The following is a 107,865-nucleotide window of genomic DNA, read 5'->3' on the forward strand; positions in this document are numbered from 1 at the left end:
ACGCGCTATCTCAGAGTCTACAATGACAGTAATTAGTGAGGTAAAAACTCTGTCCATGGAACAAACTCTAGTAACACACTAGTGTTACAATATTGTACAAATCATTTTGACATTACTACACAGAAAACATATCAGAACTCTTCAAAGTGACACATTCGCTCCACCAAGTTCTAGGTAGCCATTACAGTAATTTCTATTTGTCACTTCAGTGTCATTCTTCTCTAAAGATCTGAATTCAAATCCTGCCATTCACAACAGTTTAAGGAAAAGTCTCAGTTAGCCAAGTCTAAAAACATGGCTGTGCTCATCATCTTCCATTTGTTTCTGTATGTTTGAACCCACTTTGGGCCAGGGCTAGTGAATGCAAGTTCCCCAAACTTAGGGTGACCAGACATCCCGATAAAATTGGGACTGTCCCGATTTTTAGTTCTTTGTCCCGCGTCCCGACCGATGCGCGGTCAGGACACCATTTGTCCCGATATTGCGGCTTTGGCCACTCTGGACGCTTTTTCTTTTTTTGTTTTTTTTGCTTCCCCCATGTGTCCCAATATTTTGTCTGTTTCATCTGGTCACCCTATCCAAACTCTACTGAAGATTAGGGCGTGCATAACCCAACAACAAGCAGGTAACAGTGGTGCAGGGAGGGAGTGAGAATGCCAGTCACAAAAGGCGTCCCAGCAGCTGGGAATCAGCACTCTAGTGCATTAACTCATTTCACCACTTCATACTAATTTCATTGCATATAAAGGAATACGCATCGGCCAAGGCTGCAAAGCCACCTAAGTGATCGTGCAAGTTTTACAAAAACCTGACAATCATCTCTGGGTGTATGAGAAGTGCAGGATCAGGATCTATACAAGTATGTATCTAACACTGGTACATCAATCTGCTTAAAAAAAAATGTTTGCAAACTCTCCTTTGCAACCTGCCAAGAGCTCAGCTCAGGGTTCTGTGTTTTCCCTGCCATTAGAGCTGGTCAGAAAATACCAGTGAAAACAGAAATGGAATTTTGTGAAAACTTCAGCAATTTTTTTCCATTTTCCATCCAACTCTCCTTGCAGCAGATACTAACAGCATTATTCCCTAGTGCAGAAATAATGGGTTCCCTGCTCCATTGCAAGGATATGTGATACCATTAAAAGATACAGAAGAAACATATCCCTGATCTTTAGTCTGTAGATAAAAAGTCTTTCAGCACCTTGAAGATACAGAAATCTGAAAGCAGCAGGAAGATTCATTTAACATTTCCTACCTCTATAACCTTTACAAAATGCATAGGACTGATTTTAATTGAAACACATGTTGTATATAGTAACAGGGCACTTACTTGTATGGTCATTGGAAATATTTTCAGGAACAATGCTAATATCAAGCTGGGCAGGTGGACCCTCAGACTTACATATGCCACTTCCAGAATCAGGAGAAGTACTGACTGCTGGGTGTTTCCTGGCTGGTCGATCCCAGCGTGTGAACCAGGTGAGATGACTGATCTGGCAGCATGAAGAGCATTGTTAAAGAGAACTGCTCCTATGTTTGTTTAAAGGGAACACCTCAGCCATAAGACAGCTTTGAGGGGTTCTTACATTTTCTAAGCACTTGGGGCCAAATTCTGGTCCCCTGCCTGGGCAGCCCTACTGGAGCTGGGGAACATCCAGCGCTGATTAGGTACTATGGAAATAGATACGAGGAGGCCAAATGAAGCAAGAAACAGCTGTTTGGCGGCGGCAAGCGCTGGGAGGTAGGCGGAGGAGCAGGGACGCGGCACGCTCAGAGGAGGAAGTGAGGTGGGGCAGAGGGGTGGGGAGGGGAGCTTGGCTGCCAGTGGGTGCAGAGCACCCACTAATTTTTCCCAGCCCCGGAGCACCCATGGAGTCAGCGCCTATGAGACAGACCCATGATCTGATACAGTATTACAAGTGTTTCCATGTGTACAGGAGGAATGAGAACGTCCATCCCCATGGGTGCATAATGGGGGCCTTATTGTATGTCCATTAAAAAACAGTGAAAGAAACCTGTTGGGGAAGACTCACCATCTCTTCCGAGGGAGGTTCTGTGCACAGGCTCACGACCACCACAGTGACAGTCGTGATGACACTGAGGACCATTGAGAAGTACAGGAAGTGCACGTATCTCACCACGGCTGGCCGGTGGTCTGGCTCCCCGCACTGGGGCTGCGGGTAGATAAAGTCCAGCACCAACCGGATGAAGCCCAGCAGCATGCCAGTCAGCAGGCCCCAGAACGCACCCTAGGAAATGAAGATCATTCCTTGATGGAACAGGAAACATACGTCTACGTCATATCTGGCAACGAAGCCCATGCTGGCTCCCGGGCTGAGTGCTGGCAGGAGTGAGATATGCTACAGTCACAACTGTGACATTCTGATCAGCACATTCTGTGGGAGGAGGGGAGGTTTACTAGGCCATTGGGAGGGTTTCTGAGATCCCCTCCATTTTCTCCTCCTTTGCTGTTCTCCCTTATACACACAGCCCCCCACGTTCTATTGACCTGCTCTTCCAGTGGAGGAGAGCCGCTCTCTAGGCCTGCTGATGCTGTTCAATAGCCACCAGCTCCCACCTTTACAGCACTACCCACCCCAACGGTGGCCCTAGTCATGGGCTGCTTTAACTGTGGCTGTTGCTTCACAGAAGTCCTACCAGCAAAGGCTGCCCTGAGGAAGCTCTAGAGCCTGCATACAACCCTTTCCCAGCCAGCGCCGCCCTCTTTTGGGGTTGGACTGGCCAGCTCCAGTTTCCCCAGAGGAGTAGAGGTTGTGGGCATCTTGTGTCATTGCAATCCTTCCCTTCCCCTCCCCCCTCCACCCCGACTTACTTTCCATCCCCATGAACGACAAGTCCTGGGTTACAGCAGTGCAAGGCCACGACTTACAAATCTCTGCTCCTAGGTTTGTGAAAGGCACCTGGCAACCTTTGCCTTCTCTGCTAGAGCAGCTGAGGGAGCTGCCTGAGAGCAGTGGGGAAGTGCTCCCTGCTGCCCGGGCTGCGTGGCCTCAACAGGATGCTCCAAACGTGAGTGCAGTCACTCCACCGAGCGCCCACAAGGGAGAGGCAGAGCAGCGACACAGTGCAGCTGTTCTAGCTGCCTGGCTATTTGTTTGTGTAGACAGCGGAAGGACAGGCTCGCACCCGGCACACAGAGCACGGTGTGTCAGACCCTGCCCAAGTGTTACCTTTTCATTCGTTCTCTTCCAGAAACAGCCCAGGATGAAAACCATGGCCACCGGGGGCTGTAGGTAGGAGCTGATTGTCTGGATGTAAATGAATAGCTGCCCCCCTTGGCTGGCCTGCACCAGTGGGATCCACAGAATGGACACCACTACGAGCAGAAGCACAAACACCCTGCTCAAGAAAAAGACAGTGTTATTGCTGGTCTTTGCCCCTTCCTCTGCATGAGGGTCTCCCCTGAGAGCTCCCCTCCCAGGAGGGCCTTCCTCCTCTCTCTCAAATCTGCCCAACGGTGCTCCATCTGGACTTTGTTCATCTGTATTGTGTCCCCTTGCCCGTCTTCCATCAGAGTCCAGCCTTACACAAACACCCAAATCTAGATGCTGTTGCCCTCATGTGCCTTTCTGCCACCTCAGCCTCCTAAATCCTGGTTCTGCTGCTATAACTTACATCCCTTCACTGGGCCAGATTCATTCTCACGAGCAACCAGGAAAAGAAAATATAACATTGGCAACAGAACAAAAAAAATACCATGGACTGGAAGGGCCAAATTCTGCTCTCAGTTATTGCAGGGTAGGTCTGGAGCAATGGGCTCTGACGATGAAGGAGTTGCTCTCAGTTTGCACCAGAGAGCAGAGAGTGGTGTGAAACATCTCCAGGACAGGCTCTGTGATTTAACACGCCATGCCCTAGAGTTCCATACCTGCCAACAAGCATAAGTTCCCACTCAGAAGAACGGGGCCGGAAGTGCCGCCAGAGATCCATGGTAAATATGGTGCTGGAGCTGTTAAAGATGGAAGTCAGGGAGGACATAAGTGCTGAAATCATCACCGACATCATGAGGCCCCTGAGCCCTGAAAACAAAGGGAGAGGCACGTTCACTCTAGTAACAAGGTACAGACCTTGTGCGGAAAGCGCTAAGGGTCCAACTTCACCCCCCATCAGCCAAACCTCTCAGACTAACAGCTGCATCTCCCTTCTGAACTCACCCCTTCCTCTGTGCTGAGGGACTGCCGCCTACACTGCCCTCCCAAGAGTCTGGACAGCAGGTGACCTCACAGGCCATATGAACTTGTCAGTCTTTCCTTTTGGACCACTATAGCTCTGTCTGCATGGGCAGAGTCTTTACTCTCCTCTGGTAGCCAGCTGGCTGAGAGAGGCTGCTGAGATGCAAGGAGGAGACCTCATCTATCTGCTTACTCCTGTGTTATAGTGATTGTGCTCCCCTTAGGGTTACATGTAACTCAGTACACTTGGACACTACAATGTCCTCATCCTTTAGGGAACTAGTCATGCCCAGGTGATAGAAGTAGACCTCCTGAATGCTGGATGCCTTGTTCCCCAGCAGAGGCCTCTCATAGCAGCTGTGCACCCTGTTGCATGTTATTCCTTTTTCGTCACTATACCATCAGGCCCAATATCAACCCCAATATCATGACTGTGGTGTATTCTCCTCCCCAGACATTTCCTACAGCCTGGGTTTTGGCTGGTGTAGGCCCTGTCCCGGTTAGTTAATTGCTGTGAAGTTCCTCACCTAGGGGCAGCAGTTCTATGACCAGTTTGGGGTAAGCAATATCGGAACAGCCAGATGGGTTGCCACAGATTTTCTGACAGATTTCTGGGTCTGCACAGGCCACCAGATCTACAATAAACATGGGGGGAAAGTAATCCAATAGTTACAAGAAACAAATACGCCCAGACGGTAACCACGGAGTGAAACCCATCCAGCAGATAATGAAGCATATACACACATTCATGAGGGTAGCTCTCAGCTTTCCCCTTTCTTATCTTTATTTTCTGTGTAAAAGATCCCACCAACTGAAACAGGTTTAATCAAAAGATTTGCCTTAACAGCTCATTTGTCTTGTGTGCCTGACTCTCTTCTCTGAACGTTGTCCTTTTTTAAAACTAATGCTGTTCATCATGAGAAAACAGTGACTCCCTCCAGACATGTGCTAGACATGCATGCTCGCTCTCTCACTCTCTCTCTCTCAGAACATTCAGGGAGCAGACTCTAGGATTTTTTCTTTTCTGAGTGTCACAAACATGGGGTCCAGAAGGAACATCATTGGGGCAGCTCTTAAAGCTGGGTTGCTACCAGAAGCACCTGGGACTTGTGTTCAGGATGAAGGAGTGTGGTCCCTAGGGAGCAAGGTAGATTAATAGAGTGTTATCTGAAAAAAAATCTATTATGAACTGCAAGTTCATGCTCCTGGCAGTTGAGCTGCTACAACCTTTTAGCTTATTCTGGCGGGTCTGTCACTTATGCACTATATAGAAATCACAATCTGTAGTGACAGACACCAGGAATATTTATGTCCTTCAACTCTTACCTGGGAAGAGAACCCGGCTGATCATGCCTGGCATCACCATCATAAAGAGAGGCAAAATTTTCAGATAGGAGGCCAACAACGAACCTCCTTTGGCATGACAAAGGTTTTTAGCTGCAAGGGACCTTTGAACAATGACCTGTAAATGAGGAAGACAGTTTGATCCAGTGCTTTGCAGAGAGAGTAAAGAGATGCAAAATGATGTGATGTACGTTTCTATTTATAATTGGACGTGCTGGTTCCGAAAGCACCATACTGGATCTCTAGGGCCAGACTCTGTTCTGGATTGCATTGATTTAACTGAGAGGGAACTCAGACCATTATCATGATGAAGAATCTGATCCTGCAAAGTGCTGAGTGTTCTTAACTCCCAGTGGCCGCTCCAAACCTTGTAGGATCATGCTGTGAATTACCTAACTCACCTGTAGTGCTTTAACTAGCGCGTCTTGCCTTCATGTAAGGAAAATCTCACTGTGTTCACTTCCAAGCTACGGAAATCACTGTCATTATTTTTCTCCATAGTTTGTTCTTTTTTGGACCCTGTGTATCTTATACACCTTGACATGGCTTGTCAGGTCAACAGGACTACTGACTCACAAACCAGGGCACAGGGGTAAACTTCCTGACATCCCCTAAATTGACCCTCACTCCGTAAAAAGAGTTTGATAAACAAATACCTCAGAAATATCTGATACGAATTTTGTTACGATTCTGCTCTTCTTGGCACTGCTGTTTACAATTGGAGAGACAGCAACTGGAGCCCTGCAGAGCCTGAAGGGGGTGGGTTCACACAGAATTCAGACATGCCCACTTTATAGTTTGGGGTTTACATGCCCCTCATGTTGCATATCTGAGTTCAAATGAGCTCCAAAACTCGAATTTAACTTAGCTATCGGTGTCAAGTTTTGTCTAGTTTGAGGTTGAAATCATCAAATTTCACACGGTTTCCACAGAAACAGTAAACCAGCCCAGGATCTGGCCTGAGTCTGGGTTTTGTAATGAAACTTGGCCTTAGTTGCTTGCAATGAAAGTTCTGCATAGTTCTACAGCCAGCCAGGTGGCATGTCTCAAAACCGAACCTGAGGGTTAATCTTGTGAAGGAAACATTGGTCTACCTGATCTGTACACCAGTACCACAGAGATGGGATGGTCATTCCAATCAGAACTCCTGGCCAGGGAAGGTCAGAGGTGACAGGGTCTCGGAAAATGTGGAAGGCATCTTCTCTTGGTAAGCCACAGCTACTGTTTCCTTTGTGGCTACTAGCAATGGCTTTAAAGTATTTGGCCTGCAAACTTCCAAGCCCACCAATTTTAACAAAGCCTAAAATGGGAATAGGAAGCAGTTACCACATTGATCAGGTTCATGCTATTATTTTCACTCTTGGCAGTTTGCTCTGTATGATCCCAGTTCAGTGTCCACTGAAGTCAATGGAAAGACTCTGATAGACTTCACTGGGAGTTGGATCAGAACCTACAATGATAAACCCTGGTTTAATACCATACATTATTTGGCTACAGGAGGTAGTTGTTTGCTTTGATATGAATCTCAGACCACAGGGTGTTTTCTGTTTATTTTGGGTGGTTTAATATCTTTCATGGAACACCTCTACACTTTTCACCCTATAAAGAACTATCACAAGATTATTTGTATAGAAAATATTCTAACATGACTGTCTATTTCACAAGATGCACTGAATAAATGTTAAATGGCTTGTTCCAGTGATGCATATTTGCAGTGATTTGGTATAGGAACAAATGTATTTTTAACAGTAAAATCCTGGAGAAGTACTCACTGAACCCCATGAGAATTAATCCCCCAGCCAGCATGATGACAGTCTGCAGAGTGTCTGTGTAAATCACAGCTGCCAGGCCACCTAAAGAAAAAAAAATCAGAAGGACAAATTGTCGGGAACTGGGTTTGTTTTGTGTAATAACATCTCCTGCTTTGCAAAAGTCTGTTGGCCAGTAGCATAGCCAGAATGCTTTGCCTGACACAATGGGATGTTTTGTGGGTTGTTTTGACTACTTTGTGGGATGGTTTGGCCAACTCCCATTGCTGATACTTTGGCTGAAATGTTGCATGTTTTGAACCACAGTGAGTCAGTGTTTTGTCACTAGAATCCCAAACTCCATAGCAGAAATCTCTACAGGAGATGCATTGAAAACCACAAGAAGGAAGGACCAGATTGAAACAGAAGCTGCTTCAAAAAGACAACATAACAACAACCAAAAGGAAGTAGGTGTATGGCCCACATTGCTGGGGGTGAGTGCTGCAAGAAGAGAAACTTCCATTCGTTTTGGACACACATTACACTCCCTTTATGGCACCATTTCCATCCAAGTTGTGAAGATATTTCTCACATCACCCTGTGTAGTGCTGTGTGTGGCTCTCACTTACACACTCATAAAGTCAAAAGGAAGAAAAGTCCTGAGCAAAAACCTTCGGTGTGGCTCCACTTTGAGCCAGAGAGTGCTGTGCACAGATCTGGGCTGACTTTAAGCAGGCACTTTACGCTAGCCTTGTAAAATTACACTCACCCGCTCTCACCTGGAGAGTAATATTTTTGACAAGTGCGTTACTGTAATTAGTGTTTTCATTATAAACAGTCATCTTGGTAAAGGGCAGACAGACAGATTTAGTGCCTCGGGCTAATAAGGAGGAAGTACTTTATAGAACGGTACCTTGTGGAAACTGCTGAATACTTATTACACGGGAAGATGGCTGTTCTCAGCCCAATAGCAAAGATGTATGACATTGCATTCCTATGACCTGGAACACAGAAACGCACCTGCAACAGTGTAAACAGCAGTGATTGCCAGAAGACCAATGACAGCAACATAGAGGTCCCAGCGTAAGGCTTGCTGAATGAACAGGGCCCCAGCATACATATCAACCTAATGGAAAAAGATATTTAGAAGGGTTATAATGGTGACAGCTCAGTGTGTAATGCAGACAGCTGAGTGGATGCACAGTGTATGCTAAGCCAACCAAACCTTGTGCTTCTCAAGGACCAACCTGTTTGTTAACTTTTCATGGCTCCCTGTTTTCTATCAGTCTTAGGGACAGCTGCTCCAACTGGCACATAAACCCTAACCTAGCCTCACCTCCTTCTCCACACTCCTCATTAACAGCCAAGCTCAATTTAGTTTTGAGATACAGTTTAATGAGGAAAATGCTCGTTTTGCGAGGGGGGGAGGGAGGGGCAGGGAGTTTTCCACTGAGAGAGAGCTGAGTTCAAAGAAGAAATTACTTTTAGTGGAGCGGGGGTTGCTTCTCCACTCCTCAGGAGTAGTGGGCACAGGGTGAGCACCAAGGAGTGAGGGGACAATGAGGGTCAGAAACTGGAGCTGCCATATGTGCTGGAGCCCTGTGCATGGGGAGTTCTGAGGGCAGTAGCCAGCCAGAGCTCCAGGGGTTGGCATAATGCAAATTCCTTTTCTCTGACTGGCATAGGATGAACCTCAGCAGGGATTTCCACTATATGCTGTTATAGAGTTGTGGGTTAGGGACTGTGCAGCCTCCTTGTGTCCCGGTGGCCTGAGGTGATCGCTCTGCAGAAGAGTTAGGTATAAATGCAACCTGCAGACCATGAAAGCATGTATATGTGCAAAGCCCTGATGACTTTGGCCAGCTGTAAATAAATGGGCCTGTCCCATTATCCAGCAACTGGGGATTGGAATGATCCAATTCTCTCTCAGAAAACTTATCATCAGAGATTTGAAAAAAATAGTTGATTGTTTCCAGAAAAAAAAACCCTACTAAGGACCAGCCACCTGGCCCCAATCTGACACCACAGGCATCTTCAGTTTCAAGGAGGAGGGAGAGGGGCGAGAGGCCAGTCTACCCTTCCCACTGCTGCCTGTAAAAGGAATAACACCCAGCTAGGAGTTTTTCTTCTTATTTTGTCAATTCAAGCACTATATGGTGGTTAATTAACAGCTGGCAAGGCCCTGCACAAAGGGTGACTACATCACTCATTTAAAGCATTAGAGCAAACAGGAGAAATAAATGCTAAACTAGGCAGCCAGCAAGCTCGCGGGAGGGTGCATCCCACTCCCATATGCCCCTATATCCTGCGGCTGTCAGAAGAAATGTACAGAGAGGACAACCCAAATTAACTGAGCAGATGCCGAAAATCTAACAGCAGACAAGACTTCAATGAAAACGACTCCTTCCCCTTGACTGGACTGGTGTGCTTTGATACATTACCAAGCTCTCCCTCCGACAGCAGCAAACATTCAAACCATTCATAGCAAAGCTTATGGATCCTGGGGTTTGGCACCTAATGTCTTGAAAGAATTGAAATCCATCCCTTTTCTCCACTCTTCCAAGACATTTTCATAATATCACTATCACTAGAGCAGCAAGGGGACCAGGACTCAGTTGCACTTATGAATCCCATAAATTAATACAGACATACTCTTTCAAACTGAATTCTAGTCAGTCCTCTTTCCTTCTTCTTACTTACTGATATTTTGGTGAATATATAGATAAACAAATAGAGAATTGCCAGGAATATCTGTATTCTTTTGCCACCAAAGCGTTTCTGTAAGTACTCAGGCATGGTTGTAACCTGCAGGGAAGGAGATTGTATCAGAGGAGGTAGAATACAATAACTTCCTCTAAGTAACATACAGAGACATTGGTACAGACCTGGTGTGGTTGGCAAACCCTGGCCAGTTGCTGTGTCTTGGCATATCTGCTGGGAAATGTCTGTCCCTCTCACACTCTTACACAATGAATGGTCACCAATATTTTGCCTCTAGGGTCTGGCACATGGTCCAGTGAGGCTACTTGATAAAGGAGCCTTCACATCCTTTAGAGACTGCAAAAACAGCCTCCGCTTTGTTCCCTACTTTATCTGGGAATTATGCGCCCCATGTGGTTCCCCTGGCCTAACCCTACCTAGCAGTTCTCAAGGCATCACCTGTCCCCCTGACTTGGTAAAGCCAGACTTGCCCACAGTTGCTTGGCAGTGTCTCTGGACTGTCAGGTGTCATATCACCGCAACCTCTCTCCTCATCTTTGTGTCAGGGAAGCACCATTTCCACCTGAACTCTAGCCTCTGTCCCTGAAGTCTCATTTCCGAGGAGGCAGCAGCTTTGGAACTAACGTTTGCTCTTGGCAGTGGGACATGGCATTGCTCCCTTGGGCTCAACATGAGTGGGTCCTCCTGTCCCCTCTTTGATCCACTTTCTAAACTATGTTTTTTAAACCATGATATCTCCTGATTTCCTTTCCAAGGTAAATCTTTTGCGGGCTCTTCTCCTCTCAGTTAGTATACCAAGAGAAGAACACTCCTGTGTTTGAGTCCTGGAACGCTGCTGCTTCAGGAACTTTACCCAGAGCCCAGGCCTTTTTAGTAGGTTCAGCATGTAAAAACCCATACATTTAAAAGGATGTTAAAAAAGCAAGTCACTGATACGCATAGTGTGGCCCATTGACTTACCCCAGCTGCTATGTAAATAGGAAGAAATAGCCAGGCCAGCACCAAAACACAAAACATTCCCTAGGGAGGCAAAGGAAACACAGGTCAGAGATACTGATAAATGCTGTCGTCAACTGGCTAATGCCCACGAATGCCTCTGTGTGTGTGTACATACAACTGTCCAGCTGTGACTCAAACGCCCTATATAGCTAACAGCAATTCTCTAGCTCATGTAGTAGGTCACGGGGTTTTGAATCTAAGGGATCTGAATTCTATGCCTGCTCTTCCTGTGAGGTTTCAAGGAGCTGCTGTAGGCAGCATAGTGACAGTCACAAAGACCTACACGGGCACAGGGTTGCTACAAGGATGTTATGTTGCCCAAAATCAGTGCACCTGCAGGAGCTGCAAGGCCAAGCAGAGTGGAGCAGATTGCGGGCCCTGACTCTGATACGTTAGATCAACCTGAACAATCCTCGTTCATTATAATAATACATATAAATACAATTAATTAATATAATTAATTAATATGGAAACAGCTTCTGCCTCTTACATAGCTGCCGATGGAGCCATGTGGGTGCAATATGGTAAAAGCTAGAAAGGACCAAGCCAACTTCAATGATATCGAGAGCAGCTCCTGCAGTGCAATACTTACGTTCCACTCATACGCTGTAGCAGCAATTCCTGACGCTGCCCCTGATCCAGCCAGGCCTATGAAATGCCCACTCCCAACATTACTAGCAAACAGGGACGCACCCACCTGCAGAGATAAAGAGGAAGCTAGTTCTGTGTGTGGCATAAGACTTGGTTCTCAGACCCTGGGAGGAGCTCCTAGTCCAGCGGGGGTGGGCGGGGGGTTCTCAGAAGTGAGCCATATATAAATAAATGGAGTGGCCAGTGTCTCCCACTGCACTTAGCTCTCCATTGGATCCATTCCATGTAGACCTTGCAGAGCCGAAGTTCCCACAAGGCCAGACTGCAGTTTCCTCACAATCCGTGGGAACTGAAATCCCCTCCCTCCTAGCCCCTGCTGCCTTTTCTCTTCGCCCCATTCGCTCACTGACACCGGTACTGCTGTCAGACCTCATTCCTTCCCTCCTGCTCTGTCACTCATCTGTGAGGTTGCACGGAAGCAGCCCGCTTCCTAGCCGCAGCGTCATGGTCCCTCCACTGGGGAGCCTCAAAGACAAGCAAAGGGGCATGGGATGAAACAAAGAGAAACGCCAACTGATCAGTTAGCTGATTATGGCTTTATTTACTTCATTATGATCAGCCCATCCCAAATCAAACCTCTACCCCTCACAGACCAGCTAAATGCCCCTTCCTCCCCATAGACCCAACCACCCATGCTCTGGAAGCCCCAACCCAACGTTTGAGGAAATAAATGAGTCTTGCAAGTCAGCAAACAGTAACTATCTTGGTGCAGGGGGTGGGGCTATGACAGGCATATTATTGGATGGAAAGTGCCCCCTCCCCATAGGCTTTGGAAATGCAGGAAAAGCTGGTCACAGGCTCTCCTGTTCTGACCATAGAGAGACATGCCAGTGGGACAAAAAGCACTGTTCAGTCTCACTGCGACATAGTGGAACAGGCAATTTGATGGAGACACTTACAGGCCACCAAACCATCTTTCCTCCAGCCAGGAAATAGCCCTTCACTGTGCTTCGCTTTGTCTTCCACATGGACTAGGAAAGCAGAAAAACAGGACAAAAGCTTTAGAACACTCCAAGTGCTGCTCAGAACGTTACAGAGCAGAGCAGGTTCCCCAGAGGGACACTCTGTACTGTCATCACCACTGGCCGTGGGTGAGTTTGTTATGGCAGAAGAACCCTCAGTTGCTGCAGCTACAGGATCCTGCGTGGCAAAGATCTGAAATGAGGGACACCACCATGAACAATAGTTGTTGAAGGAGGAAGAGAACTGCCACCGTGGAGAGGTTTACGTCTGTATCGCATGCAAAGCTTTTCACAATCTCAGCTTCCTGGTTCAGTGTTTTCTGCAATAAACGTCAAGATCACTCCAGAGGCACAAGGAACACATGCACATTTGGGTCACTGATTAGGGACATCACTTGTTTCAGATGTACTTGAGAGGGATACTCAGGGTTAGACTTAGAACTCTGGACTCTCCCTTTTCATAGTCTTCACACGACACTATAGTATATCACCCTACATGAGTTATGCCCCGGTATCTGGAGAGAACAGCAATTCCTGTCCAATCTCATGGCAGCTGGGTTGGCCTTTTCCTGTGATAGAAGCCATGCCAGAAAGTTGATTTATGGCCTAGCCACAGTTTAAGAGTACTTGTAGTTTGCAGGATCTGCGATCAGAATCTTATTATCAAGCCGATATGATTTCCTGGATAGCTCTGTGGCAGCCTAACACGTGTGTTGGATTCTGTCCAGGCTAGATACCAAACATTAGCAATAATATTAGGTTGTATGTCTACACCTCTTCCATCAAAGGATCCTCAAGTGTTTAAAAAAAGAACAGTAACCCTGAACAGCACCCCTAGGAAGTGGCTGAGATTATATCTCTGGATCTGGGTGAACAGGTGGGAAAAACGCAAAACATTGTGGTCAGTTGATGCCAGTGAAGTTAGGCCTGATGAAAGCCTAAATAAAAAAAAAAAAAAAAGTGCTACGTATGCGACCCTCACCTTTGAATGTAACAGGACACATAAGAAAGGATCTAAGAGCATCTCCTTACCCATAATCCAACAGCCAGGACGAATACAAAGTACAGAACAAGAACGACAATGTCCACAGCCTCCAAGATCTGTTGGGGAAATGTGTTCCAGTTGCGAGTGACAGAGGGCGGAGTGCTACCAGGGGTCTCCATTGCGTCTCATACGGATCCAGTTCCTCTCTTTTTTGATGCATTTATCTATTGAAAAGTGGGATAGAGAGTTATAGGGACCTGTGTTGTTATGGCAGCGATGGCCGCCCAGTGAGGATCATGCCCCCATCCTGAGTTGGGCCGGCAGGGGATGGTGTCTGAAACTGGTGGGTGGGCTTTTCCTCTGGGCAACTCGTGTTACCTTTGTGCAGCAGCTCCTACCCTGTGCTGTGGGGAGCGGAGCAACCACTGCCAGATGAGGTGGGCACTGGTGGTCCGGAGGGGCCCTGTGGCTGCAGGTTTGACAGCACTGTATGCACTGACCTTGGAGAGAAGCCACAGCCACAGAAATGCCTGTGAATAGCCAGAAGAAAGGATGAAATAAACAAGAGCTGAGCAATTTCTTCCATGGAAACCAGGAGAGTGGGGGTGAATGTGAACGCCCAGCATCCCGATGGTTGGTCGCTCTGTACTACCATCAAAGGGCCCAACCCAGATTCCAGGGAAGGACAGTGGGAGTCTTTCCGTTGGCCTTTACTTGGAGCTGGCCTTGGGCCCAGGAGGAGAGAATGTTTGAACCACCTCACAAATGAGTCCAAATGGCTGGCGTCCAAGCACTGTCCGTGCCATTCCCTGAGCACCCCGCATGGCAGGAGGGGGGAACGGGAACGCATCAGCAAGCACTGAGACAACGTACCCCCAGCAGGGCTGGGAGGGGCACAGAGGCACCACGCACCTTGCCTGTGTTGCTCTGCTGCTGAGACAGGTTCCAAAGGGAACAGCTGCCAACACCTAACCAGGGGCTTCCACAGACATTCCTCCCTCTGCCAGCGACCGACCCACTCCCCAGGGAAGGGGGAGGGAATGATACATTTGTTTGTTTTCCACTTAAACAAAAGCTCTTTCTTGTAAGCCTGGCCCAGGGGGAGGTGGCACTGGAGGGTGAACAAACCACTGAGTGTCCTGGCTGGAGCTGTCTGCTGGGATCTGAGCACTCCGCTGAGTGAGCTGAGAGTACCCTGCAATGCCCAGTGTGTGCCATTTGGAGCAAGGGCACAGAGCAAAGACCTTCCAGGAGAGGTGTCCTCCCCCGGGGAACGAGCTGAATAAATCTACCATTCGGTACAATTGTGTCCCCTGCACAGGCAAAACATTTGCTCTGCAGAAGCGCGGGGAAAGTCCTTTCCACGTGGCTGCTTTAGCCATAGCCAAAGAGGGGGCAACAAGAAGCAGGGAAGTTGTCCCAAGCAGCTTCCCTTCAGTTTGATGGTGGGGCTTTAACAAGGGTTTCCCAGGAGCCCCCATGATCCCCACCAGCATATCCCCCACTGCCCAGCTCCCCAGTGATTTACCTTTCCTTTCCCTGCTGTGCCATGCAGCTGGTTCCTTTGAATGGGGACAGAACTTCCCTTCTTCAAGGCTCGCTCTGCCCCCTTCTAATGGGTCAGAAAACTGGACGGCAGGGCAATACTTTCCAGGATGGCCAGATCCAGCATTTGCTGCTCCTCACGCCCTTGTCACAAGTAGGCTGGAGTCTTTGGCCTCTTGTGCCCAAAATGGGACACCTCACGATGCCGCCTAGGTGCGGGGGGAAACCGACACCCCGAGCGGGAGAGGTGGGCTGTCTCACCCAAAAGGCTCCAGCGTGTGTGCTCTGGCCCACTGCTCAGCTCCTCTGACAAAGAGGCTCTGATTGTCTGGTGCTATGGAAGTGAGGAGCAGACAAATGAGTTCTGCCTCAGAAAGCCCTGCGGAGGTGAGAGCCAAAAGAGCTCCTTGTCTGTGGGTGTCAATTTCACCACGGCCACTGGCCTCGCCCACTTACGGTACAAGGAAACAAAGCAGCCTCACCAAGGGAGCAGTCAGCAACTACCAGTCCCAAGCATTACCTTCTCCCTAAAGAATGGCTTGGACTGTCCCCAGCCATGCCTGTCTCTGGCATGGCTAGTTTCTCATGCCTGGATGAGTGAAAGAACCCAGAGAGAGTGTGGATTCTCAACAGCTTGTCCATCATCACACACTGAGGCAATGTTGTAGCAGCACCGCAATACAGTGTCACACGATGGCACAATGGAGCAATTTCATCCCATTAGCCAAACATTCAGAAGTACCAGCTCTAGCCAGTGCCCCTTGTTGGGCTCAGTCCTCCAGCATATCCTGCTTCAGGAGCAGCAGCATTTGGTTCATGCAGCTGGAGGACGGTTGAACAGTGAGCACCACTCCCAGGGGAGTGATGATCAATTACCTGCTTTCAATCACCAGCATTTTAATGCATCCTACTTCCTGCTCCTTCTGTCTGACATGCCTATAGCCCCTTTCGAGTAAAGCATTTACCATAGCATGGCCAAAATCCCAAGTGATGCCCAGGACCCACAGCTGAAACTGAAATCAGCGTGCACGGCACATGCTCTGCAGGATTTTGGCTTTCTGTACAGGAGTTGCTTCACCCCCAAATGCAGCTGTTTGTAGCACACAGCCAACACGGCAGTGGTACTTTGCAGCAGTAAAGGAAGGAAGTGAAGATATATGCACTCCAAGTGGAATGCCAAGGGGAATTTAGGTATTTGCTTACTGGTCTTTCCATAAGATCCCCTTGTAGGACAGCCTGCCTGGGGGCAGGGAGAAGTTTAGTAAACTCTGATGCATCTGATTTCAAATTCTATGTGCGCCTTGAGCCAGTGGAAAGTTTGACTGTTTTGCTAATTCAGGTCACAACCGAGTCTCCCGTAGTTCCCTTGGCATGAGCTGCAGTGATTCGCTAGTCAGGGATTCTGAGCAAAGAACATCTGTGGCATTGAAATGAATCTGTTAAAGCCAGACCTTTATCGATGGCCTGGGAGAGAGGGCAGCCCATATGGGTCTCTCGTAATCCACCGGGATTGTATCACTTCTGTTGCTGCTCAAATAGGATTTTTAAACATTCCTAATTCCTTTCACCTGCTAAAAACATCACAGACGTGGAAAGGATAAAACTGAGTCCACAACCAGAACAAAACCCACCTACTAACTGAGACCATCCCAGACAGAAGCAAGACGCTGAAAAGAACTTACCATGTTCAGCTGGGTCCCATTCTGTTCACTTGCACTGGGCACCAGCAATCAACCGTCTGCCAGCCCACAGGGCAGCTTAAATATTGCCAAGGAACCAGGAATTGCCAGTGAAACTGTTAACAGTTTCACAAGGAATGAGAAGAAAAATGTGTAGGGGGACAGTTAAACTAATTCGCCCTACTTACTTTTTCAGTCCCTCTCTCTTCTGGTGTGAAGTCTGTGCTATTCTCACTATCAGGGCTTGTGGGGTCAAACTCCAAAGTGTGTGATTCTCTTAAGCAATCATTCCAGCTAAAAGAAAGATGAGTTACACTGAGGAATGGGCTCATCCAACCCGCCAAGATGAACTCCCCAAGCCCTAAGGGGAGCTGAAATCCAGCTGTGTATTTAAAGTCACAGCTAAGCCCTAGATCTGTATAAAGCAGGGGGGAAAATCCATCTCCCCCTCACTCCACAATCTTGGGACAGGGTGAGTGCTCAGAACACAAATCCAAAATCTGGGTATTAACTTCTCATCTGGATCCCAATCTGAATCTAGATTTGGCTTCTGGCTTAGGCATCATCTCTGACAGAAATATATTAGAATAAATAAAGTGCTACTGTCAAATAATACATGGATTAAAAACGTTAAAGAGGGACCTGAACTCTCCAAAGCACTGAGATGCTGCAGCAGCAGAGGGATACGACCATCTGAAATAGATACCATTGTTGGCCCCAAGCATTGCTGTGTATGCCCTTCTCAGCCAGAACGTCCCATGGCACTACATGATGTCAGAGAACATGTCCGATTCAGAAATATCCCCCTGCTACCAGTGCTGGCATTAACCCATTCACGTACTTAGCCCAGGCAGGATCCACTTCCTGAGGCTGTGGGTTGAAGTCAGGATTTTAAAGTGTTCCATTCTCTTAGGTTATGTTTTACAGGCCTTTTAGCTGTCACGGTCTCTGTTCCACTTTGATGCTGTGGTGACCTCAATCGCCTGAAGGATGAGAGCTGCTGGGATCCCAGCTGCTTCCCACAGCATGGCCTTGAAGGGTGGGAAAGCACATTCCCCAGGGACAGATCTGATGAAGCTTCACAGGACTCTAGGGAACCCATCTCATCCGTTTGTTTCACTTGCTCATTGCCTGGCTAATTGAACCAGTGTTGCCAACTCTGGTGATGCCACTGCAAGTCTTGCCGTATTGGATCTTTCTCTTAAAGCCCCTCAGCTGGACCCAAGAGACAGCAGGAGAATCTCAGCTTTCATTTTTATGCAAAGGTCAGGCCTCACCCTCCCGGTTGTGAAGGAAGGCTTGGAAATGTGACTAGGGTGAATCCCAAAGGCTCAGAAACCGGAAGACAAAGAAAAAGAACCCCACATTTTTCATGTAAGCTTATGATTTCCTCACCCCCGCCACAGGATTTTGAGGGGCCCGACTCATAGTTAGCAATATTTTAACTGGATTTCCTGGGATCCAGTATCTGTGAGTTGATAGAATTGCGTCTGTAACCAGTGACAGGCTGACCCTCAAAAAGTTCAGATGTCAGCAGCCAGATCCTTCTGCCAGCTTCCAGACCCTTGCACCTACACAGCTGAACCGAGTCCGATTTTCAGCCCTTCCGGGTTGAAGCTGGGCCAGAAAATGCCTTGAGAACAGTCATGTCCTAGGGGATTTCTCTTCAATTTCCTTCACAGCACCCACCGTCATGGTATCTGAGCCCCTGTCTCAGTGCATGGAACCCCAGGAAGTGCAGGGACTCTGAATCCCTGTAAAAGGTAGCTAGAGGGAAGGTTCCGGTTTGGTCCAGTTTGGAGCCCAGATGCTGGTCAGGTGTCATTTTATCCCAGCTGCTCTGTCCACTGGGTCTCGAGGGAATCAGACTTCTCTCTGCTGTGATTCCACTGAGGCTATTCATTTTTTCCCTAAAATTTCCTCTTTTGCTGCAGGAAACAGAGAAAACCTAACGTGTGCCAAGGTCTGAAATCGAACCTCAGCTTAGCGGGGGATGATTCTGTTCTTGGTGCAAGAGGGAGACAACATCCTAGAGCTGAGCCAGGCAGGGGTGAAGCCAGGCCCACAACAAGGTGTGTGACACTGATCAGGAGACTGGCTGCTTTGTGCCTCAGCCAGTCGTCCTATTTCGGTTGCAAAGCAGTCCAGGCACAAACTGTTAATGATTAACAGCGCAGGGCTGCAGGGGCAGCTCTCAACTCATACGTCTTTTTCTAGAGTGTTCGAGGTCACCGCCAAAGAATCAACTGATCTCAAGAGCGCATGACTTAAGTTATGCTGAGGTATAAGAACGAATTTCAGCCTGTGTCAGATAATAGCTGCAGTGGTGGCTTTAGGTCAGCATAGTCAATGCCACTCAGTAGCTCATCTCAGCTGCACGTGTTCTCATTAATTAAGGGCATGTTTGAAAGTGCTCCTCAGTATTTAACTGTGGTGGGTGGGCTCTTCCAGAAAGGACCGCTGCCTGGCAATCGCCTGCTGGAATGCCTGAGGTGTGCGTGAGGCAGGCTGAGACACCTGCCCAGCTGGCCGATCCGGGTTCTGGAGAAGCCAGTCTGTTCAGTTAACAGCTGTGAAGGGCTCAGAGAGATAGGAAGGAGGTACATTTATTTGCCATGTAAGTGGCACTGAGGGCTTGCCCTGTGAATGGATTTTATCTGTGGCATTTTGTAAAACTCTTTCAAACTCAGTCTACACTTTAGGCCTATGCTGAGGCCTCATTGTCAGATTAAAACATTGCACATATGCAAAGAGCAAGAAGCCACAGCGCCTACCAGCCGCCGCAATGGGAAATCAATCACATGGTTTATTTCCTGTTAATGCAAATGCATCAACTGCCACAGGAGAGTAATCCCCTGGGAACATGAGCTCAACCTGCTCCAATTGCCTTTGAGAGGACTGCAATTCTCTGGCTCATGCTCACACTTAAATATTGACCGTTGAGCAATACAAAATGGCAGCACTATTTTAAACCAAAACACTCCCGCCTCACTCCCCACCCTACTCTGAGTACTGATTCGCAGGAAGCCTCCTGCAGAGATAATTATGCAATGATCCCTTCTGTTCTACCGCTGCTATTGAGATGGTTAAGCAAGTTAAACCTCCCTAACTGGGGCAATGATGTCTCAAGGTAATAAGAAGGGCCATATAAAATATTCAGTCTTAAGATGTGCAGTTATAAAAGCTGCCAATCACAGACATGCACCCTCTTTATAAGGCTATTGTGGAAAACCAGGGCATGTTATAGTTTTTACCTATAATGGACTCAAATGCAGTTGAAAGGCAGAAGGCAGTAGCTTTATTTTGGGGGACAGCACACAGGTTTTGGGTAGAGACTGAATTGTGACTATACACATAGTCCTGTTATCAAATAATATAACCATATCTCAGAAGTTCTGGTTCTCTGAAAATTTTCACATAAAAATACTATCTGGAAACAAAGCGACTGGAGTTTTAGCTATTTTGTCAAGTTACAACAGGTAGCAAAGTCTATGTACAGCATTTTCATTAATGACAGTTTCAAAATAACCTCAAAGGGTTTAAATACATAACATGTGCTTTAAAAAAATCAGCTATACACGGTATGCAGCATCTGAAACACCGAAGGGAGACAAATATGCATTGTCCTATCATAAATCAAGAAGAAAAAACACAGATCTGATAATGCAATGCTTGGGCATCTGATAATACAATGCTAGAAGCTACTTGGCACTTAAAGCTGTAAAAACTGAAAACACTTGTGGAAACATACATCACTTTCTACAGCAGGGAGTTTTAAAAAGTACTGAAAACAAAGGATTTGATGCACATAAGGTCTCCTGTAAATAATGCACCAGTTGGTGATTCTCTACTCTCCGCACAGGCTGTGATAGGACCTCTTGCTCTGGCATCGAGTGAGGAGAAGCATTTGGATGAGAAATGTTACCTAAGCTCCAGATGTTGCTGGAGTGTTTCAAGGAGCAGGATGTTAGAGCACATCAGAGTTGAAAGGCAATGACTGCTTTTTGCACAAAATAATGCCCGACAATGTGAACGCACTGATGCTTCTTGCTGTAAGGATCTTAGCAAGCTTTATCACCTGGAGGCACATGCGCAGACCACAGAAGTCTAGTAGAGCATTAATCCCAGAAGGACATCTCAGATATAATTAAATTTACCTACAGAATAATCAGAGGCTGCCAGAACAATGGAGCATGGTGCGTACAGTTCTGCAGTTCACAGAATACACTTGGCATGAAGGATTGATTGACTCCTCCATTATGTCAGATGTTACCACAGAACTACAGGCCCTCAGTAAATGATTGAAAGGTACAGCACATACTTGGTTTCCTGCTAAGCTCTCTGGCTAGCCTCAGAAGCTACACTGCAGGGCTTTAGCTGCTTGAAGGAATCCCACAGATTGCTAGACTTTTAGACTGCCAAGGGTTTTATACTTTCTATGGAGGCTTCAAGATGCTCAGTGAACTATGTCTCCTGGCAAGTCCATATAGATCTGGTGAGGAAGATGTTAATTTTCTAGTGAACTGTCCAGACCCAACAGTCATTGCCACACACCTAAGCAAATATGACACAGCCAGGAAGGAATTTCAGGATTGTCCCATTGTATAAAGCAACCGGATGGAACCATATTGGATCCATGTTTGGGGACAAAGTGGATACACCATGCACAATTCTGGGAGGTAATTTCCTGACATCATCACTGACCTTTCCCTGCAAGAGTCCAGGATTAAAGATTCTGAGCGAAACCCTGAAGCGCCCTGACTCAACCAGTGAGGGGTCAGTGGGAGTTCTGACTGCAGCATGGCAGGGACTCTGAGGAGGAATTCAGCTTGACTCATCAGCGGTTCCTCCCAAGGCTCCCTGGAGCGCATGCTCCAGTGGCAGGTCCATCACCCTTTCAAGGGGTATGCCATGTGCTTGCTTCTGTGCCCGACCAGCTCTTGCTCACTGGGTAGGGGGCAGGCCCTGGCCCTGCTCTCCCTCTGACTCCTGCAGAGCAGTGCCTGTGTCCCACAGTGGGAGAGTGCTGAGCCCCTGTTACATGGGAAGAAGAAAACGCTTTGTGCGCCCACAACAGAGTCCTGGGCAGGGATCCCAAGGTTTACTATTGCCGACATGTACAGATTCTGAAAAATATAAGCAGGTGTGTCTGCAAACCTGATTCAACAATACACTGGAAATCTAGGGCACTAAAAGTAAGATCCTGTAGTTAGGACTAACACAGTGTTTGTCTTAACTTTGTAACCCTGCCCCACCCCTACGTCCATCCCAGGACCCATCCATGGTGCCTTTTCACAGAAGTTTTGCCTACAGTGTCCAGATTACCATTAAACAAGCCCCTTTGCCTTGGTCCATGGTTCTGATTGGTGCTAACATGACAGCAGCATATTTACAACCAATAGGAACCCATCGCACTTTGTTGGCAATAAAGTGTTGCACCAAATGTCACCACAAGCCCATCACCAGGCAAGGGGCGAGGTCATCCTGGGACTGCGCTGGCTTTCGCAGGCCTGCACGTCACTGAGCGCCCTCTGCATGGAGAGAAGGAAACAAAACGAGATGTGTCATCAGGCAAAGCCAGCTCTTCATGGACAATAAGACTGCTTCAGACTCGCAGAAACACGCAGGCCTGAGCTCTGCCCTCAAACTGCTCCATGCAAATTCTACCCAAGTCAACGAGTGGTGAGCATGAGTGGCTGAGGGCAGTAACTCTGGTTGCAGGGACAGTGCCAAGTAGGGAGAGGATCAGGCCTATACCCAACTTTCCTCTTCTACAGCAAGTTTAGTACAGATGCAGGGGACTGCACTGAGCCTCCGAGACTGAAGTCCTCTCTTCTTCCACAGAACTAGTACAGCATGCGCTGTGCAAAGGCAGGTTTCCTGTGACAGTGCCCTGCAGGAGTGCTTCAGGGCTGTCCCGGGAGGACTGTCTGCAAGGATACCTCTGTCTCTGCACCCTTTCCATCCTTAGCCTTCTGCTGGGCCCATTGGCAAGGGGTGCCAACTAATGCCAAGTCTGTTGTGGAACTCGCTGCCCCTATGCTTAGATTCAAGCCCATGATCAGTGTCCTTCACAACAGCCCATCAGGTGGTAACAGCAATTGTTTCACTTTCCATCTGGTCAATATTCAGCATGGTGACCTAGAGCTGAAAGGCTCTGAAGTATCATCCGAGTCTCCTGAGCCAGCCAATTCCTGATTTGCTTTTCTTTAAAGATTTCAATTTTACTCACATTCAGAGCCAAATATTGAGCTAAAGCTAAACTAAGCCCCAGTAGCAGGTGATGCAGCAAAACCCATCCCGGGCCTTTACGGTGAGACCCCACCCACATCTGCTGGCTCTACAGCAATGCAGCTCACCTCAAACTTGCTCATGAACTCAGCAAAAATGCCAAAAAAAGATTCAGATGTGGTCTCTTTGGAGTCTTCCCCAAAAAAGGACAGCACTTTGCCGAATTCCTCCATGGCCTTATGCTGCAGGTCATCCAGAGATTGCCTCGTGGGATGGGCGCTCTCCAGGAAAGACTGAGAGGAGTGGTTTAAGGGAAAACTACACCATACTGTGGCAAGATCTTGAACAGATGTTGCTTATAAAGGGGTGGGTTTTCATCTACAGCCCAACAAAGGGTCCCCTGCAACGTGAGCACAGCAACTGTGGGCTGAGATACTAGTTAAAAAGAAACCCACACAAAAAAGGGAGTTTGTTTTGCACAGGCGATGTCTCTGCATCCATCTCCTACAACACAGGGAGAGACAACACCAAGAGCCTTCTGCCCACAGGTGAGTGGCTTCCCCCATGATAACTCTGCAAAGGCATGAGCACCGGCAGCCTCAGTGTGGCTCCATTGGGAGCCCTCTCACCTCTGGGTCATAAGGGTGGAGTTCCATACCATGTTCTTCACCAAATGGAGCCTCCTTACTAGATGGCCGGAATGCTTAACAAACACAGGGATAAAGAAGGCAGATAGTGATGTTTGTGATTTTCCCCTTTTATGGAAGGATACATTCATCACAATAGCAAATTTGTCCTCTTCAGCAGCTGGCATGCTGTGGCAGGCAGTCTCTATTTCACTGATGGTGGTGTGAAGGTCGTTGAGATCAGCTGTTAATGTTCTCTGATTCACTGAATAAGGAGGAGAGTTTAAAACAAGGTCATGAAGATAGTTCTGAGTCAGTGCCGGCTGCTGCTAAACCAAAAGCAGCGAAAGTAAGATCCATGGGTCAAAAGCACACCAAGGGGCTTTACAATGTGGTCTACAGCTGCCCTCATCTTTAATGCAAGGTTCTTCTTGTGGAGGTACATGTCTCAGCATATGCTGCTCCCTCTTGACCTGAGTGACCAAGCTGCATTGCATTCTGGGTGAAGCCAGACCTCCAGGAGGGAATAGAGACATTCTTACTGACCTCTACCTGAGTGAGCTACCCATTCTCCCAGAAAGAATTCATGATTGTCAGGAGGAGACATGCAGAGAACACTGGAGAGAAACTGGGTCTTGCCAAGTGCAAGAGGCCTGGGGGATTCACTGGCAGAGGAGGAAAGGTAGTTATGGATAAATAAGTACTTTGATGTGGGAAGGGAATTTAGTGAGTTTAACCACAAAATGAATGGATGGAAGGAAGGATATTGACTGTTAAGTGGTGGCGGGGGAGCAGGAGCTGGGGAGAAAAAAGTAGTAATAAAGGAAGAGAATTATTTTAAGAAAAGCTAGGTCAAGTGAGAGCGCTGGGCAGGAATATTACAGGTGCAAACAGGCTAAGAGGAGAAAATTAAAATCTAGGGCCCTGAATCTCCTGTCTCTTACATTACACCAGTTTTATGCAAGTGCAACTCCACTGACTTTGACTGAGTTACTTCCAAATATCAGGGAGAGAGAAGAGACTTAGGCCCCATGTATGATATTCAGCATGTCCATGCTGTATGTTGGGCCACCACTGACACATGTGCATGACAAGCCAAAGGACCAGGAGACCTTTCAATTATATCTCAGCAACACCTGATGTCTGCAGTTAAAATGTGAACTCCTTGGAGCAGGGCCTGGGGCGGCCGTGTGTGTCGCTAAGGCACACAGCACAGAAACATTATTCTAAACAATCAAAACGCTGGGATCTGTAATCATCACAGCCACCTTTGTCACACCTGCACACTCAAGAGGATGGGGCCTGCAGATCACGTGTGGCTGTCAGGTCCCCAGCGTGGCTGTGATATGACCCACAACAGGCCTGTGTTTGAGGTGCTTGTGAGCTCAGTACTGCTGCACCAGAGTTGTTCAGACATCTGGTCCTGACAGCGTGATGCTGATGAGCCATGAGAATGAACCAACCCAGCTGATGCCTGTGAATATTCAATATAACAACTGGGGCCTCATCTTTGCTGCTTAAAAGATATGTTTTTCACAGCAGGGTAACTAACACACAAGAACAATCCTGAGGTAAGAACACTGTCCAAGGCACTTTGGTGTTACAGTGAAGTACATTAGGCCAGGTCAGCACTAATGGGTCTGGCTTAAGACCAGCAAAACCAAAGAAGATACAAGGTCAGACCAACTACCACTGTAGGCAATGTCTCCTTTGGGGTCCAGCGATTGCTGCGCTGCCCAATAGGCAGACTCTGGGCTGAGTTCAAACACACACCCGAGAACTGGAACACTTCTCTCAAGGCATCTGAACTCTGAGCCTCCTGAGGCTGGAAATCTCACAAGAGCAGACTCCCTTCTGAGATCTCCAATACTTCCTGCTTCCCACGGGGCCAGAAACACCAGGGACAGAACCCTCCCTATGGTATTTCTCCTCCATTGCTCACCAGGACATGGACGGGCCGAAGCACAGTATAAAGAGTAACTAATATTAAAATGGGAACCAAATGTTTTCAAGACACAAGAAAGGTTCCCTTTAGAGATAGGTCCAAACTAAAACTCCAGATCCAGATACATCCGTGCTTTATGGTTCCAGCCCATCGCTAGTTCTCATTTATCCTGACTACTTTCCCTGTCTCTATGTGTGTCAAACTACTGCAGTTCATATGCTATGCCTAATGGTGGCATAGAACCAGGAGGGGGCCGCAGAGAGGCCAGAGGCAGGGGAATCCTTCATTGGCCCTATATCAAGACAGGTGACTCTGAGGATGCTCCTTGTTTATTTACCTTTGGCAGCGAGCGGAACTGTAGGAAGGTCCTTGGCAAAACCCAAAAGTTCTGGGAAATGTTGGCTAAGTGATTTGGCAAGAATGTGCAGGAAAGTGGATTTCCCATCAACGGTCTTGGTTGTGTTCAGCTAGAACAAAGCAAAACAGGTAAGGAGATTCCTACACACGTGAGAGTGGGTTTTTCGCTGACCATTCAGCCTCCATGTGCAGTTTCCAAAATACTGGCAGAAACACTCACGCGCCTCTGCTGGGATCACTCTGCACTCACGTCCCCAGGAGCTCCCACCAGCAGCAATGGCACGTTATGGATTAATGTTTAAATGTGGTGTTTAATGTTTACACAGTATATTAAATCCAGATTAGTGAAATGGAGAAACTAGATGAAACCTTTCCCCACGCTGGGGCAATGTTCCCTCTAATTTTTCCCACCCATGTGCAGAATGAATTTTAAGTGCACCAATATGGAGGTGAGGTGTGACACATCATCTTCATATAGGTGCACCTAACAAAATTCATGTGGTTGGGGTAGGGCCGAGGGGTTCAGAATGTGGGAGGGGGCTCAGGGCTGGGGCAGAGGGTTGGGGTGCAGGGGTGTGAGGGCTCCGGCTGGAGGTGCGGGCTCTGGGGTGGGGCCAGGGATGAGGGGCTCAGGGCTGGGGCAGAGGGTGGGGTGCAGGGGTGGGGGGGAGGGCTCTGGGGTGGGGGCAGGCAGGAGGGGTTTGCGGTGCAGGAGGGTGCTCTGGGGCTATGGCGGGGAGAGAGGACTCCCCCCGGCTCTCTGTCCCTGCAGCAGCACCTGGGCTGCAGGGGGAGAGGCACCTCTCCCCGCTGCAGCAGCTCTGAAGCTGGGGCCGTAGGATAGGCGCCCCCTCCACCGGCCCCAGCAGGTCCGGGTCGTGGCATACTTGGGGCAGGGGGGCCGCCTGGCATAGTTGGGAGCCAGGATAGGTTCAGGCCAGGGGAGGGGTACCTGTCCCCCGGCAGGTCCCCAAGCAGGTTCCCTGAGCGGCCTCCGTGGTGCTAAGAAGGGTGCTGTGCAGCTTACAGGGAACCTAGTTTGGGGGCCCCGTGAGTCTACCTCCACCCCAAAGCATTTTCTCTTTATGCCCCCTACGTCACCAGCACACCTGAGCTGCATGAGGGCACAGACAGGCACTCAGATACTACAGCAATGGCTGCAGTATAAGAACCTATACAGAATAGCAGGCCTTCTCCCTGGAGATGTCCATGGTGCCACCACAGCACCATTATTAGCTCCTGCCAACCTAGGAACCGAGTGTGAGTCTGAGACCCCCACAGGGAAGCGCACTGTGTCACCACTGGCCCAGCCATGCTTTATAACCCCTGCCTTGGTACCCCCACCCTGCCACTAACATGCTCCCTTCAAGGGGCCCTGAAATGGCCACTGCACTCAAGAGCTGTCTTTAGAAATACATCCACTACCCTGGTCCCTACCTGAGCTCCCAGAATTCATCAGCATGAGAACAGCATGTGCAATGAGGATCGTTCCCATTCGCCTTACCTCGGTGAGGAAGTTGATTTTAAAGCCTGTCGTTTTATTGGTCTTGGGTTGCCCGTTATTCAGATAGTTCCCCATTGCCAGCACAAACTGCAAAGAGAACCTCCCATGAGTGAGCTGTTACTCTCCCTCCCTCCCGTCCTTCCCCTCCCACTGTGTCTCAGGCTGGGCTGGAGTGGACACATCAGGAACTCAGCAGGGAAACTAGTTTTGGTCTGGCACCTGGATCACGGATAGAGAGCACCCCTGTGGAATAAGCTGAGAAAACAAGCTTATTTGTGTGCCAGATCAGGACATAAGGTGCACGCTTGGAATGCTATGAAGGGAAACTGCAGGGATTCATTACAATGCATTAGACGGACAAATAAATGTTCAGGGCAAAATTCTGCCTGCTCTTTTGTGAATGCACAGTCAGTCTCTTCTTCACCCTGGCTCACCTGCACAGGAGCCAGGCACAGTCCAGGCAGAGCACTCCCTTGAACTCTAGGCCCCGGGGCTACCAACAGGCTAGCAGCATCCCAGCCCCATGGGGATTGGTCAGTAAGGTGGGGTGTGGCCAGAGCTCTTTATTTCCCTGGCTCTGTCCGGCAGGAGGTGCTGCAAGGAATGTGTGCCACTCCTTTCGAAGACAAGTATAGGATGCACAACATAGCAGGCTCAGCACCATCAATGCTCTCAGTCAGCTCTGGAAACTCTTCCAACTCCAGTTCTTTTTCTTCCCTAATGAGGGCTACAAAACATACCACGTTGGCCATCTTCAGCATTAGCTATCTCTGAGTAATGACTGTGCAATTATTTCAATCAAACGGTCTTCAGGTATGTAAAAGATGAGGATATAGAAGATGGTGATCAGTTGTTCTCCATGTCAGGCTGGATATTAGGAAAAACTTTCTAACCCTAAGGATAGTTAAGCACTAGAACAGGGTGCCTAGGGAGGTCGTGGAATCCCTGTCATTGGAGGTTTTTAAGAACAGGCTAGACAAACACCTGTCAGGGATAGTTTAGTCCTGCCTCAGCACAGCAGGAATGGACTAGATGATCTCTCAAGGTCACTTCCAGCCAGATATTTCTCTGATTCTATGAATCAGGACATATGGCAAAAGGGTCATTTTTCCACCCACATACATAACTCAGCTGAACTAATTCCGAGGCTGTGTCAGCAGTGGGCTGAAACAAAGCATGGAAAATGGTAGCCTAAAAAACAACAGGGAGAGAAAGTTCTGAGTAACTGGGAAGGGAGGAAGGTAGGGAGGTAGAATGGAAACTGGAACATACCACGAACTACAGTGGCTGCTTCAAGCACGTTATCATGTTTATTAAAAATGAATTCTCCATGCAGTTTGTGGGAATACCCATTGCTGCTTTATTAGGTCTGTAAGAGCAAACAGTGTCTCTCTCAGCAAAAGCTGCCACTGCAGTTCCCAGCAGGTGCTCCAGTCTGATGGTCTAGAGACCAAGGCAAAGAATGCAGTTCCCATGTGAATATACAGGAACTCCGGAGACTTTCAAAGTCATTTGGGGGTCTGTTATTTACACGTTTGGTTACTGACTTGGAGGGGGCTTGTGCAGTCAGAGAGCAAAGTGGGAGTTACAGACAGAGGATTGTCCTGAAGGATCTGCAATCCTGCCTTAAATTCAAATGGGAACTAATGTCCTGATCCATCGCATTGGCCATGAGGCAGCTTCTTGCATGATAGTTAATGATGATTTGTATGCTGTATTTGACCCCTAACTTTGTGCAGGCATGTGTGCGTGATAGATTTACTTTGGCTTGCAACTCGAGGTAGTAAACAGAATCTCCTTTATATTCTGCAGCAGTCTCCCTTTCAGGATCAATGTGCTTACGTTTTGAATATGTAGGCCCTGCCCTGGGATCTGTAAGCCTGTTGTATCGGGAGCTCTCCTGTTGATTCAATAGCAAAGTGCCCATGCTCTTTGCCGCACATGGAGGTCTTTAGTGAAAGGGTCACATGTAAAGAATTCACTCCACAGAGCCATCCTTTCCCTTCCTTTCTGTCCCTCTGACCCTTCCTTCACAGTGGGGCTCTGCAGTTTTGGAAATAGGCTAGGACCCCCAGGGCTGAGCCTTCAATAAAGTGCTCTCAATGCCTTTCATTAGAAAAGGCCAGTCACAATCACTGGAAGATGATTCAAGGAGAGGCCCCAAGACCTGTCATGACAAGAAGACGGAGGAGCTAAAGGAAAGTGGGGGATCCCCTTGTCATGAGAGCTGGAGACCACCGCTGGAGCTATGTGAATTTCTCATATATACAAGTTAATCTGTGACCAGCTACTGGCTCCAGACTGCTAACTAGGTGTGATCTGGGTTGCTGCAAAAAGGTCATTAAGACGATTAAACATTCATTTGGAAATGTCCTTTGTCACATTGTGTTCTGTTTGTTTTACTAGTTTCTTCTAAAGCATGAAACTGATAGCAAGGGGCAAATCTACAAGCCCCACACTCAGTGGATCAGTCAGGAAGGCAGGGATAGGCTGCTGCAGTCCAGGACCAAGCTGGACAGCAAGGGAAGAAGGATTTTTTCCGTATGGCAAAAATTTTTTGGCTAGCTAGGACTTCACAATTGTCACTGTGCTGCACACCACAGCCCCTCAGATGTTCATAGCGACTGCTAGGTACAGCTCACATCCTCCTGCTCCAGAAGCCCAGGCTCTGGCCACTTGAGCTAAAGGAGAATCTCTTAGGCTCTGTAAGCCCTCATACAGCCAACCATTCTGCTGCAGTGTTAACATGCAGCCAGCTGTCAATTCTACCCCGAGCCCAGGCTTGGTCCTTGATGGAACAATAACCTGGACTGGATCAGCATATGCATTAACACTCTCCCCATCCTTACACCATACATGCATTCCAGAGGAGGGCAGCGTTGGGACCGTCTGGAGCCCAAAATGCTGCTGTAGAACCCATGAGGCCCCTACACATGGATGCAATATGTGGCCTTCCATCTCCAGGGCACAGAATGGAGAAAAAGAGTGAAAAGAAATAATTGCATGAGTTCAATGAAGCTTAAAAAGAAATTGACCTGCTCCCCATAACTCCTCTGCATTTCTCCTTCTAGAAGGGCCAGCATTAATACTAGCAAAACTAAGTCTGCTGCTGCTTGGGGCTTTGCTCTTTCACGGTCCGTGCAAGCTCTGCAACTCATGGGTCAGACCTATCTCCTCAGCAGTGAGGCCATGGGAGAAGGAAACAACCCACTGGCAGCTCCCCGCTCTGGGAATCAGAGCAGAATAGAATGTCCCTCTTCTGGGCCTTAAAAAACATGAAGGTGGTCCTACCTTAGAGGAACTCCTGGAGAGCTCAGTAGCTACCACCGCTGCCTTACCTACTGTGGCAAAGGGAAGGCCTTAGAGAGTGTACTGTTTCCATCTGTCTTTCAGTTTCTCCTGAGAATTGTGATGCCCCAGCAGGCTAATGCAACACCACCACTGATCCAAGGATGCTGATGGGCTAGAGGGAGCCCTCAACAGGCTGGCACACTGTGCGCGCTTCGCTGGGTGGCAGACCCTGGATGCCTCCCAGTGGCTATTACTGGTAATGAGGTTTGTTCTCTGACCTCTAAGATCTTAGCCAGTTTCTTGCTGCTTTTCAGCTCCAGGGATGCCTTGCAAATACACTCATAGCTGGCTTTGATCTCCTCTGCCTTCTCCTGCAGGGTGGTCTTACAGTAAAGGCTGCGTAGCCGGGTTTTATATTCTGGTACTGATAACATCTGAGAAAAAAGGGAGCAACAAATTACTGGGGTCACTGTTGATTAACTTCCTTCCCTCCCACTTAACATGCAGTGTTCCCCTTAATGCAGAATTTCCCTCTACTGTGAAGCAGCGCTTGCCTGCCTCTCTCAGGTATCACTGGGTGGCAACTGTGGGTAGCTACTGATGTTTTTATCAGCAATCGCTTTCAACTCACTGCCACAGACTGGATTTAATGCCAGTATCCACCAGAGAGTCTGTCACTAGGAATCAGAGTAACAGCCGTGTTACTCTGTATTCGCAAAAGGAAAAGGAGTACTTGTGGCACCTTAGAGACTAACCAATTTATATGAGCATAAGCTTGAGCTGTAGCTCACGAAAGCTTATGCTCAAATAAATTGGTTAGTCTCTAAGGTGCCACAAGTACTCCTTTTCTTGTCACTAGGAAGAAACTCACAGCTGGGCAAAAATCGCACAATCAAAGCTCAAGCTCAGCTGTTTGGTAACACTGATTTGTCACAATTCCCATCCATTTATAGAGTGGTAACCACATGGCAAGGGAGATTTGGGAGATGCAAATGGCAGACCCAGAGGTCGATATGCTTTACTTTGGTACCTGAATGCAGGGCAGTTCACAAGGCCTGGCCACATACTTATATGTCATCAGCTAAACCAAAACTCAAGAGCAGATCTGGCTATTCCACTGAACACACACCAGCCCCCCACCCCAATAGTGCTGTGATCCAATACTAACAAGCAGATCACAGAATTCTGATAATCCTTTCCTCTCTGCATTGTGTTCCTGGGCTGTAAAGTTGAAAACTGGTCAGAACATTGCATTATTTCCTTTAAAAAAGGAGCCAGCTCTGTGAAACCTACTAACCATTACACTAGAGGAAATGCAACCCTGGATTCTGGAACTTCCTCCCTGACTCACTTCCACCCTCCCTTCATTAAACCAGTTTTTTTAAACACCCTCCTGCCAAGAGGCCTATGAGCCCTGAGTCTTATCTCAAAAAAACACTGGCAAATTAGACCTGAGAAAAATCTACAAATAAAACCAAGTCTAGTTAATAATCCCAGAGGTGCCGAGATGTAAGCTAATCCTCCCTGCTCAACCACGTGGACTCCCAGGTGCTCCACCTCCCTCCCCGGGTCTGCATAATGTGGGTTTAGGCTGTAGGCTCTATTGTGCAGAGACCTTGTCTCCACCCATGAGTGTAAAAGGCCCAGCACACTGTTGGTGCTACACAATTTATACCTGATAACACCTGTAGCTGTTTGATTTGATGCAGGTTAGTCTATGACAACGCGCAATTATTCTCCTATAGCTGGCTGAACTGCTTCCATTTACACTGGCTGGAGTTTCAGCAGGACCATCCCAATGACCCTGCAGTACCCATGCCTCCCCCATGCCCAACCACATGGCAGCTACCTGCAGGACAAACTGGTCTGGCTCACTCAGCTTGCTGGGATTGTCCTGATAGTTCTGGTACTGCTGGACCTCCTCCGCATCGGGCGCATACAGCAGGAGCTGCTTGATGTGAGAGGACTCCAGGCGGTCGCTCTCCATTGTCATGAGAATCTGGCGCAGCTCGATGTGTGAGAGCTTGAGGTGGGCTATCAGGATGGCTGGGGAGGAGGAGGAGGAAGGGCATCAGCTGGGGCACAGGGAGGAAGCAGACTCCAAAGGCTGGTTACAGTCTAGATGAGTTTTAGTGTTAGGGAAAAGCTGCCGGGTGGACACCCCAAAGAGAAGCTCCATAGGGGCAGGAGGGCAGCCTCTTGGCCTCTCTGCTGAGACTGTTGGCAAGAGGGCCACCTGAGGAGCTGTTTTTGTGATGTAGACACCTGTCCAACAGGAACTGGGCCGGGACAGTTATATCTTTTCACCCGAGCCACCAAACCACCATCAGATGGTAAGAACTTTCAGTCACTACCCAGCTGGGCTGGATTGGAAGATGCAATCCAGAGGTAGAAGACTCCATTCCCTTTCCCAGCCCCCTTTATCCAAAGTGTGTTTGGAATATGGCTCATTTACATATATCCGAGTGGAAGCAATGCAGGGCATTAGCCTGGGTGACAGAGCAGAAGCATGTCAGGGTCTAGTCTCTCCATGGAGCTCCCCTAGGATTAATGGGATTCAGGTGCATGATAAAGTCAAATACCTAACGGTAACATTCTGCCTTGTTCTATGCAGTGCACAGGGGGTGGAGGACACATGAAGCCTCTTTCTCCTCTGCACCTCACAGCATTCCCATGCAGGAGCCTGGCAGAATGGTGACCTGTCACTCTACTGAATGCTAGGCAGCAGGACCAGGCTAACGTGTCCACTTGCATTCCTTGGATTCCAGGGGGAGTGGCCAAGTTGTCTGGGATCACCCTCAGGACCTCACCCCCCATCTATGTGCCTGCTGGTGCTTCATCCAGAGACAGGCGCTGGGGCAATGCACACTGATCCTTACTGGAGCAGTTGTAAAGATCAGCAGAGTGTGCTGCCCTCAGGTGCTTCTGGCCATGTTCTGCAGTGTCCTCTGCCTTGCATCTCCTCCCTGCCCGCCACTCTCCACAATGTGGGAAGAAAAGGCTCTTTCCTGGGGCTGCCCCATTATCCGGAGCTCTATCCACCCCACTCCAAGCCCGTGAGTCACATCCCATCTTTATAGTTCTCCTTCAAGCCTTCCTTTCATTAGCTTAGGGCTGACTCTCTCTGCTAGCCTACAAAAGGCACTGTATTGCAGTGGCCTCTATTGTCCTGTACTGACTACTGCACCCAGGCTAGCTGGGATGTACCTATTTATCTTTGCTCTCTTTTTACCTTTCCAGTTCTCTATACTGCCAGGTACTGCCGTTCCATCTCAGGACCTGTTTAGGGTTTTGCTTCCACTCTGACATTTACTTACATGTGTTGTAGGCCTTTTTGTGAGACAAAATTTCAACCACATCTTTCTTTTTAAAGGATTCAGGCAATAGAGTTGGCTCTGGAAGAGAAACTGAAAGATTTAATCAGATGTAAGGACGGGCTCAGCTGACTCCAGCACAGAGGAAACTGGGCTGAAAACAGTGAGATAATGAATGAAAGTGAGGAGACATGATGCTTTGGGCACAGGAATGGCTCCGGGAATCCTTGAATTCTGTAATTCAAAGATCTCCTCAATGGAAGACTCATGCTGAGCTGAAAAAGGTAAAACAAGAGGTGAGATACACAGAAAAATCCCAGATTGCTCCAGAAACTTACCTGGGTGACAAGAAGAGGAGTACTTGTGGCACCTTAGAGACTAACAAATTTATTTGAGCATAAGCTTTCGTGAGCTACAGCTCACTTCATTGGATGCATTTTCCACTGAATGCACCCGATGAAGTGAGCTGTAGCTCACGAAAGCTTATGCTGAAATAAATTTGTTAGTCTCTAAGGTGCCAAAAGTATTCCTTTTCTCTTTGCGAATACAGCCTAACATGGCTGCTACTCTGTTACCTGGGTGAGTTAGTACCACCTCACCCTGCCAAAAAGCCTCCCAGACTAGCACCCCCGAATGACCCTCCAAAACCACTATCAGATTTATTATCTGACCACAGAAATCCCACTCAGGTTTTATTCCTCTCAATTCAAGTGAGTCACAGACTCTGCCTTTCTAATGCTTAGTCATTACTTCCTCCCACACCCAGGAGAGCAATCGGAAGCCACCCATCCACCTTCCCCCAGGAGACAGACGGGTTATCACACCCCCATGTCCCCCAAGAGACAGACCTGACCTTCCCCCACACACATACACACTCTTTTTCAGCTATGGAACTGATTTGCATTCATTAAAGGTTGCTCTGCTAGGAAGACAGACCAGGACTCCCGAGTTCATGCTTAGAGCTCCACCTGGAGTTCTTTCTAGTCCATTCAGTGCCGTTAGCTTCTGACCCTCAGTGTGTGATTTGCACCCACAGACTTGACCTGTGTCACATAACTGGGGTGCCAGCTAACCTCAGTGGGGCATATACGCTGTGTCTACAGCAAAGCCATGATTTAATGAGACTCTGTCCACTAGGCTTAGGGCCAACATTTAGATCTGTGTAAAAAATATTTTACATTTGAAACATATAAAAGGAGAAGGGGGTTCCCAAATCTTATTATGCTTTCATGACTTTTTCAGGGCCTGGTTCTCAGCAAGGCAGATGCCCAAAGCTGCAATTCTGCACATAATTTGCAAACTCAGATACCAGTACTGTGAGCACAAATCAAGTATTTGTGCATGCAGTTCGCCAATTAGATGCCCGATTGGCCATTTGCATGTGCCAATATCCTAATATGCAGAGAACTGTAGTAACTGTGGACACTATTTAGATACAAAGTTATGCATGTGTTTTTGGTGCAGGTTCAAGCTGCTGGTATTTGAAAACCAGGCTCTTAATGATAAGGAAAAGAAGTTTTTGCATGTCAGCTTTCCCATGTAGTGTGGGGAGCTGAGATACAGCTGCATGAGAACAAGTAGTGAAACTGAACATAGAAAGTGAAACTATCCATTTGAGTTTCACAGCCGGATTTTGGTTGAAAATAAACAAACAGCATCACTGAAGAATATTAAGGGAGATTTTAAAATAATCTCCACTTTAATAATCTGAGTTGTTATTTAGTATCGTGTGGAAGAATTATTGGTAGACCATTATATATTACTTCTGCGTTGACAGTGTCCCTGGAAATAGACATTATATTACTGATTACTTAGTTCTTTCACCAGAAAGTGTTCCCTATGTCTGTTCTGCATCAGCTCTAGGTTCTAGTGGCAGCATGGCTGTTCATAAGTGGTTTACTTACTTGCAGGCTTTTGAGTTCCAAAATGAAGCTCCAGGTCGAGGTATTTGACCATATCACTCAGTTTGTCATAATCTGAGTCTTCTCCAAGCTGCAGGAGGAGGAATATAGTCAGTAAGACCCTGTCCCAGGAGGAGATCTCCATGCTGCACGTCCCCATTCTGTGCTGCGTTCCCACCCCAAAAGCCCTAAACTATGCAGCCCCAGAATATGTAGAGACAGGTGCATTTTTGTGGCATTTTCCTTATAACTGGGGTTTGCCCACTACAAAGCCATTGCAGACACTGGAGTCTATGTGGTCATGAATTTCTCTCTAACAATGTCCTGGAGCAGAGGTATTTTTTAATATCGGAGTCTGACTACACCCCACAGGATCATTCTCTGTTCAGAAGACAGTCCCACTGGAGTTAATTTAGCAGGCTGTATGACATTTAAATTTAAAAAAATAATAACTTTTCAGCATGTTTCTTGGGCAGATATTACTTCACTAATGCATACGATGGGAATTACACAAACCTCAAGGGCCTTTTGCATTCAAAAAAATCACTGAGCAGAAATACTTCATTCCCAGGCCCCCCAAAAGGGGAGTGAGAATCAAATTTACAGGCAGAGTACTCCAAGTTAATTCACAGACTAAAATCACTTGGTGAATTAGAGACCTGCATGAGAGACTGCCCCGCTGTTCATTTCTAAGTTTTCTAACGCTGTTTAGGGAAGAAAGTACACGGCTTGGAATTTAAATCTCACAGGGCTCAGCTTTTTCCAAATCAATTCACAGCAACTAACATTCACCTCAATCAAGTCAAATCCTATCATTTTACCTGAGATAAACAGCTGAGTTCTGTTTCAGAGTAACAGCCGTGTTAGTCTGTATTCGCAAAAAGAAAAGGAGGACTTGTGGCACCTTAGAGACTAACCAATTTATTAGAGCTCACGAAATTTATTATAAGCTCACGAAAGCTTATGCTCTAATAAATTGGTTAGTCTCTAAGGTGCCACAAGTCCTCCTTTTCTTTTAGCTGAGTTCTGTGTCACCACTAGGGGGTGAATCATAGTCTACAACACTGTCTAATGAACACTTCTGGCTCTAGCCTCTCATTCATCTCTCCAGTTGTAATGCACCCATCCCTGTGCTGGCTGGCAACCTGGCTGGCATTCTTCTGCTTTCCAGCATGTTCACAACTTTTAGCCCACCTCTGTCGATAAAAATGCAATTTCCTCCGGCTGGTGATTGATGACAGCTCCTGCCCACACTGACCAAGCCATATGGATATAAAGGAATATTCCGCAGCGTGCAGCTGGGGCAGATCTTATTTGATACGTTTTCCACTAATAATCACACCTGACCCTTATGTGGTTCTTTGGGTTCTGATCCAAACAAAGCAAGGATGAAATTAAGTGAGAGGCACCACATAATACAGCAAAATAAGAACTGACACCTTGGGATAGATAAGTGAGTCCACCTGTTTCAGTTTCTTGCCTAAGGAGTGGCCAACCCCTGATATTCCAGGGGAAGGGAAGAACACCCCCACAGAATGCACCTGGCCAACTGGAAATGCTGCTGCACATGAGGAAATCTTCTTTCCTGACCCCTATAGTGTATGCCTTGGAGCCTGAGATTGGATTACTTGGATTGTTAACTTTGCTGATGTAGACGTCAGTGTGACTAATAGACCCAATGTCATCCTGAGCCTGAGTGCTGTCATTCCAGTTGCTGAGTTCCATACTGTACCTGCCCCCAGATGGTGCCTTCCGAGTTTTCCACTTGCTCCCACCGCAGCCTTTTGACGCTCATGTGGCTGGACTCACTCCTGCGATGTACGAGGCCCCGCTGCAGCAGGGGGGGTGCACATGGCACTGGTGGGGGAGGTGGGGGAGGAGGAGGGGGAGGAACTGGGTGTGAGTGACTCCCTAGGGTTTTGGAGAGTGGGGAGGAGATATTTCTGGTGGCCTCTGAGCTCAAAGTGACTGGTCTTGGATCATGGAACTGCGGCGGGGGCGGGGGCGGACTGAGTGGGGGAGGAGGGATGTGATCGGATAGGGTGGAGTAGGTCAGAGAGCTCCCTTCATCGCTGCTGCTGATGTACTCGCTGGCACTGCTCATATCATTGGTGACATAGCTGCCCTGGTCGTCATGGAAACTCATCTGATTTAGGAAAAAGAGAATATAACTACACCATGAGAAAAGCTTCTACTCCCAGCCACTGGGCACAAAAGCCCACAAGGGTACAGGCTATAGCTCGAGTTAGCACAACTCGTCAGCCATTAACATGACCACTCTGTAGTGTGGACACAGGCTAGCACCTAGGACACAATTCACTGGGAAAGAATTCACATCTTCCTGCCGTGCAAAGAAGCATGATCTTAGTGCCTCACGGGAGGAGTGCAGCGCCCGTGTGCATTCAGCAGCCTCAGTGGGGCCACTCTCACTCAAGCTAGGCTGACTGGAGAGCAGTAATGTAAGTGTAGATAACTTGAAGTTACCTCTACAGTGCAGTCAGGCCCTGGGAGAGCTCTCGGCCCTAGGATCGCAGTGTTGCTGTACAGCTCAGAAGTCTCCTTCATTGTCCCCATCCAGCTACTTCTGCAGGAGCCTCCCTGAGATATAGCCACCAAGCTTCTCCCTCCTGCTATCTGAGTCTGATGCGACTGTACCTCATCCAAACAGGGAACCCAACCTGAGGGAGCCCAGGAGAGCCCTGAGTGCAGCCCTGTCCAGCTCCCCTTGCTCACCTCCTCGTAGTCATTCTCAGGTGTGAGGAAGTCATCCACAATGGTGACCCTGTGTCCCAGCTCCTCACTCAAGGCGTCCAGGAAGCGATCTGTGTCCCGGCTGCGGGGGGGCCTGGAGAAGGTGAAGAGTTTCTTCCGTCGAGACAGTGGGCTGAGTGTGTAGTTCATGTGCTTGGGTGAAGGGGCAGGGCTGCTGTCTAGGCTGACGTAGGGGTTGGACTCTGTGCTGCTGGGGGAGGGGATGCTGCTGTGTGGGTGGTAATAGCACTGCTGGGAGGGCAAAGGATCACTCTGCCAGGAGATCGTCATCCCCGACTTTCGAACACCTGCAGGAAACAAACGGTGCTGCAGAGTAGACTCCTCCAAGCCTACATCTCGTTTAAAAGCAGGGCTATGAACATTTCCTGTGGTCTAACACGGATGCCTAGACTTCACCCAGCCACGGGTCACTAGAGCAAACTGTTTGGAGCTCCAATGTCCGTGTACAATACAGCAACCTTGATATAAAGGTGCAGACTGGAGAGATGATAGTTGCCAGTATCTATCATCTATCCTGATCTGAGCAGAAACTTCTTGGATCAAACCAGAGCATGGCAACTCCCCAATCCTCCCCACTGAAGAGGAAGGTCATATTCTAGAACTCTGTGGGCCCCCTTAGACTCATAGGCTGTACCATTGCCTTCCTTCGTATAAAAAGTTGCGGTGATGTGGTGCACAGACCCCACACTGACCAAGAAGGGGTTAATTAGGGTTCTGGGTTCCATAAGCCCTGCCCCAATACACCTGCGAGAGCTGTCAAGCCTGGAGGGAAGGTTAAAAGGCGGAAAGCCCAGCTCAGTAGTGGCTGACCAGCAGAGAGAGGGGACGTCTTACGCTAGCTCCTTGAAAGAAGGAGTGGATGCAGCCAGGGGATGTTTATAGACTACCTGAAAGGAAGTGTGGCTGGGGCCAGGATCTAGCATCTAGCATCTGGAGAGAGTCTCCCTGGGGGTAGGTAGGGACGGTTACACTTCACACAACTAACGTGTTTTTCTTTTGGACCTGGGAGATTGTGTTTGTTGTCCTGCCCAAGCCCTGCTTAAGGTCAGAGTATGACCGGGGAATCAACAGGCCCTTCACCCACTTTCTCTCCAAAAGAGGATGACTGCCTGCAATAAACCTGTGTTGACTTCACCCTCCTGGAGCCCATGCAGTAATTTGTCATGAGACCTCAAGTGACTTGATCCCAGGTGCAAAGAGAAATGTAACACAATCCTGGGACTTCATAACTAGCACCAAACCTGCATGTTGCAGGTCATCATACCAGCTAGAGCAAATGAACTGCCTCCATCCCAAAACCAGGAGAAAGAAAGCCTCTACCTGCAGCGTTTGCCTGGTCTGGGACAGGGGGTGAATCTCTGTGTGTGGTGGCATTAGCCATCTTTCCTGCAAAGCTGCTGATCAGGCGATTTTCTAACTCTGCATAGACAGCCGACATCTGAAAGCAAAAGGGGAAAAACAACCATAAATGTCCAACTCTGGAAGTGTCTGAAAACGAGTGACGTAAAGGAGGAAGGCTCTGTGTCCCATCCCTGATCCCAATTGCTCTCTATTATTGATTGCATTAAAAAATCACCCTTTTTTAAGGAGCATTTGGCACTAAAGGAAGATGATTCCCTCTTTTCTGAATCTCACACAGTTCACACTCCCTGATTAGATTGTACCAAGGCTTTGAAAGATGCCCGTACTGTTAAAGCAACTGACTGCCAGGGTAATTTGTTTAGAGAGCCACTCTGATGAGATGCTGAAGGGATTGTGTCTGGCATGGGAAGCAGATACCAAGATGAAACATTTGCATGCAGCTCCCTTAGCACCCTTCCCTTGTTTATCTACCTTCTGATGTGAACCTAAAATAAAGTCAAACTGTTCTGCTGTCCTGTGAAGTCAAAATGTTACATATTCATTGAGCAAGACGCTGCCCAGGAAAGCTCCTCTCTCCCAGCCACCACCTTCCTCACAGAAAACCCACCCAAACAGCTGCACACATAGATAGCCAAGGTTCAAACCATTTTGGGGTTGGGAGTCTCTGGAAGGGATGTGCCGTCACCCGCTTGCCTCTCTCCAGGCGTCAGTCGACTTGATACTTCCCCAGTGTCACTGTGACCTGCTGGGAAAGGAAAGAACTGCCAGTGATGTCCCTTGTATGAGCATCCTTTGATTTCACTGCTGCACCTGCCCACCTCTCACTACTCAGAGAAAAGGGAACATCCACTCACATGAGACTAAGGGCCTGATCTCATCTTCCCTGTGGACCCAAATATCTCACTCCCTTCAGCGGAATCTTTGGATGCGGAACAAGAATAGTTCAGACTTTATGGACTGTACAGTCCCCAAACCCTGAATGAATGATGAAGAAAATGACATATTTCCTGCTGCACTGTGGGTAATTTGTTAAAAGCTTCATTTAAATTGGCATCTACACTGTAGGACAGGGTCGCTCACTAGGGAAAATATTTGTGTAGAACACGCAAATGTGCAAAAATATTTTAATTATGACACTTAGCATGGAGACACCAGACATCACACAAGGAATTAGCTGTGGTCTAGTGATTGGAATACAAGCCTGGCAGCAAGGAACACCAGAGTGCTAACTGCATTTCAACAGCTAGACTTATGCTTGGGGGCAAGACACTTTGCCTCTCTGTGTTTATAAAATGAGGATATTAGTGTTCACCTGCCTACCTTGCTGGTGGGTTGGTGTGAGGGTTCATGTAATTTCTCACTGTTTAAAAGGTGCTTAGCATTATTATTACACTATAATCCATGATGCACTTTACTGGTGTTGCACAAATTTTCAGCACCAGTTGCATGGTCTCTAGTACAATGTTGGGAGGAAGGAACATTACCCAGTTTGTCATTAGGTATTTCTAATGTATCCATCATGGTGCTGTCAAGGTATCTTGTTACTGCAACACCAAAGGTTTTCTCCTTTTTTAATAAATCCCTGGATATTGTTTCATTAAGACACTTCACCCTAGTTGTCATGTGCTGGATAACAGATGAATCCAGAATCACTGCAAATGAAAAGCACGTGCCACAGATTCTGAGCTGTCACCAGAATAAAAGCAGGAGCACAAACAGTGAGGGTGAGACGAGGTAAGCGCTGGGACTCTCAGGGCTACAAGGGGGACTATGCAGATAGAACAGCTTTCCTAGGACAGCCACACCACTGGCAGCAGGCTAGCAGGCATATTCCTAAACTCATTTTCCTCTGTGCCAAATGTGTCAGAGTGTTTTTTCTGAAGTTGCCATTAATAGCTGGACTTTGTCCATTCAGAGCAAACGGGTCAAAGTCAGACCTGGTGTGAGTGGGTGGCACACCATGGCTCTCTCTGGAGATGTGCCTGCTTATACCAGGGCTGAATTTGGCCCTAGATTTGGAGATAAAAATATCTGGGCTGAAAGGAATGTAAATCTCTCCATAGGCTCTTTAACATTTGGAAAAAGATGGGGATTAAAAAGCATTTCCTCCCTGGCAGTCACTCACCCGCGTTTCTAAATAGAACTGGGAGTCTGAGCCTGCTCTCAGGAGAAGTGGCCACGGCGGCCAATCAAACCATTAACCTCAGGCCAAAGAACCAGATCGGCCATAAGGGAGAGATGGGCTGCAACTTAAAGCTGAGCAAATCAGTTTAACAAAAAACTCTAACTGAGTTCAAACACTGTCAGACCGTCCCACCCTGCAGCATTATTGCTCATGGTCAGAGGAGTTCCAGGGGCTTCTTACTTCCTGCTGGACATGGAGGGGTTAAAATACAGCCGAGGGACAGATCCCCATCCCATCTCATGCCCTTGTGCTATAAAAGGACACCCAGATGGAGTAGAGCCAGCACTCCAGGTGTGTGTTGGGGCAGGAGGGGACATGGCTGGAACATCTTGTATTCCAATGATCCTGGGCCAGCCGGATGGCCCCTACAGGGTCACTATAGTTTATGCATAATGCCACCTTTGCTCCCCTTCTTGGGGACTGGAATCCTGGGGTCCTCACTCAGTCCTCAGGCGAAGTGCCCACTGCCTTCAATGAAGCTTGCCTGAGTAAATGCTGAGTAAGGCCCTTAGGCTTTGACCCGCTGAAATCAATAGGTAAAACACCTGAGCAAGGCCTGAGTAAAATCTAGAGAAGGAATTTAGGATTTGCAGCTCAACAGGCAGAAATTCACCAGGCACCCTGCAAATCCAGCAAGTGCGGGTAGCTTGGGTTACATTCAAAGAAGCCCCTGTTTTTGGGTGTTCATCTGAATCTCTGGCACTTTTGCCACTCCTCACTAGCAGTAAATAGCAGACAGGCTGATACTATCTTCCAGTTTAGATTCTTTGTCACCTTGACCTTGAAAACCTTTTTAAACATGTGGTTTGTGCAATAAAGACAGCTGGAAATCTGCTGGGTATTGTCTATTCCCAACACTCTCCTTTCAGTTTGGGACTAGTTCATTCCAAATATTATTAGGACAACAGGTCACGCTTTCCTCCTGCTTTGTTTTTTCAAAAGGGCAGCTGAGGACAATATTCCTAACCTAACAGATGCCAAATATCTGTCTGGAATGTGAGGCTTCCCTCTGGCTAATGCAGTTGTCTTGCATTCCATGCATTAATGTCAGTCACAAGAAATCCCCCTCAGCAGCAGGTTACTGGATTCTCCCAGTAGAAAGTTCTTCTAACTGGCGGCTCTGACAGCATCCTCCTTTGATAGCTCAGTAACACTACAGTCCCTGTTAATGGTGACAAGTTCACATGAGGACTTAGGTTCCCATTTTTAAAAGCCCCATTATCCTCCAGGTTAGAGGCACCTGAGGCTGTTACGTCAGAGGAACATGGCTGGTTATGGTGAGTCGCATGGTGCTGAGAAACCAATGAGTGAGAAAGCGCCACAGTTAGAATTCTATTCTGCACTGGGTGCCAGCTGCTAAAGGGAGGTGAACTGGCTGTGACTGCATATCCAAACTATCAAGCGGGATCTGGCAGAGAACTGAGGTAGAAGGATGGAGCCAGCAGCAGTGTGATGCTCTCCTAGGGAGAGCTGCAGGGGTTTCAGGATGCTGGAAGGAGGCCCTGAAGGAAGGTAAGGAGGCTCTGCCTTATCATGGGAGGAGGAATGAGGTGTTTGCTGAGGACAGAAGGAAGGCTATATCAATCCCCCAGTGCAATTCATGCACTGAGAGTGGCTGGACAGGTTAACAAGCCAGGACTCCTTCAGAACCAGCGTTTGTAGTCCTGGGGACTTTCCAAACATCATTTTAGGTGTGAGCCTTGGGAGGTCTGGACAAGCAATGATGAGATCCAGAAAGAACTACGGATCCAGACAGACAGAAGTGAGCCTCATCCTTTAATGCTGCAGAAAGGCTTATCCCTGGAAGAGCCTCAGTGTAGGGGCTGTTTAGATGATTATTGCTAATCCACTGGCCTGGCGGCCTACTGTAATTCTCCCTGGCTGCCCCTCTGAACAACGTTAGGGACCCTGAACAAACAACTTACAGCCTCCACCCAGGCAGCTTTTCCATTAGGACTTTCTGATGTTAAACACTTTGTTCCTTGTCTGAACAAAAGTGGATTTGCTGCCACGGACTGTGAGCCTGACTCTCTGCTAGATTGTACCTAGTGCTGCTATTTAGATCAGTGTCAAATCAAGGACTGAGCTGGAACAACAGCTAGAAATCCTGCATCTTGGGTCTGTGTCCTCTGGGCCCAGGATAAATGGGAAACAGCCACAAGAGCTCTCCAAAGGGAATCTTAACAGAGCAATGAATTACCTACCTCCTGTCCCCCCTTCTTCAGGGCCTCGCGTTCGAATGCTTCCCCGACATACTGAAGCCCCTCGAACTGAAGTCCGGTGCCGTTCCTCTGCCTCTGGCTCTGCTGCAGCTGTAAAGAGCCTTTATAAGTTACCGTCTGTCTTTGCAAGATGCACTGGCTCCCAGTGCTCCTCACCTACCATCTTCCTATTAATTACAGAGGGACAACCCCAGGGACATTCATATTTGCAGCTGCTGTTGACCACAAAGTTCTGTGAGCCTGAAATCCCACCCCCACATGGGGACAGGATCCCAGCATATATGGCTCATCAGGAATGACTCCAGAGGGAAAGAGTCAACCTTCTCTTTCTCCACCCTCTAAGGATGGGCTCCTGGCATGCAAAGCAGTCTATACTGCAGTGCAAGCTATAAGAAGAAATCTCCAAAACCACAGTGTTGATGCTGGTGTTGGGTAAAATAATCTTAGCATTATACCAGAACCTAGAGGTTATGGTGTTCAGTGCCTGGCAGGTAGGCACTCAGACAGACATCCATGAAACATTACTACAGTGAAGACGACCATTTGGTTTGGAACTAGATCAAATGAAGAACTACCCTAAATCTGGGGCGGTCTGGCCTTCATGTTCCCAAACATGGGTATGCACACACTGTACTAGAGTACATGGAAAGTCACATGAGCACAGACTGACCTTTTATGGAAGGGAGCACATCCATCGATTCCTAATTGTAAGGTCTGAATACCAGGAAGTCCTGGTTTCAATTCTGCCTCTGAAACTGTGTGGCCTTGGGTAAGTCACTTCAACACCCTGTGCTTCACCTCCCTCATCTGTAGAATAGGGCCAGTAATGCTGACTCCGTGTAGGGCATTCTTAAATTACTATCTGTAAAGTGCTTTGAAGATGAAAAGGGATGTATATGTGCCAAACAATATTATTAATCCATTCAGTAACCCAAGCTCACATCAAATGACCTGAAGTAGATACATATCTAATCTAACCATATACACGGGGAAAGGGCTAACTTTCAAATAGCATCACCTGTAAAATACATATCTGTGCATGAAAAAGAACACATACATGTATAGTGGGCTCAATTACATGTTTGTAGCACATTTTACTTGCGCAACTTAAATGCCTATGTTTGAAAACTGCATTCATAGAATAGGAAAGCATGACCCATTCTCTACCAGTGTTAAACTAAGTGAAAACAGGCAACTGAAATCAAGACTTCTGATCTGTCTCCTGACATTATTCTGACGTTAATAATATCATTTAAAGTTTTCATTTTGAATGTCAGGGCCTCACTGCTTGGAATGCTCATGTAACAATATGCATGTTTGCCCACTTATTCTGAATGCACGAACACAGTCATGTTAATTGTACGCGCAAATTAGGTGAGCAAATACACAAGCATTTTTCCATGCACAATTCAGAACATGTGTGCCCACACTGCAAGAGCTGGTTGCTCCTACACAAATGACTTTTCCTTCGTAAACAGATGGTGTGTAAAAAAAACAAAAGAAAGAAAGAAAAAGGGTGCCTCAACAAGTCCTCCCCTTCTTCAAACTGAAAACTCTTTCCTGCAGTTTTAGCCATGATGGGTTTAAAATAAACTTATCAGCAAAATGTAAACGGTTTAAAACACAGGAATGTCAAAGTAATTAACAAATCTAGATACAAAGATTAAAACCTTTCATTGAAATTTACCCTCTGCCTTTTTGCTGTCTGATTGTGAAGCCCATAATCCACAGCACACCACAGTTGGTTTGTATGTTGCCACAGCAACGACAGCTAGTGACAAGGAAGAAAAGGTAGGTGCAGACTCCTTCACTGCAGGATGCAATGTGATTTGCTAATGCCACCCTAAATCTGTGGGACAGAACAAAACCTCCTAGGCAGGAGCCTCCTAGGCAGAGGCTGGAATCAAGCATGTTTCTCACTTTCTTTGTGTTATCTTTTGATGGTCCTTAATTTTAACTGAACCCTAATTGTAGACATTTCTTTATGCCACATATTGGTGACGTCAGGGAAGAAACTGCATCCATTATTTACCTCTGACTGTCTCAGATGCATTCTGCCCACTAAACCATCCATCTACTCCTGGGACTTCTATCATGCTACACTTCTGAGCAGCCTTCAAAGAGCCACCATTTTTTAAGACAACCCATCACAAAAATATTTTTCTTTTTTTCCTCCAAAATGTGAAGTTTTCTTCCAAAGTTACACTGGTCCAAGGTGCAGGAAGAGCAGCCTTCAGTCCCGGACTACTCCCAAGTTTAAAGATCAATATCTCATGAATGATCAGGGCTAGAAACTGAGGGTCCTGATTCTGCACTGTCTTATACCATGGATAGTCATTTACACCTGTGCAAAGCGGATGTACAACACTGCCATTCTGATCAAGTAGAATTTTACACCCAGTCTTCACAGGTGTGAGTGACTATACAAGGTGCAAGGCAGGGGAGAATCAGGCCCCAGAGCTCTGTCCCATTCAAGAAAGGATGGCAAGCCACCCTTTCTAATGAAATTCACCACTTTTTTCTAGCCCTAGCACAACACAAGATATTTAACCTAACCTCCACTAATCTTAGGCAGCTCTTGACAATGTGATAACATGCAACAAGTCCTGATCCCCAGGGATGTCAAGAGACACAGCGTGCACATGTCAGAGTACAGGAGCTTTCCTCTCACCTGCCACCAACTTGTAACCAAGGAACCTGGCAATCTTTTGCTGGCAGTGCTCCTGCTCTTCATATGTCAATAGCTGGTAGATAAACTGCCAAATGATCTGCTTGACTGGTGTGTCCAGCACAGGGTACACATCCACTATAAGAGTATCGATGTTCCTGCACAGGTGAAAAGAGAAGGCAAGACAATGATCACCTACTTTTGCTGCAGTATTCCTTCCCATGAAAACTCCCTTTTTGTTTCATCACTTTCTGTCCTATATTTTAGGTTTTAGATTTTAGCTCCTGTAGCCAGGGGCTTGTCTCTTATTTGTCTGTGTAATTGTACTGGGCCCTTTATAAGCAGGCACTGCCAGCCCATTTGGCATGGCACCGGTACTTGTCTCTTTAAAGCAAGAGAATTCTGGGAAATGTAAAAAGAAAAGGAGTACTTGTGGCACCTTAGAGACTAACCAATTTATTTGAGCATAAGCTTTCGTGAGCTACAGCTCACTTCATCGGATGCATACTGTGGAAACTGCAGAAGACATTATATACACAGAGACCATGAAACAATACCTCCCCCCACCCCACTCTCCTGCTGGTAATAGCTTATCTAAAGTGATCACTCTCCTTACAATGTGTATGATAATCAAGTTGGGCCATTTCCAGCATAAATCCAGGTTCTCACCCCCCCATCCCCCCTCCAAAAACCACACACACAAACTCACTCTCCTGCTGGTAATAGCTTATCCAAAGTGACCACTCTCCTTACAATGTGCATGATAATGAAGGTGGGCCATTTCCAGCATAAATCCAAGTTTAACCAGAACGTCTGAGGGGAGGGGGGTAGGAAAAAACAAGGGGAAATAGGTAGCCTACCCCCTCCCCCCCCCCAGACGTTCTGGTTAAACTTGGATTTATGCTGGAAATGGCCCACCTTGATTATCATACACATTGTAAGGAGAGTGGTCAGTTTGGATGAGCTATTACCAGCAGGAGAGTGAGTTTGTGTGTGTGTGGGGGGGAGAAAACCTGGATTGAAAACTGTGAAAACTGATGGTGATGGTAATGCTCCCATTGATTTTAGTGTGTGCAGCATTGCGGCCTGAAGGTGAAGAAGAAATGAAGGAGAAGTGCTATGAACAGTACTTGTTATTGGTGCATTTTTATTTAGTAGCTTATACCACCACAGACAGTCCCTCATCTTCCATGGAGCTAAATTCTGAAGCTTCCCTTGGAGCTCCTAGTGAAATCAATGGGCCAATCCGCTCCCTACTCCATTTCTACTCAGTCCTTACTCAGGCAAAGATCCCAGTGAAGTCAGCAGGAGTTTAACTAACTGACTAACTCTGGGTAGGAGCTCTGGATCTGACCACTGGCATTTACACCTGTAAACTTGCCATAGTAACTAATATCCAGTGGAAGGGAGAGGGGAGCCAGGCTGCTTTTCCCAATGAATGCCAGGACTCTAAGAAAGATGGTCCTGAGCAGCCCTTCTGGGGACATTATCACTCCTAATATCCAAATGTCAGGCCTGATGATGGCTTTATCAGCATTGTCTGAAAAAGGGTAAGGGTCAAGGGTAGAAAACAAGTGTGTTATTGAAGCTCTCAATGCCTCCATAAGATCAGTTTCAAGGCCTGCAGCAGGGCAAAGAGGATGTGTTCAATTACAGGAAGAAAAGTTTGCCAGCGGGAGGCATTCTTGTGCTAAGGCCAAGGGAACACATTTGCCAAAATGCTGAAAGGAGCAATAAGAGAGGAATAAAATGCAATGAAAACTAAACAAAAGGGGCTGACTGTCAGAACAGGACATGCTGTTGGCTCAGGGTCTGTCCAGGCAGCCAGAGACCTCTAGCTGCATGAAAAGAACAAGGTAATTTTTATGTTGGAATAAGAGTGAATGGGTGAATTAGGGGTGAATCTCAAAAGGTAATAAGTTTGGATGATTCCCTGACCCCTCAGTGGGTTGGGCATCTGGCCAGATGGGGCTTTCCACCCTATTACCTCAATGCTTTCTCTGATGGATATATACAGGGTAGGTATGGAATACAGATCGGTACCCTAGTGGATGCTCATCACTTGTGGGAGAAGAGAAACTGCACCTCATGTTGCCTTCCAGCACCCTTAAACAGCAGCCCTGAGTATCTCAGTAGGGAAGCAATGGCCACATCTCCTCATCCAGAGCAACAGTCACTGTGATACAGGGCCCCGCAGATAGTTGGAGAACATAGCCAAGAAAGTAAGGAAATCTCAGTTGAATCCTTTACACTGTTCTGGAAAGATCCCTTCAAAGCCTTATAACAACTCAACAAATCCATCCCAGGTTTACTCTGGGACCAGGCATAACGGGAAAGAACAAAGTTTTGGGCTTGATCCTGCAAAGTGCTGAGTGACTTCAACTCTAAGTGAAGTCAGTGGGTATTGAGGGTGCTCAGCATCTTACAGGATCAAGTCCTTAATCCCCATAATCAGTACAGTGCAGGTATCTAGGTAATGCTGATATGGTCAATAAAGCTGATGTCTGTTCCAATCATAGAATCATAGAGGATTAGGGTTGGAAGAGACCTCAGGAGATCATCTAGTCCAACCCTCTGCTCAAAGCAGGACCAAGCCCAACTAAATCATCTCAGCCAGGGCTTTGTCAAGCGGGGCCTTAAAAACCTCTAAGGAAGGAGATTCCACCACCTCCCTAGGTAACGCATTCCAGTGCTTCACCCCCTTGCTAGTGAAATAGTTTTTCCTAATATCCAACCTAGACCTCCCCCACTGCAACTTGAGACCATTTCTCCTTGTTCTGTCATCTGCCATCAATACCAAGACTCAGTGCTTTGATCCAAGAAGCAGATTCTAATCAGGGACACCAACACAACCAACTAAAGGAGTACAGCATTTAACAAGTTACCGATGCTGGAAGAAGCTTTCTAGTGATTTGCAGATGATGTAGCGCTCGGGTGGTGTCAACAGACGTTCCAGCTGCTGATTGAAGGTCCTTCCTTGGATCTTGATGCTAGAAGGAAGTATCTCTGCCACCCACTGCAGGGAGGTGAGGGCTGAGGAGGGGTTTAGGGAGTCAGCAGACTCAGAATCTGCAGCACATGGGCACAAAGGAAAGAGATTATTAAATGGATAAAGAACAGGAGGCAACACAGAATCCTAGCATCAGGTTTAGGCACCAGTTTCAGCCATAATACCTCTGGGGGAATCTGAACTCCAGCATGAAGAGGAGAAGTGATTTAAAGAGCTGGGAATGATTGCAGCCAAGTCTGCTGTGAAAAGACAAGAAGGACTCAAGTCCACCAACACCTATCCCTGGTTTCAGAGTAGCAGCTCTGTTAGTCTGTATCCGCAAAAAGAAGTACTCCTTTTCTTTTTGCGAACACCTATCCCTGTAACTTCAAGGAATTTCTTCCCTTGGAGAAGAAAAACTATCAAACTATCAAGGCCAAAGGGTCTCTAGCCTTTAAAACAAACCTAGAAAAAAACCCTAACGTGCATAGCCTTATAGCTATACCTGACAATCCTCAGAACCTTCTGCCCTCATTTTATTAACTGTTCCACTTTTACATATACTCAGGCAAAACTCCCATTAGCTTCAATGCAAGTCTTGCCTGAACAGACCTCAAGAACTGGTTCAATCTTTGTGTCTCTGATCCCTGTATACCTGCAGCTTCGATTGCCCAGGCATCCTGGACTCTGCATCCTGTTCTTATCAGTAGGAAGGACTCTGATAAGGCCAGACCAGCGAGGTAGCATAGAGTGTGAATTATGAGTGGAAACCCACCAAGACCAATATTAAAAGGAATGTGTGAGGGAGCATATGTGCAGCTTTGTCTCAGAATAAAACAGACCTAACAGACTAAATTTACAAAAACACTACAGCCACTGAAAAGCAATGTGGTGAAGAGGGTACTTTAGCTCGTCAGAAGATACCCTGGCTGAACCACAGCTTATCATTAACCTTGCCATTCTCAAATGTGCTGAACCCCATATAAACAGAATAAACTATCATGGAGCTTCTATTGTTTCAATAGTCCTGACATTTAATCAGTACAAAAAGAGACTTTCAGACCTTTCTCTGCTCTTTTGGATATGGTTTACGTCCTCTCATGAGTCATAATTTCTAAAGTGAAGGATTCTTTTTAAGAATAGCAAATATACACAAAATCATATACTTTCTTTTTCTATAGAACCTTCTGCTGAGAATCTCAAAGCACTTTACAGACATGAATGTACTTAGCCCTCGCAACACCCTCTTTGAGTGCAATATTACTCAAATGTTATATTTGGGTACACTGAGGCACAAAGAGGTCAAATTACTTTGCCACAGTCACGCTGTACTGCTCCTACCACTGAAGTGCAGCCACCTCTGGAGTGGAACACAGCAGCTGTTTAGCAGCGCACTGCAATACTGCACAAAACTGTATCCAACAGAACCTAGAGAGGGAATTTAGGGCTACAAAATGGAATTACCCAAGTAGGCATTTGGCAAGGCACCAGACCTAAAAACCAGATACTTTTTTTTTTTTGCGAGGAAGGATTGTCCAGTGGTTGGTGCACCAGCCTAGGTGTCCCAGGTTCAATTCCCTGCTCTGCCACTAACTTTCTGTGTGACCTTGGACAAGTCACTTAGCCTCTTTGTGCCTCAGTTCCCAATCTGTGATAATAGCACTGCCCTCCCTGACCGGGGTGCTGAGAGAATAAATCCAATAAAGACTGTAAAGTGCATTGGGATCTACTGATGCAAAGTGCTATGTAAGAAATAGGTATTAATTATTATTATTTATTATTATTCATTATTAAGTAGCCAGGATTCCAGTTTTCCTTCTCATCCAAAAGACAGCACTTTCAGCAGCACCAAGCCCCTAACACTTGGCTCTGGAATGGTTTCAGTAGTGAGGGAAAGGGAACAGTGCCATTCATGGAATCCCAATAGTATTTCCTGAGGCTAGGTGTTCCTTGGCAGCATTCCAACAAAATACTGACCAAGCCTGCCCTGGGCTTAGGAAATGACTTAGGGCTTGTCTACACTGCACCAAAGTACAGATGATGGGCGCGTGAACTGTAGGCACCACAGTGCTGTGCTCTAACCGGCCCAAGTGCACGCTGCTGGCATGAACTGAAATGTATCTAGTTCATGTTACTGCACTCCTGTTTGAAAGAGGACTATGTTAATGCACCTTTTAGTTCACACCCACAGCAGCCACACAGGGCAGTGAGAGCGTAGCGCTTTGGTGCACTCTGTAATTACACATGCTCCCCCCACCCACTTTCCCATAGGCCACAGTGCAGTGTGGACATAGCTTCAGTCACCTATACATTGTGGGCCAAGCTCTCCTCTCCGCTGCACTGAAGTCAATGGAGTTGCTCTGGTGAAACACTAGAGTTTGCCCCATATGTTCTGATGACTCTGACATTCTCACCACAAGTTACACAGGATAAATTATTCTGAACACAGCAGAGTTACATTAAATAAGAGGTACAAAATTACATATTCAGCAACATATGCACTGGTGTGTTCATTTAGTCATATACACAGCACAGGCTTTGAATGCAGGTCATTCTAAAGGGCCAGCACAGGAAACTAACAGCAGTATGGTGATCCCTTGGATAGCAGTGTGTGTCTAAGACCAAGCTTGCTCCCTCAAGACTGGCAGCAGCAACTCTGACTGCAGAGGAAAAATGCTCAGCTGTTGCGGGAGGAACTACCTTTCATCACTGTCCAGTGACTCTCCAGCTAACTCAGGAGCAGTGTCAGGCTGAAGCCAATATGTGAAATTTGTTGGGGAGCATAGGAGAAACCTGGCAGATTCCTTCACCAGGTTTAGTGGTTTGAAGGATAGTCATCCCCACCCCACCCCCAGCCCCACCAGGCACTGACACGGCAAATTCACAAGTGAATTCCAGGTTTTCCGTTCTGTCTACCTGTTGTGCATTTCTCTTTAATAATCTTACCAACTGGAAAATGGACCATCCCTTCTTCCACAACCAGGGTAGGCATTGCCCCACTGCCCTGCAGCATGGACACCACCTTATCATGGGAGCAATTCCTGCAGAGCCAGACAAAGAGAACCCAGATAAATAACACTTTCAGAGTCTGCACTGCACCCACCATTCGTGACATGGGCATCTCTGAAGTCTCCTAAGGATAGAAAGGGTTGACAAGAAAAGTAGGACTCATCTAACAGGAACATAACAAATTTGGGGGGGACACCCAAACCAGGGCACAATGGCAGGTGTTTGACAGCTGCACCCCTTGGTATAAAATGGAGAAGACCACAGCTGCCTTCATCTTTAAGACTGGGACTATAAATTCTGCATGCTGCTCAGACGGAGTATGGTACTCTAGCTGTAGTCTTCCTGGGCTGCAGCTCTGCATTAGAGATGTAGGAGCAAATTCTGCTCATGGTTACATCTATCCCATGCAGAACAGAATCTAGCAGTGGATCTCATTGTAGAACATTTATGGGATGTTCTTGGCCATGCCTGCAGCATGGAATAACTACAGAGCATGTATATGAAGGGAGTCAAGGAGTCTGTTGCGGCTAATGATGAAGGCACTTCTGCAGCTCATGCTGACACACTCCTTAACTGATCTTTCCATCTAACATGATACACTTTCACAGAGCCTTGTCTCCCACTTCTCTTGCTACATAAAGAGAAGATCCAAAGTGAGGACGAAACACGTTTTTCCTGCTGATGGTATTGCCATTTTTGGATAAAGTACAAGCAGACCTGAGACATTGTTTGCCAAAATGCAGGATAAGAGGGTAATCTACAAATAGTCTCAGCTGTTTTCTGGGGATGCTGCTTCAGCCAAAAGTTTGCTGAATCAGCTGAAAACCGAGAACTCAGGAATCAGCCAAAGTGGCATTAGATGTTTAACCTTTAAATATTAATCACTCTTTTACCATGCAGACTGTTCTAGCACTTCACTTCTGCTTATTGTTCAGTAAGATTTAGCCCTAGAATAAATGCTACTGTCATTGTATAATGGGACACAGAGCGAGCCAAGATTTGGTGGGGTTGGACTACTTTGTTTTTTATAATCCTTGTTAGTGCAAATAGTAGGTGGAGAAAAGTAGTTCTGGATGGAAATACTACTGTCTGTGTAGTTTTATGCTCAGGATCCTGTTCCAGGGGTGATCCATGGATTGGTTTGTACCTTGCCCCTTCCACACTATGTAACACATGGAACTGAATTGACACTGATTCAAGTCAGAGGTTCCAGGATTGTTACTTTTAAGAGCTGTATTGTTTATATTATTTCACGCATTATGCATGGCTATTGGCAGAATGAACTCTAAATAAACGAAGGGAATGGAAGACAAGAGTCTGGAATACTAATCTTACAGAAATGATAATATTAAAATAAAACATTTGCATGAGACCAGGATCACTGCAGAGACATCTATGCCTGCATATATATGTTACACACACACACCCCTTGCACAAAAGCACCTCAGACCTTACGTAAGTAGCCACTTAGTGCACATACCTACCATATCCTTCCTCACAAACTTGCACACCTCTCATGTTCATGAAGACAGCTGTGCTTGGCTATTTCACACTATCCTGGGTTCTCATAAAAAAATGGCCACACTGGGTCAGACCAATGGTCCATCTAGCCCAGTATCCTGTCTTCCGACAGTGGCCAGTACCAGATGCTTCAGAGGGAAAGAACAGAACACAGTACTTATTGAGTGAGCCCTCCCCTGCCATCCAGTCCCAGCTTCTGGCAGTCAGAGGTTTAGGGACACTCTAAGCATGGGGCTGCATCCATGACTATCTTGGCTAATAGCCACTGATGGACCCATCCTCCATGAACTTATCTTTTTTTAATCCATTTATGCTTTTGGCTTTTACAACATCCCCCAGCAATTAGTCCCACAGGTTGACTGTGCATTGTGTGAAGAAGTACTTCCTTATGTTTGTTTTAAACTTGCTGCCTATTAAGCAGCATCATTTAAGCCATTTTGAAGATAGTTTTAACAGCCAGCATCTCACCTCATATCCAGTCCATTGAGAAATAAGATTCGGTCTCCAGCTTTGAGAGCAGCCTTCTCAGCTGGGCTGCCTAAATACAGGAGGAAATGAAATAGGTCACTTAGCTGTACTGGTCTTTTAGTGTGGGATGCATTAAGGCTGCTGACAAAGTAACATGCAGATTGTGGATATGGTTACAGTTACAGGGGACCTCTGCTTAGAGGGAAGTTAGTCTATTGGAAGAATGACTTCACTAGAAAAGGTCCAATTCATAAAGATACTCTGGGGCAAAGCAGCTTGACAGCATCAAAGGGCCGAGAGTTTACGCTAAAGTAATAAAAACTAATAATGTTTCTGGCAGCCATTCAGACTAGATCTTGGGTGTAAAGCTCAATGTCACCTGGTAATGTCAGGTTTCCTTACCAGGCAGAATGGACTCAATCCACACGGGGGCATGTCCACGTAACGTGAAGCCAAAGCTTTTGCTGCCTTTGTAAACTCGAACAGTTCTGCAGGTGGAAAATCAAAAATCAAAACCTAAAAAGCTTTTGGTTCCTGTTTCATATTCCCTTCCTCCATCATGGCACGTTTTGGACCTTTTTCACACTGGATTTCACTAGCACTGAATTGGGCGCCCTCTACTTAAGGTGGATACAAATTGATGATTTTTTTTAAATAAAAAAATTCAGATTTTTTTAAAATTTAAATTAGATTTTTTAAATTTAAATCAGAGTTTTTGGTTTAAATTAAATGCAGGTTTATTTTTTAAACATAAACCTATTTAAAATTGCCAACCAATGTTAAAGCCTAAACTTATTATAATCTATTAAAATCATTACAATGAAATACAGAACAAGAATACTAAGCCTGACATGTTTTCTGCCAAATTTTAAGAAAGTTCCAAATGAAACTTTCTGGAAGCTAAAGCTTAGCGTGCATTAACATGAGAGCTTTTGGCACAGAGCAGATGGGGGACTGAGGAGAGAGGAAGGGATGCCAGCAGCAGCAAGAGCTGCTCAGGTCTTGGAAGGAGAGTCAGAACACCCACTCCTGCTCTCCTTTGGAAATTTCCTTTCTAAGTCATTAATTAACAAATGTATAATGGTGCAGTTTAGCAGAAATACTATATTCTTAACATGAAGACACACAGACATGGTTACCTAAAGATGCAAACAATAGGGGGGAAGAATTACTTGAGGTGATACTAAGACTAAATGAGCAAGGAAAATTTGGGTGAGCATTAAAAAAAAAAATCTTCCCCTCAGGAGGTTTGTTAGACTGTGGAATTGTGTCAGGGAAATGATGGAAGCCCTCTCACTTGGGCCACTTAAAACTAGACTGGATACAGCTCTGGAAAGCTTGTTATAAGGACTGATCCTGTGCTGGCAGGGAGAGGGACTGCATGGAGTTTTGATTAGTTCCATCTCTGGCTTCTGTGCACCAAACTCCGCCCTGACTTCCATAAAGGTGTACCTGGTGTAAATCGGGGCAGAATTTAGTTTGCTGATTCTGTGAAATACAACAAGGATGCAAGAGCAAGGGAGAATCTGTGTTATAACCCCCCTTGGGAGGTACCAAGGGACCACCCTCATTCCACCCTGCTTGCAACATTCTCTTTGTAATTAGGCAATCCTAATCCTGTGGCTCCCACGGGCAGGGCAGGATAGGACTTTTCATGCTTTTGTATTAAGATGAGAGTTTTTTATTGAAAATGCTGAATGGTCTGAACTGGCCCAACATTCTGGTGTTACTATGGCACATCTAATTATAGTTAGCACAAGCCTGAGATTTGAACTCAATATGTCACTCTGGCCTGGCAGAAACTGGGAGTGCCATGGTGGTGACGTGCTGGGACCCAGAGAGACAGTAGCTTGCGTCAATCTGTAGACACTTCTGGACACTTTAGGCATAGCATTCATAAGCTCTGGAGAGAGCCACATCCAGCCCTTCTCAACCAGGGGGAGGTCCAGTCACTCTGATGTAGATAAGGAGGGGAGTCAAAGTAACTCAAGAGGGGAGACTCTGGACTACGAGAGAAGTGCGGGAGGCTCCTCTACACCTGGGGAGGGAATGGCCTGGTCCCAACTCGTGGGGAATCCTGCCTGCAGAAGGATTTGTTCTGTGTTTGTGCCCATCAGTAAGATTCTGGTAGGCATGTAAGCAATTTAAGCATCTCATGATGGCTTTACAGTCAGTCCCGTAGGAGGATTCACCAGCTGTGATGACAATGAAAAAAGGAAGCCAGCACATTCTTTTGTGAAGTATGAAATGAGATCGGGGGGAAGGGAAGGGAACACATACCCTACTAGTCACTGGGGAATGGTTCAAACAGGCTCCTTGAGGCCTCCAAGCATTCTGAGGTCTAGCCACATAGGAGCCATGGAAATGGGTGTTTCACACCTCTCATCCCTTCCCCCAATTTCTGCTACAGCTTCTAGTGGCCTCCCATAGATGGTGCTGAAGAGTTCCCAGCAATCATACAATCCAGCATATGCTCTGAGAAACTGAACATTGTGCATGCAGCCTACAATGGGGACCTACATCGCATCAGACCTGGGCCATGCAGGAAGGAATTCCACAACCCCTAGCAGAGCACGCCCTCTTTCCCAGAAAGAATTCATTGAAACAACTTTAGAAAACCAACTGAAATGAAAGGATCTACCAGGAGATGGGTACTGTGACATGGAGCCCAAACTTTCTCAGAGTTCAAAGGGGAGATGGTTACAAAAAGGCCACAATTCAGTCTCATTTCTATACTAAATTCACTTGCTATGAGCCACCGAAGTCATGTTTTTAATCTCTTCCCTTTTCCCCATTACAGTGCACCTGCTTCTTCACAATAACCAAGCTTTGTTATACTAAAGATCAACCAGCTTTGCATTTGAAGATTAAAGGAAGGACATTACCTGCGGGCAGCCCCTGATCCCACACTGCTGGTGATCAGAGAAGTTGTCTTCCGCAAACCCTTGCTGGCTTCCTCGTGGCTCCGAGGCACCGAGCTTGCCCTGGTCGACACTAGCAGCCGCTCCTGGTGGTCTTCGCTGCGGCTGCGCCTCAGCCGGTTGGTGTGCTGCTCGCTCTTTGACCGGCAGAGTTTGCTGATCAGGCTCTGCGACACCACTTCATCAAAGCGCTGCCGGTGTTTCTTGGGGATGAAGATCCTGGCAAACATGACAGAGGAGGCAAATCAGAAGAGGAACAAAGCCAGCAGCGTCCCAGTTGTGGTGGCAGGGCTCTGGGCTCAGCGTCACCTGCAAAAAAGTTCAAAGTGGCCTCCTGCAGCACTAAACCCCACTGCACCATAAATCCATCAGCCTTCCAAACAGCAACTCATGCAAGAATACAGGACCACACCCAGTGGGCACGATCATCACATCTTTGGCTAAATCACCTGCTGGATATTTTTGTAGGATTCTGTTGCAAAGTCCTCCCCACAACTCCTTACAGCTCCAGTCAATCCTGAAAATGCTCTAATGCCACCCTCTATAGAGCAGCTGTAATTTGGGAGCAACGGCCGTGAAAACGAGAGGGATTTCTTCCAGCAGAGATGGATTTAAACGACTCTATTGCCCCCCCACCATATGCCCAGTCTCTGAATCTCCTTCAGCTACCAGTCCCTCTCTTCTGGTAATGACAAGGTTCAACTCGAATCCCAAGTTAAACACTTGCCCCATGCCAGGTAACTTCCCAAACAGCCGGGAATGAGGGAGGAAGAGTCTTGTCCCTGCAGTGTCTATTCTGTTGCCGACCAACAGGCTCTGTTTCCATGGGTTCTGGTAGTTCAACACTCCATTGATTTTTTTCCCTTCAGCATCTGGAAACCGCTATGGTATTTGCTGTGTATATGAAGTATCATGGTTCTACAGCGTGTGTCGTAGCAAAAAGGATTTTTAAAGTTGATCAGCCTGATGGTAATTCATAGGAACTATGTTCTGACAGCAAAAGCAGGATGAAATCATCTGCCTTCCTCCAGGCATGCTCTATATTACTGATATTCAGGTGTATAAACACCCCCACATTAACGTCCCTGCACATTGAGAATGCCAAGCTACCACCTCCAGACATTTACTGTTTTTTTATTGGGACAATCTGCCGCGCAGAATTTGGATATCCATCTCCCCTCACCCACCTTTCCTGCAATAGTATCTTAACACACACCAACACTCCAACTCCTCTGTATTTGAGCTTATCTCTTGGCTATGGGGGTGAAAGAGAAAGATATTGTTGTCTTTCTTACTCTTGGAAGATGCTCTGATATTAGGGTGATGGGTGCCAGTATAATAAGATTAGATAGGAAGAAAGAGATTACCAAGAACTGAAAGGCAGAAAGGAGAGAGATGCTAAACAGGCAGCTTTTAAACTCATACCATGTCTATCATATTAGCAGCAGCATTTGATATATAGAAAATGCAAAGTGATTTTCTATAACAATTTCTCTCTCTCCAGCATACTGAATCCTAAGGAATCCCAAAGCACTACCCAAGCTATATACATACAGCACCATTAAAATGCAGCCACCTCTGGGGTGGAGGGAAGCAACCAGCACAACACTGCTGGGAGGAGGAGAAATTTTGGTGGCAGAAATCAGAGCAAACTGACACTTCTGAAAAGTGCCTCCAGGAACTTTAGTATCTGCACAAAAGAAACAAGGTATTGGATTTTCGGGTCTCCTGTAAAAGACCCACATGCAGTAAACTGTATGGAACCCAATTGCTCTCCTTTGGCAGGACAAGGACAGAAATGGCTTAGGCCTCTAAGTCACCCCTCTAGCAGTGCCTGTCTGAGTTCTGTGGTTGGAAAGTTCAATCTCTTTACATTTGAGGACGTTTGTTTCCTTTTGGGTACCTGTGTTCACAGCACAGGGGACATTTGAATTCCTTCTGCATAGGCAGGCAGGGGGCTTCGTAGCAGTATGTTACAGAGCAGCCAAAGAAACCTTTCTTCTAAGGGTGGATTAAAAGTGTACTGAGCCAGAGTCAATACAAACGTTAGCATGTGCGCACCACTCCTCCCCCCGCCAGGGGTGAAAGTAAGTTAGAGGACTTACTGGTACACCGGAGTCCTGAGCAGGGGGTGTGGCCTCAACCGGAAGAGGCGTGGCCTTAACCAGAAGAGGCAGGGCCTTATATCCCCGGGCCCTTTACATCTTGATTTAAAGGGCCAGGGCTCCAGCTGCGGTAGTGGCGACTGGGAGCCCGGGGCCCTTTAAATCACCCCCGAGCTACCAGCTGCAGAGGTGACTGGGAGCCTTGGGGCTTGGGGGCGATTTAAAGGGCTCAGGGCTCCAGCTGCCGCTATCGCAGCAGAGCCCTGGGCCCTTTAAATCACTGAGGAGCCCTGGGGGCTCCCGGCTGCCACCACTATCCCAGGGCTCTGGCAGAGCTTTAAAGGGCCTGGGGCTCCGCTGTGGTAGCAGCTGCCGGAGCCCCGGGCCCTTTAAATCCCCGCCTGAGCCCTGCTGCCCGAGCCCTGGGGTAGTGGTGGCTGGGCTCCATCAGAGATTTAAAGGGCCCCGGGGCTCCAGCCACCACTACCACCCCGGGCCTTTAAACGCCCGCTGGAGCCCCACCACCGCTACTCCAGGGCTTTGGCAGCAGGGCTCCGGTGGGGATTTAAAGGGCCGGGGCAGTAGGAGTGGCTGGAGCTCCGGGGCTCTTTAAATCCCCACCAGAGCCCCCCCACCCCTACCCCAGGGCTCGGGCAGCAGGGCTCAGGCGGGGATTTAAAGGGCTTGGGGCTCCAGCCGCCGCTACTGTCCGGCCCTTTAAATCCCCTCCGGAGCCCCGCCGCCGCTACCCCAGGGCTTCGGCAGCAGGGCTCAGGCGGGGATTTAAAGGGCCCCGGAAGGGTAGCGGGGGCTGGAGCTCCGGGGCCCTTTAAATCTCCGCCAGAGCCCTGCTGCCTGAGCCCCGGGGTAGTGGTAGCCAGGCTCCATCAGGGATTTAAAAGGCCCCGAGGCTCCAGCCACCGCTACCGCCCTGGCCCTTTAAATGCCCGCCAGAGCCCCACCGTCACTACCCCAGGGCTTTGGCAGCAGGGCTCCGGTGGGGATTTAAAGGGCTGGGACAGTAGGGGTGGCTGGAGCTTCGGGGCTCTTTAAATCCCTGCCATAGGCCCCCACCCCCACCCCAGGGCTCAGGCAGCAGGGCTCAGGCAGGGATTTAAAGGGCTTGGGGCTCCAGCCACCGCTACTGCCCCAGCCCTTTAAATCCCCTCTGGAGCCCCGCCGCTGCTACCCCAGGGCTCGGGCAGCAGGGCTCAGGCCGGGATTTAAAGGGCCCCGGAGCTCCAGCCGCCGCTACTGCTCCGGGGCCCTTTAAATCCCCGCCAGAGCCCCGCCGCCACTACCCTGGGACTTGGGCAGCAGGGCTCAGGCCGGGATTTAAAGGGCCCCAGGGCAGTAGCAGTGGCTGGAGCTCCGGGACCCTTTAAATCCCCGCCAGAGCCCCGCCGCCGCTACCCCAGGGCTTTAAATTGCCCTCTCAGAAAGCCAGTCCTGGTACTGCGCACCGGCTCTTACCAGTACACCGTACCGGGGCGTAACGGCTTACTTTCACCTCTGCCCCCCGCCCCAACAAAGATCCACTTCCCCTGGCCTGACCGCGGTTTGTGCCATGCTTCCTGGTTGAATCAGAGTCATGTATTCCCAGGCAGTGCTCCCCCTGTCCCTTTCCATTGGGGGATGTGACCTGAGGAGCTGAAGGAGGTGGGGGACCGTGGAATCAGCGTGCATCTCTTCCTGCTTGTGACCTTCGCTAGCAGCAATCAGCTGTGCACCATGCCACCTGCTGCTCACTGCCTCACTGCTCTGAGTAGGGGATCTGGACCCCATGGCTCCTCCCTGTATCCTGACTTGACTTTGTCTTTCCATAGGGAACTTTGGCTTCCTAGTCAACATCAGTCATTGGTATAGATCCAGATCTAAACTTTGCTTTGACTTTCACCTCATGCAACCTCAGCCCAGTATCTGATAAGCAGAGTACAGCACACAGTACAGAGTACACAGTACACCTCTACTGCTGGGGTCATTTTGGCTGAAACCAATTTCCTGAGAGAGGCTTCGGCTAAAAGATTTGTGCACAACAGAGACCAACCGTGTTCTCTTTGTTACATTAGGTTCAGTGCTAGGGTGACCAGATGTCCCGATTTTATAGGGGCAGTCCCCGATTTTGGGGTTTTTTTTTGTTATATAGGCTCCTATTACCCCCTCCCCCCCTCCCCATTTTTCACATTTGCTGTCTGGTCACCTTATTCAGTGCCAACTGAACCCCTTGAAGACCATATCTCTGTCTGATAAATATTATACATGCTCTCCGTCTTCATTTGTCTGGCAAGCTGGAAAATACCAGGATCTACCAGCATACACAGAATTATCCACGGAAAAAAAAGATTCATTCAGGTTTTGAGTATATGAGAAAATTTCTTCTGCCTCTGCACGTCTCTTGTGTCGTCCCTTCTCTCGCAGTTTATTCAAGGTGAATCAATGATTCCCATGGAACTGATTAGCATGTTCCCACTAGGAGATCAGTAAACTCTCCAAAGTGTACAAGGAGGAGGAGCAGGCTCCCACCGTTAACAATGACTGTCTGGCTGACTCCCCCGGAGCCTTAGCTTTCCAGTATAGACTAGTTCACATAGAAGACTGGTCTCCATTCAGTTTCTGAGCTTTTTTTTTTTTTGCCAGTAATTGGCTCTTTATTATTAATTTTGGGCCAAGTTCTTACTTCAATTACATGCAGGCAGCCACACTGGCAGTACCATGGATGGCATGCACATCAGATAGTCAGAGGCCCCATTTTCCTGGATAAAGCTTCAGGCTTCAGCACGTGGAGCAAATTTTCATTTCCACTTACTGACTGGAATAGTGACTTAATGACATCCCAATTCACCCCAGTCCCACCCATTTGGTTTGCACTAGTTAGGGGATTATTGGGAAACTGGAATCCTTTAGCGTTTCTATAGTAACCATCCTTATAACTGAATATACCTCCATAGGGTGTCTTATTGTCAGTCTATTCTTCCACAGTTGTTCTTATTCACTACCCAATACATTCTGGCTAGAGTCAATAGTTTATTACTTTGCAGCCGTGTTGTCTTCTGGTAATCAAAATGAACTCAGTGCATAAAAAAAAATTTCTAATATCTACGGCGAACTAGGGACCCATGGTTTACAGCTTCTAAATAATCTAGATTAAAGATCACAAATGATACACATCAAGTTTTTGCTGAATTATAAGCAGAATTATTGCGCCAAACTCAGTGCTGGTTTCACAAGACCCAGCTCCATTACATTAGTGGAGTTGTGGCCTCTTATCCAGGTGTTGAATCTGGCTCACTGTCTGACAGCCATCTATTAGTGAACACAAATCAAGCAGAGAAGAAGCTGATGGAATAATGACTGAACATCAAGAGAGGGATTGAATGGATAGTTCAGAGATGGGATGTAGAATCAAGTAATCAGCCCAGGACAGTGGTGACCAAAAGTCATTACCATCCGATTGCTGTTTGGTGCCTTCTGTGAAATGAGTTTGTGGGTGTCAGGCCAGTTCTGAGGATGCAGCCATCCATTCACTTAAACTCCCATTACAAATGGCATTAGATGGTAATCTAGAGCCCTGGGACTGTTTAGGCCATGGGGACTAAATTACTCTCTAACCCATCGAGTGGTTCCTCCAGGTCAAATTTAACACACATTGGTGGTGAACACCAATTCCTGCTACAGTTCTGTTGCCTGTGCAATGCCCGTTCTGTGGAGAAGCAGCGAAATCCCAAGCAACAATCTGGCCCCTTCTGCCAGCATTAACATTTATTTTAAAATATTTAAAAGAAAAACAATCCCTGACTGTGCTTAGAAAATAATGAGTGTCTCTGCTGCAGCAGGAATGTTTAGCATTTGCAGCCACACTTGTCAAAGGCATCAAGCTCCCAGGAGTGTTGTCCCCCTTTATTTAGGCAACTCATCAAAAGGGATTTGGGGAAAAAAAATGGACGAATTCAGGGTAGTGGAAGGAGGGAGGGCTTTAAATCCCACATCTACCAAGTACAATGATGGCTTTAACTCCCTCTCCAGTGAAAAGCAGAACTCAAAACTAGTGTTCCTACATTAATAATAAGTAGCAACAAACTGCTTACAAGCACCCCTGAGACTGAAATATGTTCATGTTAAATTTGGTGATTGCTTAAAAAAAAAGAATTAACACATTCTTAAAAATCAGTGTGTTTGTGAATAAGTGGCTGTGACATGATACAAGGACACTGCCTAGCCCAGACCCTCAAGGGTTACTGCAGCAGTCTAGCGGGAGCAGGGAAGGGCTGCCTAGGAGGCTGGATAGCACGACTGGAGCGCTGCTTACAGGTCTGCATGTGGGGAGTAGTGGATGTAGTTGCTGTCTTTGTTTTGCTATTGCCAGTTTTGCTCTGTTTGGATTCTCTCTAAGCTCTTATAAAGGTGGCCCTGGGAAGAAGGGACCACAACTGACTGCAGGCTGCCTGACTGCTGTGTTTTGTGGGCTGGGAAATCAGCACATCCCCCCACCCACCCCTGTGACACAGAAGAGAGGATTACATTCCTTTTTCAAAAGATGACAACATATAGCTCACCTGGCACTAACTGTAACCCTCCTGGGGAGTAGGACAGCACCATCCCTATTTCTCAGATGAGGAAGCTGAGGTGCAGATAGCAAACGGGTCTCAGAATTAGGAACAGAACTCCCAGTCCTGTCCCTAACCACTACATTGTGCTTTGTTTCCCCACAAGGGTAAACGCTGGACTCTGCATGCAAAGTAACCACCCCCCCTTTTTTTTTTTTGCTGTTCAAATTTGAGGGCCAGAACCTCAATTGGTGTAAACTGGCAAAGCCAGTGTGGCTATTCCAATTCACACCAGATGAGAGCTGGCCCACACTCTTTAAATGAAAACCACAACAGAGGGAAACTACAGCTAGTATTGTAAACATGATCACAAGATATTCTAAGTGTTGCACTGCTAACTTATTCAGTGTTAAAGAATTAGGAGTTGTTAGCGAGAATGAAGGGTAAAAAACTGGTATAATAGTCTCTCTAAAACCATATGAAGTGTTTTTCATCTTCAGAGCACTTTACAAACCATTAAATAATAATTACTCACAGGGCGCCTTTCATTCGTAACTATATAGTCTACACAAGAATCATATCACTCACCACTGGAATGCATCTGGGGGATGTAACTGTTTAGCAATGGAAAAGGAGGACTTGTGGCACCTTAGAGACTAACCAATTTATTTAAGCATAAGCTTTCGTGAGCTACAGCTCACTTCATTGGATGCAAGCTCACGAAAGCTTATGCTCAAATAAATTGGTTAGTCTCTAAGGTGCCACAAGTCCTCCTTTTCTATTTGCGAATACAGACTAACACGGTTGCTACTCTGAAACCTGTTTAGCAATGATCGGTAACACTACACAACGGTGCAGGGCACAAAGTGAATACTGGATCCAAATGCAAAAGGAGTTCCTCAGCCTGCTGAATGTAATTAACTGAGGTGGGATTATTTGGCTACGGGGATGACTGTGCCCCAGCTAAAGCAAAATCCACTGTGTGCGCAAAATGTGCCAGGACTCCCTTTAGCTCCCACTATTTATTGGCGTTGAAGACACTGTTCTCTGCCCATCTAGAGCTTATATTTTGGAAAATGCAATGGTGTTTCTGAAGGTTATGTGATCTGAACCCTTAGTAATTCTCAAAAGGGAGCAGGTGGTATCAAATCTGTCTGCATGCTGAACAGATCAGATGCCAGCTGATTAATCTCTAAATATGAGCCTTTTCAATATTTTGGATCAAAGCCCAAGCCCAGTGTTGCTCCCCAGATTCTTTGGTCTGGGAACACCCCCAATGGGCTGTGCAGCTGGCACAGTCATAGTCACTCTTGCACCAAAAGTGCACCTGCTTACAATATGTTATACCATGCAGCTCTCCTTTTTGCATCCATGTTGCTAGGCCACTGAATTAAAGAAGCATTTGAGCACTAAATCTCCTTGTTAGCAATAATGCACTAGCTTAGCAAAACGCCAGTGACTGGATCGTAAATTACAATGAGTAACGGCCTCAAGACTCACATTTGGGGTGGCTGAGTAAAAACTCCATCTTATATCACAAACACCCTGCAACATCAAAGCAGAGTATATCTGTTAAGTTTATTGGAAAGCCCAGCAAAGGGACAGCAGCTCCCCACAGATTAGCTCTGGGCTTGATTCTGCCTGAGTCTCACAGAAGTTGTGCAATTCAGCAGGGAGCAGGCTTTTATGGTTGCCATTAGAGGGCATTGTAATGTCCTAAAAAAGTCACAAGTGGAGTGTCTTGTGCCTGCTCAGAGCCACTCCTTAAAACGGGTCCCTAGATTGGCTTGGTAATTCATTATACACAGGTTTCAGAGTAGCAGCCGTGTTAGTCTGTATCCGCAAAAAGAACAGGAGTACTTGTCGCACCTTAGAGACTAACAAATTTATTAGAACATAAGCTTTTGTGAGTTACAGCCCACTTCATCGGATGCATAGAATGGAACATATAGTAAGAAGAAATATATATACATACAGATAAGTTGGAAGTCGCCATACAAACTGTGAGAGGCTACAGAGGAACAGCCGTGTTAGTCTGTATTCGCAAAAAGAAAAGGAGGACTTGTGGCACCTTAGAGACTAACCAATTTATTTGAGCATGAGCTTTCGTGAGCTACAGCTCACTTCATCAGATGAGCTCATGCTCAAATAAATTGGTTAGTCTCTAAGGTGCCACAAGTCCTCCTTTTCTTTTTGTGAGAGGCTAATTAGTTAAGATGAGCTATTATCAGCAGGAGAAAAAAACTTCTGTAGTGATAATCAAGATGGCCCATTTAGACAGTTGACAAGAAGGTGTGAGGATACTTAACTTTAGGGAAATAGATTAAATGTGTAATGACCCAGCCACTCCCAGTCTCTGTTTAAACCCAAGTAAATGGTATCTAGTTTGCATATTAATTCAAGCTCAGCTTGAATTAATATGCAAACTAGATACCATTTACTTGGAGTCTGTTTTTGAAGCTTTTCAATTAAAAAATTGCCACCCTTAAATCTTTTACTGAGTGGCCAGAGCGATTGAAGTGTTCTCCTACCGGTTTTTGAATGTTATGATTCCTGATGTCAGATTTGTGTCCATTTATTCTTTTGCGTAGAGACTGTCTGGTTTGGCCAATGTACATGGCAGAGGGGCATTACTGGCACATGATGGCATATATCACATTGGTAGATGTGCAGGTGAACGAGCCCCTTATGGCGTGGCTAATGTGATTGGGTCCTATGATGGTGTCACTTGAATAAATATGTGGACAGAGTTGGCATCGGGCTTTGTTGCAAGGATAGGTTCCTGGGTTAGTGTTTTTGTTGTGTGCTGGAGTTGGTGGAGAGTATTTGCTTCAGGTTGGGGGGCTGTCTGTCAGTGAGGACTGGTCTGTCTCCCAAGATCTGTGAGAGTGAGGGATCATTTTTCAGGATAGGTTGTAAATCTTTGATGATGTGCTGGAGAGGTTTTAGTTGGGGGCTGAAGGTGACAGCTAGTGGTGTTCTGTTACGAAAGCTTATGCTCTAATAAATTTGTTAGTCTCTAAGTGCCACAAGTACTCCTGTTCTCATTACACACAAGGTCTACATTGACTGGAAATAAAACATTCACTTCTTTAGCCTCACTTCATGTCCTGAGCCTCTGGCTATACAGGGCTTTAGTAAAACTGAAGCAGAGACAGTCCCCAAAGAATCCCATGATGCCCGATGCATAATGGGACAGGGGCACAGCAGGAGAGTTCTGTCATCTCTGTGGGGACCTCCAGCCCAGATGAATGTGCTCTCTAAATCTTTGTTCTTTATCTTATTACAGAGCGCGAGAGAGCACTTCCATATATCAAAGGTCCTCCCAGGGACCTGTGACAGGACAGCACCATAACTTGCTCTTGCACCAGATGCTGAGACAGCTTCCATGGCTTTTGGGCCCTGACTCCCCAGAGGCTTATACCTTGTGCTGCCCTTAGCCCTGTGCAGCTGCTATAAAAATGCTACCAAATGAGAATTCCCTGCTCACTCACCACTGGATACACCCATTTTGCACAGAAGTAATTTGTGACGCAAGATGCCAGGCTGGGGAGAATCAGGCTCTATTGTAAATAAAGACACCCCTCTGTGCTGCACACGTAGAAATGACAAATGCAAATCTGCTTAGGCAAGTGGTGGTGACACAAAGGACCTGCCTCAGAGACTCTGCATTATATTGGGAAGGAGGAGCCCAGAGTGCATGGCACAAAAGTCTCAAGGTACTAAACTGACGTCTGCCCCACCGAACTAGGAGCCACAGGCCTTTCACCATTGCTAATCAGTGTGATTCTATGGGAATGCAGAGGATGGTACCTTGGAAGGCCCCTGCCAACACCTGGGAGCACTGGAAAAACATTCAAATCACCCAGTGTATATGTGCAATGTTTCTGTCCCTGCCAACTCTCAGATCAGGACCAACGCAAATTAAAGCAACAATGAAAACTGAGTTGAGTCCAGGTTTCTATGCTGAATGATCCCACTAGCCAGGCATCAGAGCACTCAACACAACTCCATCCTCTTTAACCAAATCTAAGGTGGCATTCAGCACCCTCTCCTCCCACTAACCCAATCCTGGGGAGGCATGCAGTCCCCCTTTTCCCCATCCATTGAACCTTGATTTGGGCATTCAGCACATAAATATGTCTGTTTAAACCTTTTTGTCCTCTGTAAAATCCTCAGGCTGCTTCCTGCTTCACTAAACTTCTCCCAAAAAGCAACATCACAGATGCCAGTGGTCTCTTTGTAACCCAGAGTATTTTCATTGTTGCAGAATGATGCACTTCTGGGATGCTAGTGGTGAATCAAGAAGTATCAAGAGCATTTCACGGAGGAAGAAAATATTTTATAAATGATTAATTATAAGGTATTTCCATGCTCTGTATCCCTGCAGGCTGGCTAAAGGAACATTCTTCACAGAAATCAGTGTTTAACTCATTCCGTGCATTTCACCTTAAGCAGGCATAAATCTGAAAGGACAGCTCAACAATTTAGCTTTCATCTGCACTGAGTCATCACTTCAAACTTCCACAACTAGTCATCATGCTTATTAGTTATCGCCTCTTTCTTGGGTATGCTCTAGCTGGCTATGCATTGTGTGCTGCAGAATGCAGTCATTCCGGTAGCAAAATAAATTGATGCGACAGCTTATGTCTCCCATTAAGGTTCTGCTCTGAGGTCTGAAATGGGATGGTGGAACAAGGTCAGTGAGGACTAGCAAATGGTTTAACTGCAGAGATGTCCCCAGATTGCATCAACTTACTGCAGTACTTTGGTGATACAGAAACATTGCTCCAAGCCCTGCACTGCATTATCTTTATATGACATAAAATACCATTCCATTCTGCTCATAGGAATCTCAAGCCCTGGTGCTGGTATCGTCCCTATCCATCTCCTGAACAGCTCTTCACATTTACTTTTGAGTTGAAAACCCTTGCCCTGGTTCTGGTTTCATTGACAAAAAAAGTAATTCCAAAATGACACTCCCTGACCCCAGATTGGCAGCCTCTAGGGCTCCTTTCCTCAGGCCTAAAATCTGTTACACTTCCTTCCACTCTGGTGGGAACCAGAGCCTAACCCCCTCTTCCCGAGGGCTACTACCACCTCCCATACATTCAGGGTGAAGTCTAAAGAGCTACACCTGACCCCATGTGTCAACAGTATTTAGCCAGCAGCTTTAGACAAGGCTCCAGCAGCTGCTAACAGGGTGGCTCACTGATACAGGCTCTCCAAATGTTCTGCATTTTCTTAACACAAACCGGGCAGATGACCTAGTGATAGGGGAGCCCAGGGTTCAGGACCCGAGCGCCCTAGGCTGACTGTATACTCTGTTCTGGAAACTGCTGACTGATTATACAAAGACGAAGGTAATAGCTTCCATGTTTGTATTTAGAGTCCAAAATATATAAGGGCTTGAAACTAACCCTCCCTTCACTCACACCCCCCGCCCCCAAAGCTGGAGTACAGCTGTGTAAATCTAGCATGAAAGGCCAGTCTGATGATATGCAGCTTCTCTGTGGCAACCACCACAATATGTGCAGGTCAATGGGATGAAAAAAAGAGTCAGCAGGGGCATCCAGGCCCCCGAGTTTGCTCACTCTTCAATCTATCCTGGGTTTCTGTAAGGTGCCCATCACCGTGGTAACTATGCTGTGTACCACAATTAAGCACAGCACTGAGCATGCCCTAAGTGGCAATATTCTCCCTTTGTTCCCTGTGCAAGCCTGGGAGTAGTTTTGGCTTTTCGCTTTCCTTCTTGCCTTCCGCTGCCTCCCCAGCTATCTCCCTGATTGTTGGTTGGGCCAGGGAAGCTGCTGTTACTGGAAGAAGGCTTTACGTTGCACCTAGATATGAACATGGTCAGGGTTAGACGCATCTCATCTTCTTCGGTAAGGTATCTCCCACAGCTGGGGTCCTGCCACTGTGCCCAAGCGTAGAGCATAGCTCTTTGGCCTTGTGGGATATACATCGTCAGAACACGTGGTAATTAACACGTTTTAACCAGACTGACATTACATGAGTTTTCCCTTGGTGTGAACAAGGACAGTCAGGTTTAAAACTGGTTAGGTAAGTGTGTGATAAACACTTTTAAACATGACCATACTGGTCCATACGAAGGATAAAATTGCGTTTCATATTGTGCGATTTAAAAAATGTTAGTTAACATGTTCTAACTCAGTTACATTTCTCAGGATAGACAAGGCTTTAGAGGGTTGTGTCCGCCCAGACTCCTCTTACAAAGCTCACTCTGCTATAGATATGTACTGTGTACCTGTGGGATGCATGTTCCCAGCTTCAGAGCCAAACGCACATGTAACAAGGCGGTGTTATTTTAAAAGTAATTGTCGTTTTTATCTAACCTGGATCTTTATAAACCCCTGTCACCATAGTACCTAAGGACCACTTGTTTCTCCTTGTTTAATTAATATGAGCAAAGGATCTGCAGTGAATGTATCACGCTCACTCTTTTAAAAACTCACAAAACAGGCTATAGTGATTTCTCTCTCTTAATATAGGAAAATTCCATTGCTCCAATTGTATTTCAGGGACAAGATATTTCCTTCCTTCCCACTATTCCCTTACCCAGTGCAGCACCTTGAAAAAGACACTTCTTTTTTTTTTTTTTGGAGGTTTCCAGAAACAGGTGTGCACTAATGATGTATGAACCAGAACCAGTCTGCTGTGATTTCTGTGTCAGGTATGGTTTCTGAACTGCAGACTTTCAGTGCAGTTTAGACTCCACAGTCCTGACCTCCAGTATGGTTCAGATGAAAGACTGGGAACAAGTACTGACCACAGTTAGCAAACAGAGAAGCCTGAAGCTTGTTCAGAGCTCCAAGTCAATTAGTGCTGACTCTATAGCGAAGAACGGCGCCTCCACTGGAGATAAGGATTCAATCAGAGAGGTTAGGGATGGAAAAAACCCTATGAGATTATCCAGTCCAGCTTCCTAACAGTGCAAGATGGTGCTTGTCAGTATTTTCATTCCTAGAGTTCCGACCAGTCTAGTTCTAAGAATCCGAAACAATGGAGCTTTCCATCCTTTCCCTTGGGGAAACTGCTCCACAGCCCGATACATCTCACCGTTGGGATGTTTCCCCCTGATATTCAGCCTAATTTTTCCCTTTCCTAGTTTCATCCCGTTATGCCTATATTATGTGTCATTCTAAATAATTCCTCCTCATCTTCAGCAATTACACGCCCCAGACTTCTGTTGTGTACTTGGCTTAACCAAACCAGATGCATTCAGCTCTTTGAATCTTTCCCCAATCCCTCCAGCCCCCTGAATTTTTTATTATTGTTTTTTCTTTTAACTCCCTCCAATTTCTCCGTATCTCTCTGATAATGCACAACAATATTCCCATTACAATCAGCCCAGAGCTAAATCAAGAGGGACTCTCACCTCCCTGCTTCACAACATGATACGCAAGAGCATATGTTTAAAGAATATAGTTTAATAAAACGGCAACAACAGAAGGCACTAGTAAAATCAGCCTCACACTGTTTGTGGGGGTGGGACCCATTAGTCTGCTCTGCCAAAGATTATGAGACATCCTCATTAAATCTAACATCATGCATTATAAATGGAGAGAGAGAGATCAGTAAGACATACCGAAAATGTCGAGAGAAATTCCGGTCCTTTCCCATTGGTAAGCGTGTGATAGGAACAAAAGGAAGATTCTTCAGATCCTCAGGCAGATGACAGTCAGACTAGGATCACACCCAGGACACAGTCAGATCCAAACAAATGCAAACCACACACCAGCCAGTGCACCTGCTGTTACTTTACACCTCCCTCAGTGCTGAGGGATATGTATCCAGGTGGACCATTTGCCCATGAACTGTACCTGGGATAAGCCTCTCCTGTCTCCCCTTTCACGCTTTCCTCTTGTCTAGCTTCTTGCACTCTCTGTCCCAGAGTTGGGGGTTTACCACATAATAAGGTCTTCCTTGTTCATCAATTCTGCTTTTAAGGTCTGTTTTGCTTTTTATTTTGCCCAGTGGCTCAAGAGACGTTTTTGACTGTCCCCTGCCTCCCCACACCCAGGCAAGGAAGCCTCCTGCCTTTTCTAAAACTGCAGACACTGTCTCTGTAGTTCCAGCTGGAAACTATCTTGTAGCATTACTGCAAAGAAAGGAGGGCACCAATCTTTCTTGAACTCCAGAGGGATGCCTCTGATAGTGCTAATTAGTTGACTTCTAAAGTGTTTCTGTTTAAATTACATGCCATTATAATGCGTGAAAAGCCTTAAAGGAAAACAGCAACCAGAGACTCTGGATTGCTTAGCTGTTTTCAGACCTATCCTTCGGTGAGCTTTTACTCCTGTGGCTCAGTTCAGAGCCCTCTTTTGCCTGGAAGGCTATGGGTTCAAATCTGTTCCAGCAGACGGCTTTATTCCCAACCCTGATTCTTCAGGAGCTGGTGCTGCACTGGTGTAGGGTCTATCACCAATTTATACCCCTTCCAACTTATTTTCTTCTCTGCCTCTCAGTCACGATAACATTTCCTCCCCTTACGCTCCTGCTTCAAAATAGCACTGAAGGATCACACCAACTCTATTTCAGAATGAGAAATGGTGCCAAAGAAGCAACTGCCTTTCTTGTGGTGTCTCAAGCACACAGCAGGAGCCTATCTGTGTTTCTGTCCATTCACCTCGTGCCTCAGTACAATTTCATCACTGTTACATTTTGAAAAAAGCCCACTTGAGACCAATGTGATTCAGAGCCGAGTGCAATGCTCAGTCTCGTTCCTTACACCATTACCCAAGAGTATGCAGCAACACCAACACCAGCAGGAAGGACGGCTTCAGCATTCTCCCCTTCCCTCCTCTTCCCAGCCTTTCTACCTGCTTGCGCTCTTTGGCCATATTCCAGGAGCAGCCACAACCTCATGCCCTGGCAGGAAGGAGGTGCTCTGCTCTTGCAGGACTGAGTCCTTTATCTCCTCCTCTCACTCTCAGCTTCATGCCCTCCCTCTACCATGCTGTCCCCAAAACTGGAACAGTCTTCACATCTTCCTCTGCCAGGTATCCTCTCTCTCCTCAAACCCAATTACTCCAAGAATCTTCCCATTGTTCTTCTCATGATTAATAGTCCCCACACCCTTCCATATCTGACTGCTGGTCACTGTCCTACGTTTGTCTCATCTAATTTAGGAGAAATCCTGTTTGCCTTGCTCATGGCAGTATTCTCATTTGTGTCAAAAGCAGGCCCAACCTGGCTTATACTAAATCAATGGGTTGATTCTCCATGACCTTTCACCTTGTGTTGTCATTGGCGCATGAGCAAAAACAATGCACAGTGCATTTTTACTGTCATTTTGCACAAGGGTAGATGACAACCCAGGATGTTAGGCAGTGGAGGCCCCTTGAGATGATTCAGCTCAGAAAAGGGAGGTGATTTAGCTTTTATACTGCACACTCTTCAGTACCTTAATCCAGAGTTGTAAAGTGCCATGTAAATTTATGCTGCAGTGTACATTATTTATTCAGTAAAGAGAACATAATTTTAGAAAGTCCAACTGCAGCCCCAAGATATAAAAGCTGTATTATGCAAAGCAGCCCTCCAAGTCATTTCTGCCATGTTGGGAAGTCCAATCTTTAGAGCTATATAAAAAAAATCCCTGATTTTAATAATGTTGTCTTTCTACACAGCAAAGTATCTCGTTTATTAATAAAGAGGGCGCAGAGCTGCCAATCTAAGAAATTATCTTCAGGTAGCTATCAAGGGAATAAAAAATGAAAAATGTTTGATTTATCACCACAACAACTTGACCCTGAGCCTGTCAGTTGTGCAGAGAAACACACCTCAGAATGGATTAAAGCACTGAACTGTATTTGGATTACATCTGAGTTGTACTATATAAATTCCTCCAATAGGGCTACCAGCCTGGAAAAAACACTTCAGCCTTAAACATACACTGCCAGGTAAAAAAAATAAATTACTTATTCTTATTGTACAAACATCCTTGCCTGTTACAAATACAGCAAGAGCCTAGGTTATTAAACTGAATTAATTTTCTAAAATCCAATTTACTTTTCACAATTTTATGCTAGTTTTTTAATTTGTCAGTCACTCATATTCACTTTTGGATTCTAGCCAATTTCACTTTCAGGTTCTTAAGCAGTAGCCCAGTGCTGCAATGTGTAAGCCTCAAATGTTGCAGGGCACAATTAATGGTTTAAAAAACGAAAACCTGTTTCCACTGGGATTAAAAAAGAAATTCTTTCTAAAATTCGTATTAGTCTGTAAAGCTTTTTTACTAAACCTACATTTGGGGCCACATTTTACCTTCAGTACTCACTTAAAGTTGTTCATTCTCAACTCACAAATAGCCCAATTAATGCGCAAATCCGTATATTAGGGTTGTCCCACTTGACTTTTCACAGAACCGTGTCTCTTCCTGACATAAGCATTCTGCCGCCAAGCACTTGATGTAGCTAAATATATTTTCTGTGCCACTGCATGACATTGTCAAGGTTTGACTTAGTATTATGATGTGGTGGTATCTACCACTTCTCCAAAATGCAGATTCTGCATATGATATCACACCATCCCCCTAAAAGCAGAGGCTGTATCACAAGGTACCCTAGAGGTTTAAAGAGGTTAATGGGAACTGTTATTTGCAACTGAACACTATTAAAGAGAATTAAAACAAAGTTCCACCGCTACCACGCCTCTACTGCAGCACTTCAGTGGATACTCTCATGATAAATACCCCAAGCCTTAAAGTAGTTGGGGCAGGGGATGTTCTTTGTAAGTATGCTCAGAGAGATAGTGAAAACGTGTAAAGATCCTGCATATCCCGGAGAATAGAAGAGATGGAAAATCTGCAATACATGTGCATGTGTTTACAGTCCGTGTCTTGGAATCAGGACATCAACAACAACAACCCAGGAACATAAAAGCTTCTACAAAACAAGCTTTAGCAAGAAGGATTTGCAAATGGAAATTATTACTTCAGCTTCTGCAGCAAGTGCAGAACTGTAATTTTCACACAATGTATTTTTATGTGCACTAGACTATTATCCCCTGTAGTTTAAAGCTCAATTATTCGTTTAGTCACAGATGTTTTGCAGACGTGGCCATAATTATCATTAAAGAGAAATGAAGGCACTTTTCCACCTGAGAACAGATGCTGACTTGGGCATTATGTGATAGCTGTTTGTAAAGCAAGAAGAGCTAAGCAAATCAAAACAGAGAACAATGGGTCAAATTCTGACGTTCTGAACCAGACCTTCCCATCTTTACTCATACAAACCTTTGTCCAAAGTCGTCAGTTGGAGCTTTGACTGCATAAAGACTGAACACAAACTGGATAAGGATTTCAGGAGAACCAGAATATCCTTAGATTTGTAAGGTCTGAAGGGACTGTTAAAATCATCTAGTCTAATCTCCAGTCCTGCATAACAGCCCATAGAATTTCACACTGTAATTCCTGTATAAAGTCCATAACTTCTGGTTGAGTTAAAACCTTGAGCGTTTTTTTGAGAAAGAGGTATCTAGTCCTGAGTTAGAGACTCCAAGCAATGGAGAACCCACCACATCCATTAGTAAATTGTTCCAATGGCTAATTACCATCAGTGTTAAAAATCTGCACTTTATTCCAGTCTCAATTTGTCTAGTTTCAACTTCCAACCACTGGAGCTCCTTATGCCTTTGTCTGCTAAGTTAAAGAGCCCTCTGCTATCAGAAATCTTCTCCCCAGGTAGATACTTACAGATTGGGATCAAGTCACCTGTTAAACTTCTCTTTGACAAGATGAGATTGAGCTTCTTAAGTCTCTCACTGTAAGGCATGTCTTCAAGACCCTGAGTCATTCTTATAGCTCTTTTCTGAATCCTTTCCAGTTTTTCACTTCCTTTTTGAAATGTGGACACTAGAACTGTCAGAGTCTCACTAATCCTATAGACAGAGGCAACACCACCTCCTTACTCCTACTGAATATTCCCCGGTTTATATAGTCAAGAATTGTATTACTCCTCTTAGCCACAGCATCACACTGGGAGCACATGTTCAGCTGGTTATCCAACATAATCCAAAGTCCTCTCTATAACACCCTTTATCTTGAGAGATCCCCAAAGCACAGTCACCTCTGGCTGCCTTTTTGTATCAGCAACTCACAATATTTTTTTAGGAAGAGGGAAAATGGTGAAATACTTTAGCAGTTAAAATGAAAGGAGGAAATTAGGGAAGGAGAAGTCTCTAAACATCTCTAGTTAGCAGCATAATATACACAGTATTGCAAAGCGCTGTGTCACAGTGTATTTTTATAATACAACAGCAGCCTGATTTCTCCACTGCCTTGCACCTTACCTAGTAATTCCCACCAGTGCAAAGCGAATGCACAGTGCTGCCGTACCAACATGGCTGAGTTTTACACTCACGTTGCACAGGTGGAAATGAAATCACAGACCCTGATACTCTGCTACTCTCCCAGGTGCTTTGTGCTGCTCCAGTGTAAGAGAGCAGAGACACGGGCTCCAGATTTCTTGTTAAATGCTAGAAAAGGGTCAAGTGAAGTCTGTTATGTCATAGGGTACTAAACCAAGATAAGCAGAATCATTTGTATAGCCAATAAAGCTGATGTAGCATGTTTTTATTGATCCAGATAATTAGCTCAATGCTTTGAAGGAGGCATCATAATGGGGCATTGTTTAAACAAAAGAAGAAGTCCAATATCTTCATATTTTTCAGGAAAAGGGACTCATCTGGGATTCCTTCCCCCTATTCTTCCTCTTAGCCCTCCTCTCACTTCACACAGGTGTACACGGCTATACAAGGTACAGTGCAGAGGAGAATCACACTTGTTGGGTGGTAATGGCTCTCCCACCAACTGGTGAGGGCTGGATGTGATTCAGTTCAGAGTCCATATATTTTGCTTTGAGCATCAAAACCAGGGGGAGTAGGTGATACCTCCTTCCCTCTCTCCCAGGTACCGATGGTGCTGTTTCTGCTGCATTCCTGACACCAGCTGACCCAGGACCACAGCTCTAACCCTGAGTTTAGATCCCCTGCATAGCAGAATGTTTCTCTAACAGCAGGAAGATACCATATTAATCCCCTCTGCACTCACACACCCTGCCATCCTCTGTTCAGATAACTATTGATTGCCACTCTGACACCATCTCCCAGAACAAAAGGCCAGTGAGAGCTTCCCTGGAGCCACTGTAACACTTTGTGTTCATTAATGGGTGACCTTCCCTATTAATAGATGGGAGTCTGGTCCCTGGGGCGCTCTCACTTGTCACTACATGAGCTCCAGAGTCTGGGAGGAATCAGCAGAGAAGTACATGGGCTTGTAACATCCCTTTCAGCTACTGAAACTGACGTCACCTTCTGCTCAGGTAGTTTAATACATTCTGATCAAGTGGCTTTGTCCTACTGTGAAGGGTAATTCTGACAATCCTGCTTCAGAGACATACCTGAGACAGAGGGACTTCTCATTTAGAGGCAAAACAAACAGGAAAGTTTGTGTTGCATCATCTATTCTAAGCAGTTTAGCAAATAACAATGCCAAGCACCATTCATAAGCTGTGACCTAATCCCTTTGAACCAAGCATCAACTTACCCCCATGCTCCAGGCTCACCTCCAGAGGCCCAATGACCATGTCCCCCTCCTCTGCCAAGTACCACACACAGCCTGCAGGCTAAATCCTAGGGACATCTTGCCCCTCTGCACAGAAAAGTGCCACATACACAGGTAGTGGACCAGCCCACAGGGCCTGTGGTGATGACTTACTTGGTAGCCTACTCCAAAGCAAACCTGATTCCCACACTGCAAAGCAGATGGCCAGATCGCACATCCAGGCTTCAGCCTAACTTCTAGAGCCATTTTCTCAGAGTTATTTTGCAGTGGTGCAGTTAGAACAATTCCTACCTTTCCCATGAGTGCAGGCTCTGCCAACAGCAGCTGCAGCCTGCCTCTCTCCAATCAATCAGTCTAGACTTTTGTGGGAGAGGGGGTTATTTCTGCAGACACTCTACCTTCTTTTGATTCCCCTACTTCATACTGCCTCTTTCTAGGCTAGGGTGACCAGATGTCCTGATTTTATAGGGACAGTCCCAATTTTTGGGTCTTTTTTTATATAGGCTCCTATTACCCCCCATTCCCTGTCCCGATTTTTCACATCTGCTGTCTGGTCACCCTATTCTAGGCCCTGTGCTGTCACACCCTTCATCTGGAACCAAACAAGAACCCCTCCGCTCATGACAGAGCAGGCAGACTGGGACCAAACACCTCCATAGGCTGCACCTCAGAATTCTGACAGTAGCCAGCAGCACTCTGTAGTATTCTGAATACTGCATGGAGGCCCTCCCACTCAATGAAATACATATACCACAGTGAGAAACTACTCCATCCGGGAAAGAGTACAAGCAAGGCTCAAAGGTATTTTATGAGGCAGATGCTAGCAAACCTGGTCTCTGTGAAGGGGATGTTACACTGGAGATGAACTGGTTCGACTTATCTGTAGATCAGAAAGTTAGGAGAGCAGGCTGACTTGTTTCCCTCATAACAGATCAGCATGTTCTAGCAGGCTGATTGGTTCCTGCAGGCAGGTGCTGCTTAGCTGGTGAAACTGAGTGTTTGTAGTCAGCTCCCACACATCACTTTGCCCAGCACCTTCCCCATTACCATCTGCAGCTCCTTCTGTTCGGACTCCTACTGTGTGCCATCTATGGCACCCCCGTGCGCTGAGAGAGCAAAGGATCGGGATCCAAACTCCAAGGGCCTTATTCTCCATTGCCCTGCACCTTGTGCATTCATTTACACCAGTGCCAAGTGGGGGTAAAACACACCCAATCTGAATAGTAGTGCCTTGCATCCCCTTTGCATTGGTGTAAAGCACTACACCACAGACAAGGTTGACATGGAATAAGGCCATGAGTCCTCTCTCATCCTCCATCATGCCTCCATACCCAGAAGGACTTCATAGGAGAGCCCAAAGTCCACAATCTGAATTCCTTTTACTTATTTTAGACATGGGTCCTATTAGAATCCAAACTTCCCTAAAGTATAAGGGGAGATAGAGCTAGGGTTCTGACAATCCTCAGCCTCAGCCAGCACGAAACAGCCCTGCCAAGGTAGCTGGGGATTCTCCTGCTGTAAAGCCAGGATAGCTGGCTTGATAGGGAGATGGGGAGCAGGCAGATGGTTGGCAAAAGTGTGGCCAAACCATGCTGCAGTCCCATAACTGGAATCTCCTTCCTTTGAAGTTTTTAAGGTCAGGCTTGACCAAGCCCTGGCTGGGATGATTTAGTTGGGGATTGGTCCTGCTTTGAGGAGGGGGTTGGACTAGATGACCTCCTGAGGTCCCTTCCAACCCTGATATTCTATGATTCTATGATAACAGACCCTAAAGGATTGTTTTTGCCAACATAAATTAAAGCTGCCCTCAGGTTGCTTTAAATTACACGAGGGGCCAAAGCAGTCCTCAGTGAGCCCTGGGTACTGGTGCAGCTGTGCGGCTGCAGCACTTCAGTGAAGACGCTACTACTCTGCAGACTGCTTAACCCTGCCTACATGTCCTTCCCCCTGAAGGGTAGAGCAGCCTGCACTCCCATGGACAGGCAGGTAGCAGTTATCCCCCCACCCCATACTAAAACTGAAAAGAGTGGGCCTGATCCTTTTCTCACATATACCAATGAAAACTGGAGTCTGCCTCTGGAAGTTAGTGGAGAGTTAGTGATGTAAAACTGCTGGAAGTGAGAGGTGACGTGGGCTCCTTACTTCTGCTTTTAGAAGTGACATTTCAGTATGGTAGAAAGGGGGCTCCGGGTTTTGTGAAAATATACCATCCCTCCAAGGAAGTAAATACATGTAAATGCATTTCTAACTCAAAAGGGTTGCTGTGTATCAGCAACAGCTTCTTCCAAGCATGTCCAATCATGTTGCTCTATTCAGGGTCTAGTCTGTTTTTTAAACTCCATGATCTGGAAATAAGAACTAATTCAGCTTCCCACAACTGTTTCATTTACAGAAAGCTAAAAACATTTTTGAATCGAACAATTACTTTCTGACATAAAAGTTACAAATCATTTAAAAAAATATAACCTGCTACCTGTTTTGATCAAACCATTCCTGACACCATGAGAAAGGACTATGTCAAAACAAAGAGCAGTATCTTCACAGGAGAGTTTACACTGGGTCATACTGGTCATGACCTATTTGACCTTTCCCCAATGTAAAAGGAGCCTCACTCTCAGTCATTTTGATTCTTGCTATCCAGTTGCAGATACCTTTTCTGCTGCCCTAATTCCTTTTTTGGTCACTTAACATATGTCTGACTAGAAGATTAGTGAGTTTTTAAAGGGAAATAAGCAAGAAGCTGCTTTTCCTCCTTTATCTCTCCTGCTTTGCACAGAATTTCACAGAGGATCTGCATGGATTTTTAGACAAGATGAGAGCATTCTTTGTTTTGAAGTTCTAAATTCTGTACAAAATCAGCAAGACAAAATAAAGCAAATCCAACGGGGATACTGTCTCTCTCTCTCTCTCTTACTAGCAGTATTTCCACATAAAAACAGAGAAAATATCCATCGTATCTCAGAGGAGCAGATCTTTGGGTGGCGGGAGTGGGGAAAATGGCACAAACTAAAATATATAAATCCCTCTGGCTAAAATTAAATTTCTTATCCAGTCAGTGTCACAGATGGCTGGAGAAGTTTAATACTGTGACATTCCAAGCAATTTTATTGCTGTGAAAAACAAGCCAAGAAAAATAGATTGTGTCTGAACCATTATTAAAATGAACTTAGTGGAATCTCTTCAGTAATAGAAGAATCCCTGATGGGCAGAGGTTTTATCTTTGTCAGAAATCTAAAATGACTGTGATAAAAAAGGTTTCAGAGTAGCAGCCGTGTTAGTCTGTATTCACAAAAAAAAAAGGAGTACTTGTGGCACCTTAGAGACTAACCAATTTATTTGAGCATAAGGTTTCGTGAGCTTCATGCATCCAATGAAGTGAGCTGCAGCTCACGAAAGCTCATGCTCAAATAAATTGGTTAGTCTCTAAGATGCCACTAGTACTCCTTTTCTTTTTGTGATTAAAAAAAAAAATCACTCATACTCCCATCTCCATGGAAGGGGGGTTGTTCATGGAATACACTGTTTGGTTTTCTCCCAACAAATGTAGGTTGCTTAAAAAGCAGTCAAATAATTTACAATAAAGAAAGTACCAGTAATACACTGTACCGCTGAATGCTAAAATACAGCCTGAAGAAAAGATTATACAAAAATGTATAATAAACTTCATAACATCCCTAGAGTTATCAACTTATGAACAAATATGTTCTGAGGTCAGTGGAATAGACAGGAAGATTAGCATCTGAACGTACCCTGCGCTACACACATTCAGCTATTCAAGCCCCAAGTTAAAGGGACATTTATAGTTTGTAAAAACAAGCTTTTATAACACTGAAGATCAACAGAAAGAGTCAATTAATGTCAGTCAAGCTGATTGTGATAGAGTTAAACATTTCCACAACTTAACAACTCGAATGAAAATGGTTGTTTTTATACCCAAACACTACTGTACTGGGCACCTAAAAGCGAAACAGACAATAACAAAAAGTGACTGTGACTTCACGGATGTTCACTGTCCAAGCCAAGAGAAATGCAAAATGTTAACAAAGAGCAGAAAGAGCGACAAGTTCACTGGATTTTTAAGGCACTAAAATGCTGTTAGTAACTTAAGAAAGAAATCTGTTTTTAAGTTGTGTCCCTTTAAAGTATCTGGGAAAAGACACTCAGTCATTCTGAGACAGCATTAGGAAGTATCAGGAAGAGATGTGCTGCAGCCTGACACTTCCCTGCTGATACTGCAACTCCTCCATGTAATGAAAACAGTTGTGAAATGAAAGAAGAACCCAGAGGCTCACACACTGTTGGGATCCCAGCTGGCCCCAAATGAACCAAAATCACAACACAGTCACTTTCTAACTTAAATGTGTGACACCCCCACCTCCGCACACCCATACCCAAGTTCAACCCGGAGGCATTTCCCAACTAACAAGAGAGTTCCATTGTCTGGAGTCACTGTTTGAAAAGACCAAGTGCCTGAGGAATAGAGGAAAAAGTTTCCCTATCTCCCTCTACTTGGCTGAGTCCCACTGACCCAACAAGTCACCTCTGACGGAAGCCCTTGTACAGGGAGGATGTTTAGCATTAATTAACTTTAGCCAGCTGAGTTTTTGCAGTGTCCGGTGTTATCATTAGATTACGGAATTAAGTTGTTAAAAATCATTCCAGTTCCGCCCCCTGACTCCCCCAGGAAAGGTCTCATTTGTTACTTACCCAAGGCAGCTCATCTTTCCTTCTCGCTGCTGTATTTCATCATATCTGAGCAGAACTAAAATTGTGCACTTTACTATGTACACCAACCATATGGGCAAGGGGACTGAGTGCAGTGAGGAATTGGCACAGCACATGCATTATCCCTGCTATCCACAATGAAACGGATGAAAATGTCAGCAAATTAAAATCTGCAGGAGCTTAATTCTGGATAAATGGGCTGAAATCCATTGGAAAAAAAAATCAACCCTAGCACGGAGGGAGGGGGAGTGTTTCTCCAGAAGGGGGACTTGATTGTGTGCTAAATCTCTGGCTTCTTGAGGTATGCCAAAAAAGCACCTGGCAGGAAATATGTTAAATCATTAAGGGGGGAGACAGGGAGGCATATGGAGGAATCATCAAAGGAGGAGACCCAACAGCAACAGCAGCATCCCCAAATTAAATCCAGCTAGTGCAAAAAGGAAAAATCCAATCAGGCTACAGCTAGGGTTAGCAGCTAAACTGGGGATTTATAAGCTGCATTACTCTGCACACAATACATGCCAGCATGAAAAAATCTGCATCATATTCAGAGGTGTGCTTTAACCAGAGAAAGAATGCACTTGTGATGCTGTGATCCAGGGAAGGGGACAGTGCACAGTAAGCTGTGGGCTGAGAGATGACAAGTAAATGCACATCCTGCATGGGGGGCACAGACAGAGCTTCACTGTCCAAAGGGCAGACCACAGAGGGGTTTGCTGGGGGACCCAATTATAGGACTCCTAATCTCACCATTTCTCTATGAAAAAAATCACTGAACTTGTGCTGAAATCTACAATTAAAATAATTCACCAGAGAATTAACATGCAGAAGGACTGTATATATTTTATTGTGAAACCATTGGATTCCAGCGATAAAAACAAGAATACTCTCATGCACACATCTCCATTCTGCTTTATCTTCTACTTCTGGATGCACAGTGAGTCCCTGGATGCCCCAAGACTTCAGATACAAAGTACCACACTGGTTTAGAAATGGGCCAGAAGTCAGTGTCCATCTGTACCTCCTATATCTAGGAATTTTTGTGGCCCATATTACTACAGTATCTGGGTCTAGGAGTCACTTGGGCAGGAAGCGGACTTGCAGAGGACTTTACTGGCTTTTGATGTCATATGGTGCTAATGATTTCCTGTCTTGCACACTTTATAAGAGAGAATTCAGTAGTCACATTGAGTGGCTGAATATACAGCCACCAAAAGAAGTCAAAGGCTCAGGCTCCTCTTCTTATGTAGAAATTCAGCATTTGTAAACCCATGGCATGCTGACCATGAATGACTGAGTCACTACATAAAATGTAAAGGAAATTAAACAGAGATGCTGGGGAAAGGTTTCAATGCGGGTGAAAAATTACCAGAAGACTGAGTTCCTTGGTTTAATCTCCAGCACAGGTACAGAACAGCAACAAGCCTCCCCAACTCTACTGCACCCTGATCTGACAGGCCACCTCCCAAAAGGAACTGAGGCTCCAGGGCCCATTTAGTGCTTGGTCTTTCTTCTGAGACAACCAGCAAGGAAGCCAATTAATCCCATTTGTGGTGACAGGCTTTTTATTATGTGGACATCTTTCTACTGGATAGAAACCATCAACTCATTTCAGCCACTAAACAACATCAGTTGGTAAGAGAGACAAGGTAGGGGAGGTAATATCTTTTATTGAACCAGCTTCTGTTGGTGTGCATGACAAGCTTTTGAGCCACACCAAGCTCTTCTTCAGCAAGGTACTCCCAGCCTCATAGCAAAATGCAAGATGGAACAGATTTTTTAGCATGAGTAGTTAGCACATATTGTAAGCAACCATTAGTTGGGAACAAATTTCAGCAACCTGAGCTGAATTCAAATTGACAGCAAACAGGTAACAGGTTCCATCTCATTTCATCTATTCCGAGTCATCCAGTCCCCTTACAAAGGGCATTTGCTGACTTTGCTCAATTTAGCTCAGTTTATGAGGGTCACATTCAATTTATTGGCTGCAAACACCATGTAGTGAGTCTCTGAATGAGCTCTGCACAGGTGAGCTGCTGTCATTGTGGAAACCCTTAGCTTCATCTGAACCTCATAAAAAAATTTAAGTCACACTGTTCTCAGTACTGCACCAAACTCCTTACATAGCTAATACTCAGGCAAAACCACCATTCACTTAAGTGGGAATGTGACAGGGACTTGACTGGCAGGGAAGGGATTAACCTGTCTGCTTAGGAACAGCCTCAGCTGCTAGCAATAATTGCAGACAGTCAAGGAGAGGTCACATGACTGAACAGGGTCAGCTGATAATTGGGCAAGCTCTGAGCTTAGCAGGAGAGATCTGTAGGGAGTAGAAGGGTTCTTTTATAATAAATCCAGGAAATACTATGATGCTCTCTGCAGTGGGTAGGGAGTCAGCCTAGGAAACAGCCAGAAAGGGCTGATGGGAGACCAGGGAAGCCTGGGGGAAAGAATCTCCAGAGAGACTCAGGGTCTGGAGTGAGAGTAGCAGAACCCTCTATTCAGAGGGAACTGGGGAGCTGAGATGTGAAGCTCTGATATGAGGGTGATTAGGGAATCCAGATGAAGGAGGGCTACAAGGACGTGGGGAACTTTGAGCTGAGGCTGAAGAGTTGAAAAGACTTGGTGATGTTGAACTTCTTGTTTATACAGGGTCGGGAGTATGGAATGACTCTACAACTTAGCAGGAGTCTCCATCACTTAGATGCACTAGAACTGGCTTGTGTGAGAGGAGGGAGACTGAAGTGTCTGGAGCTGGGAGATAAGGTGATGGTGTCACAGGGAGTCTTGCTGCTGTAAGAATCAAGCAAAAGCAGTGTGAACACCTCAGAATATGGCTCCCTTAGAACCCTGGTGTTTCAGGTGAATGCTGAGGACCGTGTCTTCAAAGGGTCCTTGTCCATGAACTTTCAAACAAGACAGTATGTTTAATCACAAAAGGCATAGCTGCAGAAAAATTGATGCTTAAAAAAAGCCTCAGCCTTCCTCCGTGTGTGTGTGTGCATGCCTGTGGGTGGGTTTTGTTTTTGAAGAGGTAAAGAACTTTGGGAAGGCTTGCTTTCTCTTAAAAAAAAGATTAGCTGGGAAATTTCTAGTTAAAAAATGGAAATGTGTAAATACATAGTTAAGGTCACTCAAACATCTCTAACTCTGCCCCTGCATCCCTGTCCACAGAACTGAAAACAAGGGCTTAAATGTGCTCTCAGGTCAACATACATCTTCAGCACACCAGTGACTCCAAACACTGAGAAATTATCTGACTGGCTGACCTCACTCAGGTTGATGGACTGTATACTGCTGTATCATTCATACTGAAGTGTGTCTTTAGATCACTACAGCCAATGACTTCTGTCTTCTTTAAGACCAGGCATTTGCATCTTAAGTCACTTGATTTGGGACAATGCCCCTAGTGTATGAGGGATCCCAAAGAGTAAATGTGTTGGCATGCTGGGAGACAATATAGACTCTCAGGGCTGGAATTCAAAGCCTGGGTAGATGTTTTTGAAACTCCCCCTAGGCGCCTACCTACATCTTAGATGCCTAAATGGCTTTGAAAATCTGGTCCATAGTGCCCAACCCTGCAAGATGCTGAATGCACTCAAGTCCCACTAAAGCCAAAGGGAGCGCAGGGTGCTCGGCACCTGGTAACAACAGGCCCAAAGCAACTGAACGCCCCACCAGGACACATTGTTTCAGTCCACATAGCACTGAGTCATTCCTCTCAGTAAACTGGAGCATTCCTCAGGGGTTTTTACACCAAGTGCTCTGCACAGACAGCTGTGAGCTTGACTGGATTAGAAGAGTTCCCCAGAGCCAAACATCCTCCTTGGGGGCCCAGCTGGCTCTCCAGCCAAGAGGTGATCTTGACAGCTGCAGACTGCAGGGAAGTGTTAGGACTAAATGCTCAATCAAATATTAAACCAGGGCCACACTTACTGCACAGCTCCTCGACCACAAAAAAATCACTACCATTAATTATACTTAGTTCTCTTAGTCTCCAGGTCTGGAGGCTTTGAATTAAAGGGAACTTATCTGCTTGCTTTGTAAAGCAGCTCCTTCTATTCCCAGATCTCACTTCTGTCTCTGTATTGTCCCCAACTCCTTTACTCTAGGGTCACAATCCACAGGTGGCCAAGAGAGTTACAGTTCACAGACTTGAGAACTGCTGTTCCTGGTGCTCTGGTGGATGGTTTGCTGGTGCATCATCAGGTCTCTGGTTTGCTGCTGCTGCCCAGCTTCTCTGGGGGTTGGCACCAACAAGGTGGAAAAACTAGATCTCACCTCCTCCCCCCTGAACTCTGATCCTCCAGAAAGAGGCACTGAGCACCCTCTGCTCCACTGGGGTGGAGAGTGCACAGCACCTTGATGACTAACACAACACAAAAGGGTGGGCAGAATTCCAGACAGCATCAACACAAAGGGAGATGGAACGAGAGGGAGGAGCAAATCAAAGTACATTGGGGTATGAAAGCAAGAGGAATCCTCAGGCAGGGGTGAGAGTCAAGCAAATGTACGTTACCCACCAGCCCTCAGCACAAACCATTACAGCCCCCTCCCATCCCAGACAGTCACTCCAGGACCTCCATGCTACTCAGCCTTCAGGCTGCATGTGCCCTCATGGCATGTCCTCAGGCTGATTTCAGAGGGGGAAGGAGAGAGGCTGGGCATTTGTATTGGGTTTTTTTAAACAGCTAGGAAACTAAATTAAAGCAGGAGACAGCTCCTTTCACCATTTCCTTCTGCTTGGCTTGAAATCCTTGGAGACTTCACAAGTCTGCTGTGCTGAGTAGATTTCCATACTTTAGTCTAGCAAGACTGAGAGGGGATTCCATATGCTAGTCTAAGGACCCTGCTGCCCCGATACAATAGCTCAGAGTTAAAGAACATATGATTCAATTAGTAGCATCCAGAAACCCTTATCCAATTTGCACTGATTGCCATTCACCGGAATGTGCGGAATACAGTACAGACCCATGTGAATTACAGCCTGTGTGCACTCTCCCCAGGTATGCTGTAGGTCCACACACATTTCTAATATATTAATAGCAATATTTTTCCTCAGAAAACCGCCAGATGCTTAACAAATATGCCTTTCAAAGCCCCCCAGCCCTCCTGAAATGTAGATATTATATTACCCCAAACTTACAGAAGAATAAATTGAAGCACAAAGCAGTTAAGTGACATGTGCAGGAGCAGAGTCTGAAAAAGAACTCAGGAGTAATGACTCCCTGACACCTGCTCTATCCATTAGACCTCATTCCACCTCTGCTGCAAAGGAAACGTACCCTGACCTGTGCTATCTGTCTCTTACGCTCTACAGCAAATTCAGGGTCTCAGCCCTTATCTTCAAGGCATTCAGTGGTCTGGGTCAAGAATACCTAAAAGATCATCTAAAGTTCCAGGATAAGGACCCTGGCTGACAGGTCTGCTCCTCTGGCCCAATGGAACCTAGGGATGTAAGATATTAACCGGTTAACATTAGTCTTACTGGTTAACCCGCCTTAACCGTTAACCCCTGGGACGGCTGACCCCAGCAACCTTCGGCCGGCCGGATGGCCAGCCCGCCAACCCCAGCAGCCCTGGGCCGACTGGCCAGCCAGCCAACTGACCCCAGCCCCAGCCACACCACTCAGCTGGTCAAATCCGACCCCAGTCCGAGCTTCGGACTGGCCAGAGCAGCCCCAGCCCCTCTCCCTTTAATCAGTTAACTGTTTAAACAATCAGAGGGGTAGCTGTGTTAGTCTGGATCTGGATCGGCATGCATCCAACTAAGTGGGTATTCACCCAAGAAAGCTCATGCTCCAATACGTCTGTTAGTCTATAAGGTGCGACAGGATTCTTTGCCGTGTTTAAACAATATAATTATAATTGGTTAAACAGTTAACTTTTTAAACAATATTTTACATCCCTAAAGGAACCATCAACTGCAAGGGTAAAGCTCTCTTGTGCAGCAGACTGAATTTTTCAGAGACTGGTCCAAGACTTTGAAATGAACTCCCCCAGGAACTAAAAACTACCTCAAACTTCACTATCTTTGATTCCAAGTCCCAGGTGCACTTGTTCCACCTGCCTGTGCTAATAGCACACAGCCAAAAACAAAAAAGCCATATGCATTTTTCCCCTTAAGAAGAGGAAAGAGAAAGGAAGGGAGCACACGTGACAAATGCTAGTCATGTCACTTAATGCATTTATTGGTGGTGTGCAGATACCATGATGATGGATCTGGTACAACAACCTGGATCCAAGGACTTGACTTAAACCCATCCCTAGTGGAAAAGGTAGAAGGATACCTGATGGAATAAATCCATCTCAAGCCGTGTAGGAATAACCAAAAACTATATACAACATCCAGTAAGTCTGCAGCAAATCAGGGCATCTCATCATCTTTCATTCTGGATAGCTCATGGAAAAGCTCTGCTCAATCAGCAGCAGCAGTCAAAAAAGCAAACTAAATGTTAGGCTAGTGAAACAATGAGATGGAGACTAATGCTGAAAATCTTCTAATACTTTTATCTGACTGAATGATCTCTACCTGGAATACTCTATTTAGTTCATGTCACCCTGCCTCAAAAAAGAAAACAGAACTAGAGGGGGCTCAGAGATGCTCAATGAGAAGTTGGAGAAACTTCCTCATGAAGAGAAAGTGAATGGTCTGAGACTGTGTAACATTTTAAGAGAGGAGACAAATAAGAAGGAACACATTAGAGGCATACTAACTAACTGTTATAGAGAAGATAAAGGGGTTGCTTCTATTTACCGTTTTCTCATAAGGTGACATTTAATGAAACCAAAACTGAGCGAAGGAAATGCTTTTTACAGAACATATAATTGACCTGTGGGACTCACTGCCACAAGATATCAGTGGAGCCAAGCACATAATAGAATTAGACATTTATATTCCCCATTTATTAGGGAAATAAACTCTCATGCTTGAGGGCATGAGCCAACCACAAAGTTCTGGGGGTTAGGAGGGAACATACCCAGGGCAGGTTATTCCATAATTGCCCAGTAAGGGCTCCCTGGCCCCTTTCTCTGAAGCAGCTCATACTGGTCACTATCTACCTGGCCTAGATGGACCACAGGTCTGATCTGGAATGGCAACTCCTATGTCACTATCACTATACTTACATACATCTGTAGAGCTGGAGAAAGCACAAGAGATCATGCTAAGGGAATTCTGGGGCTCAGTTCCCCCCTATGTCTGAGCTGGGCCAGGGGAAGGGGCATTAAGGAATTTGAACCAGCTCCATAATTCTGCACTGACAAGGCTAAGAGCTCCCCACACCAGAGTGTAAGGGGGCTGGTGCAGGTTTCCACCAACAGGGGGTTCCTCCCCATCAGAGGAATTCAGAGCAATGTTCTGGCCCCTTCATACCACCCTAGTGATGCAAAAGCATCACTGCACAATGCAAAATCCAATCCCTGGTGTTAGACATATACAGCAAACTGAAAAACTGAAAAAAATCCAGCATAGGCAGCTCATATTGTACACAAGGCAAGACACACAGCCTGGCTCATGCTTCCAGCAATGCAGCTGGCAAACAGGAACCTTGGTTTCTACAGCAATGTTTTCTCTCAAACTCATTTCATTAGATTAGATGGTAAATCTTTTCCCTAAGCTAAGTATTTAATTCACATGAAACTGAGATTAGCTGCCCAGGACACCGAGCCCTCCTACCCCAGCCCTAACCTTTCACACCAGGGCACAGGGAGTGATTAAGGGTTTTTTTAAAAATCAGTTATTTTCCAAATCACAGGAAACAAAATTTGAAGCTGCCTTGATGGCTTTGCCCTTTTGGGGAATCAGATGCTGGGGAGTGACAGCTCTGATTGTGCTTCAGAAATTCATGCATTACCGTCAGGAGAGTAATAGATGATTACTACTTTGACTTCAGACTCTGACACAACATGATTTATTTATTTAGGGAATAAAATGAACAGTAAGGAAAACAAGCAACAGGCAATGCTCCATGGGCTTAGAGGTCCAGAAGGAATAAGCATCTGAAAGTTCAGGTGCTCATTTGAATCCCCTGTATGGAAAAATCCTATATAATTTCGTAGGATTGAAGACAATACAGTTCCATAGTAATGGAACAGGGTCTACAGAAATGATGTGAATACCAAAGAGAATTTCTTAGAGAATAATGTCCTTTCTATAAGGTTTTTTGTTTTGTTTTGAAGTTCAGGATGGATTTGAGTTTGAGTGAAGGTCCAGCTGCGGTTTTTGTTCTATCCACACTGGTTCACCTGTCTCTGCCCCAGCTGTCTGTACATTCAGTCCCATACAAAATATAAACAACTGAAATTGTATCTATGCTTCCATAAAAATCTAATCAGAACATTCATAATCTTGATAGTGATTTTTACATAACATAAGAACAGCCATACTGGGTCAGACCAATGGTTCATCTAGCCCAGTATCCTGTCTTCTGACAGTGGCCAATCCCATGTGCCCCAGAGGGAATGAAAAGAACAGGGAATCATCAAGTGATCCATTCCCTGTTGCTCATTCCCAGCTTCTGGCAAACAGAGGCTAGGGACACCATCCCTTCCCATCCTGGCTAATATCCATTGATGGAGCTATCCTCCATGAATTTATCTAGTTCTTTTTTGAACCCTGTTATAGTCTTGGCCTTCACAACATGCTCTGGCAAGGAGTTCCACAGGTTGACTGTGCATTGTGTAAAGAAATACTTCCTTCTGTTTTAAACTTGCTGCCTATTAATTTCATTTGGTGACCCCCTAGTTCTTGTGTTATGAGAAGGAGTAAATAACACTTCCTTATTTACTTTCTCCACAGCAGCCATGATTTTATAGACCTCAATCATATCCCACCTTAGTCATCTCTTTTCCAAGCTTAAAAGTCCCAGTCTTATTAATCTCTCCTCATACGGAAGTTGTTCCATACCCCTAATCATTTTTGTTGCCCTTTTTTGAACCTTTTCCAATTCCATCCCTAGGTCTCAAGCCCCTCACAAAGGAGGTAAAAATCATGGTCTTCATTTCCCAAATGAGGTAGCTAAGAGACAAAAAGGTGAAATGAGTCCAATTTGCCCAGGTTTCAGAGTAACAGCCGTGTTAGTCTGTATTCGCAAAAGGAAAAGGAGTACTTATGGCACCTTAGTGACTAACCAATTTATTTGAGCATAAGCTTTCGTGAGCTACAGCTTACGCTCAAATAAATTGGTTAGTCTCTAAGGTGCCACAAGTACTCCTTTTCAATCTGCCCAAAGTCACACAGCAGCAGAGCTAAGAATAGAAGCCAGCACTCCCAGCTTCATGTCTAACTCACTGGAGTTAGTCCACTGAATGCATCCGATGAAGTGAGCTGTAGCTCACGAAAGCTTATGCTCAAATAAATTGGTTAGTCTCTAAGGTGCCACAAGTCCTCCTTTTCTTTTTGCGAATACAGACTAACACGGCTGCTACTCTGAAACCGGTCACTGGAATCTGTTTACTCCCTTCACTGAGGAGCATTACACGAACCTAGAAAGAAATGAACATAGCTGGAAGTTTCCCCACCATCTGCCTCCAGAGAGAAGATAATTTTCTGCCTGTAAATTCCTTAAGTGTGCCAGCTCAGCCTTGTATGTACATCTTCCTGTGTGAGAGAGTGGGCTGACCAATAACAATATTAAGATCTTCTATAGTGTCTTCTAGCCAAGGATCTCACAGTTTTACATCAAGTATTGAATGAACCATAAGGTGGGTTAGTGTTTTTCACAGATCGGGAAACAAGACACAGAGGTGAAACAACCCGTCCCAAGGTCACACAAAGGTTAATAGCAGAGCCAGGAGCAGACCCCTAATCTCCTGCAAACCTAGACTGTGCATTAGCCCCCAGATCACCCAGGATCACAGTGGCTAAGCACCCAGAGAGATTCCCCTAGGAACAAGAGTTAATTGGAAAAGCAGAGTTAATTTAGCTAAAGGTGACAAAATCCATTATCTAGAATAATTACATGGGACATATGTTTGGTTGGTCTTCACGCAGCAAGGGAGGCACTGCCTGAGAACTGACATCAGCTACATCTGGCCCACCCCTTCTCAGCACAGATGCCCATTCTCGCCAAGGTCTGCTTGACCTACTGGCAATAAGAGTGGAAGTGAAGCCCCCTGGCGCCTCCCAGCAGCATTCCCACTCTGATTGCCACTAGGTCAGAGAGAATCAGAAGTTCCACACACACCAGGAGCTGCAGATGGTTGAAAGGTGGCAAGCATGGATGGGTACCAGGAGACTGAGCCAATCTCTCAGTCATGTTTCAAAGGTGGCCATCACCTGATTAATGATTCACTTTTTCTTTCTCCTAAAGGAAGCTACATGCAGTAAATGCACATGGTAAGGTGACAATACTTTCATTTGAAACATGGTGTGATGCTGCATGAAGAAGGCAGGCAAGATGGGCTGCGAGTTCCCATCACTCTTTGAGTTGCAGTTCCCTTTGCAAAAGTTTCTAAGACCATGTGCATGGAGGACAGTTGTTATGGTAACCATAATATCTTACAATTCAACTGATTAAACAGGAATTGGAAAGCCGGGCCCAGAGTGGAGCCAGATGGAGGTCTGATTCCCTAATGAACATCATCTACGACAGACCATAATCCCCATCATGTGTTCTGCATGCAGACAGCATCCCACTGCAAAATAGACCTGGCACTGCCTGGCCATAAAAAGAATGTGCAGCACCTGTTATACAGACTGTGGGGCCAATCCGGATCTCACTTACAGCAGGGTATTTCCACTGAAATCAATGTGTAACTGAGCTCAAAGTCAAGGCTTCTGTGCATGGGGTATGCACACCCATGCCATCATCAGCATTAAACAATCATAGACTATTGAGGACCATGGAACCAGCCAGAGTGACCACTGTTGATGGGGTTACACCAGGCATCACATAGTGAAGTTCCCAGATCTGGCTCAATTCTGCAAATCCACAAATCTCTTGGATAGCCCCTGGGCAGACCCAGGTAAGGTCAGGGTGTGCACCCCTTTGCATGTCGATGGAGAGTTTAAGAGCACCGTGTGCTGGGGTGCTTTGTCCATCCTATCAACCTGGCCAAAGAGCATGAAACTCCCCTTTTTGAATATAATGAGTGACTGAAGGAAAGCAAGATCTCTGTGACATTATGCCCGTACGTGGTGCCCAATGCTCATTTACGACTCAGGCCCTTTTACACCGCTCTGGCAGTGACTGTAAATGTCATTTATGCCTATTTTAAGGCTATGTTACACTGGCAGACTGGTGTAAAGTGGCTTTTTTGTAAATGAGAATCAGGTCCTCACTCTTTACACTTAAAGAGACAGGCACAAAAGCTCTTTCTGCATAGGAACATCTATGTTCCAAGTGCTGTTCGCAGACACACTGATCTCCCCACAGCTTAGCCACTCTTACTGATGTTTTTCGGGCTCCTTTTGGAGTGGTGGTACAGGCCACTCTTTCTGCCAATCGGTGAGAAAAGGAGCTTCAAGGGCAGTAATTTTCCTGTACTACCTTTATGTAGGGATTCAAGCTGTGCTGTAAGTGCCAAGCCCAGAAAAACCAATTGCTGTGATCTAGTGTATCTACTGGCAGGTGGGGAGAGATTCAGGTACAGCGCATATTCATGGACGTGCAGCCCCCTTGAAGTGCAATACACACCCACCTCCTTTGCACACACACAAATATACACCTTTCCCTTGGCATACACACACACACACACACACACACAACCTTCACATTCCCACGACACTTCAAACTCTACCCCATACACACACACAGGCATGCAAGGAAGCAGAAAGCAGAGCAAATAGCATTGCCAAGGATAGTCTCATCCAGAGGCTCAGAGACGGAGCAATATTTAAAGCCAAGCAAACCTTTTTCTTGACTGGAGGTAGTGACACAGCCTGTAAATAGCTCAGAGCCAAGTGATCTGCCAGCCTTTCAATGCGCCCTCATTAGCTGTTTCAGCTGTGCTTGGTGTAAAAGCTGAGAGGAAATGTCCCATGGGAAACAGGAAATAATGAATTTGCCACTAATTCAACACTGTGTGATATTAAAAGAAAATTACCAAGCACAGAGCCTGCTTGTATCCTTCTGATTTCCCACCTCCCTGTCCACTTCCCCCACCACTAGGAGTTCACACTCAGGGTAAGGGGAAGGGAAGCCTTATTGTCTGGAAACGACACTGGAGCTGGAGATTTGAGCTGCTCTTTTCCTTCTCATAATAACAATATTTTTCCATCAAGTTTTGAAAGACAAATTATCCTGACAAGACCTTGTAGAGCCTGTGGCCCCCTGTTTTCTCATGACAGGCAGCTAGTGTTGGGAAGGCACACGGCAGGTCAGTGCTGTAATTGCAGGCTTCACTCAGCTCCACAGAAAGCTGACACTAGGGCTGACAGATGGACTACGGCTTGCAGTGAGTTTACTGGGAAATGGAAAGCCAGCCACTTTCAGAAGTCTAAAGTCAGGCAAAAGATCCCCGACTTTGGGAATTTTACCACTGTCTTCAAAGGGAGCAGGATCAGTCCCTGTTTGTTCATGGGAGACAATGGGTATGTGCCACAGATTAATTAAAATAGTGCTGTTCGTTCTGGGGATCAGAACAGACTGGAAGGAATTCAGAGAAGAGAACCATAGTGATAAAGGACTGGGGAGGCTGATTTATGAGGAGAAATGAACAGCGCTAACCATGCAAGGCCGGGTTCCCAACTGCCATTCAGACAGGGCAGCATTTTACACCTGCTTTGCACAGGTGTAAATGACAACAAAAAGTGGAAGGCAGGGGAGAATGAAGCCAGTAGGTCTCGGCCATAATGGCATGAGGAGAGTCTACAGTCCTCATTCTCCTCTCATTTACCATCCCAAGGGATGTGGAAACACTTGGGGCATCTAGACAACTGGACAAAGCACAGAAGTAGACTGTAGAGAGCAATCCTGAATGGGACGTGACCCTTCTTCCATTTCTAATGTTCTATTTATTCTAGAATTATATAGTCACTTCGCAGTTGCTCTACAACCAAGGCTACTGAGGGAGTTTTCTCCTCTTTACATAAAAGATTACCATAAATTTGGTGCTTTGGAAAGTGGCTCACTTGAATCAACGCAACTACTAATCTATGTTTCCCAGACCCTTGGTGTCCATGCATGTTTGCAAGTGTGACCCAAAGAAATGGCAACATCCCATCCCGGGGCACAGGAGGCAGCTGCAGCTCAGACACAGTACTCTGCAGTGGCAGCAGACAGGTATAAGGTAAAAATCTGCCAGCCAATCTGGCAGAGTTGAAGCCTTGCCTGCTCCCCCTCATTCTGATTCACCCTCCGGCCCCCGGCCTCCCCACGCAGAAGTCTCCCTCTCCTGCTCGTCAATCCATCACCCCCCTGACTGAACCCTAATTTATCTCCAGTTTTCTAATTGTGGATTTTGGTTTATTTTCCATCATCTTCCTTGGTTAATTTCCAGACATTCTGTAGCTAATTTAGTTTCTGTTTCAAATGATGTCCAAAAAAAGGGGATCCAGTTAAAATGCTGTTAGTAGATGGAATGACTCACCAAGGAAGGCAACAAACCAGAATATTTTTGTGAACTTGACAATGGGAGATTTCATCCCTCAACCAACGCTAGCCACAGTGAACGTCACCTCTGCAAGCACAGAACGTCACCTCTGCAAGCAGGGTTATGCATGACACGTGCTAGGGCACATATCTCTAACCAGCTGACTCCTCTACCTAGTGAATGCACTTGCCACGTAAACATGTCCTGCAAAATACTGTAGCTGGGACTCGAACTGAGAGCCTGTGGATCTGTAAGCAGTGATTGTTGCAAGTGGGTTAAATGATAGTGTCTTGATGGCTAATCTGTGGCCTTATGAACTTCACACTGGAAAGAATTCAGGCCCTTCTGCTCTAATTTACAAGCCCCCTCACTTGAGCTCCAGGACACTGTCAGTTACCTGTAGTCATAGCTCCGTGGGGCTCCAGCAAAGGGTGACATAGTCATACATGCTGGAGTAGGTCTAATGTTCTACCAAGTAGTAGGGACACAAACGCTCGTCATAAGGTGCTAGATTTTCTACTGAACTCACCACCGACCAGGTCCCATGGAGAACAATGTGTAAATGTCAGGTTTTGACAATCTGTCCTTGTATTGTGTTGAGTTAGTCTCAGCTGCAAGTTAGTGTCTCCTGGCAAAGCTGATCTGGTCTCAGTCAGGAGTCTGCTTCCCTTGGTAGGAGCCAAAACAATATAGTCTCAGCTGAAAGTCACTGTGCAAGTCTTACACTTCCCAAATCAAGAAAGTGAAAGATTCTTGGTGCTGCTGATTGCAATGAAGGATTGGAACTGTCTCTATAATTAGAGCCCAGTGCCCTTCATCCGTATTTGCCTCCACCACCTAGACACCCCATGTATTAATTACCTGCATGACAACATGATAGTTACTGATCACTTTGTACCTGATATTGTCAATGAGAAGTTGATGGGATTCTTTAGTGAGAATCATGGAAAGGGTGTAAGCCAAGTATTCCACCTTCCTCTCTGCTGCATACTGTTTCAAGATGGTGAAAACTTTCTCTTTTACCTCTGGCTGATCTCCGAGAATTTCGTCAACCTGTGTGGGCGTGGGAGCAAGATAGGCATTAATAGAGGTAGAAACTGACATGAAACTCAATGGAAATAAAACCATCAGAAACATGTACATATTTGTAATACCTGGACCAACACAAAAGAGAGGAAACAATTTACTTAAAAAACAAACAAACCCACCCTTTATCATCAAATGATCGTGTTAGATGCTAGTGACACCAACTCAGGACTCCCAAGGACTTCACTGCTGTCCTTCATCATATGCAACGGTCAGTGAGAACTTTACAGCAACAGCAGGATTAGAAATTCTCCTACTTCAAAAGCACAGAACCCCACACATGAGCCCAAAAATAACCTTCATTTGCAGTGTAGGGCATGACACAGTTGAATAGTTCCGATTCTATCCTAACCCTTTAATTACCACTTGATTACACAGAATGACATTTTCTTGCTATTAATTTTTTGAAATGCTGCAGAAAAATAGGAAATTAACCTTAGAGAAACTCTTGCCTTGGTGCAGAAAGTGGGAAGGGGCCACGTTATCTCATGGTTCCCAACCACTGGGATGTGTACCACTGCTAGTACCTCAGGCTTTTGTGACTGAGATTCTAAGCTCCCTTTCTCTGCCTTAATGAAAAGCCTTGATGCTAGTCTTCAATCACTCAGTTACACATACTCTTACCATAGCGGACCCTGTCAAGGGGTCATGACCCTGAAAGATCCCATCTCTGACATATAAATGAATGGGAGGCATAAATAGGTACTGGAAGGTACAGCTGAGCTCAAGGTCTTAGTCTAGTTACTCTGTTACTCCAGTTACCCTAAAAGATTGGAACCTGCTGTGTAAGCTAGCTTTGGAGCTGTCTGCTCACCCTGGAATTTATGACTTTGGAGAGTCTGCATTCTAGGCAAGTGTTCTCCAGATACAATAAATGCCAAGCAAGCAGAAAACTGTCTAAGATCCCACCCCTGCCCCTGCTCCTCTTTTGCTTGCTTTTCCATTGGTGAAGCATTTTGTGGGCCAAGCAGTGACCCCCAAATGATGCAGGCATCTGACTTACTTGGGCAGGGCACTGCTAGGAAAGCCCTTCATCAGCTCCTGCCACCCCATTACACTTACAAATACAGGTTGGAACTAGTAGCCAAAGAACTCATTCACTCTTTGCTCCTGAGTAACAAAGGGACCACACCTTTCCTTAGATTGGGTTCTCTCCACTCCAGAAAAATATCTAAAATGAGCAGAAAATAAAACCCATCTGAGAAGTGCCACATGCTGGCTAGTGACAGAGACCTTTACATAAGAAAAGGAAAAGGAGCTGTTGCCTCCTGGTCCTTGTTCCACTTTGAAGTTCTCCAAAGTCACTTCTCACCAGTGATTCTAACCTACATCGCAAACCACAAGGTACCTGCCAATTTGAAAAAGCCATCACGTGACCACTACTGAAATTCCCAGTAAGCAGCAGACATTTCAAGGTTATTAAATCTGGAGCAGTAAAAACAGCAGTTACACAGCATACAGACTCACATGCTCCTTACTCTCAAGTGCCAGTGCAGTGTTTACAATGAACCTGGTATTTTCAGTGGGCCAGATCCTGAGGTCCTCCTGTTAAAGTTTTTTCTGAGTCAGGACTTCAGGATTTAGCCCAAAAGAAATTATAAAACCTGGTCATATAATGAAAATTCTGGGCCAGAATCCTGGGTGCCCTCTGGCTGCCACAGCCATAAACCCAGCGATCTAATGAGTTAAAGATTCACCTGCTTACAAGAATCCTTGGGGTGGAGCACAGCTACCAAAGCATCTCCTATACCACACCCTCCAGCTACTTTCCCCTCTCCTCTCCTCCCCACGCAGGGACATGACTCGGGAAAAGAGATTGGCAGGGCATCTCTACGTCCCGGCAATTCTTAGCTCTCGAGTGGTCCTTTGGGCCATGGTCAACTGGGTGTAAAGTAGCACAGTTGACTTGAGAGTCATAGGAGGGAACTCCCTGTGTTTATGCACAGAGCAAACACAGGATGGGCAGTGGCAGGACAAGCTTCCCTTCCTTTGCCTTACTGAGGCACATAAATATGACCTGAAGGGTGGCTACAACTAGGGATAAGAGATGTTTAGTCTCCATGATACATTCAGTCCTTGACCTCTCTCTGCCAACAAGGGGGCCTAATGGTGCAAACAGTATCATCTACCACTGGGAAGGGGACTGGGACTAGCCATCTCATTCATTACTCAGCAGCCACCGATCACTGGGCTCAGTTTACATTGTAAATTCTTCATGACAGGGACTGGTTTCAGAGTAACAGCCATGTTAGTCTGTATTCGCAAAAAGAAAAGGAGGACTTGTGGCACCTTAGAGACTAACCAATTTATTTGAGCATAAGCTTTCGTGAGCTACAGCTCACTTCATCGGATGCATACTGTGGAAAGTTTAGAAGATCTTATTATATACACACAAAGCATGAAAAAAATACCTCCTCCCACCCCACTCTCCTGCTGGTAATAGCTTATCTAAAGTGATCACTCTCCTTACAATGTGTATGATAACCTGGATTTGTGCTGGAAATGGCCCAACTTGATTATCATACACATTGTAAGGAGAGTGATCACTTTAGATAAGCTATTACCAGCAGGAGAGTGGGGTGGGAGGAGGTATTTTTTTCATGCTTTGTGTGTATATAATAAGATCTTCTAAACTTTCCACAGTATTCATCCGATGAAGTGAGCTGTAGCTTATGCTCAAAAACTTATGCTCAAATAAATTGGTTAGTCTCTAAGGTGCCACAAGTACTCCTTTTCTTTTTATGACAGGGACTGTCTTTTTCATTGCTATGATTGTCTGTATGGAGCCTGGCACACACCTGGGTGCTCAGTGAATAACAACAGGAGAGAGTGACCTGTAACTGAAAGCCTAAGTATTATTATTATGTCCTGACAAAGCCCCGCCCTACCCCACCTCACCATTCAGAAAAAGAACAACAAGCAAGGAGGCCAGAACCCCATCTCTGGGTCCATTCTTCCCATCAACTTCTGTAGCTCCCCTTGGAGTGGGCCAGACCGGAACATTAAGTCCAATAACACAGAGATCCTGGATCAGTGACTCAGACACTGGAAATGTTTGGATGCAGATTTCGAGCCCCCAGGTCAGGGATAGGTCAGTGAGGGTTTGGGTTCATGCCCGCAGCATAGCCAGCCATGACAATAATACAAATACTGCCCCTTGAGTCACCCAGCCCTCTCCATGAATGCTGTTAGCCCAGGAAATCAAATCAGATAATGATCTAGCACTCAGTGCAGGAAAAGCCTTCTGCACCTTGGGCTCACAGAGCACCCAGCCCAGAACCCAGTGCTCCACAAGCACCCTTAAACCGTTTAGCACGTGACCAGAGCCTGGACCCCAGTGATGTTGTGAAACAGAGGTGAGCTACTAGTTCATTCTGGGTAACGACATGCAGATGAGCTTCCCAAGCATCCCCCCTGGCTTTTTGGCTTATTCTACCCAATTCTACCACCAGCAGCTCTAACTGAAGCAGCATTTACCGATAAAGGATGGAGGGAAGCACTCTATTGGGTTTTATTATTTTCTGCAGCTTGTTGAAAATTAGGCTACTTAAAACATCTGAGCCATTACACTCCTGTTCCTGAAACCAGCAACCCACAAAGCTCTACAAACTCATTTCCACTCAAACACTCCGGGGAACAAGAGGCTAGATGAGCTGGTACAGAAACAAAGTGTGTGGAGGGGTTACTGCTTGCAAGCAGTGCAGATTGATTAAAGTTACATAGAGATGCAGCAACCACACCTACATGGCTAAATCCAGCTCCACTTCCATGAATGGTCCCATTGACCTTAGAGGCACACATTGCATGAGGAAGAGTCTTTCCAAAATCATTAATGTGCTTGCTTCCTAAATTTTAATGACAATCATCCAAGAAATATTTACTGTGGTTTAATCCAATTGCACTTGACAGTGTAAAACAGACCAACACCTTCATTCATTTGTTAATCCTCAATAATCAGGAGGTATCTGTCTAACATGCAGTGGGACTGCCTTTGGAATCATAAATTAAAAGCCCTTAATTTAAAGCCTGACTGAAGAGCGAGATTCTGCTGATACTGACACATCTCTTTACTAATATCTTGGTGTTTATCAGCTTGGGATCAACAAACACAACCCGGTTATTTCAGAACAGTATTTTAAAAGGATACTTTGAAATGGAAAGTAGGAAGATTAAAGAAACAACCATGATCAAATTTATAATTAGCAAGAGGTGATGAGTTTGGCAAATTACCCACCGGGTAACCATCAGGAACACAATGAAGCTGTAATTACTTTGATTTTTTTACTTTGCTGCAAAATAAGAGCTACATTTTTTTAAAGGCTGATATGATAAAACTCTAAATAAATATTTAGATACTGAAGAGAAGGATATCTGGCCTTACAGATAATCGCTTGACAATAATTATGCTTTAATGGCAAAAAATTAATAATACTTGGCTCTTCTCTTTAGCCTTCCAGCCAAAGATCTCAACACCCTTTGCAAACATAAATTCATTCTCACAATCCTCATCTGTAAAATGATGGGGAAACTGAGGCACAGAACGGGGAAGTGATTTGCCCATGGTCACCATCCCTTTGGTCAATGGCAGAGCTGCAAATAGAACCCAGAAGTCCTGATTCCATTCTCGTTAACCCAAGTTTTATCCAAATGTAGGGTCACAATAATTTACATAGTTATAAATGAGAACAAAATCTGGCCCCAAGTCTCCTGACTCCTAAGCCTATGTTTTAATCACAAAACCATCTTGACAAATCAGGGTCCTCCCACAAAACCATCCCCCTTCTCCTTTAGAAGACATTTTTGGTAACAGTGAAAGAGAATGTCGCCAAAACTTGCTTCTGTGAACCCTTCCACTGCACAGACAGAATCCGTGCATGGGAACATTCTTGTTTCCAGCTAGATCTGAGAGGCACATCCCTGATTTTCAGATGTTCAGAGAACCCACATGTCAAACTGAAGTCAATGGGAGATGGAAGTGCTCAGCCCAAAGTCAGCCCCCAACACTCTACCTGGCACTGAAAATACTATACACACCAGAAAAACTGTAGCAGGCAATGAGAGCCTAAGGTATAGCTGGGCTTCCAAGAATCTGCATTCAGCGAAAAGTGGCAAGAGAAAGACAGCTCCACAGGTTTCCTGTGACTTACATGGTGGAAGGGAAATAACAGGAAATGGCCAAGACACCAGGCAAGTCCTCCTTGTTTATGCATTAATATATAGGCTCCTGCCTCGACCAGGAAATAGTCACCACCCACAGCCCCTGACCCAAATCACATCTGGCCTCCAATATTTGAGCACACCTGGGATGACTGACAGATTTATATGGAAATCACATAAAACTCAATGACTTGAGTGGAGCTACCTTGATTTACACCGGCTGAGGATATGGCCTTTTGGTCTTTGCTTTTTGTGAACAAACCCAGTGCTCATGGTAAAACGCCAGGGGATTTGAATTCCTGAGACCAGAAGTGTCCCAGTTTCACTCAACTCAAACATCAGTGACCCCAGTACATAAGAAAAAGGGAAAACATGGATCTATATTATCCAAATCTGCAAAGATATTACTGGACATCTGTTAGTAGTGCTCATTCATGAATAATACTTTGTGTGTTGACTCTTTGTGCACCCCTTCCTTGAGTGAAGCACTCCACTAAGTGCTCTAATCACTATCAACTATGAACACATGGATCTGGCCATTTTTACCACAGCCTCCTCCTCTTCCCCAGCTTTAGCCAGACTCACAGTGCCCTGCCAGACTGCCATCTGGCCCTGCACTCTTGGCTTTACCTTCTTGTTGAATTCCTGAGCCTTCTGTTTTCTCTCTTGGTGGATTGTGTCAGCACTTTGGACGAATCCCCGTACACTGCTGCTGGTCCATCTCTGCACTCGCCCAAGCCGCAGCAGCCCCAGTCTCAGAGCCTTCCCTTGGCAGGATTTAATCATGGCAGCTGCTGCTTCATAAAGCTTCACTGGAATTCCATTGACTTCCAGCACATAGTCTCCCAGTTTGATTCCACACTCAGAAGCAGGCGAGTCTGGGGCTACCCTCTCCACTTGCAGTGGGTTGCCACCGTTACACATCAGGCTGAAACCAAACTTTCCATCCGGGCCAGGATTGATATCCATCTGCTGAATGCGTGAGACCACTCCAATGCTGGGAGGCACATTCTCACACTGCCTCGCCAGGTTGATGAGAGTCTCGCAGTTCATGGAAGAAACATGCTGGCCTTCTATCTCCAGGATCTGGTCTCCTGGCTGAAGACCAGCTAAATAAGCGCTGCTGCCCTCTTCTACTGCAAGGATGTAGCAAGGACCATTTCCACTTATCTTAAACCCAAACTCTTCAGGCCACCCCTGATTGGTAGCCTCCATGGTTGTAACTGGAGAGGAAGGGAAGAAAAAAAGTTGTGAAATTGTTTCCCATACAGTCAGAACATTAGGTCTAGCTGCTGTTATTTATATAGGATGCCGTCTGGTGGGAATTCTAGTCTGCTCTATGTTCTCATTCCTTTGGAAAGGAAATGCTCATGATAGGGTGGGGAGAAGATCCTTTTTATCCCTCTCTAAAAACTGCTCCTTATCCTTCTGGTCTAGTCCTTTTGTTTCCTTTGAAGCAAATTAACTGTCTTTTACCCGCGTAGTGAAACCATCATTTCATATTCCTGGTAATGTCACCCTAAAAACCAAGTCACACAAATTAGTCAAAATGGGTTACAATAACAAATATTTCTCATTACACAATGACTGCAAAAATATCTGTATTAGAATTTGCCAGATCCTCTAGATCCTGCTGGGATGAGCACTCATGGGCTTCACATGGGAGAGGTAACATTGCACTCACACCAGTCTGGCCAAGACCAGGTAAGCTGCAACAACCTTTATGTGGTACCGACCCACCTTCAGTATAATGAAGGGTAAACCCAGAATTTAAGAAGAGGATGTATGAAAGGCCTGATTCATGAGTAAGAACAAAGGATCTGATTCTGCGTCCAATGAAATCAATGGTGTGATGCTAGCAGGCCAGGTGCCAGCTCTTGCTCAGGCTGCAGGCATCAGCTAAGAACTGACAAACTCATAACTGGAGACCAGACCAATTCACTTATGTGTTGCTCAACATAGGTATTAGTCTTATAAGAATGTAGTTAGTGTTTAGAGTCTATAGAATGTTTGTATATTGCTGCATGCATTTATCTTATTTGTAATGTTTGTATTCCATGCTACAAGGAAATATGTAAGTTTTGCTTTACAACTCTGAAAATAGAAAAGGAGTACTTGTGGCACCTTAGAGACTAACAAATTTATTTGAGCATAAGCTTTCGTGAGCTACAGCTCACTGAATGCATCCGATGAAGTGAGCTGTAGCTCACAAAAGCTTATGCTCAAATAAATTTGTTAGTCTCTAAGGTGCCACAAGTACTCCTTTTCTTTTTGCGAATACAGACTAACACAGCTGCTACTCTGAAACTTTGAAAATGTTTGCGCTAAACTTGTGAACTTAGATGGGACAGGTGTTTCTCCCAGCCCGTCCAGAAGAACTATCGAAATCAGATGAGCCATCAAGGAACATTGCAATACAAATAATTGGTGAATGACCCAATCGCACCTTGGGAATGCTACATGCAAGGAAGCTCTTCCTATGGACTTGGAGGCTGAGTGTAGGAAACAAAACAAAGACAAGGGAAGTCTTTCATCTCTTTGCTGTTTGAACTCTCACAGGCCAGAGACACCAAACTGAAGACAGAGATCCCCCAGGGCTATGCCTGGGCCCGCCCTGAAAGAATCTTGAATTCACCGATTACTACAACTGTCACTCTCAGGATTTAGATTCCATCTCATTTGTGTGTATATGTTTGTTTCTATGAACCTGTAAATAACTCTCTCCTTTCTTTTCCCTAGTTAATAAAACTTTAGATAGTTTATTACAGGATTGGCTACAGGTGTTGTCTTTGGTGTAAGATCTACGGTACCAGCTGATCTTGGGTAAGTGACTGGTCTCTTGGGACTGGAAGCAATCTGAACATTTTGTGATTTTTGGTTTAAGTGACCATTTATCACTACATCCAGCTTGCCTGGGTGGCAAGGCAGACTGGAGAGTCTAAGGGGACTGTGACTCCATGATGAGATTGTTAGAGTGACCCAAGAGTTGAAATGTGTTACTGGTTTGGTAAAATCTAATTATAGAACATACCACCAGTTTGGGGTGTCTGCCCTCTCTTTGACAGTCTGCCCTGAGGCAGGCACTCAAGGTCATGAGCCACTACAGAGAGCCTGAAAAATGGCAAAACTCCCATTGACTTAATGCGGAAGATTAAACCACAAAAGAAGTGTCAGGCTCATCAGCCATTAATGGAAGAAGCACACATTTAAGGGGAAACTGGAACATGTGATCACCAAGGCTTCTTTAAACACTCCAGAGCAACAGCCTCGAAGCTCCTTCTCAGCTACACCGGATTCAGTAAATAATTTGCAGGTACACCCATTAACTGTCCTTTGATACTCGCTAAATAATTTGCATGCAGACTCACTCGCTCTCCTTTGATCCAGCCTCTCTATGAAGATGCTGTTTACTCTCAGATTTATTTATTACACATTATTTAACATGCATTCAGCATTACTGAAAAGCTAATAGAGACAGGGCCCTTGCAATCAAAATATTGCAAAGGAAATAAAAAGCATTTTGCCTGAAATGACTGGATAAATTAGTTTATGGAGGCTTAGAGAAACAAGGTGGGTGACGTAATATATTTTATTGGACCAACTTCTGTTGGTGAAAGTGACAACAGAAGTTGGTCCAATAAAAGATATTACGTCACCCACTTTGTCTCTCTAATATCCTGGGACCGTTACAGCTACAACTGCACTACATACAATTTATGGAGGCTTGTTAGTAATAATAATCTTTAATCAATTATCATAATGAATGCATTTTTATTTTTGCACTGTTCAACTCCAAAAGCCTCGACTCTACTCAAGATTACAAAAAAGCAAAGTAACAAAACCCAAGTGTTTTTAAACCAATACTATGGACCAGTTTCAAACAAGCTCCAATAACAACCACTCATACAAACTAAAAAAAGAAAATCAGTCTCCAGCATCTCTCAATCTTCATACCTAGTGATAGGAGAGTATTTCAAATACCTGACTCCCATCTTGAGATTGATTACACCAAGGGACTGTCAGCAGAGAACCACAGAGAATTCCTGTGCCCATTTGTGTACTCAGTGCCCAATTCCTACTGGAAGTTAAGGGAACTGTGTGCCTCACTCTCCTTTGTATCTTTGAAAATCTTCCCCTTCTTATTTTTCCCTATTATTTTGAGTTGCCCTTCATCTGTGCCAGCCCTTTCACTAAGAATAGCTGGGACAGGGTTGGTGTGTAAATAGAATCTTGATTTATCACCCAAAGTGGCTGTCTTCTGCCACTTGACTCTTCTAACTCCAATTTTAGTGACAAAATTATGTTTTCTCTTCTCATTTAAGTCCTGAGAAGAGCTCCTTACATTTTTATCATTTGGAATTCAGCAAGAGATTGAAAGATTTTAATATTCTATTAAAATCCAAGTAGGTGAAAGACAAATATCTCTTACCTCCTTCTCTTCGAAGGGATGAAGCAGCTTGTTCACAGGGGAAAAGGATAGTGGGGGGAGAGAGAGATTCATTACTATAGAAACCTATATTAACAATCACCATCTGGATCTGCTACTTCAAATAGCTGCTTAAAGCTGTGCTGTAAAGGGAATTGGGAGGACTGTCTTACAAAGGAATATTAAAAGAACTAAACAACAAGCAATAACTAAAGGAGACATAAAACAATTGTTTGTGAACATCGGACAGATGAAAATGTCCAGGAGAGAGCGTAAGTGTTTAGGGTGGAACAAGCCTGGGATTAATGGGGTGAAACTAAGCGAAGGAAAATTTAGGCTGAATATCAGGAGAGCTATTAGGTTGTGGAGTGAGCTCCCCAAGGGAAGTTTGGAGACCCCAGACAAGGGCCAATAAGCAGGGAGACAGACAGACAAACAGTTGTCCTTCAGGCTGGACATTTGAAATGAGACTAGGCAAAACACTGGTGATTATGTACAAGGGAACAATGCTGCTTTGGCTAAAGGGAGATGGACCAGGTGACCACCTACAGTATGTCTTTTCCAGCTCTAACTTCTATGAATCTGTGATAT

General features: G+C 45.9%; 2 protein-coding genes across 6 annotated transcripts; both read right to left on the bottom strand.

Annotated features, from left to right (window-relative positions):
• Window positions 1–23: 23 nt before the first annotated feature.
• On the bottom strand, window positions 24–18,876 carry SLC5A11 (solute carrier family 5 member 11). 4 transcript variants are annotated; one of them, XM_073361663.1, is made up of 16 exons: window positions 17,666–18,876; window positions 13,979–14,130; window positions 13,648–13,824; window positions 12,553–12,624; window positions 11,595–11,699; window positions 10,964–11,023; window positions 9,983–10,087; window positions 8,303–8,408; window positions 7,307–7,387; window positions 6,629–6,834; window positions 5,517–5,652; window positions 4,718–4,825; window positions 3,887–4,037; window positions 3,189–3,357; window positions 2,031–2,246; window positions 24–1,490 (listed from the first exon to the last, which is right to left on the bottom strand). In XM_073361663.1, the coding sequence occupies exons 3-16, from the start codon at window positions 13,777–13,779 to the stop codon at window positions 1,287–1,289; spliced, it is 1,851 nt and encodes a 616-aa protein (XP_073217764.1). In that variant the 5' UTR covers window positions 13,780–13,824; window positions 13,979–14,130; window positions 17,666–18,876; the 3' UTR covers window positions 24–1,286. The 4 variants fall into 4 exon arrangements, with proteins under 4 accessions (XP_073217764.1, XP_073217761.1, XP_073217763.1 ...); XM_073361660.1 differs by lacking the exon at window positions 17,666–18,876 and adding an exon at window positions 16,828–17,108; XM_073361662.1 differs by lacking the exon at window positions 17,666–18,876 and adding an exon at window positions 17,013–17,097.
• Window positions 18,877–20,099: 1,223 nt separating this feature from the next.
• Window positions 20,100–107,406, bottom strand: GRID2IP (Grid2 interacting protein). 2 transcript variants are annotated; one of them, XM_073361665.1, is made up of 23 exons: window positions 107,278–107,406; window positions 103,479–104,071; window positions 97,504–97,658; window positions 58,075–58,329; window positions 55,592–55,677; window positions 55,190–55,259; window positions 53,138–53,232; window positions 50,088–50,271; window positions 47,206–47,360; window positions 44,517–44,624; window positions 40,772–40,872; window positions 40,086–40,203; window positions 38,727–39,052; window positions 37,726–38,139; window positions 35,997–36,084; window positions 34,096–34,173; window positions 32,628–32,824; window positions 31,057–31,212; window positions 27,488–27,574; window positions 25,964–26,093; window positions 23,828–23,946; window positions 23,184–23,348; window positions 20,100–22,355 (listed from the first exon to the last, which is right to left on the bottom strand). In XM_073361665.1, exons 1-23 carry the CDS (start codon window positions 107,378–107,380, stop codon window positions 22,284–22,286), a joined length of 3,855 nt encoding a protein of 1,284 aa, XP_073217766.1. In that variant the 5' UTR covers window positions 107,381–107,406; the 3' UTR covers window positions 20,100–22,283. The 2 variants fall into 2 exon arrangements, with proteins under 2 accessions (XP_073217766.1, XP_073217765.1); XM_073361664.1 differs by having other exon boundaries at window positions 34,096–34,185.
• Between the last annotated feature and the right edge of the window lie 459 nt (window positions 107,407–107,865).

The sequence above is a fragment of the Lepidochelys kempii genome, chromosome 10 (genome assembly GCF_965140265.1).
Source record: "Lepidochelys kempii isolate rLepKem1 chromosome 10, rLepKem1.hap2, whole genome shotgun sequence".
Classification (NCBI taxonomy): domain Eukaryota; kingdom Metazoa; phylum Chordata; order Testudines; family Cheloniidae; genus Lepidochelys; species Lepidochelys kempii.

Bases quoted from the DNA above. Each gene is read 5' to 3' on its own strand.
- GRID2IP (XM_073361664.1), bottom strand. From the start codon at position 107,380: ATGGTGATTGTTAATATAGGTTTCTATAGTAATGAATCTCTCTCTCCC. The intron at 44,625-47,205 runs GTGAGAGGAAAG...GGCTCTTTACAG, and splicing joins TGGTTACAAGTTGGTGGCAG to CTGCAGCAGAGCCAGAGGCA. The intron at 36,085-37,725 runs GTACAGTATGGA...CTCCTCCTGCAG, and splicing joins AAGGCACCATCTGGGGGCAG to CTTGGAGAAGACTCAGATTA.
- SLC5A11 (XM_073361663.1), bottom strand. From the start codon at position 13,779: ATGGAGACCCCTGGTAGCACTCCGCCCTCTGTCACTCGCAACTGGAAC. The intron at 2,247-3,188 runs GTAACACTTGGG...TTCATTTCCTAG, and splicing joins GGAAGAGAACGAATGAAAAG to GGTGCGTTCTGGGGCCTGCT. The intron at 1,491-2,030 runs GTGAGTCTTCCC...TCATGCTGCCAG, and splicing joins AACCTCCCTCGGAAGAGATG to ATCAGTCATCTCACCTGGTT.